This window comes from Daphnia pulicaria, chromosome 7 (assembly GCF_021234035.1).
Source record: "Daphnia pulicaria isolate SC F1-1A chromosome 7, SC_F0-13Bv2, whole genome shotgun sequence".
NCBI lineage: Eukaryota > Metazoa > Arthropoda > Branchiopoda > Diplostraca > Daphniidae > Daphnia > Daphnia pulicaria.
The window spans coordinates 6,685,986-6,807,881 of record NC_060919.1 but is presented as its reverse complement, the minus strand read 5'-3'; the positions used below and the strand labels follow the sequence as shown (position 1 = coordinate 6,807,881).

Sequence of the window (121,896 nt, the reverse complement as noted above, 5' to 3'; positions counted from 1 at the left end):
TTTAAAACTTATCGTACTTAATCTGTAACATTTCATAAGCTAAGCAAAGGTAAATTTATTTATTATAATGTAATAATATATATTTTAACAGTTTTTTTTTAATTATAGGATATTTAAGATGGTACTCAACGGTGGAAATAATGGAGCACCGGATTTGATCGTAGGTGATTCTTAGTTTCCAACCAATTTTAGTTAGTAATCTAATTTTATTATTATAGATACCTCCTATACCGATAAATCTGGCCGTTAATGCCATCGCGGTTGGGTACGCTATGAAAGCATTAAAGCCTGCTCCCCGCCTCTTTTTCGATTTTGGTGCCAGCACTTTAACTAACAATGGCTATGCACTGGCAGCCATGATTTTTCTTTTCATGTTGACACAAATTGTACTGGCTTCTTACATGATCCGACTTAATTTGGAGAACGTCAATGATATTGGACGGTTCAGAATTCTTTCGTTTTTGATGACCATCGTCGCCAGTGTTTCTCTCATCTTAATTTCCACTAAAACTTTGATGCAAGAAGGTCACAAATATTATTTGGCTCGACGTGTTCAACTTCCACTCATTTGTAAACCTTTTCTTTTGTCCCTCTCTACGTGCAATTTGTCCACAATTTGTCCTCAATTTGTCTTCGTAGAATTAATTCTTGAAACATAGCAGCAAAGCCTGGGCCCCACCCAGTATCAAAAATTATTTATATTGTTTTGGTTTGGCAACTTCAAAATTATTCATCATTTCCCCCAGTCCCAAAGCGCGGTGAGAAGCAATCTGTACTTTCATTGACGACTGCTTGAAAAGTCTTGAAAACTTATCGTAATATATCTAAATCATCTTATAAACTCAACACAGGTATTAACTTATTTATTTATTATAATATAATATTACATATTTTAACAGCTTTTTTTATTATAGAATATTTATGATGGAGCAAAATGTTGGAAATAATGGAATTGATTGGCCAATTGATGAAGTAGGTGTTTCTTAGTTTAAGTTATAGATGTTTTAATAAAATTTTATTTATTTTTAGGTTCGCCCCATCCCGATTAATCTGGCCGTAAATGCCATTGCGGTTGGGTACGCTTTAAAAGCATTAGAGCCCGTCACGCGCCTATTCTATGATTTTGGTGCCAAGCCATGATCTTTACATTCATGATCATACATATTGTATTGGCTGCAATCCTGGTGCGTCTTAATCTGGAGAATTTCGTTAACAATGGACGGTTCAAATTTCTTTCTTTCGTGATGACCCTTGTAGCCAGTATTTCACTCATCTTATTGTCTACCAAAACTTTGATGCAAGAGGGTGAGCGTTATTATTTGGAATGAATTTTCAACATTTGAACTCAATTATTCATTTGTAAACCTTTAACCACTTTTGTCACTCTACGTACAATTTGTCCTAAACTTGTCTTCAACTTGTCTACGTAATAAAAATTTTTTAAACATAGCAGTACAAACTGGACTCAACCCAGTAACAAAAATTATTTATATTTAATATATACTCAATATTTTTAATTATCAATAAATATCCATAAACATAAAATTAGAATTCATTCAGAACCAAGATTTCAGCTTGAAGGCACGCAGCCGCTTCTAAAGCTTCTTGGACTTCGCTTCGCTCGTACAAACTACCGCCAGATTGTAGAGCCCTTCCGGAAGAGAGAAAGAAAAATCACCTCAGATTTTAATGGTTATCGTGAAGAAGGAGAAGAGACGCTCTCTATCTAGTGCTACGTTGCCTTCTAGCACGAGATAAAGCAGCAGGTTGCCGGTTTGCTTTCTTTATCACAAGATTTTTAAAAATTATTAATATTATTTATAGAACAATTTTATAGCTAATACATTGTGCAATAAAATTGTGAAATTAATTTTTAAAAAATCAGTGGCAATCCGTTTTACGAACAAAAAAAAATTGTTTCACCCTCTTTTTGCCACTCCTCGCCATCTAGCGCTCGATCTGCAAGTTCAGCTAAAAACAAAAACAGTCTGACAGATTAGAAGTAAACCGCAAATAGCGCGGCCCTCCAAGCAATCGACGCTACCACCAAACTAACTCAAACCCCGATCCTCCTTGACATCTGGAACCTCCTCTTGGCTCTAAAAGCATCCGGCACTCAGACATACCTCACTTGGATCCCAAGCCACATCGGGATCACTGGAAACGAGTTAAAAAAGTTCATTTCTTCTTTTTTTTCGGGTAATGGGTATGACCGTGATTGTCTCTTGCTTTTAACAGATCAAACGACCTTACATTCATGTCAAGCCTCTTGAGCGCGGCCAGTTGAAGAATTGGAAGGCGTACCTCGAATTCGAAATTGAGCACGGCCAGCAGCTAAGGATCGATACTCTTTTCGAGCGCTGCCTCATCGCTTGTGCTCTTTACGATGAGTACTGGTTGTTGTACGCTCAGCACCTAGAATCGCGATGGAACGATGAATTGGACAATCGTCCTCTGATTGAGAAACAGCTACGCAGCGTGTACCGACGAGCTTGCACCGTTCATGCTGTCTACGACAAGACGACGCTTTACCTTATGTGGTCCAATTTTGAAGTAAGGCCAGTTAGTTTTAGTTTAATTAATTCCAGTGTTGAAGAAATTTACCGAGCAGCAGATCGTTTAAAGCAGGAAGTTGGAAAAGTACGTGAATGACTGAAAATATGTTTGTTGCTCATATTAATAATTAACCCAAATTTAATCAAATAGGTATCAATCTTGGTCAATAACGCCGGTGTGGTTACGGGTAAAGCGCTACTTGAATGCTCCGATGAACTTATCCAGCGCACTTTTGACGTCAACATTTTGGCGCACTTCTGGGTAATTCAAATGTTAAACAATTGGAGAAAAGCAATCAAATAAGAAACACTATTTTCCTTCAGACTGTTAAAAGCTTTTTGTCCGGTATGATTATATGCAAGACCAAGGTCATATCGTCACCATCGCCAGTTTAGCCGGCCTTTCAGGATGCAATCGACTAGTAGATTATTGCGCCGTTCCTTACAAAAATTCTCGTGCGTAAGCCTCCATGCACAGGGCTGGATCACCGCGGTGAACTTGCTACCGCGGTACTACCGTGCGGTAGCGGTAGAACCGCGCGGTAGTACCGCACGACTTTACTCTACCGCACTACCGCGTTAGTTTTCAAATTTCCGTGCAGTAGCGGTAGTTTTCCACGCCATCTAGCGCTGATTTTGTAAAACACAATAGAAAAACAATAGATGGCGCTCTAATTTTTCTGGAGCAATTCATCAGGCCTCTGTTGGATCACCAATCTCTCACGTTTCTAATCCAAAACAATCATAGTTATCCATTCTTAAACTTTCTAATTTAAATTTGCGAATGAAATTTCATAACATTTTAGGTCAACTTGAATTAAATATGAGTGGCGTATAAGCGCCTAGCGCCTTGAGTGAGAAGAACGCTTGTTTTCCAGAATCACGCGCACGCGTTCACGGCTTCTGAAATAAAACGTTGCACTTCCGTACTCCGCATGGTTGGAACGTTTGTTCTGCCTTGCTGGAAAGATCTATTGTACCAGTGAGCAGTTTCCTGAATTATTTTTTATTGTAAACCGTTTCGTTAAATTAAATCAAAAATTAACTCTAATTTCTTTAATTACAAGAATTAAATCATGCAAGGATGTTTAATTTAATTCGTGATTTAAACGGTTTAAAACACAGTAAATCACGGATAAATAATAAAATTGTAACAAGACGAGAAAATCGCACAAATGAGAATCTTTTTGCCAAGTTAAATTTAAAAAAAATTAATTTTCAAAATCAAAAAATATTTGATTGAATTTTTTGATTGATACAATACTTTAAAAAAATTATTTCTGATTTTGATTCATAAATCAAAATAAATCTTGATTGCAACTGACGAATGGGTTTTTAGATCCAAATTAAAAAGAAAATTTTTAATGAAAGTATATCAACTCTTCTATATTCCGCTTGAAATGGATTTGAAACATTTCAAAATTTTCATTTGCAAAAGAATTAAATACTACCGCAGAACGACTACCGCTACCGCGGTAGTCCCTTAAACTACCGCGGTAGTACCGTACCACGATAATTTTTTTTTTTAAGTTACCGCTACCGCGGTAGCGGTAGTTTTTTTAGACTACCGGGCCCAGCCCTGTCCATGCAGACCGGAAGCCGCAAGAACGTACCGACAATCTGGAAGGTTTTAAATAGAATAAAGCCAGCCGAAGTCTGTTCAAGAAATGAAGGCTCAATTACTTTTGCATTCGTTCGCTTATTATAATGCTTAGAAAATTTTCTGGATCTGTTTAGCATCGAAGGATCGATATTCATTTCGCCAATGTTCTTTTTCTTGTTTGTTGAACATTACTGATCTTTGTGATTGCAAACTCATGCGTGTCTGTTATTCACAAGTAATGAAGATAGGCTACAAGAAGACGACGAACGTGGCAAATTAAATATGTTCATACCGATGGAATTCAAGCATAATCTTCAAAATTATCACAATCGACTTTCGTTCGGCAGAAGATAATGGATTGGTCCATTTTATGTTCAGTTATGGCCCTGGCGCAATATCTTCCTTTAAAAGCTATACGGATTCGGAAAGCATTTCTAGTAAATAATTTTGAATTAGTTCTGTTTCATAAATGAAGATTACATCGACGACGCGAGTTAATTACCAGGGGTAGCAGCGAAGTGAGAGTTGAGCGGTCTTCGCGGCAGCACCCCATCGTCGGTAGGCGCTTTTTTTAACAAGCGATCCGCCACTCAAAGAGACCGTTTGGGGGGTTTTGATTTAGCGGAAATCGTCGCTGGGGGTTCTAAAAATAAACAAATAGATGGGTTTTGTGCAAAATTTTTCGCTAAGTCGATTGCTAAAAACCGCAATCGCCTAGCTTTTGTAGTTTGGGAGATATTTTAAAAAAACTGAGAGGGGGTAGCCGAAATTTGGACTTTTTTTCGTTTTTTGTGCAGCAGTTTTCTCGTCAACTGCTGCACCTAAAAATAATCCAATTGGTTTAAAATGATGAGATAGCCCGTCTCTTCAAACCATTTTAATGTTTTTAAAATATTCGGCTTAGAAGCCGAGATATTAATGATTGAAATTTTGAAAAAAATTTCCAAAAATTTCTTCGTTTTTTGGCCATGCCGGCCTTTATCCCGTAAGCCACCTAGCGCTCGCGAAAGCAAAATTTCCCCCTCTTTGCCTTTAGGGTCTGTTGGGGTGGTCTCCCTCATAACGTCAGCCTACACCTATCGAGAGGGGGTGGTCACCCCAACAGACCCTAAAGGCAAAGAGGGGGAAATTTTGCTTTCGCGAGCGCTAGGTGGCTTACGGGATAAAGGCCGGCATGGCCAAAAAACGAAGAAATTTTTGGAAATTGTTTTCAAAATTTCAATCATTAATATCTCGGCTTCTAAGCCGAATATTTTAAAAACATTAAAATGGTTTGAAGAGACGGGCTATCTCATCATTTTAAACCAATTGGATTATTTTTAGGTGCAGCAGTTGACGAGAAAACTGCTGCACAAAAAACGAAAAAAAGTCCAAATTTCGGCTACCCCCTCTCAGTTTTTTCTAAATATATCCCAAACTACAAAAGCTAGGCGATTGCGGTTTTTAGCAATCGACTTAGCGAAAAATTTTGCACAAAACCCATCTATTTGTTTAATTTTAGAACCCCCAGCGACGATTTCCGCTAAATCAAAAACCCCCAAAACGGTCTCTTTGAGTGGCGGATCGCTTGTTAAAAAGGCAAATTATGCCATGATTTGGTAGGGTTATTACCGCTGATATGAACAAAGTTCATGGAAAAAAATTCTACTTGCAACTTATTTGAGGTTATAAATTATCCTGACTCTGCTAATAGGTGAAAATGTTTATTCTTTTTAAACCATTCCCCATCTCTACAATCTATTACATTTTGAGCCATATCCGCAATTACGCAATTTACACTCGGATACCGCAGCACTTTCCACTTTCCAGACTTTAGTTACATGCAGTTGGCTAGGCTTAGTTGACGTCTGACGTGTACCTTTTTTCCCAGTTTGTTTACATCTTCGGAAAGGTCGAAGAATTCTCCTGCATGTGAATTTAGTGAATGTCATGTAGATGACACGACCAAAATGCGTTCAAAATTCATGAAATTATTATTTTTACTATTGGGATTCGTCCTTTCTTCTATTAATCCAGTGGCTGATGCTATACCACTTAGCAATTCTGTACTTTATAAAGATTCAGGTGTTTTCGATAATATTTTTTATATTTTTAACTCTTGATTAAACTTCGTCCTTCTTTTGTTAAGATCCTATCGTCCAAATGAATATTGCTGACTTTAAATCAACTATTGTAGCTACCAGTAATGCCTGGCTAGTTGAATTTTATAGTAGCTGGTGTGGGCATTGCATTGATTTTGCTCCTGCCTATATTCAGCTTGCCAATGATGTAAAAGGTATTTCAATTTTGTATCATGTACACTAACAGCCTTAATTGAATATATTGTATTCTTTTTAGGTTGGGAAAAGGTAATTAAAGTGGGAGCAGTGGATTGTGCTAAGGAGGAAAATATTCCTTTGTGTAGAGATTTTGAAATAATGGGCTATCCAACCCTAAAGTTTTTCCCTGCATTTACTGATGCCAGTCATTTAGGCATAGCAAGGACAGGTGGTAAAAAGGTAGATGCCATTCGAAATAGCATGATTGACTTCATTGAGCAACAGTTTGCAGAGAAAAAAGCTCCTCCACATTGGCCAGTATTAGGTTCACTTCAGTAAGTGTCACTGATTTTTATTCAAACTTAAATATTGACTTTCATTATTTGTGTTCTCCACTTTCTCCCCACTTTTGAATGGGCAGAATAGAATATGCATACTGAGACTGTGCATTGTGATAAAGGGCCAGAGTAAAAATTGTAAAGAAAAAATTTTTTCAGATCTCTTTTTCTCTCATACTTAATTTTCTTTTCCCACTATTATAAAATAATGCTCTAATTGATAGTGTCTACATACTAAATATTCTCAATTTTGTACATTTATCTGTAGAAACGAAACATTGGAGGATTTGTGGAATCACTACAACAACAACGAAATTATTCTACTTTTTGAAACGATAGACAACAGCAAATATTGGTCAAGAGAAGCTATAATGGATGCTCATCAATATGCTCCACACTACCCGCCAATACGACGAGTGAATGCAACCCACAAAGATTTGGTCACGAAGTACAACGTCCAAACCTTGCCTGCCTTTGTTTTTCTTGAACGAACGGGCAAGTCAGAACTGTATCAGATTCAACCCGATCGAGATTACATGAAAAAAATTATGCGAAAATTCTTCGACTCGGAGAACGAAGAAGGTTCGTTAGCTATTGCTAATATTCCGAAGCCCGTTCACACTCAAGAACCCCATGCCATACACACAAATGTCAAAGCTGCCAAAGACCAAGTTTACATGGCTGATTTAGAAGGAGCTCTGTTGTACGCATTCGGTCACGAAGTCAGTGTTCATAAGCTTATTGTTGGCAAAGAGTTAGCCGCCCTAAAACAACTGATCAATGTACTTGACCAATATTTTCCTGGTCGCCCTGAAATGAAAGAGACTATTCATTCCATTAGACGTAATCTGGAAGGGTACAAGAAACAAATTCGAGGAGAAGAGTTTTCCAAATTATGGCGTGACGCTCTTAATGGTAGAGAAACAAATCAAGAATGGGTTGGATGTCGTGGAAGCCGACCTAATCTGCGGGGGTACCCGTGCTCCTTGTGGACAACTTTTCATACTCTGACAGTGAATTACGCTTTAAAGCAATCTGATGATACTTCAAATGAACCTAATCTTATACTGCAAGCGATGAAGGGTTTTATCAAATACTTTTTTGGATGTGCCCATTGTTCTAATCATTTCGTTGACATGGCCGAAGATGAAGTAGATCCCATCGAATCAGTAAAATCACCAAGACAAGCCGTTCTTTGGTTATGGGCGGCCCATAACAAGGTATTATACGTACATGTTATACTTATCGCTATCAATATTAACTAATTTTGTTTCGTGTCTATCCGTGACTTAAAGGTAAATCGAAGAATCGCCAGTGATGCCAGCGAGGATTCAAAAGCACCCAAAATTCAGTTTCCTGCACCGAATAACTGCCCTGATTGTCGACCAAACGGTGTTGAGAGGGAAGAAGCTGTGTATGACTACCTGATAAAGCTGTACCACCCTGACCATATTAGCTCGGTTGGGCTTCTTATAGAAAGAAATGCAGCGCACTCGGGTAGTTCTAGGGTTCAGTCTCTTCCGCTTGGTACCCTATCATTTACTGGATATGACATAAGCCTTTGTGCCGCTATTTACCTGGTCTCTTCGCTTATTTTAATGCTTGTTCTCTGCCGTATACTGGTCAAAAGACGTCGCTACGTTCGTAAGCAGGTTTACGATGTATGCGGTAAACTCATGTGAGTGTCTTTTTGTTAAGATTTTTCTTCTATTTTATACAGTACTTTGACCCACAAAAATTTGCCAATTTTTATTGATAGGGGGAATCAATACAATGAGTGCTATTTGAAGGAACATATTTTAATCTAATTAAACCATTTCCATATTTGCTGTAAACAGTTCTGCGAGTTCCATATGTGAAAAGATTTGTTCTAGCCCATTTTCGAGCTTGCTGTAAAAGAAATAATTTTTTTACAATCTAAAATAAATTGCTCATTTTTAAAAGGTCTAGGCCGTTTTCACTTAGTTAAATTGAAATAAAACCTACTTGAAACAGATCCAGAGATTTATCACAATAACGCCGTTTTATTGGATGTAAAATCTCAAATGAGACTGATTTTTTTATCCAAAAAAAACGCATGATTATGTTAGTTTTTTGTTGTATTTTGCTTCGTTGTCTTGGCAACCTTTATTTCGTGAACATTGTGTTGATTCAAAATTTTTCGTCAGCTAGAAATGGCGGCTGTCAATAAACCGAACCAACCACGAACTTCTAAGGAAACTTTATTGGAAAAGTATTAACAAGTCTTCGTTGTGGTTTAATTAATTTCGTGAGTGTAAAGCCTACTTGTGTTTATAATTCAGGCGAGCTGCTGTAGAAGCTGCCTTTCGAAAAAAAAAGGAATCGGAACGTAGAGCCCTAGGTCTGGTTGAGCATATGGTGGAGAATTCGGCTGTTGACACACAGTGGCTTGCAGATAATGTAAGTCAGTAGTAAGTTTTACATCTAAAACAATGCTTTTAAATGTTCTCTGTGAAGGCCAAATTCATCAATCCTCAATATTATCAAGATACAATTGAAGAAAGAGCTATTGCCAAACAGTGTGGCTTCCCGGTATGTCATAATCTCATAGAAAAAGAATTGAAGCAAAAGTATCGCATTGATTCGAAAACAAAGAAAGTCTTTGATGTTACTCAACGAAAGGTAGTTACTTTTCAAAAAATCTACTGATGAATTAATTTACCCTGGCAAATCTTTGTTTTCTAGAACTTCTGCAGTGATGTTTGTTTTTCTGCTTCAAACCATTTCAAAGACCAGTTACTAACCAGCCCACTATGGATGAGGCATAAAGAAAAAATCCCTAGATTTGAAATCAATCATACACCAAAGAAGTAATGTGCCCTTGTGTGACTTCATACCTTATTCTTAATTTATATTACCTAAAATGTCTATCTGGTGTTGATGTAGGAGTCTAAAGGGGGATGAATTTGTTTTAATTGCTGTTGCTGTTCCTGATGAGGAAAACAATACTGAAGAAGATGTGGAAGTTATTAAAGAAAAAACAGCATTGAAGCCGAAAACCCAAAGGAAAATTGTCTCAGAGCCAGTGGTTAATCCCTGTAAATTGGTTTCGAAAATCGTACAGCAATGGTTTACGATGAGAACGTTCAAGTGGATTCGTAACGTTAAAGAGGAATTCATAGACAATGGCGTTGATTCCATCCAAGAAAAGTTGCTTCAAATGAATATCAATAACCCAAATGTTAAAGAAGAAGGAATAAATCTTCCAAGGAGGCAACCGCAAACTGAAGATCAGCATTCTCTCAAACAGTTTCGTGCCTTCTTAGCAGGGAAGACGAAATACGCAGTCGAAAAAGATGACTGTTCAATCATCAAAGATAATACAGGGGACGTTATTGAAAATAAAGAAGAAACTGTTTCAATTATCATTCCTTTGGCTAATGTCTCAGCTCAAAAAAACCTCCGCAAAAAGATTGTCATGGATTACGTCGAGAAAGGGTATTAGTCTGTCTTCTCACATTCATATTAGTTGCTGACGATATTTCTTTTTTTCCAATATAGTTTCCCGCAATTGACGACCATAACGGGTCTCGAGTTTCGTCGATATCAGCGTGATCTGATACAACTTGTATCAACTTTCAGTTTGACAGCCGACACTATTACGTTCCGATCACATGAAATACCTTTCTTGTGCTTCATCCTAATCACATGGTATGCCTGATTTTTTTTTATTTTTTTAATTTAAATTCTAAACTTATTTTTTATAATTTTTCTAGCTTAGCGACGAGAGATTCTGAAGTTAAAGATAGGCTAACGCGTGAGCCAGTAAAAACTGAAGTGTCTTCTTTTCTGGCTGATTACGAAAGAACTATGGAACAGTTGGAAGAATATGTGATTGATCTATGTAAACCTTTTGAAAATTCGCCGAATTAAGCTCATATTTGCAAAATTCGGTATATGTGTGAATATGAAATTGCGTGAAACGAATCAAAGCTCTTTTTCTGTTTTATATTTACTTGTGACTTTGTGGAGGATCTACAAAGACTTGCTGATGTAATGGCAAAATAGTGTCTACAGAAGTTCTTTGTTTTTAGGTGAAGAAAAAAGCTTGCACTAACTTTAAAAAAGAAACAAAATGGTGGGACTGATATTAGCTGCGCAACAAGGAAATCGAGTAAAGAGACAAGAGATTTAACACATTTCGTTAGAGTAACACATACGTTCAGTTCAAGGAGCAAAAAATCTAGTTTAAATTGTAAGAGTCTATCTAGATTGTTGTTAGAAGGATCGAAAAAGAAAGAAGAAACAATAAAGAAAAATAATAGAGTTCTGGCAGTCAATACGCAATATTAGGGTGGAACATAAGGAGGTGGTTTTCGATAAGCTGGGGTGGCTTTGGGTCGCGAGTATCGTGACGAGGAATCGCGACCAGCCGACAGGGGAGGTGGCGGTTGATAAAGACTGTTTGGCTCCTCTTCCGCATCGTCCGACGGTGTACGGAGCAAGTCGTGCTGCTCGGCTGCTTTGTGCGATGCATAGGGGCTAGCTGAGGAGCGCACCTTATGGTAATCGGGTGGCTGGGACGGTTTCTCCTCTTTGAGAATAACAGGTGCTTTGGCCGGATGACGACCACTTGGTCGCTCTTCTAATTCCTCGGCGAATATGATTGGAATACCTTTCGAGACAAAACTGCGCCGCTCTTCCAGGCCCAGCTTTCCTGTTCGTCTGCGACGGTAAAGAATGCACGCAATTACGGCAGCAAGCAACAGCATCACCGTGATAATGATGCCCGGAACGATGAATGTTAGCAGGTAATCGTCAGACCACGCATCGTCAGTAGACTGCCCGTCTACGCCTTCGGTTTTCCCATCGTCGGCACCCGGCGCGAAGGTTGGCGTATGCTGTCCGACACAGTTGCCCAGCGGAGACACTTGTGCAGACGAAGGTTGAAAATCGGCAGCTACGAGAATTTCTGTGCTTCTCTGGGTCAGTTTTCCTTCGTCATCCATCAGCATACGGCGAAGATTTTCTATCACCGAATTGGGCGGGCATTCCGTGCCAATCAAAGTGGCGTTGCTCCAAGTCACTACTGTAGAGCCGGAGGTAAATGATCGAATGATAATATTACTGTGATTGGGGTCATTGAATATCTGAGCCAATGCTTCGATTAACCGGACTTTACGACTAGCCTTGCCCATTAGAGTATCATAGTTATCGTCAATTGTGAGTGAAAATTCAACCAACGGTTGATCTTCAGGTTTTTTAGATCTTTCTTTGACAACCACGACTAGTCCGTCAGATTCGACAGCTCCAGAGCTATCCGTGCACAACAGTTGGTATTCTTCACTGCCGACATCGTTGTCCAGCGGCAGGCCGTAGAATTCTTGATTGGGCGAGTCGAATTGAAGCCAGTTGCGTGAATCTAATGGTTGGCGATTCATATTTTGTAAGGACAATTTGAGCATCCGTGTATCGCCGTCTTCTTCGTCGTGAAACGTGTCAGCTGGGACTGGATAACGGAAGAGTACACCTACTTCAGCGCTCAAGTGGTCCACTTGGTTGCGTGTTGTAGGCGCTTGATTCATTTTGCTCGATGGTTTAGTCTCTTTTTGTGGAATGCTCGGCGGTGGATTTACTGGTAACGGTTGACAAATACCGTCAAGTTCAACGCTACCTAATGTGACACTCAGCTGCGGGGCTAATTCGGTATCTAACTGATCAGTCACCTGATCAGCTACACGATTATAAATCAGATCAAAAGATTCATGAATTTCGTCTTCAGGACAGTGCGTGCGAGGTAGAGACTCGTTAGACCACGTGAACGTAAAGGCGTTGCCATTCTTAACGGTGCCATTGATGCGGCGCACTACTATAAAATCTTCTTTGTCACCAACTGTTCTAGATAAGCCAGCTACTGTTTTGAGCATCCAGTAGACCTGGGGTAAGGTCTCTTCATCTTCCGAGAATTCGGGTTCTAGCTGCAAGGTAAATTGGTGATGGAACGCTCTTTCAGAAGGATGTTGACGCACTTGGATCTCAGCCCCCTCTGTAACTGTCAAATTGGCTGAATTTCGTGCCTGCACCAAAAACGAGTACTTGCCGATATCATCGGCTAAAGGCAACCCGTAAATCTCCTGTTATACGAGAAAATAATTAATTAATCAGTAAAATGACGTTTCGAGGGGAAAAAAACTAGGGAAATTACCCGCTTGGTTGCATTAAATCCAATCCAATTTATTCCGTTGAGCGGCTTTCCATCTTCAGAAAGCAACTCCAAGTGCAAATTGGCCGAGCTGCCATCCACGGGATCAGAAAAAGTTGTGACTGGAATTACAAACCGGAACACTTTGCCAGCTGTAGCCGGAATTTTTGGTATGCGCATGGTCACTGTAGGAGGAATCGGTGAATTCTATAAACACAAGAAAGGAATCCATTAAACGACGGTCATGCAAGAACAAAAAATGTTTTTGGCACATTTAACCGTAAAGCAATTTTTAACGGATAAGCAGCATCGACTGGGCAGCACCTTAGCCTTAGGGAATCATTGTTTAGTAATTTTTTTTCTCTCTTTTACAACACATGTTGCTTCTTTAAAGGAGGGTAGTCCCTAGAGCGTAACAGGCACAATACCATAACGAAAGAAGGGGCATTGGACACAATGTAACAGCTCAACCGGAACAGAAACCCTATATCTTCTCAACTTGACTGCGATATCCGATCCGACTCTATTGCGCCCGCTAGGGAAACGAAAATATTAAAGTTGACAAACCTTTGCTGTCTCTTCGTCATAATCAGAAATTGAATTAGGCCCCAAAAATTCGAGATCATCCGTCAGCGGCGGAGTTTCTTCGGAGGACTGTGTTTCTTCAATCCGATCAAACAATGAACTATTGCTATAATCATCGAGCACGCGAACGGTAGTCCCTTCCATAACCTGGACGGGAGTCGGTTCGATTTGTCGATTAAGGGTCGGTTCAATGGCGGTCATCCTATTAGCAGGATTGGTCGGATTCTTATTTTTGGGTTTCGTGCTAGGAATGGGTTCCATCACAGGGGTAGCTAAAACGGAAGGACCCTAAGAAATAAAAGGGGTTTAAACAAAAGCAATCGACCGTATAAAAAGTGATAAGGAAATACGTTAAAAAGTGGTGTGGTTGGAGAGATAACGACAGGCTTATTAGGTGATAAGTTTTCTTCATTTACATCCGATTCCACATCGTCTGATTCCGAATAATCATCAATGAGTGAACCTGATCCTTCATTTGCATCATCGTCGTCCATAATCTGCCGACGCACTCTAATAGTGAAGACTTCCCTAGCTGGGCCATCGACTCGAACAGCCCAGTCACCGGCATCCGAGGAAGCTGGCTGGCCACGGACGGTCTGACTAGTGGCGTCATAAACAATCCAAGGTGGAAGAGGTTTACCATCGCGTCCGGTGACCTGTGGGAAAAAAAACAACAAAAAAAACATCAAAACAAAGAACAAAAATAAATAACGAACTTTGAAAAATAAAAACATTCTAGGAACGACTCCGACGATTCCACTAAAGATAAACGGACATGTCGCAATCATTAGCATATCAAATGTCTTGCAATTACACAGATATCCTCTTGGGTGGGTGGGGGAGTTGAGAAGGGGTAGGGGAAGGGGTCATGACATGGGATAGTCATCCAATAGCAACATGATAACATCCTTCCATTGAAATGGTGCCAATGCTTTTCATGCAACTCTAAACCACCTCCCTACTTCCGTCAAGAAAATTCTGAACATTTGTTTAGTGTTGCAATCACCTCAGCCATAGACGTCTGCGATGGTAGATTTATGATGAATGGTTTGCCGGCTTCAACAGTGACATCAGGAATATTCTTATGATCTTGCAGTTGTAAATCCTGCTGATGATGGTTCAGCTGAGCAGGAATATCAAGCCTATTTAGAACTGGATTTCGAACAGGTTCCATATTAAAGCTGCCTTGGACTGAGCAAAAGGCACTCAGCAGAAAGAAAATCCACGGATTGGGCATTTTTGTTGACAGCATGAGAAAGCGTGAGTTGGTTCAAGGAAACTTCAACAATCTATGCCAGCAGCTGCAGCATCTACAAAAACAAAGGTAATATAAATAATTTAATATTTATATATTTGTCTAGTTATGCAGTACAAAAGTTCTCCCATGAGACAGACTCTCCCCCCAAGTTGAGATGCGAGAATAAGCAGCTAGGGAAACGAAAAGGCGAAAAATACCCACAAAGAGGGGAAGTTGGTGTAATGTAAACGATGACGCGATTAACATAAAAATGCCTTGCGGGTGTGGTACATGAGCACATTTAGAGCCTCTTTCCACTTAATCGGTGTTCACAATCAAGATAAAAACGAACTCAAAAGGGATAAGAATTTGACACGACCCAGTCTTATTAAATACCAATGATTTTAACTAACTTTATGGACTTACCAATACAAGTATTATGGCCTTCAGCTGCACTTCTATAACAACCGAATCCGATACATTTCAGGGGAGGACTGAGACTAGACTGGGCAAAAGGGGAGGGGAAGAATACTAAACACGAAGCCTCTTCTGTCTAAAGCAAGTTCCAAGCCGTCGAACATCGACTAGTTTTTTTCTTTCTTTTTTAAATCTCAAGTGTCTCGACGACACACAACACAAAACCCATGGTAGAATCAAGTTTCAGCAATATAGCTCAGTGACGACTGGAAACGGGAAGTCGGAGGACATTACTGGTTCAGTAGTAGTTTACTCACGACCGGACATTGATGTTCAAAAGATTGATTTACAATATTAGATCGCGCAGCATTTCGAGTCGAACAAAAATAACGACACGAAGTCATTCATCTCCTTTCCCTCTTGTACTTTAAGTCGAAAACCGGATGCTTCAGACTAATAGTCTTATGCATATTCCAGGGAAGAAGCAACCAAAAAAGGGGGCCTTATAAGGGTAACGGCCTGTATATGGGGTTCTATGCGGTTTTCACGGTCGTGTTGTAACTTAACACGAACGCGCCAACAGATAGCCCACGAATACAGCTTACAGTTAACTAGGCACAGGCTGGTATTCGTGACAAGAACAAGGCCACCATTCGCATAGTGATAGATTATTTCTTAAGAATAAATTGTTGCAATCAGGTTAGAGTGCCAACAGGTTTTAAAAGCTTCTCACTACTACTAAAACTAAACACACTTAAAGAGGAAATTAAATACAAGCCTTTAAATACATACAGAAGCAACTGGGATGAGCTGAATCAAATGAATCCTAGTAAATAATCCCAGCAATAATGACCGCTCAGACATATTCACGCGACTTTCAGTGATTTCTGGCTTGACGTCTGATGATAAAAAAATCAGTAGAGTAAAAAATTGACAGCTAGTGACCAAGGTCCTAGTTACAGTTATAACATGGTATGAGGGTGGTTATAGATATAATAGAAAGTCCGCCCGACTCCGCTTTGTGAATTAATAATAATAAATACGAGGCCCCAGCATATTCAAACCAATACTATATTTTCTGAAGAAAGAATGAAGAATGATTACTTCATGAAAAGACACAGCATTCCTACACGAGAACTTTCCCCCCGAATTCAATTTAAAAAAAAATAGTTGTCGACAAGAAAAGTCGAAAAGCTTATTTCATATATGGTATTGGTATTGGATGCGCTTAGAATTACCAAACCAAAATAGATAAACCGTATTACACGGCTGAGAGCAACGTAAAGCTGAAACTGTTTCCCACCTCCCAAGAGCTCGACGCTTCAACGAGATTACAAAAAAATCCCGATTCCATTTGTTTAGTTTTTCTGGATTTCCGAAAAGGAGTCACACCATTGAAGGGTTTTGAGATATTTTCTTCTAATAGCCTATTATGGAACATTCAACGATAGTTTCGTTCAAATCTGAGCTCTTTCGACGTTTCGTCATGAGATTATAGGGGTCACTTATGATTTTGATAGATTGAAAAAAAAAAAAAAGCAGGAAGGATCAAGGATTTGTTTTATTTTGACAAAGACAAGTTTTTGATAAATACCGCTAGGTGTCTTTAGCCGATAGTACAGCCGTTACCCGTTAGAGAGAGCTCAGTAAAAATAAGTTTCGTCTGCCCACTTAAAGCTTCTTTTGACTTTTCTGAGTTCTAATAGATACACGTGGTAATCTATCTCAAATAGCAATGGAAGTCAGTAACCAAACAAAGTCTAGCAGTGATTTTGTAAAAGTGCCTAAACGCAAAGCTGCGAAACGCAAAGCTATTCAGCCTGAAAATGCGGAGAAAAATGAAAGTACATCAATGGAGGTGTCGGAAGAGACTGCTGTGGATAGACCCGCCTTCCCCCCTATCAAGAGAGAAAAGTTGGAGAACGGAGTCGAAATACGTAAAATATCTGTGCCTGCTCACAGATATTCTCCATTGAAAGAAAATTGGATGAAACTTTTTACTCCTATTGTTGAACATCTTCATCTTCAAATCAGGTTCAATTTGAAGAATCGCCAAGTTGAGCTTCGAACATGCAAGGACACTAAAGATATAGGTACAAAATTACATTTGTGTTTAATAATTCTGTTTGTTTTTAATTGGCAAAGAGTTGTTTTTTTACTTGAATTTATTTTATTTATATATTTGTATCACATTTACAGCAAATGTTCAAAAGGCTGCTGATTTCGTGAAGGCTTTCATCTGTGGGTTTGAAGTAGAAGATGCATTGGCTCTGATTCGTCTTGATGATCTCTTTGTTGATTCTTTTGAGATCAAAGATGTCAAATCATCTCTTAAAGGTATTAAAGTATTACTTTTAAGTTGCAAACAGTGGCTAATGTGTTTTCTTTATAGGCGATCATTTGAACAGAGCAATTGGAAGATTGGCAGGAAAGGGTGGTCGGACAAAATTCACCATTGAAAACGTAACGAAGACAAGAATTGTTTTGGCTGATCAGAAAATTCATATTCTTGGTTCATACCAAAACATTCAGATTGCTAAAAGAGCTATTTGTAATCTTATTTTGGGCTCCCCTCCTTCTAAAGTTTATGGTAATTTGAGAGCCGTTGCTAGTAGGTCATCTGATCGTTTCTAAAAGACGTGTTACACCACTGTACAAAACAGACTATTGGCATTTTCCAATACACTTCAATGAACTCATGGTATAAAATTGTATTATCATAAAAGAAAAGTCGCGAGGTTTACTACAGGTAACATGTGGAGAAGCTAATAGTTAGCAGAAAGTTACTGCTAATAGTTAGAAGCGAGTTACTTGGGAAGAGTCGAGGAAAATGATTTAGGAATGCCGAGATTAACTACCCCACAGAGACTAGGGAACCCCGTCGTCGTCCCAGACTTTCGAAGAGCTGCAGCTGACATAATAGGTATGGCTAAGTTATTGTGACCATTGCAAGACGTCAAATTGGATGCGGGAATAAACTGATTTATCCCCATTGATTCAAGTTTAGAAATAACATCCAGTCGCTTCAAGTCGACGATAGGAATATAAAATTCGCTGCCAGATGAAGTTGCTTTTTCCATCGATATTGCAGTAGGTTCCTTACAACAGGAAGACTGAGTTGATGAGGTCGTACTAGGAGGCACCAAACTAATCTCGGTAGTGGATCGATTTTGTCCAGAAGTTGCTCCGTTTTTGGTTTGCTGGTTAGTGTTCACTGAACCAGTGCTCATATCTAGAAAATGAGAGTAATATTAATACTAGAAATAAATTCCAATAGACAGCTCGAAAGTTACCTATTGGTCGTATTCCAGCAGGTGTCGCTTGTTGGGTGGTTGTAGATGTTTGAGTTGTAACAGAACCAGATGTGCTTGGTGCTGTTGTGTTCGTGGTCTGTCCATTCACGTTGCTAGCCCGCGAGATAGGGGGATTAACTGCTGCCTGCTTCGAGCCCTGGTTTCTGTTAACGTAAGTATTACCGGTTGGCCGCGCTACAGTGGTGTGCACTTTTCTTAGGTGAAGCACCAAATGATTTTTAAGGAGCGATTGAGAGTTAAACCTAAAACGAACGAAACCATGGAAATTCAGAAAATTGCAAATTTTAGAAATTAATATTTACGTTTCGTTGCAAACTTGGCATTGCAAAGGATTGCGTTGTTGCGGTACAGAATCCGAAGAAGTTGTCAAGTCAACGGTGATGGGACGAGAGGTTCTAGTAACGTTTAAAACAGAATTGGTGGAGGCATTGACAGATTTTGAAGCAGCGGAATCAGATCCTGTTTGGTTTTCTTTATTCTTGGCAGGTGTAATTGTTATGTTGGGATTACTTAAAAGTGAAGCAACAGACGGTGTCTGAAGGGACTGCACACTGGATTTCGTTGACGAGCCACCGCCACCCTCCACGCTTTGAATAACAGGTAAGCCTGTTTGTTTCTTCTGTACGATCAGCACTTCACAGTCTCCACTTTGCTGGGCTGCAGAGACCGCTGTGGAGACATTTGCAGAGACAGCAGTGGTTTCTTCAGTACGCGCTACCTTGTGAGCAGGTTGACCAGCCCCCGGTGATATTCCTCCCTCAACTACTAAATGACGTTTCTGACTGACAGGTCGATTAAGTGCGTTCGCAGCTGTTTGTCCTTGGTGTGATGGAGCTGGCAAACGAACGGTCGATGAAGTAGTAGCTGAAGTGGTAGACGTCGTCAGTATGCACACACTATTGAGAGACTGAGGATGTGGTAGGATAGCCACAAACGCCTGTCGTTGTGGAGTAGGTGGTGGAAGACGGACAGAGTTTGGCAATGCAAGACTTGAGGCAACGCGAATTCCTTGGCTTGGAAGCGTTATGGCTTGCGGACGGAGTTGCGTAGTCGCAACTGGCGGTCGAGTTGTTGCGACCTGCAACTGGACATGTTGAGCCATAGACGTCTGCGGTCGGTTAGAGTAGTGTGGAAAGGAGTTGTTGGTATGTACGACTACCTGGTTATAGTTGCCTTGTCCAGCCAACTGATGTTGGATAGGGTTGGAAGAGGCCATCGGCGTAATAGAGTTAGTGGTGATTTGTTGGAAGTAGGCGGAAACGGGGGGAACGTAAATTGTGCCATTACTGTTAGAGAGCGTTATTACGGAATTCATTGTAGCCCTAGTAGATTGATTGGGTTGGACAGCTCGGCATGACGCATTGTAAGATTGTACCGGGTACTGTATTCGTGGTGGAGTTGAAAACCGCTGAATGTACTGAGGAGCTTGAGTTTGAGTATATGTGTTCGGTTGCTGACCAGTTCCAATCTGTTGATACGCCTGTTGTTGCTGTTGATACTGCATTGAGCTCAAATTTGGATGCTGTTGCTGTTGGGGATACTGTTGTTGGTGGAAATGCGTTTGTTGTTTTTGTTGCTGCTGTTGTTGCTGCTGTTGTTGCTGCTGCTGTTGCTGCTGTTGCTGCTGCTGCTGCTGCTGCTGTTGTTGCTGCTGTAGATGTTGTTGTTGCATCTGCTTTTGAAGGTGTTGTATTTGCGGGGTTTGTTGTTGCAGATGTTGTTGTTGCTTCTGCTGTTGAACAAGTTGTATTGGTGGGGTTTGCTGTTGCAGATGTTGTTGTAGTTGTGACTGTTGTTGCAGAAGTTGTTGCAGTTGCGGCTGTTGTTGCAGTTGTGGCTGTTGTTGCGGCTGTTGTTGCAGATGTTGCTGCAGAAGTGGATTATTTTGCTGATGATGCTGCTGTGGTTGTTGTGGTGTCTGTTGTGTTGGAAGTTGTTGATTTACTTGTGGCTGACGATTACCTATAGTATGCGAATTTATTAGCAACCCATAATTTAATTAAATTATTATTATTGCTTGCAATAATAAATAATTGAAAATCACCTTGTCCGTGAAATGGGTATACTTGCGTCATCAGTTGCTGCTGCGTTGGCGCTGAAGAAGTTTGCGTTGTTTGGGGCACACCTATGACCAATTAAACCAATCCTTATTAGAGTAACAATATAATCAGTGAATTACATTTGATTCGTACTTGGTACAGTTATTTCAGGCGGTGGAGTTGGTTGAGATTTTTTCAAAACTTGCTGCGGTGTTGAAACTAAAAAAGCAAAACAACAAGTTAAAAATTTAAAAAATGTTAAAATATAAAACATACTACCAAGAATTGAATTACCTGCTTCGATTAATGCTTTCACTGGAACAGAATTAGCAGTCGATCGGTGGTCTGTGATGTTAAGATCCTCTAAATTTTGTTCCGGTATGGCTACCATAGCTTGTGGTTTGTTTGAAGTCTTTGATGGTGAAATTGGAGACTGAATTGATACAGATTCATCATCGTCTTCAGAACTGGCACGCAAAAAAGAAGGTGACAAAAGTGACTCATATGGAACTAGTCGCAATTGTCCCTTCGATTTCGGTAGTTCTGCTTCCTTCGGCGTAGAAATCGATTCATTTTTCTCATTATCTGACACTTCCTTTTCATTGACCACCTTTTCAAGTTGATCTTCAGGCTTATTCAATTCAACTGATGTAGTGGCATTTTCTGTTGGAGGAGTTTCCGGAGTGATCGGTTCCGGAAATGAAATATCAATAAGAGATGGAACTGGAAATTCTGTTAATTGATAAAAATACATACAGATATTTATCAAGGTAAAACAATACATAATTAAAAAGGAAATTTCTTTTGCGAAAATTACCAGAAATGCTTATTGAAGCGGATGAAGACCCAGATGTATTCTCGTCAGGTAAATGAACTTCAGATAAAGGTTCTTTTGGGGCACTAGCAACAGTGTCAGGAACAGAGTCAACTGAAGTTTGATTCAGAAAATTGATCTCCTCTCCCAACTTTTCAATGAAAGCAGGATCTAGGATATTAGAGTCTCCTTGGGGTTCCACTGTTGCTGGGTTTGCTGATGCGATTGTTTCACTTGAGGTGCTAGCTGGAATTTCACTAATTGGTGAATTTAAAGGGCTAGATGATTCACAACTGCCTGGCCAAGTTAGCATCTCTTCCTCTTCCAACGCCTGGCTTTCAGGAGCTTCCTTATTTTCACAAGGAGTTGAAGCTTCTGGTACCACACCAGAAGTACTTGCTGCTGTGTCATTACTATCAATAATAGAAATAGACGATTGGATCTCGGAATCTGGATGTTTAAGTTTCAGATTCTGTGAATTTAAAGGAGGAATTTTGATTTTTTGAAGCTTTACAAAAGGAAGTTGAGAAAATGTAAAGTCAACAGCATGCTATAATGAAATAAAAATGTATGTATTTTATGCTTTTTTAAGAACTTTTATATTTATCCTACTACCTTAGCATGATGGTTTTCAAAATCATTCCAGGAAGTAAATTTCTTATTTTTACATCTTACACAGGCAAACTGTTCTTTTGTTGGATACAATGATTCACCTCTAGATTCTTGTCTAAATAAGATCATTTATAGGTAATGGAGCCTGTAATATTTTTGAGAAAATAATAATTTATTTAGTTACCTTGACATAATTGAATCCTTCTTGGGGAATAAATACTCTTTTGTGATTAAAAACAGATTTAGATTAGAAGGCTGCCACACACAAAATTTCCATCAATAACAAAGCTGGAACTACTAACTTTTCAAATTTGGTAGTGGGAAATTGCGTCTATGCGCAACACCACCTAGTGTTTAAATTCTTCTAAATGTGACCGAAAACGTTTTTTGTTGTGAATATCTCTCAACTTTTTTCAGTACACAGAATGACACCAAGCTTGACTGACTCTGGAAGTTAATCCTCGGAAATACTAGTGAAAAATTGTCTTCAGATTAATATTCCCAGACTGCACAAAAAGATTAAACTCGGAAACTAGCTTAGCGTCCCAGCTTCTAGTCTCAGCTTCTAGACTCGGTTAACAACTCCACTCAACTCAAACCAACAAAAACCGGAATCGGCTAGGAATCGCGAATGCGATGGAGGGACAGAGGGGATGGGTCGAAATCCAACAGAAGGACCAATGAGAGAGTCGGAAATATGAGAAGAGAGAAACTTGATGAAAGAGACGAGACAAGAGATCAAACCGAATCCGCAGCAGCAGCGCCACTCCGCATCAACGGCAAATCCGCTGGGAATCCACACCGGTTCTATTGCCTGGAGCTAAGACTAGCTAGAGCTAAACGGGACGCTCATAATAAAGACCTACTTAAAGCCCCAGGGACTTTACTGTGAATGGTTCCAAATTTAGAAGAACGGGAAGTAACGTCTTAACGAAAGCAGAAGGGAAAGATTCATCAAACCTTTAAAGGTTATCTGTTGTTGATTATTCCGTTTGAAAATGAAATAAATTAAACTTTACAGTATATAACGAAACGAATAGGAATAGCCATTTTGTTATTTATTTTTGGAACCATTAGTGGCATCGCGCAAACGTCAACGAACCCGCAAACGGTTCGAGTCCAAAATTCTGAATCGATCGTTACATTTTAGACACTCAAGGACATGATCCGAACCGAATATGAAGTACTCCCAGGAGAAGTGACTTCATGATCCGCGGCGAACTCGAACCGAATCCAAATGAGAGAGACCTCTAGCGGTGTTTACAATATTACCCATACCCCATACCCATATGTTTTCACAGATTCAAAGAGCACACCATGTCACAGCAGTCAGAAGATGGAAAGGTATTGGCTGACATAATTAAAAATGTACACAGACGATTGCGACAAGAATTAAAAGAAAGTGGTGATTCCGAATCGTCCTGGATAAATCATTGTAGAAATGAAGCCCGATTAAAGGTATTTATTATAACTTTTGTAATGGTGTTGCTTTGTTGAAGTTACAATGAAGTAGGCTGCAGGTTAATGCATTGCTGTTTTTATAGTAGTTACTCTTTTTATGTAAGGAATATGCAAAAAGTATGCACCAACTTGCTACTGAACACTGGGAACGACTTAGGGAATCTAACCCAGACACATCAAGAATTAATTGGACTTGGTCTTTTCTTTCAAATTACTTTTTGGGAAATGGATGTGAAATCCAAAGACAGAAATCAAAATTAAATACTGATTGGTAACTTATCATAGGAAAAATAAAATTTCTGTCAATTAATTTCATTTTGTTTTCACTAGGCCAAAATTAATGTTTAAAGATTCAAAAATATCAGTGCTGGATGTGGGAAGCTGTTACAATCCATTTAAAGAATTTAAAGAACTAGATGTCCTACCAGTAGATTTATGTCCAGCTCTGGAATCTGTCTACCAGTGTGACTTTCTTACAGTTCCAGTGGGAGCAAAAACTTTTTTAGAAGACCAAAGTGTGTTAAGTTTGGCTTCCCGTAGCTTCCACTGTGTAGGTAATAGTATTGCACTTTGCAGTATATAATGTTATTTCATTTTCTTAACACCATTCTGTCTGATTGCAGTATTCTCCTTTCTGCTGGAATACTTTCCATCTTGTAGTCAACGATGGACTTGCTGTGAGAAGGCTCAACAGCTCTTAATGGAAGAAGGAGTACTTGTCATCATCACTCCTGATTCCAAGGCAGCTCATTCCAATTCAAAAGTTATGAGGAGTTGGCGAGAAGCTCTAGAAGCTATTGGGCTGAAGCGTATCAAGTACGAAAAACTTTTGCACGCTCACTGTATGGCATTTCGCAAGACTTCCATCGATCCACCCACATCCGATGATCGTCAACTTTTGGCATCGAAAATGTACATCCCGCAGGATTTCCACAGTCAGAGTGATTCGGAGCAAGAGGAGAACGACCACATCAAATTTACGGAAGAAGAGTTAGCCGAAGGATTCACTTACTTGCCAATGTTAAATGATTGAGAAATACAGCCAGTGATACAACCAAATGTATGTATTTAACGAGAGCTAAAACGTGCACACACAAAAGAGGAGATTGAATCGGAGTGTCAAAATTCAGATCAATGCTGTTTCCATTATACTTTCCTAATTAAAATAGCACACGCGGCAGGTGTTGAGTCGCGCAGAGAAGATCACATCACGAGTCAATATAAAAGATTATTAAGCCTTCAGGCTAATAAATGTTGGCGGAGGCGAGAGGGATTTATTTTTAAGGAAAAAAGAAACAACCACGTCACAATCTTGTGCGGTTCACGAACTGATACCATAAAATGCTAGAAAACAAGCGATCCCGTTAAAATTTGGATTCAAATTCCGTTTGAAAAGGAATCAACACTGACCAAACAAAACAACCTTACAATGCAAGTGATGTGAGTAGTTACCGGAGGTATGGGAGTATTGGGAAATAGAATGGTAGAAAGAGTAAAAAATAAAATTATAAAAAAAAAGCTACCCTTTAATCTAAGAAATGCTGAAGGGGATCCGAATCGATTGAAAGTTGCCTGTTTCACCATCTACCAAAACGGTCCCGAAGACTTTCCACCTGGCGGGTTCTTTACGTGGATCGAATTCTTCTTACCCTTTGCCTCTTCTTCGACATCAGCCATGCCTAGAATTAAATTAAAAATAAAATAAATTAGGAAATTTTCTAGAATCAAGTGGGAAAACACAGACACGGACAACATTGAACCGTACGACACACGAACAGACAAAGTGCTTTGTGATATCAAGCAAAAGAAAAAGGTTTGTTAAGTTTGGACCAGATTGACATGTGCTCACATATAAATAAACGAATCAAACAAAAGCCAAACAGACAAGACAGGCTATTTCATCTATAATGATGAACCTGAATGGCTGCGAAGTTTTCATGTCTTAGCGCGACTACCACAGGCCGGTTGAATGGCCTCCGGGTGGCGCTTTGACTCGAATCGTCGAGCGTTTGTTGTCCGATTCATCCGCCGGATCTGAATTGGTTATCATCGTCAACATTTGTTTCGCTCAAATTTTAATAACTGCTTATTTTTTTTTTTTTTTTTAGAAGAGGTGAAGCGGGCAAAAGAATACAATAAAAATAATTAAAGTTGGTAGTTTTACTTGGATATTCGGCGCTGAGAGAGAAAGTCGTGTCCTGCATATTTCTGCCACCAGAACTGGTGGGCGGACGAGTGAAATGCTGGTGAGCAACGAAGCTGTGATCAGCAGTAGGAATGGCTTCTTCGACGCCATTGGCCGACGCCAAGCTGGACTCGGAGGCTTCGCCGTTGGTGGCCGATGGCTGGGCAGCTGCCACTGCAGTATTGCGCACAGCAATGACACGGCCTTCGCGCTCCACTTTAATCAATTGATGAACCTGTCCGAGAAAACCAACCCGTCAATCAAGCAGATTTCTTTTTAAAATTAAAGTCAGACAGAAAGAAAATTACCTTTTCGCGCTCGGCGACAGCGTCATAAACGAATGGGGCGAATGCTGGAGTAGGAATGAAAGATCCGTAGCCCTGGACGGCCTTCACTTGGCCTTCATCGACTGTAACGCGACCGTTGGCAATGACATACTCGGGGCCTCCTCGGCAGGTCATTCCCTGTAAAAGACAAATGGAAATTGAATGAATTATCTTTTCAACAGAGAAAAATATAAAAAAAATAAAATTGTGTACCTCGAAAATGTTGAAATCAACAGCCGAGTGGTGGGTAGCTACCGAGATGGTATGCTCCAGTTTAGGATCCCAAATGACGATGTCGGCATCTGATCCGACATCGATGCACCCCTTTTTCGGATACATGTTGAAAATTTTAGCTGCGTTGGTAGAGGTGACGGCGACGAAGCGAGACGGATCCATTTTGCCTGAGACGACTCCTTTCTCCCAGACGAGTGACATCCGCTCTTCGACGCCATTTACGCCGTTGGGAATCTTGGTAAAATCACCTTTGCCCATTTCTTTTTGGGCCGTTGAGAAAGTGCAGTGGTCCGTGCCAGTCAAACTCAAATCATCACTGGAATTTTTGAAAAGAAAATTAATTCATGATTTAGTTTTGAAATTTAAATTTTGATTGACAATTTAAACGTCCCCCCCCCCCTAAACCCTCCCGACCCGTTTTCCAGATTATGATTCAATTTCCACCTTGAAAGCATATCCATCAACATTTCTGGTGTTTCAGGGTTGGGACGGAGCGGTGGGCTGGTTATAAAGGCAGCCCCGTGACTCCACGAGCCTTTGTCGCATTGAGACGCCATTGCTAAGGCAGCAGCCGTCACTTCGCCGTATACAACTGCCCCTTGGTGACGTTTATCGGCCAGCACGCGGGCACTGGCCGGACCAGTCATTTTCACCAGGTAGAGAGGACAGTTCACCTAGGCAAACAATTCAGTTTCGACCAGTTAGGAGGTGGGATCCGCTTAAGGATTCCATCCGAGCCGTCCGTCCAGTAACCCTTTCCAACCACAGCACGTGACCGATCCTCCATGTTTAAAGCCCAGCAGATGAAGAAATGAAATGGGAGGTTATTTACTTGGCCAAAAGATCCATCAAATAATCGGGGGTCGAGGCGTCTGGCCTGAGCGGAGGACCCATGACATGGGCAGCCGCATGGCGCCAGCAGGTATGCCAATAATTCCTTCCGTCTGTGGCCAGAGATGCAGCGATCGGCTCTCCGTACACTACGATTCCCTCGCGCCGCTTTTCGGCTATGACCTGGCCAGCGCTCTTCGACATGACGTGCACAACGTACAACGGGCAATTTACCTAGCACAAGCAAAATAATAATAACAAAAAATAATAACAAAGAAATAAAAAATAAATACAATCATGCAAAACAATAAGCAAGAAACACAAAATTTAAAAAATTAAATTGCCATAATTTTTAGCAACATCTAATCATGATTTTAATAAAACTAAAAAAAATAAACTACAACCAAAATAACCGAATATGAAATCAACTAGTTTAAGTAGGCGAGCGCAGTTTAGGAAAAGGGTGTGGTTTTTAATACGAGCAAACCCAATAGAAATGAAATGAACTGTGAACTAATAAAAATAAAAACAGTTGAGTGAATTAAAAATGTGTCTACACACTGTCGGGCAGTAAAAGACAAATTATGGGCCGGTACATTAAAAAGTGGGGGTGGGGTGGGATTCTGACTTTGAATCGATAACAACCGAGTCGATTCGGTCGATTGAAAACAGTAGACGGTTCGACGTGTTTGCGTTGAATGGGCGTTCAGGATGGAAGACCCGGATGGGAGTTGCGTTAAACCGATGATAATTTTTATTATGCGTATAAATGTATAATATATATCTAGTGCACTTGATAGACCGACTAAATTTATTTAAAAACTATATAAATTTTATAGACTAAATTAATAAATAAATAAATTTAAAAAAAGAATAGGCTGAAAAAGAGTTAAGAACCTGATTGGCCAAAACACAAGCGCGATTGACGGCTTCCGCCTCCACCTCTTCCGGTCGGGACAATTCGTGCCCCTCAGGCCCAGTGACACCAGCGGCCAGTAGTTTTTTGCAGTTCTATTGTTTTTTTCAAAATCACACACAAATTTTAATTTCAGAGTTACGGCATTTTGAGCACAGCTGTGTGATGCATACCTCCTTGATTATGTCGCCGTTTTCAGCATGGACTTGAGCAACGGCTCCCAATTGTTTACACCTTTCAAACGCCTCAAACAACTCCGTGTCGTCCAGCTGCCAAAGGTCCTTGTAAGCCATGAACATTTTGAAGGAGTTGATGCCATGATCCCGGCAGAGCTCTTCCATCTCTTGCTGGACTTCCGGTGACCACCAAGTGACCGCAACATGCAGAGCATAATCACAGGCTACTTTGTCATCGGCCCGCTCGCGCCATTGTTTGTAAGCCTCAATGAGCGATTGTCCCTTGCTCGGAATGACAAAATCAACTAATAGAAAGAAAGTTAAGTTTAAGCGGAATACATATTTTAAAAAGATTTTAATTTGGCAATTTACTGATGGTGGTTGTTCCTCCAGCCAAGGCTGCTCGCGTGCCTAGAAAACAGAAAATAAAATTCAAAAATATGAATTTATTTGGTATGGTGATTTAAAGTCCATCAATCTTTGAATGTACCAGTGTAAAAATCATCGGCCGTGGTCGTTCCCATAAAAGGCAACTGGAGGTGAGTGTGGGTGTCGATACCTCCTGAAAATGAGAAATGCACACACAACATTATTCAGACAAAGAAACTCATGATTTTAAATGATGTGAGAAGAAAAACTGATGCATAGCAAATCAGACAGACCTGGAATGACAAACTTTCCTCTTGCATCAATCACTCGACTTCCACCAGGAACAATCAAATTGTTTCCAACTTGCCTGAAAGAGATGAGAGAAAGAATTATAGTCTACAGGATACATCAAAATCAATTACAATCTGTTGTATGCATGGGCTGTTAACTCACTTGATGACACCCTCTTCAACGTAAACATCGGCATCCTGAATTCCATCAGCATTGACAACTTTGCCATTCTTGATCAACAGTCTATTCTGAGCACTCTGCAAAAACACAACCGTTTTATTTAATGAAAAACAACCTTGAAAAAATGTTGACATATCTCATTTCACGGAATAACTTTTCACCGAAAACTTCAAAATAGACCACCCTTGGAGAGTATTGGATTTCCTATTATTGACGAGGGGGAGAGAGGATGTTTAGGTTTCTACGAGGGAGGTGAAACTAATCAAGCGAATCGACAGCGTAAGCCAAGAAAACCGGAATTCCTCCTCATCCTATAGTTTCAACTCCGACCCAGGACCAACCGAAAAAATACAAAATAAGGACAATGGGGAAAAAATGCAGAGTCACGAGTTTTCCACCCATTAGTACCACTCGCTTTTACTATTGTAAAAGGAAAAACATTTTCTCTTTTTTCGAATATGTGTCTAACGCACTATGCAGCACAAGCAGGCAGGCACGTACAGACGAAATTGAATTTCAAAATAGCTCGGGGCGGAAGAGAAACCGGGGTTCGTGAGCGACACCGTAGACGGTTTTGGCAACCTTTTTGAATGAACCCGGTCTGAACTGGAAGCTCGAAATTGAGTTGTGGAACCCCACACCCGCGCGACCAAGAGCATGCGCACCACCACCACCACCCAAGTGTTGTTTCTTTTTCTTTCTCCCGAGGAGAAAAGAGGTTTCGTGTGATGCGACCATCTGGTTGTTATTTGACGATAAAACTTTGAGTTACGACGGAATTACCTGCAAGTGGATAGGAACTTTGCGCACAGGCGTTGTGGATTGAGCCCTGGCCGCCATTGCGTCGTCTTCTGGTTTGTCGTCTCGGGTCTGTAAGGCAATAAAAACCGCCAATCGTTAGTCAGATGCATCACGCTGCTCAGAGGGCTTCGGGACTGCCAAGGTCTGTCCCGTTCGTGACGTCACGGATCAATACGGGCAGACGGAAACTTCCAAGTTGTTTTGTCCACCCTCGTATAACGTGAGTGTGTGCTTTTACAATGAACAAAATTGACTTTCTACCAAAAGACCGCAACATTCGACACCCCCATCTGCAACGCTAGAGTAACCAGCTCATACGTAATAATGCCGTAACCAGCTGTGTATTATATCGTGTGCAAGTTAAAAAAGAACCGCCTTTTCTCAATGTTGTTTCTACAGCTCAAAGCCAACCGGCTGGAAAATCTGAAACAATTAACTCTTACGACTGGAAATCGATCCTGTAGCCTATGTAACCCCCCATGAACAACAATGAAATCGTCAGATGAACGAACTCGATGAACGGACGGAGAGAATTTCAATTTCTGTGTGTGAGAAAGGCGAACTTACCACACAAGAACACACACACACAACAAATTCACGCGCACGAGATGAGATGAGGAGAAGTCGAAGACTAAAACACAGAGTCAGTCGGGACTCGCCTGAAGCTGAGTGTGGCCGCAGAGGGAAGGGAACCTGAGCTGCTGCTAAGCCTTTTCGACTACGGAGAAAAAGGATCGCATCTAGCGGCAGAATTTGAAACTACTACTGTTATATTGTGCACCGGCGATAAACATGGGCGGGGTTTGCGTATGGCCTCGGGAGTTATGCTATTAATAAACAATGCATAAAACACCTTCTTTCTTTTTTCATCAATTCTAATGGTCGAGAAAAACAAAAATGTATATAATTACGTCTGTAATACGTGGATCTCCTTAATTATTTAACTATTATTCGCACGAACCCGTTGATTAGGCCATCTAGCATTACGTCCGTTCTCTAAAAACACGACGAATGAAAATTCTCCCGAAAATTCGAACGATCAATCACCGAAGCGTCGTATACGTCGTTTCAGCTTGCGCAGTGTGATATGCTTTAAATTAAATGCATTAATAAATAGAAAACCGTTTCATTGAGACGGAAAACATTCCCGGAAACGGATGTTGATTTTTTTTCTTTCTTTTTGGACGACTATGGCGAAATGAAATGTAAGCATATGGCCGGAGAACTATGCGCTGAAGAAACTCGTTTCCTCCCTCTATTTCGACTCGTCCCTCCGTCTGAAAAACTACCGGCGTTCTTCTTTCGGTTGGTGTGGCGCTGCTCTTTGTCTTCTGCTTGTCTTAGTCTGTCTAATTCCGACATCTGCTCACAAGACTTTCCCTTTTGACTTTTCCGATACTCCATCATTGGCTTCTTCCCAGCAAACGTGCTGAGAAAAATACAAAAAAAAAAAAAATCTCGTCGACCGAAATGTGGCGTTGGAATAACATTTAAGTATTTCTACGTTTCCGTTTCCAATCCTTCTTATTACAGTCTTCGGACACACAAGGATAAATTCGATGGGAAATATTTGTTTGTTTTTTTTTACGTTAAGACGGTTAACATTTCCAGAAATGGACGCGTGAAACTGCCTTAAGCAAAAGCTATAGACCTCTAACTTTTTTGAACAAAGAAAAGAAATGTTTCGCCCTGTAGCCGGTAGTCTCGTCCAAAACAAATACATATGACCGAAATTCCGTCATACCTCTTCAAAAAAAATAAAATCATACAAAGACTCACCATGAGTTTACACAAGTTGGGACGAAGGAATCGTAAAAAATAAGCAAACAACAAATTTAACTTTCGGGGTATGAGATCACCAAGTAGGCTATACAGTAACTGGCTTTAAGGAAGGAGCTTGTTTAGTAGAGCGGAAACTACGAATTACTATGTGGAAACATTTCTTTCTTTTCCTCTCTACATCATTTTCTAAAGAATTTTAAAAAAGGAATATTTTAAAAGACATAACCTGGTTGTCTTGAGGCGCGGAGATGGCAACCGTTTTATTTGTTTCCTGTTTTTCTTCGGGCTTGCGGTCATTTTCCTTTCGATTTACCTTGTAAGGTAGAATAAACAAATTACATTAAAATTACATAGGGGCTGTATCTGATATAGATACTATGTACTATAATTAACTATATAACTAAGGGACTAAATAAAATAGCTGAAAAAAATGAAAATCAATATTTCTAGAATCGACTAAAAGAACCCGCGCAAGTGTTAAATGACATACAACGTCATTTCTCTCATCTCGTCTTTTCATTTCTTGCTGATAAAACAAATATAGTGTTTACTATTTACATATAAAGCCGCTATCGCCTTACTTGGTCATTTTTCGGAGTCTTGTTTTTATCAGCTACTGATGGCGGCGATGGTTGCGAGGATCGCTCAGACGGCAAGTTTGGTGTCTTCATGCTGAATGCGTCTGGGACGTAGCCGAAAAAAGATGTGCCGAGGACCCGAGGTTTTGGCTGATTCGACTGGCTTCCCAGGCCTGGAATACTCATTGCCAAATCTGCGCACTCCTCTTCCTCGGATGGCTTCCTTTTGGACGACGACATTTTTTTGGGCTCAATTACAACTACGAAAAAAATAATCACTTTAAGAAAAAAAGAAATAATATGTTTAGGAAGATGAAGGGGAAACAAAAATTATTATTTGTTATGGGCTAACTATTTATTACGTAACGCTGTTAGGGAGTAGGGAGTGGCGTCCGCAAATGTTTAAATATCAAATAATTTGTTTATAATTGAAAAAAATAAGTGTTAATGGGAGGCGATCAAGAGTTGTGTAATTTAAAAGAAGAGGGTGGGCGTTTTTGTTACGCGAAAGTTCGCGTTGCCGTAATGAAGTAATACCTTCATTATTTATTCACGAATTATTTGAACTAAGAGTATAAAGAACAGCTTAAAATTTAACCTTTTAGAAAATTAACGCCAAAAAGGTATCCAAATGAAATGAGAATTGAATAAATCGCTGCACCAGCAAAACACCAAATGAGAGAGTGAATGAAATGAGAATGAAATTTTGAATATTGTGAACTAAGAAACGTTTTTCAGAGACTATATACGCAAACGGCTTATTTGTACACGACTGAAAGTTCGGACAACATGCAAAAGAAAAAAAAAGGTATCCTACTTGATGAGGGGTTCTTTAAAAGTGCGGTTGGATGACGCGGATAAAATCAACAGTGACGTGATGGAACGCATCAAGTAGAGGTGTGAACAACAACTGAAGTAAAAATATAAAAGGAGAAGTGAGAAATAGTACAACATTGAAGGACGGAACAGAAAAACTAACATGATGACGAGCACCAGCACCCTCAGCCCTCAGGGAATCAACTTATTTTGAAAATTAAACTTCGCTGGCGTTGTGGTTTGTCAACCGAAACGGAAGCTTTGCTCGCTTAATCCGATTGGGTTTAACGTGTAGACTACCTTGCGAATACTTTTCTATAAAGACGTCACAAATGAACTATTGGAATTGTTGAGTGGGGAATGGTGTTAATGTTAATTTTTAATTAAAATAAATCCTGAAATGTGGAAACCTATTTTCTATTAACTCTGCAATATACGTCACTTGCCGTAAAATTCACCTTTTGATAATAATGCGTTTAGTTTAACCTCAATTTAGCTTATGTTACACATACCAGATTTATGGATCCTAGGAGACAGCAGGCTCACACTGAGCTCTGCGAGTCAATTTTGACTCGTCAACAATAAACCACTCCAATTATCGTCAATTTATATTCCTATTACTTCTAGTCTTTAAAGGGTGAACTTCCCGAATCCAAATGAACCTAAATCACGGTAGAACTGAGATTATCATGGATTGCAACTTCGACTAGGACGCCGGTGGGCATTGAGAAGCAGACCGACGCTCGCTGGACAACGTTTTTAACCTGTAGTGAAAGATTTGTTTGACAAACTACTTCAGCCGACACAACTCGTTCATTACACAATTCATTCTTTTCATTATCGCATCAGTTTCACAATGATTAGAATTAACTGTACATGCCATGTGCCAATTCTAACGCTTTCTTTTTGGTTTATTTGCGGATAAAATATTCTTGGCCATAACTTTACATTTTCTTCTAGTGAACGATAGCTCAAGTTTGCCTTTGGGAAGTTTACAATACGGTATATAAAGTCTGACTAGACTTGGCCAGCATACGAATACAAAACTACAGTATTTGCGGAATTATTCTAAGTAACAAACACGAAGATTGTGCTCGTGTCCTTCCTGTAAGTGAATAAATTCATCTCAATCGATGAAAAAAAAACGACATAAACCACAAAACTTCATCTACGTTCATTAAGAGTAATCACAAATGGCAGACATACATCAGAGGCAATAAATGTTTGAGAAATACCGAACCGGCTTGCATTTTCCACTTTCACTACGTCAGGCGACTTTCGAACACGGTTACAACCGTTCAGTAATGTCATAATTAGTGTCAATTTAGATCCTGGACCAAAAGAACAACAAATAAAAATTATAAGAACAAGAAGTTAAATGTTTCATTCTAATTTCAATGTAATACCAAACACTACTCACCTTTAGAACATTTCGTAATCGAATTCGAGATCTACTCAATATCTACAGCCCAGGGGTGTTGCAATCGTCCGTAATGGATATCGCTCATTGTTTTGAAGAACCGCTCGCTTAAGGAAGACTCAGATCGAGGAATATTTAACTCTCGGCCCTGATAAGAAATACTTGATATCGGACACACAACACATGCAGTTCCAGCTCCAAAAATTTCCAGAATCTACAATTCATAAAAAATCTAAATTATTTAGACTTTTCAGTTAATAATGAATGAACTTACCCTATTTTCTGCGTGCGCTTCAACTACTTCAGCCATTGTAATGGTACGCTCAACCACACGGAACTCTTTCCATTCACGGGCAAGTTCAAGCAAACTAAGTCGCGTTACTCCAGGCAAAATTAGCCCTTCAAGAGGTGGAGTCACTAGCTCACGTTCTTTAAAATATTTTAGAAATTTAGGTTTGAGTTACATTTTTTAAACAATTGAGTTTTGAAAATACCGCCAGCTTTATTCATCATGAATACAAATATGTTCATGGTTCCAACTTCCGTCAACTGATGATCTTCTCCATACAGCCAGAGAACTTGCTGGTGTCCTAACAGTTCAGATTGTTTCTGGAGAAAGAAGAAAAAATAAAAGTTATATTATTTCAAACTATCCTAACAATATCTTAAATTAATGAAACATGGAAGGTCTATTTTTGTTATGGTGCAGTTAAATATTTCTTATGGTTTGATCAATTACTAAAACAATGAATTTACTTGAATGTAAATTGTAGGAGCATAGTTTGCACCCATCTTCATGGCTCCACATCCTCCAGGCCAAGCTCGCACGTACTGAGGATCTGCTAATAGCGAAATTGGCTTGAAGCCTGAAGTGAAATAAGGGCCCACAGGACACAGAAGCACATAAAGTAATGCCTGGTTTGGACTAGCGACTCCCAGAGATGGCTATTTTTGTATTTAAATCGTTCATCAGAGAAAAGATTAGTATTAACTTCATTTTGTTTTATTGTATGAAAATTTTACTCACATCAGTTCCAATCAAGGTAGGTCTTATATAAAGACTAGATGTAGTGGAATGAGGAATCCAATCCCTGTCTATTTGAATTAATCTTTTAATACATTGAATCATCTCATTGGCGTCAAACGTTGGCAGGGACGATCTTTTCGCTGTATTCAGCATGCGAGCCATGTTTCGATCCGGACGGAATAAACGTAAGCGACCATCCTCTCCACGATATGCTTTCATTCCTTCAAACAACTACAAATTATACAAACATGGAGGTTAACAAGGTGACAGAATAATAATAACATATCTACTTATCTGGCAAAAACTGATATATATACAAGCACAAAATTAATTTCCAGATTGATTACCTCAATGGCGTAGTGCAGAACTTTTGCCCCAGGATGAAGTTGAAGATTGTGCATGGGAGAAATAACTGGCTTCGCCCAACCTTTTTCTGAATCCCATGATACTTCAAGCATATGGTCGGTAAAGTACTTTCCGAAGACTAAAGCTGATGTCTCAGGCTTGGGATGGAGCTGGTCAGGTGTGCAAATCTTTTCCTCCAAGTCTGAATACTAATAAATATACATAATTGGTTATGTGTTATCAGTAGACACATGGAAAAACACAAGTCTGTTTATTTTACAATGGAAAAGAAAAGTTGTAACCTTAAACATTGCATTACCTATTGTTATTAGTCCATTTAAAATCAATAAAGTGAATTTAGAAAAAATTATTTCATACCTGGAAAGAATGGTGAGTGGCTGCGCCTCGAACATTGCGTAAATTTTGGAGAAACTATAAAAGAAAAACATTTTTCATTTCAAAAATAAACAGTGCTTGGCAATTCAAACAAAAATACAGAAACGAACGCCGTTGGAGTCGACTACTTTGGTCTATGTTGTCGATTCTCACGACTACAGCCACCAATCAGAAGCGATTGGTCCAGTTCGTTTTTGCTAGGACTTAAATAGTCGGTGGAAGTCGTAGTACTCTTGGTGGTACAAATAGCTACCAGACATTTAACCTACTCAAGTTCCCAAAAAAATCACAGGAAGTCGAAACTAATCAAATTACAATGTCGCTATCGCATACACAATGCAGCTGAAACAGCAAATGCCTTTGAGACTAAAGTCGCCATGATTTTCGTCGCCAACATAAACCAATAATGAGGTGGATGAGTGCCAAAATATCTTTTAACTTAAATGTGTGGCGAAGTAGCAGAACATGAGCGTGCAAAAACACAATAAACGAATGATTTATTACCACCTTTTGAGGGTGGAGACGAACAGACAGAATTAATCCACGGACCGCCATAGCACAATGAACAGGAGAGACTGTCGTGATCGTCAATTGGGAAACGGGGAAGCGGAAACTGCTCTATGCGCATGCTCAGAGTCGGAGAAAAGAACCGGTCTCATCTTGATGTATATTATATAGACATCCAAGGCCTTTGTGTTAAATAACCCATGGGTGACCCTATGGGGTGCCTTTGACGTGTCGCCAACTCTTTCTCTTGTGAACCCCGGGTACCACGTAATAGGGTAGTTGAAAAGTTGATGAGTTCAACGGCCTGCATATGATAGTTTGCTAGCGGCGCCAACGGCAAATGCAATGTAGGCTACGTACTCTACAGCGATAATGGTATTTAAATCGTGATGTGCTTCCAGCTACCTTAAATTATATCTTAGAATTCCAACTCCTTTTTCCATTACGTATGTAGAAATCCTACTGAATTTTTTCTAACGTTATGCGGTCTACACGCGTTATACTATTAGTGCTAGTCATGGTCTGAATTTGTTTTTCAATGCCTTCAGTAAAACCTTTCTTCAACAATGAATTTGCCAAGCTATCTAATTTGCGTAGCTAAACAGAGTTAAATTATAGTCTCAAGAGAAAAATAAGGAATCCCAGAGGCCAGACTTACCTTATTTCGCCCGTGGTACTTTTGCTGTTAACTGCGGTTGCTGCAACCCCCTTACGTCAGGTGTTGGAGAAACTTTACACATAAAGAAATAAAAAGTAATTCATGCTATCATAAGAAATGTTCCTCTCAAATAGCAGTTAACCCTTTTCAACGAACAAATTATGTTAAGTAGTGTATTTTAGTTACAATTTCAAAGCAAAGTGCTTCGTCAATAAAATAAACACTTTCGATCATAAAACATGTATCACGTCCGCATTTAATCTTTCATTAAATGCCGCACACAGTTGGAGGAAAAGATATTTTCTAAGAAAGAATAACATTCTAGAAAGTAGATCAGATTGACACAAAATTTATTCATTTTTTATTTTGGAATACTTTTTACTTTAGAGTGTTAAACATGCACATTTCTCGACTCAAGAATTGAAAATTTTGCAAGGGTTTGATCGCAACCATCGATTGTGAAACTGGGGAATGAACTCTAACATTTCGAAGATGAGTATCACGGCCACTTTGATGGTTACTCAATACAGCTAATTGCAGCATGAAAGTACGAATATATCTGTAATGAATGACGAGGAAAGTGTAATTTAGTTCAAAATTGTAAAGGTAATATATTCTGTTATACTACATACTTATCCTGAGCATCCTTCAGTGGGATTGCTATCCAACCATTTGGCTCATTTAATTCAATTACTTCAACTTCTTGCAAATCACTGAAACCTGTGCCAGCCCTTACGGATATTCTGTAAAAGTGTAAACCAAATAAAAAAGAGAACAAATTTTGTAAATATTATAATTTTTCATACCGACTAGGTGTATAACTTTCATCAGCCTTGTAATCTGCAAATATCCATATGTTTTGAATGGTTGTTTTCTTTCGAAACTGGATGTTTACCAAGTGTGGTAACTGACCGTCACTTTGCCAATATGTGTCTGTACTGTCATCACGGAGCTGGTCAATTCCGAAACCTTGTAAAACATAAGATTGACTAGCTGGTTTAAACAATATAAGATGTCTATAATCAATTTCATACCTGCTTTACAAGAGGAAAGTGACCAAACTGCTTGATCTCCAACTTCAAGAATGCTTCCCTCTTTTTCTTCTTTCTTTGGATTGAATTCTTCCACAACTTCATCTGACACTGACGAATACGCCATTTTGCCTATTTTATTCAAACGAAACCAACATTTTCAGTTAGTTACCCAATCATTGCAATTCTTTCTGTGGGTGGGCGATTATATTGAAATAGAATTCAGTAGAAATTGTTTAACCACAGTCAATTACTTACTTGATTTCACTAATGATATACCTTAAGAATTAAGATGATATCAAAACTTGTTTCATCACAAAGCTTTTGTTTTCTTTTTTAGTGCTCTTGAATCTTGATATTATCTCAACTGTCTCCATTCATTCACTTTTTCTGATTTTATTTTTAAAATCATCCGGCATTGCCACGTCTTCAATCTAACAGTCCCTCCCCTTCTTGCTTCCGTTCGTATGCTTTGCCTAGTCGCTTCACTCCATACAGAAAATTCCTAACTGGAAAAGCTTTTTTTTTTGCGTGAAAGAGGCGGAGTTACAGATTGTTCCCTCCGTTTTGCTCTTCATTAATTGGTCATTGGAATTGTGGCCTTTTTTGTGATTGGTTGCGACCAGTCGCTAGAGGAGCTGTCATCGAAAGGACCGACTGAAATTTTGTAGCCAAGTCTGTACGAGAATTTATCTATTCCGTGAAGCGACGAGGTTTTTTTTACACAGGTAATATACATACTATCACCTGGTTCTTGAACTTGAAGATTTCAGTCAACAGGCAGCTGTCGTTGGAAACTGTTTGGTCCAAAAGTATTCTTGTGCGTTGCGTGTCACGCTCGACGTTGATCATGCATATATTTAAGACGTTGTTTTCCCAGTTGGACCGCCATCGTGTCTTTTACCTTTTGTGGCTACTCTTCTTACTCAACGTCTTCACCTTCAAACAACTGACATTAACCGAGGATGACGTTGATAGTAAAGAGTTGGTAGTTATCAAGCGCATTGACCGATCCGCTTTTCGGCAACTTGATATGAAAAAAATTCTTATGTGGAATCCGTGGTATGGCGACTTTGGGTTCGCATTGGATGATGATTTTGCCTTCAGGTATGCTAGAATTGAAAGGTTTTAAATATGGTTTTAAAGTTGAACATATAGCCAACTGCTTTGTATAAAAGGTCAAAACTGTGTCAATGTTTTAAGACGTAGACAACACTACATTTACAACTTTTATTTGTGTGGCTAGTACAAAGGAACTGAAACAAAAAATTAAAAATAATTACAATTCATTAATAGTTTAATGATATCAGATCACGAGAGATGTATTTCTATTCTGTTTCACGCCAATGAATTAACTTTGCATCTAATATTGCCCCTCTCTTTCTATTTCGTTTATTAGTCGTGTCGGATGTAAATTTACAAATTGTATCCTGTCTAAAAATAAGAAAATAGTTACCCCAGAACGTGCAGATGCCATCGTCTTCCTTTATACCAACTTGTGTGAATTACCAAAAGTCCACGGGCGCCAAGAATACCAGCGATTTGTGTTGTTAACTGATGACCCCCCGATGTGCTATCCGCGTAATTACTTCGAACGAAATAATCTTTTTGGAAGTTTCTTCAACTGGACAATCTCGTATCGAGAAAATGCCGACGTAACATGGAAAAGAGGCTGGATCGAGAAGCTGGACAAACCTACCAAGAAAAATTCCTTCTCACAGTAATCATTCTAAGTCAATTCATTTTAAAATATTTATTTTCATGTGTGAAATATGATTTGAAACATATCCGGAATAGTTGTTTTGGTATCAACACTATCTTTCCGCAGATGTTCATGCATATTATCGTCTGGTGAATTTAATAAATTCTTTTCTAAACAGGATGCGATTGCGAACAAACAAAAAGAAAAAGAAACTAGTCGGTTGGTATGTCGCTCGCTGTGGGTCCATGAGCAAGCGAGAAGGATACATCAACGAGTTGAAAGTATATACGTGGAGCATATGCATAAAAAGGATGAGGATATGAATCAAATGTTGTTTTGTTTGTTTTGTGTATGGCAGGAATATATACAGGTGGATAGTTTCGGTCCGTGTGGAAATTTGAGCTGCCCAGAAACAAACGGATCGCCCGGGGAAGCTCTACAACCTTGCCTTGATATGCTAGCAGATAACTACAAATTCGTACTGGCATTCGAACGTTTCATCTGTGATGATTTCGTTACCAAAAGATTTTTTGATCTCCTCAGTCGCGACACAGTTCCTATTGTCTTTGGGTAAGTAAAAGAAACGATTCATTTTTTACTTGTAAATTAAATTCACGGGCAATATTTATTTCTGGGTGTAATACCTATTGATTCACATTATTATACAGGGGTGCAGACTATACTCGAATAGCACCACCACATTCCTTCGTTGATGCTCTTTCATTCAACCCAAGACAGTTAGCTGATCGTTTACTAGAACTTGATAAAAGTGACCGCCAATACTATCGACACTTTTGGTGGAAAGATTTTTACCAGGTAACTCCTCCGTTAATAAAAATGTTAACATATAATTCAATATAAATGTTTTAAAAAATAAACAGGTACATTCTGGATATCAAGAACTATCTACCCGTCCGTTTTGCGACTTGTGCGAAAAGCTAAATAGCAATCTACCACGAAAAGTTTATCGGTACGAAATTCGGTAATAATAATTAGTCATATTGCGTCATTAATATTTTTTCGTCGTTTAAATAGTGATATCGATGCATGGTGGTACAACAGCACCAAATGTTCCGGTCCAGAAGATCGTGGTATCGTGATACGTAATAAAGGTAACGAGGATCTGCACAGCATTCAAATCCCTTGGTCTTTGGATGATTAGTTAAATCAAAGTATTGAAATCGCTCAAGTCAACAACTAAAAATCATTAACAGCGAGCTTACGCTTTCTGTATTCTGCAAATGTAAATGTCGTGATGCGTGAATTTTCCGTCCAATAAGAATACAACAAATATTGTTTCGTGTGTCTTCCCTTTTTGTCATCATTCATCGTCATTACTCAGCACCCCTTGTGTCTGCTTTTGTAATTAGATTTCGTATTTATTTGTTACACTACTGTATGCAACTGAAGAGTAAAAATCACTTAAATACACTGGTAACGCTAATTGATGCTGCGTGTGTAAACCAGGATGGCACATAGTGACGTGGACACCACACGATTTAAAAAAAATTTCTATCGTGAATCAATTGTAAATTAATCTGTAATTATCTCTTGTTCTCTCTTCTTTAATGTATTTTGTAATGATAATAATTTGAAACCATTTTTTTTTAAATAATTAGATTACGCTGCATTAATTTTATTAATAATTTAAATTGACAGCCAAAAAGCCCATTTGTGTTACTGGTTTTTCCAGTTCTCAGTTTAAGAGAATTTAAGGTGTTTAGAATATGCAGTAAGTCTGACGTCGGGCGACTTATCTTAATTTCGTTTGTTAGCAAACTTAGAGACATATGTGGACTATGAAATTATTACATTTCTTAATGTTCAGCAGCTGTCAAATATTTGATAAACGCCCTGGGCTTTGGTGAAACAAAGAACCACAGGTGTGTAGCGTAAAAGCGTCTATGCATTTTTAGGTTTATTTTTCAGTCTTCTGCGTCTTGGCGCGCCATCAGCTTTTAGAAGAATCCCGGTAGGTCGACGACTCTCGCTTTTGATGGCCGCTTTCTCTCCACGGCGAGTTCAGCGCAAGTTCGTTTTCAAGGTCAGCAGACATTTGGGAATGTGTCGGACTCTCCCAGGTGTACAAATACGGTACGTCGTCGGTCGGTCTACGCATATCTTTTGTCAAATTTTTTTACGAAATATTACTGCCGGGTCCGGCAACTTGCTCCTTGCTGGCTGCTTCTAGTTCTTCTCAACGACCCCCAACCAAAAGCAAGGAGTAAAAACGTGGTGGTGGATGGAGGCGTTGGGGATGTCTTGTGCTGCTTGTCCTTCCTTATGTTACGAAATGCTGGTTCGCCCCGAAGCGAAGACGAGCTTTAAACATGCAAGCATTTGACGACGCCCATCGTACTTTTATTTTCTTTTTGTCTTTTTCTTTTTTACCTTGATTCCCTTGATGGCCGTTGTCGTTGTAGTATGAATACTTCTCTTCTTCAGGTGAGAGCACTTGTTAGGATTCGGTGAAGAATGACCGCTAGGAGAGAGATTAGACATGTAAGTACAAATTGTTTACTATCTTTTGCTATGTACAGTATTTGCCGAGTATTTGCTGAATGATTTTGGACTTTTCGTGTAATCGAGTAGTTGATTACCTTTTTTTATACCTGTTTATACTTCTCAATCGATTACGTAATGCAAAAACGCTAAGTTTTTCTATTTAATTTACTTAATAATTGGCAGTTGCTTTAGTGCTTCTATTTAGCAGATAAACTTTGCATTTTTTAAAATTTGTGATTATCGTCGTGATTGCATTTTGAAGTTCCACATTTTCGCCATCTAGTGAGTAGTCGGTAAAAAATTTAAAAATCCTGGCGGGAGATAATGCACGAATAGCGTTCAAAGTTATATCGCACACGTTAGCACGTATGTTGAAGGAGGTCCGGATTATAATGTAGAAATTAGGTGAGAAAATTTGGGACAGACCAATTCAGAAAATTAGATACCGCGGTAATGACAATATTGGTTAAACCGTGGGATAGGAAGAGAAAAGGCTATTTGTTAAGTCACGGTTCGCTGTCTAAATTATTTCCCAAGTTTATGAAAGATATCAGATTTTCATGTATGAAATGTAGGATGTTTGGTTGAACCACATTAACGGTTCCCCCTCTTATTACCTCACCAATCGCAGTCAAAAATACAACAGGTAAACAACTGCATTAGGTTTCCGGTAATGTTCAAGAACCCATTTACTGACGCCAGCTTTTATGCATCATTTCCTCAATTATCCCGACTTCCGTGGTAGTAGTAATTCAAATAACATAATTTGCTGTAACTTAAGAATGTATTTCAATGTTAGAAATTATTATTTTTATTTCACATCCATTTTTTGGTTTCTTAATTTCACGTTTCTTATTTTTTTGTCATTTCATCAGATACTACCGTTGAAAGGTTATCTCCAGAGCAGAGCGTCATCTGCCTTTGGCCGATGGAGTCGCCAATCGTCAACCACAGTGATACTCTACGCCCTGCCGCTAGTCTTGTTGATAGTCTTAACGCGTGATAATGGAGGGCAGAGATCTACCGACCTGGTAGCCCAGAAGGTGGCAGAAATCTACGAAAACGACCACGTCATCATCGCGTTCGTTAGTTGTTGATATTATCCGTTCAATCAGCCATGTCAACGTGTTTCTTTATTTGTCGATACATGTATAAAACAGTGGAGTTGGCAATCGATCTCAATACGAGTACTGGGATCGGCCGGATCGTCACGTCGATCTAGCCTTGATCCGCGGCGACGAAGAGAAGGGCATTCCGGCTCTCAAGACGATCCTCTTCTGGAACGGCCTGTTTTACTATCCAGACTACGCCTTTGGCAGAGGACGGCAACCTTTCATCGATGCCAAATGCCCCGTCACCACATGCCTGGCCACCGACGATCCTTACTTACTGGACTCGGTGGACCAGTACGACGCCGGTTAGTCAAAATGGTTTTTTGGTTTGGTTTTTATTATGTGCTTCTTTCTTGACTGAGCTATTGTTGGTTTTGGCATTCTAGTCATGTTTCACTGGCCGTCACTTTGTGACTATCCATATGTTGCATCCCGTTCCGAACATCAGCTTTTCGTCATGGTCTCGGACGAGTCACCTCAGGTATAATTTTCCGTTTTATTTATGTGGTTTTTTTGTATGAGAAAATTGGGAATGGTCATGTTTGTTTTTTTAAAAGAATTTCTGGGGAATTTTATAATGCGAAACAAAAAGAAAGAATTTGTTTCATCAATCATTTCGTCAAATAAGGACTGATATTTGAATCGATGTTTTATCATTTTTATTTGGTTCTTTCTAGTGGCGTTTTTCGGGGTACAAGCTGCCATTCTACAAAGATTTTTTCAATCTGACCATGACGTATCGGAGAGACTCGGACATTGAATGGCCGTACGGACAGGTGGAGGTTTTGCCTTCAGCTCCCGTCAGCGAAGAGGAACTGTTGATTGCCCGTCGCAACGTTACCCGTAACTACGCGGCCGGAAAGAGCAAATTGGCCGTTTGGTTTGTCTCCCACTGCAAAACTGACTCTCGGTAATGAAACTTCACTTTTTTGAGAGATTGGAGCTTAAACATAATTTAGTTTCAGTATAGAAACGATTTAATTAATTCGAGAAAATAACTTTTGTTGGAAATATTAGGCGAGAATTCTACGTTCACGTTCTAAAGCAGCACAGTCGCATCGACATTTTCGGCAAGTGCGGGAAACCGTTTTGTTCATTCGATCAACTGAACGATTGCTACCAGCGGATCGAGATCGATTACAAGTTCTACCTCTCTTTCGAAAATTCTCTCTGCCGCGATTACATAACCGAAAAATTCTTCAATCTGCTCGATCGAAATATCGTCCCCATCGTCTACGGAGCGGGCAACTATGAAGCCATTGCGCCGCCACACTCTTATATCGACGCCCTTAAATACACGCCAGTTCAATTGGCGAAATACCTCGACATTCTCGACAAAAACGACACCCTCTACAACGAGTACTTTTGGTGGAAACCTTTCTACAAGTTAGTAGGACTAAATTATAATATTTTAAAATTATTCCTTAGAATCTTTTCATTCTTGTGATAGATCGCATTACGACTACAAAGAGATGGCCAACATTGCGTTTTGTCAGCTTTGCCAGCAGCTCAATCAACCCCGGACACATGTTCAATGGTATCACGACATTGACGCGTGGTATGACGGCGGAAATCATTGCCACAAACCTAATCGCTTCAAAGTACCGTATACATTTTCTTACCTTATTACAGGCCTAATTGGTAGAATGTAGCTCATTAATTAATTTCGATGATTTATTAAATGTTTTTAGGTCCCCATCAAACAATTCGACTTTGATAATTACACCATACCCGCTGATGCAGTTGTTAAAATTCCGTTGTAGGAATTAATAATTTCACGATGGATTTCTTTTTATCTCCCATCTGGCCGCTCATTTCGTGAGTCAGTTGTACTCAAAGGTTTTCTTCGAAGAACAAAAGACAATATGTTCCAGATCAGAAGAGAATCCGCAATGAAAACCACATGTTCCGTGCGCGACTTATTATTTTTTTTTCTCCTGGCCTTTTCTTGTTTTTTATGATTTTGTCTGTGTGAAAAATGTCGTTGTAAAATATTTACAATTATAAAATGATTTTTCTATACACGTGCGATCGCTGTTGTGCATTTCGACCAAGAGCCGATTCACAAAATTATCAGGTCGTGGCGCATGTGAAATAACGGTGTAAGAGTTTCAATTCCATTTTCGAATTTGTTCAGAACGGCAGCTGTCTCAATAATACTTTTAGATTTTCCTATTACCCTTAAAGATTAGACAGTAAATATTGGAAATAACAATTCGATATTATTATGGAGAACAACAACATTTTTATTGATTTAGAAGTTCAGATAATCTTAATACACAATTATTTTTTCCAAATTTTTGGGTGTTGCTCAAATCATAATGCCACGCCGTTTAATAAGAAATCAGTGTATGATGAATAATTTATATCATGTGAAATGATGAATGATGATAAATATTTCAAGTCGTTAAAAAGCCGACCGTGCATGAGTTATGATTAATATCTGATGGTTTAATTGATTCAGATGCGTGAAATCGGTAACATAATAAACTACTCTCTTGGAGAAGAGTTCGTTACGGAATTCGTTGTCGTGGAAATGACGTCGACCGAGGACTTGCTGGTTTCATTTGACGTCGCTGGCGAATCTGTGGAGCCATCTTCACTGTCAACAGTATTTTCCGTTTGTGTCTCGACCGCATCAGACACTGTCTCGACTGGTAATTCAGGTTCAGGTGATTGCGTTTCGTCGACTGTTTCGTTTGAACTGGTTTTCGACGGATCCACAACTTCATCTTCGACTTCTTTGGAAGCGCTTGGACTGTTCATTGGCATTTCTTCAGTGTCGACAAGATCGGCAGCTTCTTTGGGACGTAATACCAGGTCATTTGAATTTTCGTCTGGATTGTAAACAATCTGTTCGTCATCTTCGACATTTGCAGGTAGATCGTCTTCTAGTCTATTTTCCATAGATTCGATTAAGCGTCGCTCGTTTCCATTTCGAGCAACCTAATTTTAAAATTGTAATGAAAGTGGCCGAATTATTAAAATGAATAAGTTTAACTTGCAAAATGAAATGCTATTTCAAGTTGACCAAAGCTGTTGATTTTTACCTGACGCAAGTTGCCTGCTGCACTGCTCGGGAATGTGTTTGTCAAATTTAATTTTCTAGTCCACAAAAAGACGCACGTTCCGAACAGTATTCCTATAGAAATATACTGCAGGTTACTAAAACGGCGAGACATTCCACAAGAGTCCAACTGCGGATGCACCTTCTCCGTTCAAACAACGGATTGAAACTAACCGACTAATTCTCATTTTATTTTGGTCGGGAATCTGGCTTGCGCTTGCTGCAAGAGACTTGGCGTGTTCTCTGCCAAGGGGACACTGACCGTGAATGCCGTAAAAATGCCTTCGGGCAGTTGATTGTCCTTTGTTTAAAAAAGCAACAGAGCCACATTCTCACGACGTATTATATACATACCGTGTCAGTTTTGCGTTTGCCTTTTACTTCTACCAACAAAGAATTTCGAGTTCCGTTGCGCGTTGTTTTGCAGACCTGAAATATGCCATATGGGGAACAGATTTTAGCCAAGTCCTTTGGTGGTTTTCCAGAACATCACCATCCGTTGAAATAAAATGGACCTGAAATCATTCGTTCTTTTAAGCATTTTAAAAATGTCAAATTTCTTCTTGAAAAGTATAATACGTAATAACTTTGCGTCACTCCATCTCACACTTTAGGTGAAAATACAAAATAGGAAAACGTCTTGCATTTTTAAAAAGTAAAAAACTTTTTTTTTCCGCAGTTTGTTTTGTGACTTTTGTCGCTACATACCGTCCATAATGTTAAGCCTTAAATTCCTTAGCCCTGTGGTGTTTTGGTTATTCGTGATTCTTCGGGGTTTCGTGGGCGGAGTAGTTTAGCGTCACGTGGCGGGCAGCTATTACCAGTAAACGGTTGCAGGGTCTCCAAAAAACGAGTTATTTTTTATCTCCTTTACCAAAATCTAAATGTCTAAAATCCAATGTTTTCTTCAAGTATGTACTTTTAACACGCAGTCGGGAACGAATGAATCCTAAACCTCCTTTTCCGGAAGCGCAATTTGGGTTTCAATAAGGAAGGGCTGAATGCTGAAAAGAAATTAATGGAATTCAAGATAGTTCTAACTAAAAATTAACAGATAAGTTTTTTAAAAATCTAACGTAATTTTTTCTGGATTTTTAAATCATCCGGAGATATTTCAGTTTCAACAGAGATAGACGGACAAGCTTTGAGTGCTTTGAGGTCTTTTTATCAACCATTTCACGGTAATTAGACTACGTATATATTAAATAAAGGTTGCCCTTCCCGCTTCATGAATCCGAAGAGATCTTATTTATTCTTTATCAGATTAAAAACAAGTTTCGTTGATGGATGACGGCACATTCATGAAGTTGTATTCAAGACGTTTTCAACACTCGGTTGATGACCTTGTCCGCTAGGACACACCGTGATTGCCCGCCGGATAGGAAGAATGATAAGAGCAATAGGGCATAGGGAAATTGTCGCCAGCATGGTTTTTAAACTCATAAAACAAGAAAAATTGCGCAATTATTTAGAGAGAGAGAAAAAGAATTTACTACTAGATGATGAAAAAAGAATTGTATTTATTTATATCCTAACTAGCATGATTCACAGATTTTAAATCAAAATCCAGCTTCTTGGAAATAGTTTTATTTAAACTATGAAATTACTAAGAAGTGAACTAGAAGCAAATTTTGACTGAAATTGGTTTCATCTTATTCAAGGCTTTCACCACATTCGAAACGCAAAAAACCTTTGATATCCCATCCCACATGAGACATAACTTCCCGTACTGTGAATTCAGGATAAGCAAGAAATTCTTGGTGATATAGAGCTGATTCTTCGTCACTTGATGATTTTTCTTTTTTTTCTTCGCTTGGTGATTTTCCCGCTTTTTCTTCGCTTGACGACTGTTCCGCTTTTTCATCACTTGGTGGTTTTTCTGCTGGTTCTTCTTCTGGCAATTTATTTACCTTTTCAATGGTTCGGGGATTCATTCCTTTGATCAGGGGAAGACAACGTTAAAGTTATTGAATTATGAATTCAAATTAACATATTATACCAATGATATGCTGACACAGTTGCTTAGGAAGCTTTTCTAAATCAATAATTTCAGTCAATTCTGGTGTTTCAACCGAAGGAGGGCATTCTTCATAGGCAAAGACGGCTGCATATTTGCCTAGGAATGATTCACCCAACACCTGCTGTGGATGGGTACAAGATGAAAACCTATATTAAAGTAAAATGAACAATGAGGAGAGCTTCCACAGGAAAGGTAACACCGCCGATTACTTGATATTTGAACTGGTTGCGCAAAGAGCTGCAGCTCGACGCACAGCCATATTCTCACCAATGAGTCCAATATTAAGTGCCAACAAGTCAGAAAGTTTAGAATTTTTACTGTCATTCAATTGCAATGATCCCAACTGCTCAGAATCAAATCCTAATTTAACTAAACTTGATTCCTATAGGAAAATAGTTTTATTTTAACTGAATGTTTAAAGTTTTTTCTAAGAACAAATCTTACTTGAGTAGTGTCTAGTGCAGAAACTGTGGCTAATGACTTTTTGAAACAAGTTTCTGTAATTTGTGCTACAAGGGTTTGAAATTTCTCATTTTTTGAAACAAAATCTGTTTCACAGTTTACTTCCACCTAGAAAGAAAATCATGTTAATTGAATGGTGAGTAAGAAATTTGTTATTTCTTACCATAACAGCACACTTTGTATCTAGTCTTATTCCTACAAGTCCGTTTGGAGTAGATCTACTCTGTAGTTTTGCTGCTTTCGCCCATCCTTGAGCTTGAGCTTGCGAATTAAGCCATGTTTCTGCCTTCATTAAATCATTTTAATAATTTGTCGCTCTAATGAAAATTTCACTCACTTACCTTTTCAATATCATTGTTATTCATTTCTAATGCTTTTTTACAATTTGTTATAGCATAACCAGTTTTTTTTCGCAATGTTGAGAGTAAAGATTGATTAGCTGTCATTACTTTGCTGGAGTGGAAAGAAACAATAGAAGTGTGGTGAAATAATCGGCGGAATAACATTTTATTAATATATGAGTTTAAAGTTCAAACGTAAGTTTGGTTTACACCGATTACACAATTAAACGGATGTCAGGACTGATTCTATTTGATTTTTCAAGCAAATTGGCAAAAAATTCGTCTGCTTACCTGCTGCCTCATGGACTACTATCGACTGTATCCTATATCGATATCGATATAGCCAATCGGGAACCGACCCGCCCAACTTGTTTTAAACTGCGCTTTTTTTTACCGCAGTACCACTGTTTAACCCTCACCTGTTGTTTTCTGCTTGAAATTTTTAACAACATAAACTTTTGTGTGAAATTTCTCAAATTGAATTTAGCGGCGTTTATAACAATCTGCTCAATTCTCGATGGGCATATCTCATCAGAAAAATTAGTAATCGTAAATGCGGTGTGTAAAGGCTTAACAAGCAATCCATTTTAACTGGTTCAGACAGAAAGCAATTGAAATTCACTGATGTCGACATGATAAATTGTGGAGTCATAATGAATTCTTTTTGTAAGCAAAGAAGGAATCTTCCCTTTTGGATGCCTGTTACTGGAATTCGAGCAATTTTTACTAAAAGCTTGGATTTGGCATGTGCTCAGGAAAAACGGTAAAACACATTTCAGTTACACACTAATTTTTGCTTTTCAACACAAAAGTTTATCAGCAATATATAACTGTGTACTATATTTTATAGGAAAAACTGGGAAAGCGTTGTTGGTTTAGAAGTTCATGCACAAATCAAGACCAGTTCCAAGCTGTTTTCTGGTTCAGCTAATAAATTTGCATCACCTGCAAATTCTCTTGTGTCATTATTTGACTGTGCAATTCCAGGAACCCTCCCAGTTCTTAACAAAAAGGCTGTTGAAGCAGCTCTACTTACTGCATTAGCCCTTAACTGCAATGTTAATTTGGTTTCAGAATTTGACAGAAAACATTATTTTTATGCAGATATGCCAGTATACATTTTAATAATAATGTAATCATGATGATTTCTACAAAGCACATCAATTCAAACATTTTTCAGGCTGGGTATCAGATTACACAGCAAAGATTACCACTGGCCAGTGATGGATACTTGGATTTTGCTGTGTTTAGTTCAGCAGTGCACAAAGCAGCTTATAAGAAACAATCGAAAATTAAACAACTGCAATTAGAACAAGACAGTGGCAAAAGTTTGCACGAAGAATCTTGCTCCGGGTAAATATTTCTATAGTATTTAATACGGATTTATAATGCAGATTATTTACATCTGTAGTGTAAACTTAACCTAACACATTTATTGTTTAATTTTAATGTAAAATGAATTAGTTCAGGGTACAATAAAATACTAGTAAACTTAAGTGTGAACTTTCAAGCAAAAGTCAGAAATAACAAAAATCACGCGTAATGTTGCAATTGCGCTACTTTTTCTTTACTAGATTAAACAGTAAAGAACCTTACTAGGTAACAATACTTAACAATTTAACTTTTTACAGGAGCCTTATAGATTTAAACCGAGCAGGTGTTGGTTTAATGGAACTTGTTTTTGAACCTGATCTCAAGGATGGTGAAGAAGCAGTTGCTTGCGTTTCTGAACTTATCAGGATATTAGAAGCCCTTGAGACATGCGACTGCAAGATGGAAGGTACTCTTGTGATTTTATTTACTTCTTTTAATGGCAGTTTTAGAGTAACTTCATTTTTAGAGGGTTCTTTACGGGTCGATGCAAATATTTCGGTCAATAAGCCAGGAGAAACCTTCGGAACACGGACAGAAGTAAAAAATCTCAATAGTTTACGAGCATTAGCTAGATCGATTGACTACGAAATCGTGCGACAAATCGAAGTTTTAGAAAAAGGAGGCAAAATTACAAATGAGACTCGTGGATATGACCCCCAACAGAAAATAACCTTATCTATGAGGTTTGTCTTTTGATTTCTAAGTATGCAAAACTAAAAAAAAATACCGACCTTTTTTTTTTCATATTATATTTTGTATTTAAACATATCTCCCCATCCATATTTAGAGATAAAGAAGAAAAACAGGATTACCGATACATGCCTGAACCAAATTTGCTACCACTAAGTCTTTTACAATTAAAGTTAGACCCATCTGACTTTCGAGAGCGCATCCCAGTTTTGCCTGAGCAAGAACGTACAATGCTTATGGAGAAATACCAATTAAGCTTGGAAACAGCTATACAATTAGTGGTAATTTATTTAGTAGTTATCTACTATGATTTTGTATGTAATGTAAAAAGTTAAATCTAGAATGGGAGGAACATTGACTATTTCCTAAACGTTATGGATGCATTGCCAAATCTTCCGGTAAAAAAAGTGTGTAGCTTGCTTCTAACGGATTTGCTTGGTCTTCTACATAAAGATGAAAAGACAATTCAAGAATGGTAATGAACAACAAAATTAAATGGTAAAGATTTTAATATTTTCCTGTTTTCTTTTAGCCAGATAAATCCTCGACAATTTGCGAAAATAGTTGAACTTGTGAAAAACAAAAAGGTCTCCCATTCAGCTAGCCAAAATTTGCTATTACTTCTCTACCGTGGTGATTTACGTCACCCTGAACAGGTTTGTTTCCATTTTTCATTGTACTGAAACAAGGGTGTAATTATTCTCGTTGTTTTGTTTTTTTTGTTTGTTTCAGGTGGTTGAAGAAGAAGGGTGGACTATGATTAATGATCCTAAACAACTTGAAGTCATTTGCAAACAAATAATATCCGAAAATCCTAAATCCGTATAGTTTCTTCATTTTCAAATGATTGACCTCAGCCTTTAATGAGAATTTTGTACATATTTCTATAGGTCGCCGCTTTTCGAGCTGGTAAAGCAAAAATATTCAAAAGCTTGGCAGCCCAGCTTAAAAAGGAGTGTAATGACAGATATGATATGGGAGACGCAACGCAAACTTTAAAAAGACTATTGGAAGAAAAAAATTTGTAAATCAATTTTTTAAAAGTAAAAATTATTTCCGTGTACTTGGTTGGCGTTCAAAGTTTACACCCTTGCAGTGCTGAAAAGTAAATGAGAAACAGACAAAAAACCTCAGTAAGTCAGTACTTTTATTTTTAAGAACACGTATCCATCTCAGCCTAACGGATCTGATGTCATTATTTCCGATAATGATCCGCTATCCTAAATGGCATAACGGAAGGGTTATAAATTACCATCCCTGATGATGAGGAATGCGTTAGCACAATGTAATTACCTTTTTATAGTAATTTGCTGTAAGTGCCTCTATAGATACAGTTTCCATGGAGGAACTCATCACTGCAGCATGGTTTTGGTTTGAGGTGTCTACTTGGTGTACTTTGGCCCTTCTGCAATCACAATTGATACATTTGATATTAGAAAACAATTACATTAGGTAAACTGTAATGTACTTAACGCACCTTGAACGATTGCGAACAGATCCTGCATTGAATCTTCCGCCTTCGCCACGAACCCGGTTCATTGCATGGCGGTGCCGTGATTCGTGAAGATATTTCTAGAATACGGTATCATTAGGTTTTTATCGGCGTGTTTGGGGTTTGTATCACACAAAACTTACCCGACGCTCTTTCGGGATTCGTCCTTCAGCTTCCAATTTTGCACGAGCCTGTCGCCGTTTAAGTATGCGGTGATATTGTTTTGCGTTTACATATAAAGGTTCTTCTTCCAAGAGTTCTGCGTTAGGTAATGGAATTCGTTGAATTTGAGGTATTCCCCCAGCTCCAGGTACCATCTGCATTCATAGATTAAAGATTCATCATTGTCTACACTACTTATTTAAAATTGTTATATATTTCCTACCATAACAATGTTAGATCCACTAACTCCAACTGTTTGTGGAACATTTATTGGTTGTATTTGAGCTGAATTTCCTGAACCAGAAGCTGCTGCAGCTGTTGTAACAGCAGTATTCACAGCACCAGTAGCCTGAGTTACAGCTGCTGCAGAGTTTGATGACAGTGTTGTTGCTCCACTAAACTGCACAAGGTTACCTCCAATATTGAAAACTGATTCACAAAATAAAATAGGGAAAACTTTAGAATCTCAAATACTATGACACTTTATTTACAACTAACATGTTGGCTGTGATTGCTGGTTCAGATTTCCCTGCTGATCTAATTGTACTGGTTGGTATATGAGAGTCTGTCCGTCACTTGTTTGCAAGATTTGAGCTTGTTGAGGTTGTTGTATGACAATTTGCTGTCCTCCTGCACCCTGTATTTAAGAAAAAAAATTCAGTATTAGATGATTGAATATCATTATCTTGTATAATGACCTACCTGAAGTGCAGATAAAGGTAACACCTGTAATCCCTGAATGTTTTGGATATTTTGCCCAGCTAATTGAATGGTTTGTGTACCACCTGGCATCTGAACCTACAAACGGTTGTTATTAAGTCATCGTATTCAAAACCATTACCATAGAAGTGATCAAACGAACCATGATTTGTTGGCCTCCAGATGTCAGTAACTGCTGCGCTTGAGACACAGTCATCACCTAATCAGAATAGAAATGTATTTACACATACATGTTAAAATTGATGGTTAGATTTTAATTTATTTTATGTGTTTTATTTTTGTTTTGTTTTTAAATACCTGAGTCTGGCCAGTTTGAACTGCTTGCATTTCTGTTTGCCCTCTTCTACTTCAGATATTTCAAAACCAATCCCTCAATAACAGAAACTAAAATCAAAATGTAAAATATGAGAATTTAAAAAAAATGAATGGACCTGACAATATTAATTTTCTTAACAACAACATAAACACAGGAAACTGTATTGAGAATATCTGATGACATAAATCCCTTTGTTAAGGCAACCTACGCCATCTTCTCTCTAAATTTAACCATCGACAATGTAAACAATCACTCAGATTAACCGAATATATTTCCAAAGTTTCACTGAGAAGTGCAAAACGAAAGAATCTAGTCGAACTGAGCGGGCAAATCAAATCTGGAGTTTAATTTGTCCACGCTTACATTGATCGGTCCTTCGCGTCTTCGGTTGGTTCTGCTCAACTAAGATACGTAGTACTATTGGTCGACCGATGCCAGAGCGAATGGAATAGCAGCGTTCCCTTCCTCTTGCGTTTACGTCCGTCCCCCACCCTCCAACATATACATCGGCTGTAGGCTGTACCCAGAGAAATAGGGACCCATAGTCAGCCATGGGGCCCACGGCTATCACTCTCTCTCTCACTCTCTCAAAATAAAAAAATACAGACTTATTTCCGTTGATATTTCTCACATAGTAATTTTGTTAATGTTCTTGTAATAAAATACTTCGATTTTCATGATTTAATAAATAAATTAAAATAAACTAGTTTGTAATTTTAAGAAATATACGCCATCACAGAGAGACTGGACTCGGATAGGGGGCGCCAGCGGAATTCATGGATGACAGTTAAAGGCTGCGGGCATACTTATGGCACGATGTAGCAAAAGAGATAGCCAAACCCGAGAGGGGAGAAGCATGGGAAGATGGAACCATTTTCAACTAACTTTGCAAGCTCCCCGCCAAGTTCGCTAGTGGTTAGTGGCCCTAGATTTGGCGCTTAATTAAAAAATATGTCCTATCCTCGGTTGACGAAAAATGAAAAGCGATGATTGAACCAAATCAAATTCAACAAATAAAAGCGTAAAGAAGGAATGTTTTGGTTGAGCGGCCGTAAAGCAATACTGCATATACTGTGCAATTTGTATGTCTCCTCCTTTTAAGGGAGAGAAAACACGAGTAAATTGCTGCCAAATGAATAGTCCAGTGTGTTTTACACAAAAGTTGTTTCCAGGTTGTTTCTTATCCTTTTTTTAAATCGTGGTTATGGAATCCCACCACATAGCCGCTGGTTTGTGGAGCCCTTCTATTGGTTTTTCCAGGTCTGAAAGTATTCCCTAACCGATAAAACTGGGGTTCATAAGTGAATTATAACAACCCCATAAGTCATTAACTTTTTTAAAAATCCAAAAAGTGTTATTTATTCGGTGTTATTGTTTTTCATCGAAAATTTCCTACTCTAATGTGTCTAATCTAATTTGATGGGCGACTACGAGATGGCGTTTGAATGCATTGGAACCCAAAATGGGTTTTTTCATTAAATAATAACAAACAAATATACTGTAAGCGTAAATAAATTTTTAATTATTCATTTTGATGCAGTGTTTTTAATTTTATTATAAGAATTTATATTATAAAAACCCTTAAATTATGTGTATTTCCTATAATGACTTCATAGCAAATTCTACTATAAAAAAAAATAACTTGTATTTTACATTTTATTTTATCACATCACTCATACACAAATAATTGTACAGTACAGTCCAAGCTTTATTAATATCGGTAGATAAATATGTTACAAATGAAGTATATCACAAAAAGAAGTATGTTACAACAAGTCTTGAAATCAAGGAGCGCTTAACAAACGCTAGTTTAGATTGTTGATAAAGCAGAGGATAAAAGTACAATTTCGGATTTTTCAAGGTGGTATTGATCAAAAGAGCCGATATTTTAATAACCTAATGCCTTTAACCTAATGACTAGTATCGCTAGTTGTCCTTCCACAAGTAATCGCAACAAAGTCGCAATGGAATCAGCATATTTGCTGAAGGAATCGAAGGAATAGGAGTCGAATTCTTGGAACATTTATTTCAAGCACAGGTTATTCAAGGACCTTAGGGCATTAAAGCGGCACTCAACCGTCAATGGTTGAATATCATCTTGAAAAAGGAGGATCCAGACAGACAAACATAAACAATTTTTGGGGCCATATTTATTAGCTAAGGATTTCAAGTGTTGATGAAGTGTTGAATATAATCGCCGATCGGAATCCGCAACTTTTTACCCGGATGAGGTTTGAAGCACAGAACGCCACCAGTTATCATCCGACTGCGCTCCTTCCGTCGTCGCGCACGATTTAATTTGCCAATCCGAGGAGATGAAAGAAAATTGCTTTTTAGCGAGGGCGGAGGGACAGAAAATGGACAGTTCAATCCCATTTCGTAGAGAATGGCCCAAGGGAGACATCATAAATGCCATTTACTTTTTAAGCTGAAATAGAGCCTGCGCCAACCCTATTAAATTTTTTGGCTTCCCAATCGTAAACGGTAGTCGCTTGATCCTTGGTAGGTATCGTTCCATCTCGTTCTCCAATCCTTCTTTTTGTAGATGGGGTCCTTATTTCTTCCGTTGACCTTTTATTTTGTTGTTTAGATCCCATATAGTCCCAATCAATTGCCTGTTTGCAGTGATGATTTATGACTCTTTTTTAACTGAAACGGATTTCCCGTTTTCACAATCAACAGGTCAAACTTCTTATTTTTTCTGGCCGATCCACGTGTTGGCTGGCAGATCTTTCAAAATCCAGTGAAAGAGGAGGTGGTAATTAGAAACGGAATTCTAAAGCAATGAAACGGGATTGTTTCCTGTACGAATGGCTCTGCTATAGTTGGTTTCATGTTTTCAGTTTCAGCTCAGGCATGCGAATAGCTTATCCATCACCGTTTCATGTTGGACGTCGTCCTTTTTTGGCTGTAGAATACGCGGTATTGACGTTTGATATGAGTTGTTATCACGTACACCAAGGGCAGAGTTTTAGGAGCCATAAAGAGATTGGCACTTGGCCACTTGGTCCAGCACTTGCTCAATTCGGTAGTTGAGGGTCTTGATGCTCTTCTCCGGAAGGAAAGGTAAAAAGTCCACAACTGATTGATCGCGAGTTTTTAACATATCGCGCAGTAAATGACCGACATTTTTCTGCGATTGCAACTGCCGCAGCGACTCGACTGTCGTTCGTCTGAAAACGCAGAGCGACTCGAGGAGGTTCTTGTGGTAGATGTCGTACTTGTCCAGCAGGCGGTAGCCGTGCAACAGGCCACTTTCGTTGTCTAAAAAGACGAGCAAACCCGTTCGGGAATCGCGTGCCAGATTGTGAGCGGGCGAATCCATCATGGCCGGATTCCACTGCATGTTGTACAGATTGTTGACCATCCTATCCAGATTGGCTGTCAGGTAGTCAAAGATCAAAAGATCAGACCACTGGGCCAGCGTTATCAACTCGCTGCGGTCGACCTTCTCTTGTAGCCTGTGGTGCTGCACGTCCAACGGATTCAGATGCCGATCGCGCCCTCGAAACTGAACAGGAATGTAGGCCGGCTCCAAATCATTCAAAAACTGCGTGTGGACAACTGGCCGGTTTTCCGTCCACTGCGCTTGGCTGAGGGACGATTGGACGTTCATCCATTGGCGCTCTCGTGGTCGGACCAGACCCACAGACGACGGTGGCAAATTGCGTAAGCCGAGCAAGCGGCTCAGGTAGAAGCTGAAGATTTCGCCCTGGATCTGGTCGTAGTTTTGGCGGTAGCGACAACACGACTGCCGGCCGTTTTCGAAAGTCACGAGTCGATTTTGCATTCGGCCGCATCCCTCCTCGACACGCTGAACTGAACTCTGGTGGCTAAAGTCGCGCCACTCTTTTGCGTTTAGTTCGTCGAAACCTGTTGGGAGACTGTCCTCCACTTCTTGTGACCAGAAGATACCTTTGACAGCTTCCCCCAAAACAGTCGTCATCAGACTGCGTCCGTCTTCATTGGCGGCAGGTAGAGAAGTCCAGGCCGTTTGCGGTTGAACGAAACTGACGACATCGACCGTTGCTGCTGCTGCTGCATCTTCTTCTTCAGTTGTTGAGTTCACATCCGTCAGATTGGACTTGAAGTCAAGCGTTTTACGACGAGTCGACTGCCTTTCTTTTTCCTTCTTAGTCAAATGAGCTTTCATCTTCAAGGGTGACATGTGGACGGGAATACTTGACGTGTTTCCCTTGCTGGTCAAGTTGAGGGGCCCATCAGCGATGGTAGGAGATGAGTCGGGAACGATGGACCACGGAGTCATCACAGCTGTGCTGTTGTTGTTGATTTCGTTGACGAAAGGAGATGAGCCGTAGAGGACAGGCAGCAGAGCGACACCAACTCCAACACCCAGTGCAAATGCCAGACATGTGGTAAGGAAACAAAGCCACTTGGAGGCCCGACGATTGCCGGCTACGTGTCGGTACGATTGGCCGCCAAATGCGTCACCATTTTCCGCCGTGCCCGCAGTCATGGGGCCGTGCGACACGCAATGAACGGACAGTGAAGGACGAGGGCATTCCATTTCATAAAATGAGCACGTCCCACGCATTCGCCAGTTGGTAGTCAAACAATGATGTGAGAGCATCGCTTCAAATAACACATCAATTGTCGAATCTTTGGTAGGTGGGGCACATAATCACAAACACAAACCTATTGTAGAGTATTTTCAGTTGAATTTAAATCCAAGTTCTTTCAAAAGAACCTGAATCGATTGTCATTGTTAAAACTATAATTGCTAATGTTGCTTGTCACTCAGGGAAGTGCACTTTTGAACTGACTTTTTTCTTCTGTCACTTTTGCGGCAGGAAACAGCCAAACGTCAACTAATAGAAACAAATCAACAAGTACACCACGAGAATCAGTACAATCAATTGTTGAGTATTAGCGAGATATGCCCATCAGTGTAGGACATCCACTCCGACTGACTTTGAGACTCGTTCTGACTTGAACAACAGACAGGCCCAAAGTATATACAGCAGGTAAGCCATCACCTGGTCAGGTTTCCTGCTCCGTTGTTGGAGCCAATAAACGACCATCTAGCACCTCCCACTCTGACTCTGTGCTTCTCAAAGTGAAATACCTCTGGCAACGAACGATGTGTCGGTGCTCTGCCTCGTCGTCCCTATAAGCCCCTCCTAAGGCACCTGGAATAGCGAGTATCAACATGTAAATGAAAGAGGCAAATCCGGGGGGCATCTCCTCTTCTCTCGCATGTCTCCTCCCATGCACATGCGCTATTTCTTTTTCATTCTTTCCTTTCGTTATTTGCCGATTACGAATTCAAGAAATATAGAAAACATCGCGCACAACATTCTTAGCATTTGCCTTTCCACACTTTTTTCTATTTCTGAACAATTTTTACTTTGCCCCAAAAAGGTTTTAGATTATTATAGGGGTTGACGACTCGGATTGATGTAGAAAATTCTATCAAGCGGTGATGGCGGTGGAGAATAATTGGAACTGAAAATATGTTGAAGAAATCCAAATCAAAGGAAAAGAAAACTTTAAGATTGGAAAATGCCGCTATCAGCTGCCTTCCTAGTCTTCTCCCCCCTACATGTCTTTCATCCATTCAAAGTAGAAAAAATTTATTTCTATAACTGCAGGGGTAGTCGCGGTCATTTAGGAATGCGAAACCTATAGGCTATGGGGAAAAGGAATAATAAAACAGCATCGACCGATAATCACCATCATATATACCGCACATTGCGTGTAATTCATCGTTTGCCGATTCCATGAGCATTACTGAGAATTACACTCGAGACATGGAACAGAAAAAAAAATTTTAACGGGGTAAATTCGAGTTGGAAATAAACTTGATATTCAAATCATTACGTACTAAAAATAATTTCAATCTGCCGCATTTTCTGAAATCAGAGCGTGACGGTCTGGAACACAATACACAGAGCATGACTTGACTACAGCATGTGGAAATAACTTTGACTTCTCATACGGTCTGTACAAGACAAACTATTTGCTTGCGATGGGACCGGAAATCTTTCTTCTTTTGTTAGGGAGATGGGGGGGGGGGATGAGGATAGGATCTCGGATGGAACGGGCACGTCGAATGCTGAAAAGAGAAGAATGAAAGGTCAGATTTGACCTTTCGTGCCGTGGAGTCAAAGAAAATGTCTGGTGGTCACACAAACCAGTAAACCCAGGTCCATATGAAGATAAAGAAAAAAGAAAAAGAAAAAAAGAGAGTTGCTTTTCCCAAACATTTTCCCAAGCATTCGTGGGATTCCATTCTCCCCTGGATATCTTGTCATCCAACTACTTATCAATTCCGCTCGAGAAATGTTTGTTCCCTCTAGTTGCTTCTCGTATTGAAACTCTTGCATATCACCGGCACCGGCAAAATCACATTACAACTCTCCATTATTCTTCTCTGTATAAAAGATACTAACTAATGACCATAATGACCATTATAAAGCCAACATGTAATTTTTTATTTTGGAATCTATATTTACCATTTTATTTTACTTTTATAAAATTTTACCTTCATACAATTTGATCTTCGTTTAAACGAGACGTAAATCGTGATGTAAAATATTGTTCAACAGGTTACGTCTTGGGTTACGTTGATCAATAAATTTATTTATTAGGGATCACAGAATATTACGAAACTACTACTAATGATTATAATGTCTAAAAAGTTTTCCTCTTTTTACTATAACGTGATGAGATCACCCCGTTCTGAGTTTCATCTGATTCTTTATTTAAAACCCAGCAGGAAATTGAATCTTGATGTCCTGCTCGGTCCCGGTTCGCTTTGTCGGAGGGGGTTTAACGCTTATAGCACTTGACCCCACCCCTTATTAACAAATTTACATTGGCAATGGTAGATCAACTTGCTTGAATTGAAGCTTATAAAATCTACCTATTTGTATTCTATATCGCAAAGTAAAGTAACCTTGGTAACATTTTTTTTTTAAAGACGAAAATCCTAGACAGATGAAACACCAACAAAGAAACAAACTCATCATTTGCTGTCGTTCGGTTCCAAAGCTAGCTCGGACGCTATTCTCAAAATGGTCTTCGCTCTCCCTCGCTTCCCCCTCTCCCTCTCTCTTCACCAAAAAATGGGGAAAAAAAGGGAAGAAGAAGAAGAATGAAGATGGAGAAGAAGGAATCAAGAAGCAGGTCGAAACGAAAGCCAGAATATGCTGGATATCCTGCGGTTTTTACGTCCTTTCTCGGATGGAGGAACCTTGACTAGCAGTCACAGTATGGGGCAGAGATGGTTGAGCAGAGCCGAGTGTGCAGTTGACCTGCAGGAGGCTCATCCCCAGCGGCAAGGGAAAAGAGGCCCAGCAGTGCAAAGCATATACACCTATTTTTCTTTAGACGTATCGTCGAGAAGAATTTATCCCCTCTCTCATTTCCTTTACCTTCTCTCCCTCAGCAGACCCCCTTACACTCTTTGACTACCGAAAACCCAAGTTTAAATTTTACGTGAAATAGAAACATTCAGTGCGTTTCAAATTTTTAAATGGTTGCCGAGAAATTGTAGGAAGTATATTTTTGTGAAGGTGATTTTAAGTTAAAAGAAAGTATGACTAAATGCCTATGTGGAACTAAGCGATATAGCAGCAAATGAGCCAATCGGCCCATTGCACAAAAAAACGAAGCTTTTTGCTGGCATCGGTGGGCGACGGCCGCCGTACGACGAACGAAACCAACTCGAGTTTGCTTGTCATACACTGCCTCCTTCGTGGATGGTGGCATGATCTGAATGAAAACGAGAGAATGAATAAAATTGATGAAACATCATGAAACATCTAAAATCGCCCGAATCAAATAGCACAAAATCATAACAATTCCGGTTCCGTATATCCTCTCGGAACCGTTATACCATTTGATGAATTGATTTTTGGGAGATAACAGATCAAAATGAACCAAAATCGAGGAATGAACAGAATCCAGGGAGAACCCACAAAGAACTTGTCCTTTGCTGGTAAACGTATACTGCTACTTAATAATAATACCTAATAACGTGCGCGGGGGAGGTGGTGCCGTGGTGAACTATGGCGGCGATACGGCTGCGAGCGAAAATGCAAAATGTTATACAGATCAAACACCGCTTTCGTTTCAACACGTTCTCGTTATTCCTTTTTTTGAATATTTTCTTCTTCTGATTGTTTTGGAGGCACGTTCGCGAGTCAAGTGAACTGATTTAACAAAGATCCGGTCGCTCTTTTTTTTGGCACGTTCCAAATAACGACGTGCTACCTACTCGACACTTTTCACAGCTCTAAGGTTTCAGATATTTCGTAATCTGAGCGCCATCCGAGATCAACGATCGAGCGAATCCATCCGCTGCCGGAGCACTGCGTCTTCACCGACGATATCGGATACTGTACCCTCGTCTTTTCTCCTCGACCGTCTCCTTCTTCTACGGCTCGCTGTCCGTCATGATCTTCACCTGCTGTACCGAATCTATGCCGGTCCCTTCGACTGGGCATCAAAAAAGGTCGTCATGGTATCGACAGGTGAAATCGGAAAGGGAACAGGAGGAGGGTCGGGGCCATCAGGATCCGGCGGGTCAGGATCGGCTAAAACGGTCGAACCTCACAGTACGTTTCAAATTTAAATGGTTGCCAAGAAAATGTAGAAAGTATTTTTTTAAAAAAGAAAACGCATCATGATTTACGTTTAAGTACCTAGTTATTTTTTTTACGATTTTAATTCGCATCCTACTTTTGAGTTTAGATTAAAATTATTATAAGTTAAAAGAAAGTTTGTCTGTATGTTTATTATGTACTAAGCAGCAATACAAATTTAGTGAAAAATCAATCAATCAATAATTATTCAAACGAATAAATGCTGATATTGAATTGATTTCGAATGCTGGATGTGAATCGCAGTAGAACAGGTGAAATGAAACATTGCAGCTGTATAGGACTCAAAACCCGTTGTACTACCTTTTACCGAAACCGTAAAAACGAAAAAGAAGAAAGGCAATAAAAAGAAGAATGAGATGGCACTATAAGGTGAAATAGTCAGCTAGCAATGACCTGGATCGACTGGATGTAATAAAAATCATCACGAGGTTACTATACACGGAAAAGTGTTTTACGGTGTTTTACGGCGTTTTATTAATATTTGCGTAGTGATTTATTGATCATTTGAAAAAAAAAAAATCCCTTAAACAAAGACGTAAATTGGGCCTGTAAGGTGGTCGCACAGGCTGCAAACGAAACCTGTATAGGTTATTGAGTAAGTCTATCGGTAACCGCGAGCGCGCGAGTCAGAAGTGGATTCCGCAGTTCGTGTCCGACGGTGTCCGTGTAGACGTAACGGAATACGTGGTGATGATGGAGGAACGCTTGAGGTTCCCCTTATAATAATCCCACTAATAACAGCTTCTTGTTGGAACCAGCCCTACAATTTAACAGTAGCCCACAAGTTAAGCTGGCACGTGAATACATGATTTGAAGCCGACAAAATGATTCCAAGTGTAGCCTATAACTAAAAAGCCCTTCCGTACGAGTTGCCACAATTTGAATATAGTTATAATAACATAATAGTTCACAATTGTTTCAACTGTTCTTTTTGTTTGAGAATACGACTGGTTTCATAACAATTACAATAATGATAGTTGTTGGCAATCCATTTTTAACTCATTTCCCGATCTCCTCTTTCTATTCTTCTCGATACTACATAGGGTACACAGAAGCACCAGGTATTGGCAGATTTCAATCTCCGTGGCTTAATGGCGGTGGCGAGCGCTGGCGTATTGGGTGATGAATGAACATTGGCAGTCTTTTATAAGTTTCCTTCATATTTTCTCCCAGTATTATTGTAAACTGTATACCAAAAAGCGAATTATGTTGCGACGTTGGCATACCAATGTCTGGTCACTTGGAAAAGGTGATGACTTGAAGGCGTGGCAAATACAGCGATTCTACCCAAAGTTAAAAAAACAAGTCGTTATACAAGTTAAGCTGAATAGGCTACCGTTTCTACGCTATGGTGGGGCTAATGTTCAAACATATTTCTAAGCTCTGATGGTGACCCTGTTCGTCAAGAAGCCGGCCAAGAACATTTATACACAAATACGGACAAGAATACGGATGAATAATTTGACCTTCTGAATGTCCCATTGAAATCGTTGGAAATACTATGCCGGAATAAAACGATGATAAAAGGTGAAAAAGAGAAAAGGAAAAAAGGAAACGAAGCTATAGAAATTAGAAAAAGTAAGGCAGAATAGGAAAAAGAATGAAAACAGGTAAAAAATGAAAAGAGGTACATGGGTGAAATAAGTAACAAGAATAGAAAGAGGGGAAGAGGAGAACTCTGCGAGATGGGAGAGCGCCACGTTTCAAACGAGCAAGACACGACCATCTCTTCAAAAGCACTCCTCAAAAGCTTCTATAAATGTATACTCGATATGGCAACGGATTTGTCAATGTCAGAGCAATCAACCCCAAAGTCAGCTGTACGAGTCATGCGAAAATTCAACTCTATATACGTTACGAGGAAACAATCCAGATCCTTCTTCTCATCGACAATTTATGCGACTTCGTTTCTATATTATGCTTTTGAGTATTCGATGTCGATTGTGGTTCTCCATCAACGTTTCCTATTCTTTGCGAATCCCTTGCTTTCTCAAAGCTAATACATAATACGCTTGGAGTTGGAAATCCAGATTTCTGTTGATACCTACATGCTGGATGCTTAAGGTATTCTATTTCTATGTTCCAACGGTCGTTTACATCTCGGCCAGACGTCAGCCAACCATACATAGATGATAGTATGGGGGACAGGATGGAAATGGTGAACGTGAATGACAGATATTCACAATCGTTGAGTATCATAAGTCAATGACAGCCGAAGGATTTGAGATAAGGTTGGATTGCCAAGGTTGAACGATTCTCCTTGATCAGCTGTCTCGAATAATCTCGCTTTGTCTTAAGGGTCGCCTACGGGTAAAATCTTGCTCCCAAAATGCCAGAGACGTCAATTGAACTTAGGCTATGCATGTCATTTGCATTTTTCTCGCCCAATAATACTGTTATAACTGCGTACTAGTTTGCTTCATCAGCTGAGCCTATCCCAATCTCATTTTATATGCAACATATTATTGCGCCAGGCCACTATGCAGTGTGTCTAGTTACTAGATAGGAGACCACGGAAGATGTATAGTACCCCTACTTTTCTACTTCTTTCTTTTGAGGGAGAAAAAAGGAGAGTTCAGGTACGGTCACATCGGTTTCACAACATTGTTCAAGCCAGCTAGCTAGCAGCTGCTCAATTCGAAATAGTTACATTCAACTGAATCCCATTTCAGAAAGATGTTTCAGTAGTCAAGAGAGACCTTGCTGCTCCGAGGGTGTACAATAGATGTAGCGTAATGATCTTCTCAGCGGGATATTTGGCCTCGGCCACGGCCAGGACTCTGAAGCACAGCGCACAATCATTCCACAATCAAATGCCAGAACGAACATATGGAAGAGCCAGCGGAAGGAAAGAAGAAAAGATAGAATAAGGGAAATAACGACAAAAAATAAAATAAAACTTGTATATCTGTGATTGTTAATATTATTAAAAGAATAAGTGCTTGGAAATTCTACCATTCAACATCTAATTTATTTTAATAGTTTCGTTTTTTTTTTTTTTTTTTTTTTTATTTCTTCAGAGAAATAAGACAAAGGCAACCAAAAGTTCAAAGTCGGCTTATATTGTATCTCTGTCACCTGCGTTTGTGTTTAATGGGGCGACAAACTTTTCTATAAAAAGTCCGTGCGGGATTGTAATTGATTCACAACTTTGTCTCATATTTCGCAACAGCCGTACCGTACAATTATAGTATCCGCGTTCGTGTTATCGGCTTGTTCGAATGTGTAACGATTACCATAAACACGTCACTGCCCACCTTCTAGTTGGCCGGCCTTCCTTCCTCAACTAGAAGCCTACGGGCGCTATTTCATCTCGCATACATCTTCTCTGTCAAGGAACAACCCGGCCATCTTGATTATATTCTTCTTATCCTCTCCCTCTTTTCCTTTTCTTTCTTGTTCTCTTCTGTGTCTTCTACTTTATCCCTTCCCTTACTGTGTACATGTTATCCACAACAACAAAACACGTAGGCTATATACGACGATAGACGCAGCAGACTTGCTCATTTAGTATAGCTTATTGAATAATTTGAAAAATACACGCATAGTGGATCAATAGATTCAACGATTTATCAGACTTACTTGCCAACTCCTCCTCTCTGACTGCAATTTTGTTCCGTTCAGAAAATGGAGGAGCGCTCTTAAGTATCCTATATCGCACCCTACCAAGTTTGAACAATTTAGAATATAGCTTCCGACGTACCTTCAGCTTCTTTCCCTTCGCCCCATTAAAGTATTGTTTAAAGGATGAAAATGATCAAGGTTTAGCAGCTGCTATAAAGAATACGGGTACGTCAGAAAATTTAAATCCTAACAGTTCAAATGAAAGAAAAATTTAGGACTGTACAGGAAAGAAAGAAATATAGATCGTTGAAAGTATATTCAAAAATTCCAATCCGCACTTTTTTATTGGTGACAGTTGTACGAGTGCAAAGGGAGCTTTAGAAAATGGCAAATAAAAAAAAATAATGAGTCAATTGTAGGAGGGTAATACAGCACAACGCGACTGTGTGTTGATTTGTCGTTTATAATTGTTCCTTCTACCCTTTGCTTCTATTCTACGTTCTTAACAAATAAAACAACGAAACCGTACAAAACACGTAGGCTATCATGTAGGCTATCTATACCTTGACAATAGACGCAGACTAACACGTGTATTTAGTGTGACTCAAAAAGAGAGCTCTATAAATAGAGCTCATTTTTCATAAATGTGAAAACTGTCCGTTTTGCCAACCGAACACTTTTCTAGCATAATTTGCACTGATCTAACGTCAAAAATAACCTGATTTTCGAGATCCCCGTAAACTTGCCGTTCGATTTCATGTGTCGTTTGAAAATGTCTTAAAATTGTCCGATTCAGGCACACCGCGAAACACGACGAAAATATGGAACACCAAAGTGGCAAAATTAAGTGCTCCCAATTAAGTTCTGTAAGTGTGATTGCTCAAAATAAGTGCTCTGTCGTCTCCGCCTTCTTGTGGGAGGAGTTAAAAGTTATCGATGAAACCAATAGTTAGCTAAACAATTGATTTACAATCGATAGTGTTGTTAAAATTTCATTGTTTGTTTTGGGTTTGACATTCAATTTAACTCATCGTGTACATCCCTAGAAATCATCACCACCAATTTATAAAGCAGAGTTATTAAACTGATGGTTACACCACTCCACCAGATAATAGAGTTTACAGTTTAGTACCTACTAACTAGAGTAAGTGGGCGGTTCAATTCGGCAAACTCTAATTCCACAAGCAGTTTTGGTAAGGAAAAGTACAATGCAATTTTTCTTGATTCTGTTTCATGCATAAACTATTTGTGAGTTATACTACGTCAGACTACTACTATGACATAGTTATACTTGTGAGACTATATCATTTTCACATTGCATTTTGGAGAGTGAAAGTTAAACATTATCATTGTCAGTCTCGACATAGGAATTCCGGACTGATGAATCACTGCCAGATCAAGTTCAGGTTTCATTTTAGAAATATTGTAACTTACAGGTTTGAACCCTACATTGATTGGAGATTGTGTGACTACGTAGCAAATTTTTACCTAAGAGTAGGCCTATGTTTATGACTGGTTTTTCAAAATGTCAAACATTTTTTAAATCCATCTAAGCAGCAGAGGATGTGGGTGAAGACGAGTTGACTGTTACCGGAAAACGAAAATAAAGCTCTTCACTTTGTTCAGGGGGCGTTTCTTGCGATTGGAATAGAGCATTCAAGGGAAATGGTGGACTCGACTGTGGATTACGTTCAGATCAAGGCATCGAATTCCGAGGTACCGAATAAAAAATCCGTTTTGTCCTTTTCAAATTATGTTTAATTTTTTTAAAAATTCATTTAGTTAGATAAAAGAATTACTGCATTTATGGAACGGAAACGAGCAGAGTCGGACGTATTTAACGTTCAAGAGTTCTGCCACCGATTGCCGTTGAACGAATCGGAAAATTCGTGTGCTCGCACAGAAGCTGTGCTTATAAGCAGAAAGGGTAGCAAAAGTCATCTTAAAGGTGAAATTATTTCATTTCAAGAAATTAAAGTTGAATCCTAACATGTTTACGTTTTAGTGTCAAGATGCGTCAATATGTGGGGACCGCAAACACACTCTGAAGTTCCTGCTCCTTCTTCAGCAAATACCCAATTGATCCCGAGTCCTGCTATCCAAGAACGCTTACAAAATATGGAAAAACACTTGGGTCTGAACACAAAAGTACAACCTATTCCAATGGATGTGTACGGACGCTTAAAAACACTCGAAGATAAAATCCTTTATTTGGAAAGCGTTAGTCCTGAATATCTCGACGGACCGTTTAAACTTCAGGACAATAAAGATGATGAAAATATGATGTCTAAAATTGAACAAAAGATGGAAGAATTACGTAGAAAGCTGGTGTAGTATTGCAAGTCCTTTCTGATTGTTGAACTACTGATCCATCGAAACTTGAAATACAATGTATTCCTCATTTATTTGATGAAATATGTGTCCCCATTTAATTTTTGGCTCTGGTCGAAGGGGACTTAGAAGGCTATCATGATCCGAGGAAAACTATCACTAACCGCTACCTAGCAAAACTGGCCTCGCACTCTTCTCTATATGTACCTTGTCCAGGTCGCAGTCAATCAAAGCGGTGTCACCCCCTGTTTTGATTGACTGGATTTTTTCCGATCATTATTGAACCGGACGGTTGTTTTAAGAAATTAAATTGGTACAAAATAAAATAAAATGATTTGATTTGTGTAATAATTGTGTATTAATTATTCTCAACATAAAAAAAAACTTATCTATTACTCTACTATGTTTTAAATCATTCGGATCATTCGAAACTTTTACAATCACTTAAACAAGATTAAAAATTTGAATAAAAGATTTTTGATTTTTTTCATGGTAGTTCAATACACTACTATTGTAAAACTATAATGTGAACAAAGTATCTTTAAGATTTGTTTGGAGTAAATTGGAGTAAACTCCCTTTTTTGCGCTTGTTTGCCTATTTTGGCTATTCCTACTATACTACACTTTAGGCTACCAAACAACAAAGTAATAACCTAAAAGTAACAACATACAATTTTTCGAATCTTTATTCAACATAAGACGGGTAACTGCAGTTGCCAAAGTTATACGTGTATTTATAATAAGACTGTAGTTTACAGCAAAATATCTGCGAATGTAGCCAACATACAGACACACCCTAACCTTAAAGCGCACATACCTAGGTAGTATAAAGAATATAGCTAAATTCTTCACTTGTCGAGACGGCCCTTGCATTAAGTACCATCCAGTCACACGAGGAATATTCAAATTCCGAGAACTTCTGGAGAGATAAATCAACGTCATGGACGTCATAGTGGAATTGACCAGATTTCCTATACCTTTTGCTGCTGCAAGATGCGCTTCGTAGAAAAGGATATACCCACAAGTGAAGTTCAGTATCGCGGGTTAACGAATCATGGCTGTCGGAAAGATAGTCATACATCATGTGCGCCACGAGAAGATGGATCACTGCATTTCAACGCGTCACAATCGAACGCGCGCGTATCTCCTCACCACCACAATGAAATTCTCTTGCTTTTTGAACGTACTTTTTCTTTTGTGATTCTCAGTTTCAGCCACATTCTTGAGAAATCTATCTTTACTCGGTTTTTTGCTATTCTTAAGTTTCCATGTTCCAAGTTATATGGAGAACTTAATAGGCCAATTCAGTTTGCAAATGATAGTTATAGTAAATTAATTTGTTCCTAAAAAATGTAAGCTCACAATTGAATTACGTTTTGTATATTAATTTATATTTTTAAAGAATTTCAAAGTTTTCACATTATCAAAGGTTTGCTCGGGTTTTCAAATTTCGAATTTGATTTATTTGGTTTTTTTAAGCGCACGGTACAATTATAAACGACAAATCGACTTATGGCCGCGTTGTGCTGTATTACCCTCCTACAATTGACTCATACATTTTTTTTATTTGCCATTTTCTTAAGCTCCTTTTACACTCGTAAAATTGTCACTGAGTCATAAAAAAATTGCGGATTGGAATTTTGGAATTTACTTTCACCGATGTGACCGATCTATATTTCTTTCTTTCCTGTACAGCCCTAAATTTTTCTTTCATTTGTACTGTTAAGGATTTAAATTTTCTGACGTACCCGTATTCTTTATAGCAGCTGCTAAAAACCTCGATCATTTTCATCCTTCAAACAATACTTTAAATAATGGGGCGAAGGGAAAGAAGCTGAAGGTACGTCGGAAGCTATATTCTAAATTGTTCAAACTTGGTAGGGTGCGATATAGGATACTTAAGAGCGCTCCTCCATTTTCTGAACGGAACAAAATTGCAGTCAGAGAGGAGGAGTTGGCAAGTAAGTCTGATAAATCGTTGAATCTATTGATCCACTATGCGTGTATTTTTCAAATTATTCAATAAGCTATACTAAATGAGCAAGTCTGCTGCGTCTATCGTCGTATATAGCCTACGTGTTTTGTTGTTGTGGATAACATGTACACAGTAAGGGAAGGGATAAAGTAGAAGACACAGAAGAGAACAAGAAAGAAAAGGAAAAGAGGGAGAGGATAAGAAGAATATAATCAAGATGGCCGGGTTGTTCCTTGACAGAGAAGATGTATGCGAGATGAAATAGCGCCCGTAGGCTTCTAGTTGAGGAAGGAAGGCCGGCCAACTAGAAGGTGGGCAGTGACGTGTTTATGGTAATCGTTACACATTCGAACAAGCCGATAACACGAACGCGGATACTATAATTGTACGGTACGGCTGTTGCGAAATATGAGACAAAGTTGTGAATCAATTACAATCCCGCACGGACTTTTTATAGAAAAGTTTGTCGCCCCATTAAACACAAACGCAGGTGACAGAGATACAATATAAGCCGACTTTGAACTTTTGGTTGCCTTTGTCTTATTTCTCTGAAGAAATAAAAAAAAAAAAAAAAAAAAAAACGAAACTATTAAAATAAATTAGATGTTGAATGGTAGAATTTCCAAGCACTTATTCTTTTAATAATATTAACAATCACAGATATACAAGTTTTATTTTATTTTTTGTCGTTATTTCCCTTATTCTATCTTTTCTTCTTTCCTTCCGCTGGCTCTTCCATATGTTCGTTCTGGCATTTGATTGTGGAATGATTGTGCGCTGTGCTTCAGAGTCCTGGCCGTGGCCGAGGCCAAATATCCCGCTGAGAAGATCATTACGCTACATCTATTGTACACCCTCGGAGCAGCAAGGTCTCTCTTGACTACTGAAACATCTTTCTGAAATGGGATTCAGTTGAATGTAACTATTTCGAATTGAGCAGCTGCTAGCTAGCTGGCTTGAACAATGTTGTGAAACCGATGTGACCGTACCTGAACTCTCCTTTTTTCTCCCTCAAAAGAAAGAAGTAGAAAAGTAGGGGTACTATACATCTTCCGTGGTCTCCTATCTAGTAACTAGACACACTGCATAGTGGCCTGGCGCAATAATATGTTGCATATAAAATGAGATTGGGATAGGCTCAGCTGATGAAGCAAACTAGTACGCAGTTATAACAGTATTATTGGGCGAGAAAAATGCAAATGACATGCATAGCCTAAGTTCAATTGACGTCTCTGGCATTTTGGGAGCAAGATTTTACCCGTAGGCGACCCTTAAGACAAAGCGAGATTATTCGAGACAGCTGATCAAGGAGAATCGTTCAACCTTGGCAATCCAACCTTATCTCAAATCCTTCGGCTGTCATTGACTTATGATACTCAACGATTGTGAATATCTGTCATTCACGTTCACCATTTCCATCCTGTCCCCCATACTATCATCTATGTATGGTTGGCTGACGTCTGGCCGAGATGTAAACGACCGTTGGAACATAGAAATAGAATACCTTAAGCATCCAGCATGTAGGTATCAACAGAAATCTGGATTTCCAACTCCAAGCGTATTATGTATTAGCTTTGAGAAAGCAAGGGATTCGCAAAGAATAGGAAACGTTGATGGAGAACCACAATCGACATCGAATACTCAAAAGCATAATATAGAAACGAAGTCGCATAAATTGTCGATGAGAAGAAGGATCTGGATTGTTTCCTCGTAACGTATATAGAGTTGAATTTTCGCATGACTCGTACAGCTGACTTTGGGGTTGATTGCTCTGACATTGACAAATCCGTTGCCATATCGAGTATACATTTATAGAAGCTTTTGAGGAGTGCTTTTGAAGAGATGGTCGTGTCTTGCTCGTTTGAAACGTGGCGCTCTTCCATCTCGCAGAGTTCTCCTCTTCCCTTTTTGTAACTTCTTTTTCCTATGCGTACCTCTTTTCTTTTCTTTTTTTTTTACCTGCATTTCATTCTTTCTATCCCTATTCTGCGTTACTTTTTCCTTTTCTTTCTTTACTCAAATTCTAGCTTCGATTCCTTTTCTCCTTTTCACCTTTATCGTCGCTTTATGCCGGTAGTATTTTAAACGATTCCAATGAGACTTTCAGAAGGTCAAATTATTCATCCGTATTCTTGTCCGTATTTGTGTATAAATGTTCTTGGCCGGCTTCTTGACGAAAAGGGTCACCACCATAGCGTAGAAACGGTAGCCTATTATTCAGCCTAAACTTGTATAACGACTTGTCCTTTTAACTTTGGGTAGAATCGCTGTATAGTATATGCTCTTTGGAAAGCCGCTATCCAAATCTTCACCTTTCCAAGTGACCAGACATTGGTGTATACAGTTTACACTACTGGGAGAAAATGTGAAGGAAAGTTACTGTATTTTTCCCCTCTATTTCGCCATCGCCACTCAGCCACTGGGATTGAAATCTGCCTAAACCGATGCTCTACAGAATTGAGAAGTATTTAGGATGTATCAATGGAAGTAACGGCGATCATTTTTTTAAAAATTTGCAGTAGGTACAGTCGGGTACATTATGTCAAGTCAAGTAAATATTTTAATAAAAAAAGCAGATCAAAAGAACGGTATGGTACCAAGCAGTCGTCTCTTTGTTTTAATCTTTTTTCAATTTTTATTAAGGTAAATGGGCTAAAAGATTTTTTTAAATTTTAATAAAGAGGAAATTTGACTCGCCCCGACGATATTGGATAACATAAAACAAACGCACTATTGTACAGGCGCGTTAAAAAAAGATTTTCTATCCATCATGTAGACTGGATGTTGTCAATCATAAGAGAAAAGCAGTAAATAAAAAGGCTTGCCGACTCATTGTGGCTGTAATAAAACCAGTCGTATTCTCAAACAAAAAGAACAGTTGAAGCAATTTTGTTTGTACTACATAGTCAGACTTGTGGCAACTCGTATGGAAGGGCTTTTTAGTTATAGGCTACACTTGAAATCATTTTGTTGGCTTCAAATCATGTATTCACGTGCCAGCTTAACTTGTGGGCTACTGTTAAATTGTAGGGCTGACTCCAACAAGAAGCTGTTATTAGTGGGATTATTATAAGGGGAACCTCTAGCGTTCCTCCATCATCATCACGTATTCCGTTACGTCTACACGGACACCGTCGGACACGAACTGCGGAATCCTTTTTTGACCCGTGCTCCGTTACCGATAATTCATAGGTTTCGGTTGCAGCCTTCGGCTACATTGTAATTTGTGTCTTTGGTGAAATAATAAGCCTGTAGAACATACAAACAGTTCTAGTTCTGTTGGGTTTCTGTGGCCGATCAGAAAGAGTGTTTACCAGTGCTGGCTCGAGCCTGGTAACCGCTCACATCACGCCAGAGTTTTCTTCCCGCGACAATTTAAAAATTGAAAATTGTTTGGAATTTTAAGCTATACATTCGAAGCAAATAGACAGTTACAATTAGTTATGCTCAATATAATGTACCTGCAAATCTCCTGATGGCGTAAAAAGGGAAGTTTTACTTTATAAGGGAAGCTAGTCGCAAATATATACAGCAGAAAATCGTGAGATTATTCTACTTTCTAACTTTGAAATTGAACAAGATTTGGAAAAATTTTGAATTCATAATCAAACGATTCGTAGAATGAAGAGGGTGCGTTCAGTCAAAGAGGGAAAAGGAAATGGGACAGAAGTCAATTCTTTCGAAAGAAAATAGTTGGTTGCTTTGCACTGCGCTGGGTCTAAGAGATTTTTGCCGCTGGGGATGAGCCTCCTGCAGGTCAGCTGCACACTCGGCTCCGCTCAACCATCTCTGCCCCATACTGTGACTGCTAGTCAAGGTTCCTCCATCCGAGAAAGGACGTAAAAACCGCAGGATATCCAGCATATTCTGGCTTTCGTTTCGACCTGCTTCTTGATTCCTTCTTCTCCATCTTCATTCTTCTTCTTCTTCCCTTTTTTTCCCATTTTTTGGTGAAGAGAGAAAGAGATAGAGGGGGGGAAGCGAGGGAGAGCGAAGACCGTTTTGAGAATAGTGTCCGAGCTAGCTTTGGAACCGAACGACGGGGATTCTACCGGCTTCTTTTCTTTGCATTCTGATTTTATACCTTTTACTGAAACGCTGTGAAAAAAATCCACTTTTGTCGTGTTATCTATTTTAAACATCGAATGAATCACCAAAGCTTTCCAGCCTAAAAATACGATCGGCCCTTGTAATTGCAAAATGGAATATTTGAAAAAAAAATACGTGTGTGTGGTATACGCAGCGCAATACTAACTACTACTATGTACTACTATACTAAACTATGCAATTAAAATTATTGAATACAAGCAATTAATAATAACACTAGCGTAAATGCAATACAGTGGTGGTGATTAAGAAAGAATGTCAAGTCAGGACTACTGAATTACCCAGTAAATCTGGAAGACTAATGCTGATAAGTATCAAGTGACTAGCGAGTGTTGATAAGCCTAAGATGGAAGCAGCAGAGAGGCACCGTGAATCACGGTGATATCTATCATGCAGGTCATCGAGTTCGAATTCCAGCCGGCAAGTCAATTAATAACGCTAATATTAATAACACTACGTATGTATACTAAAGGATTTAACTTGCAATTATGTTACGTTTAGTGGATTTTTTAAACGTTAGCTTTATCTGTTTTTAAAAATTCGTACCCTTCAAAAATGTCCTTTAATGTGGCCTACGTTTTACGTTTTCCGTTAAAGTTAACGTATAAACGGCGCTACTTGGTTGTAGCCCCATAAAGTATAAATGATAGTGATACCTTGGCACCTTACGACCGCAATAAATACATAAATGTCCTTTTCCCCTTTCCACTTAAAACTGAACGTGTTAAAGGCTCCAGGCCAGCACCACTGAAGGCAGCGCAGATACTATAGGGTACACGCCGGACCTCGCAGCAGCCAGTAGCAAACCTTCTTTTATCCTGTTTTATCACTTATTTATGGAAGCTGTATAACAAAGCTGACTAATTGCATCAGTCATATAGGCAGTAACTGTATAGTATAATTAGTAAGTAGTTATCTCATAAAAAAATATTCATGTTATTCAAGATGTTATTTTGTTATATGGTCGTAGACTGAAGAACCTGAAGTAGCTATCTAACTTGAGTAAAGAGTTAAAGTACTGTCGGTCTTTGGTTGGTATTTTATAAATACTACAGCTCACAGTCTACCGGTGATACGAGAGTTTCATTACGAGAAGCAAAGGGAAACATTTCTCGAGCGGAATTGATAAGTAGTCGGATGACAAGATATCCAGGGGAGAATGGAATCCCACGAATGCTTGGGAAAATGTTTGGGAAAAGCAACTCTCTTTTTTTCTTTTTCTTTTTTCTTTATCTTCATATGGACCTGGGTTTACTGGTTTGTGTGACCACCAGACATTTTCTTTGACTCCACGGCACGAAAGGTCAAATCTGACCTTTCATTCTTCTTTTTTCAGCATTCGACGTGCCCGTTCCATCCGAGATCCTATCCTCATCCCCCCCCCCATCTCCCTAACAAAAGAAGAAAGATTTCCGGTCCCATCGCAAGCAAATAGTTTGTCTTGTACAGACCGTATGAGAAGTCAAAGTTATTTCCACATGCTGTAGTCAAGTCATGCTCTGTGTATTGTGTTCCAGACCGTCACGCTCTGATTTCAGAAAATGCGGCAGATTGAAATTATTTTTAGTACGTAATGATTTGAATATCAAGTTTATTTCCAACTCGAATTTCCCCCGTTTAAATTTTTTTTTCTGTTCCATGTCTTGAGTGTAATTCTCAGTAATGCTCATGGAATCGGCAAACGATGAATTACACGCAATGTGCGGTATATATGATGGTGATTATCGGTCGATGCTGTTTTATTATTCCTTTTTCCCTTAGCCTATAGGTTTCGCATTCCTAAATGACCGCGACTACCCCTGCAGTTATAGAAATAAATTTTTTCTACTTTGAATGGATGAAAGACATGTAGGGGGGAGAAGACTAGGAAGGCAGCTGATAGCGGCATTTTCCAATCTTAAAGTTTTCTTTTCCTTTGATTTGGATTTCTTCAACATATTTTCAGTTTCAATTATTCTCCACCGTCCGTCCCCGCTTGATAGAATTTTCTACATCAATCCGAGTCGTCAACCCCTATAATAATCTAGAAAACCTTTTTGGGGCAAAGTAAAAATTGTTCAGAAATAGAAAAAAGTGTGGAAAGGCAAATGCTAAGAATGTTGTGCGCGATGTTTTCTTTATTTCTTGAATTCGTAATCGGCAAATAACGAAAGGAAAGAATGAAAAAGAAATAGCGCATGTGCATGGGAGGAGACATGCGAGAGAAGAGGAGATGCCCCCCGGATTTGCCTCTTTCATTTACATGTTGATACTCGCTATTCCAGGTGCCTTAGGAGGGGCTTATAGGGACGACGAGGCAGAGCACCGACACATCGTTCGTTGCCAGAGGTATTTCACTTTGAGAAGCACAGAGTCAGAGTGGGAGGTGCTAGATGGTCGTTTATTGGCTCCAACAACGGAGCAGGAAACCTGACCAGGTGATGGCTTACCTGCTGTATATACTTTGGGCCTGTCTGTTGTTCAAGTCAGAACGAGTCTCAAAGTCAGTCGGAGTGGATGTCCTACACTGATGGGCATATCTCGCTAATACTCAACAATTGATTGTACTGATTCTCGTGGTGTACTTGTTGATTTGTTTCTATTAGTTGACGTTTGGCTGTTTCCTGCCGCAAAAGTGACAGAAGAAAAAAGTCAGTTCAAAAGTGCACTTCCCTGAGTGACAAGCAACATTAGCAATTAAAGTATCAATGAGAAGCAATTCGGGTTCGTTTGAAAGAACTTGGATTTAAATTCAACTGAAAATACTCTACAATAGGTTTGTGTTTGTGATTATGTGCACCACCTACCAAAGATTCGACAATTGATGTGTTATTTGAAGCGATGCTCTCACATCATTGTTTGACTACCAACTGGCGAATGCGTGGGACGTGCTCATTTTATGAAATGGAATGCCCTCGTCCTTCACTGTCCGTTCATTGCGTGTCGCACGGCCCCATGACTGCGGGCACGGCGGAAAATGGTGACGTATTTGGCGGCCAATCGTACCGACACGTAGCCGGCAATCGTCGGGCCTCCAAGTGGCTTTGTTTCCTTACCACATGTCTGGCATTTGCACTGGGTGTTGGAGTTGGTGTGGCTCTGCTGCCTGTCCTCTACGGCTCATCTCCTTTCGTCGACGAAATCAACAACAACAGCACAGCTGTGATGACTCCGTGGTCCATCGTTCCCGACTCATCTCCTACCATCGCTGATGGGCCCCTCAACTTGACCAGCAAGGGAAACACGTCAAGTATTCCCGTCCGCATGTCACCCTTGAAGATGAAAGCTCATTTGACTAAGAAGGAAAAAGAAAGGCAGTCGACTCGTCGTAAAACGCTTGACTTAAAGTCCAATCTGACGGATGTGAACTCAACAACTGAAGAAGAAGATGCAGCAGCAGCAGCAACGGTCGATGTCGTCAGTTTCGTTCAACCGCAAACGGCCTGGACTTCTCTACCTGCCGCCAATGAAGACGGACGCAGTCTGACGACGACTGTTTTGGGGGAAGCTGTCAAAGGTATCTTCTGGTCACAAGAAGTGGAGGACAGTCTCCCAACAGGTTTCGACGAACTAAACGCAAAAGAGTGGCGCGACTTTAGCCACCAGAGTTCAGTTCAGCGTGTCGAGGAGGGATGCGGCCGAATGCAAAATCGACTCGTGACTTTCGAAAACGGCCGGCAGTCGTGTTGTCGCTACCGCCAAAACTACGACCAGATCCAGGGCGAAATCTTCAGCTTCTACCTGAGCCGCTTGCTTGGCTTACGCAATTTGCCACCGTCGTCTGTGGGTCTGGTCCGACCACGAGAGCGCCAATGGATGAACGTCCAATCGTCCCTCAGCCAAGCGCAGTGGACGGAAAACCGACCAGTTGTCCACACGCAGTTTTTGAATGATTTGGAGCCGGCCTACATTCCTGTTCAGTTTCGAGGGCGCGATCGGCATCTGAATCCGTTGGACGTGCAGCACCACAGGCTACAAGAGAAGGTCGACCGCAGCGAGTTGATAACGCTGGCCCAGTGGTCTGATCTTTTGATCTTTGACTACCTGACAGCCAATCTGGATAGGATGGTCAACAATCTGTACAACATGCAGTGGAATCCGGCCATGATGGATTCGCCCGCTCACAATCTGGCACGCGATTCCCGAACGGGTTTGCTCGTCTTTTTAGACAACGAAAGTGGCCTGTTGCACGGCTACCGCCTGCTGGACAAGTACGACATCTACCACAAGAACCTCCTCGAGTCGCTCTGCGTTTTCAGACGAACGACAGTCGAGTCGCTGCGGCAGTTGCAATCGCAGAAAAATGTCGGTCATTTACTGCGCGATATGTTAAAAACTCGCGATCAATCAGTTGTGGACTTTTTACCTTTCCTTCCGGAGAAGAGCATCAAGACCCTCAACTACCGAATTGAGCAAGTGCTGGACCAAGTGGCCAAGTGCCAATCTCTTTATGGCTCATAAAACTCTGCCCTTGGTGTACGTGATAACAACTCATATCAAATGTCAATACCGCGTATTCTACAGCCAAAAAAGGACGACGTCCAACATGAAACGGTGATGGATAAGCTATTCGCATGCCTGAGCTGAAACTGAAAACATGAAACCAACTATAGCAGAGCCATTCGTACAGGAAACAATCCCGTTTCATTGCTTTAGAATTCCGTTTCTAATTACCACCTCCTCTTTCACTGGATTTTGAAAGATCTGCCAGCCAACACGTGGATCGGCCAGAAGAAATAAGAAGTTTGACCTGTTGATTGTGAAAACGGGAAATCCGTTTCAGTTAAAAAAGAGTCATAAATCATCACTGCAAACAGGCAATTGATTGGGACTATATGGGATCTAAACAACAAAATAAAAGGTCAACGGAAGAAATAAGGACCCCATCTACAAAAAGAAGGATTGGAGAACGAGATGGAACGATACCTACCAAGGATCAAGCGACTACCGTTTACGATTGGGAAGCCAAAAAATTTAATAGGGTTGGCGCAGGCTCTATTTCAGCTTAAAAAGTAAATGGCATTTATGATGTCTCCCTTGGGCCATTCTCTACGAAATGGGATTGAACTGTCCATTTTCTGTCCCTCCGCCCTCGCTAAAAAGCAATTTTCTTTCATCTCCTCGGATTGGCAAATTAAATCGTGCGCGACGATGGAAGGAGCGCAGTCGGATGATAACTGGTGGCGTTCTGTGCTTCAAACCTCATCCGGGTAAAAAGTTGCGGATTCCGATCGGCGATTAAATTCAACACTTCATCGACACTTGAAATCCTTAGCTAATAAATATGGCCCCAAAAATTGTTTATGTTTGTCTGTCTGGATCCTCCTTTTTCAAGATGATATTCAATCATTGACGGTTGAGTGCCGCTTTAATGCCCTAAGGTCCTTGAATAACCTGTGCTTGAAAGAAATGTTCAAAGAATTCGATTTCGAAGCTTTGTATGCTGATTACGTTGCGACTAATAGTGGAAGGACAACTTTGTGATACTAGTCAGGCATTAAAAGATCTAATTGGCTCTTTTGTCCAATACTACCTTGAAAAATCTGAAAATGTACTTTTATCCTCTGCTATTTCAACAATATCAACTAGCGTTTATCAAGCGCTTCCTGATCTAAATTTCAGTTGTTTTCTTTCTGCTTTCAAAAATTCATTTTGCCGATTTCTGCTGTATTATGCCAATTGTAAAATGTGTAAATCAACCAATATTCCTAAAGTTTGTTTTATAATGTACAGTATTTATGTACGTGAGTGTGTGATACGTTAAATCTAAAATAAAAATTATTCTGCAAGGTTTTTCTTGTTATATCCTTCTACACAGTTTAAACTTGTAACTGGTTACTGCTTGTTACGAAATTGGGTTCTTATAACAAAGCCGTTTATTAGCAATCAATTAAAATAATAATTGAGATTTATTTCTTATGAAATCATTAAAATAGGATTGGATGCGACGTATGATAGGCCTATATGATAAGACATACATCAAATCCGATTTATTTGTGTCCATAAACTTTAAGATTTTAGAGCAGTCTCAGTCTGGATGAGACAAATTCCTGTAGCAGCACGAATAAATAATGCGGTTCGCTGAGGCTGACAACATTATAAAGTGGGCTAGACGACCAGTAAACAACATTGGTATCAGTTGACTGCGTTGGCATAGAGATGACACCCAAATCGAAGCTGTTGAGAAAATTATATGCTTCAATTTTTGTTTTCGTTGAAGAACCGAAATCGAGCTGCTTTTGTAATTTTGAATATTATCGATCGGCTTTATCAAAACAAAATTTAGTAATAAAAAACAACATAGGCAATAAAAATAACATGGTTTTGTACTAAAATAACTTGCTAAGCAAACATCAGCTTTTTGTCAGTAACCTTTCCAGATTTGATGAATTTCATGTTTCCCATAGCAGGGGGCGAGAACAGCATCAAAAGCCACTCGGTTTTCCCACGATTTTTCTCCCTACTTCAAAATTCCTTTGCTGCTGTTCCAATGCTCTTCTCAGCAGGGTGTAATTCATAGTTCTTTTCGTTTGTTAAACCCAGTTCTAAATAACCTACCTTCGGATGACTTGCGTCCATCTCCGACATCGTATTTTTCAGTGCTGGCACACGTCGATTAAAAGCCTCCACGCGATTATACGAGAACTACAACTAGACAGATCATAATAATAATCATAGAAAAAAAAAGCATACGATGATCATGCTTTCATATTTGATCATTGATTTGATATTATCGGAATTTTTCGATTTCCCATTATTCTAATGGGTAGGTCTGCTCGGGTAAACTTTAGAGCGGGAGTGCTTTAACAACCCATACTTGTAAACAAGAAAAAAAAATAAAAACTTGTACCTTATTTCAAATCCAAAAAGGTATAAGTGATTAAACACATTTTTTAAAGCTATCGTTATCCTTCCTTCGAAGTACGTTGCTCCATCTGAATCAATTGTTTATAAACCAACACCTACAAGTCAAGAGAATTATTTCGTCTCCTTAATTTCTTCGATTGACAATATTTTGTGTGAAACCCGACTAGCAGTGCCCCCTAGCGGATGAAATATCACATATTTTTAATTTTAGGGGTATCTAGTATTATTGATGTTCTAAAATAACGACTCTGATCGTGTGATCGTTCGTAACTTGTTTTAATAGAAAAGACACTTGTTCTTCTTTTTCAAGTTCAAAGGAGAGAACAAAAAGGCAGCGCAATCGATTTTTGTGTAAACTCTGGGATCAACTTCTGTCGCACATGTGACTCGGACGAGGAGCGATTACATGAAACATCAAAATTCATCAACTCGAAATCAGACCACTCATTCACAAGACATTGAAAAAAAGAAATAAGCGCTGAAGGAAAAGGATGAAGTGCAAACCACTTTAAAGCTAACATAACGAAGACAAAGGTAAATATTAAAAAATCGGGACGAGATTAGACTGTCGGTGACGTCAGCTGGGAATGATATGTCAGACCCCTTGTATCAGTAATTTCATTCGCATTCTGAATCAAAAATCAGTAAAAAATAATAATAATAAAAAATAATTCAGTAAAAACCGCATTGATTCCAGATACGAGTTTCAAGCCAGAAATCCCTAGCTGCATTGGTGGGTTAGTTCATACAAAATTTGCGCTACAGTTCGGGATGACTCCACATTGCTCAAGGCAACACTCGCTAAATGATTCTCGTAACGTTGGAGATTCCTTCAAAAGAAATATAAATACATCAGAAAAATTGCAAACAGGCAAATGTAATTAAAGAAAAAAACACGAATTACCTCCTTCCCAATGCGGAGTGTGTGGCGATATTACGGAGAATAAGGGCTGATGTCAATCGAATACTTTTGGTTACTGGCCCTTCTTTTTCTTCCTATAATCGAAATAAAGAAAACACTGTTACCGTTTCCTACTTTTATTATTTAAAAAACTTGTCAAAATCTACCTGTTCTTTTTGGTTCATCAGTTCAACTGCGTGTCGTTTAATAGCATGCAGTGCTGCGTGAGGTGCATATCCAGGATGAGGAGTAGGAGCTTGTGGCGCGGGAATGTCTGTCTTGCCCTGCGTATTCATTTGATGTCGTCGTGCTGCTAACAATCTCTGCATCTAAAGGGAATAAAGAAACAATACGAGATGAATTAACTGTACGTGGGAAAAAATGAATGGAAAATAACCTCATCGTTACAATGACGATCCATGAGATGCGTCATCATTGAAAATCTCCGTCTTTTGAGACCGTCACAGCGTTCCCATAAGCACCCTAATTCCTCCACGTGAACTGGACAGTGAACTTGGCAAGCGTGAACGTAAACTTCGTGGGGCGTTTTAAATGACCTTGAAATGGATCAATTGTAAAGATGAGCAAAATATTTCAGATTTAAAAAAATAGTTGCTACTATCTCTCACCTCATGCATTCTTTCCATTCGCAAAGATATTGTAAAGACGGATCGATAGGTTGGGGACTGGGAGATGAAACTGGTTGACAGTCGGTTGATTTGCTTTTCATGGGTCTCCCACGGGGTTTTGCTGCTTCAATGCTATTAGTTCGTTTTTTGAAACCTGGAGTTGCGCCGGCATTGGTGGGTACAACAGTGGCCGGCGACGCTGTGGGTGATGTCGTTACGATTGGCGTTGAAGTAACAGAATTCACGATCGAAGAGGCCGGAACCGGTGTGATGGTAACATGACTTTCTGCTACACTGGAACTGCGTGATGCATTCTCTGTTGGTCGGGCTGGAAAGGCGACGGCTCCACCGGAGAAAGTGACTACGCCTTCCATTGAAGAGGTTGTAACCACACTAGGGACAGTACTAGTCACGGTGATGGGTTGAGCTGACGACGAAAGGATAGCCGTGGACACTGGAAGACAGCTACCATTGGCAATGAGACTAACACCACTCGAAGGCGGCGCTTGTCCGCTGTTAGCCGAATGTTGATGTACAGTGGTCACACTGTTGGTTCCTCCTGAGCTCGACAGGCTAACAACAGCTCCGTTGGCTTGCAACTGACTGGAAGTTATGGCCACGACGTTGGCAGGCATAGCAACGTGTTGAATTACTCCACCTGGGCGTTGAATAGCCAATAGCAGGCGCTGGCCCTGTTGGGGAAAACCAAGCCTGGCTTGCTGTGGAGTTTGCTGTTGAAGAATTAGAAAAGTCCTAGGTGTGTTGGGCCCCAAAACCATAGCTGGTTGGATTTGAGGTGCTACTGCTGAACTATTAATTGTTATCGTGTTGGTCGTCTCGACAATGCCGTTAACGTTTCCATTAATTGTGATTTTTTCTTTATTCTTGTCAGCCGAATCTTTATTCTGTTCGGCTAAAGTTATTTCAGAAGGTTTTTCGGAAATTCCTCCAGAGTTTTCGTTGAGCTTTGAAGTCACATGATTCATCGTAGGTTTTTTCGGAGCAGAACTGTCATTTGTTTCCGTAGGACTGGCCGGTCGCTTGATCGCTTTCGACGTTTGACTTGCCACAATTTCGTCGGAGGACGATGAAACCTCGCAAGCTTCCAACTGGTCCAATAATGACTGGCCATTACAAACAGCAGTACCCGCTTCTTCCTCTAGATGAATTTGAACGTGTCCAGAGTCGTCAACCTGTGCAATGAGATGAGCAGCTTTCGGGGCAGCAACACCATCTCCCAAGTCGACACCAAAGTCGTTCATCCCCACAACTCCCATGTCGACAGCAACACGATTCCGAGGATCATTCTGGATCAACTCTAGTCCATTGTCACTGATACGAAGTTCTTTGCCGGCCAAAGTAGTAGCACCGTTGACTGATTCTTTTTTCACTTCTCGTTCCAACAGATCAGCTAACATTCCTTTGCCTTTACCATCGGGGGATTCAGTCAGAACCGAATTTTGTTCCATCTAAAGAAGTTGAAATGGTTGAAATTTATCTTCATTTTATTGCTACATTTTTTTACTACTCGAAATACCTCCGGGCATACTCCGTTCATTTTTGGGGTGTTAATGGTAACTTGTGCACCTTTGACATTCATCTGACTTTCTTTGGATGGACCATTCACTGCAGCTGGTTGTTGTTGTTGTTGCTGTTGTAGAAGTTTCTGTTGCTGCTGTCTCTGAGCAACCTGTAGCGTATAATTGTTTAGCCAAAGAATATTTTACGTTTAAAATTAGTGGAAACTAAGAAATCATAATGCAAGGCAAACGTGCTCAATGTTAGTCATCTACTACATTCATGGCGAGGTTATAAGGATTATTAAATAAATACAAACCTGAAGAACGATAGCGCCTGAAAGGGGATGATTTACTATCTGATTAGAAGAAACGGGACTACCGTGCGAATTCATGCAAGGTATTCTAGTCATGCCGGGCAAAGCCGTCGCAGTGGGCGAAAGGCCCAAAGTAGCCACGTGATTGGCGGACTGGCTGTTATTGTCCGGTACCTTATTGGCCAAGAGGGATTTGATCAAGGAAGACGACGGTGGTACTGAGCTACCAGTTGTCGCAACCTGACTCGTTTCAGGTAGCGACATACCACCTTGACCTAACGCTTGAGATAAATGAGGATGTGCCAACGACTAGAAACAAAACAAAAACAACAAAACCACAAAATAAAATAAAACTCAAATAGTAACCAGATAATAAGAATGACTGTAACAAAATACAAAAGGGGCAGACTGGGCTGTAACTAAGCCCACAACTATAAAGGATAAACTTGCCTGCTTCGGAGCTTCTTTCCTATTATTGACTTTTGGTGGAGCACAGAGTTGGGCTTTCAGTATAGGAGAACCAGGTACTTCGATAGGAATCGGCGTGGGTGTAGGCGAACGCACCACTGCATTTGTCGGGGCACTCGTAACAGCAGTTGAAGCGGTCTTTGACGCCATTCCTTCGAAATAGAATTCGACGGCACTGCCAACTTGTTTCCGAAATGGCCCGACGTTTTGACCAAATGTTGCTCTGATCCAACAAATATGACGTCAATTAGTCTCGCCACTCAACCGAATACTAAAGTTGTTAACGTTGAGAACATACCTAACACAGGAGAAAAACTGAACGATCCCCAAAACCTGCTTTGGTCCATTTCTAGAGCATCCAGCCGTATATTGCCTATACAGCACGTTTTGTTCTATACTTGGTGCTCCAACGACTGGCTCAAACGTAGTCCTTAACCATTGCATAGCAATTTGTTCTTTCTCTGTGTGACTGATACTGGCAACAATGGGTTTCGATTGGGTTGGCGTGCTGGGCCTAGAACTGGCATTTGCTTCTAAAAATATGAAACAACCCTTTAGCTTTGTTGAACTGTTAAACATCTTCTGGGCATATGGAATTCTACTTGGCAGGATTTTGGTGAGAGAGTTTGGTGATTGCGGAACAGAAGCGGCAACAGGCTGTAGTAGCATCGGCGGCGGAGTCGATGGGGCACTCGGTGCTGGGCTGTGTGAGTGGGTAGGGCGAACCACACAGTGAATTGGATTCAACTGCGCATGCGTGGCAACCGTGTCACCTTCGGCAACTGTCTCAACTACGTTCATAAGAATCCTTGCTTTAGATCCATAGCTCTGAGCCTATCAAAAGAAATCAATGCATAAATAACAAGTAAAAAGATTGAAGTTGGGACGAAACCAAACAATATCTACCTCGACAGTCAGGAGGGAAATCAAAACATCCAACGCTCCTTGACAATGCAGGAAGGCATTGCAAGTGGCTTGGCCGAGAGAAGACAACGCATAAACACACTCCAATGTGTAGATTAATAATGCAACATCAGGTATAGTTAAATAGGAGCACAGTTTTTCATAAACCTTCATTAAAAAAATTATTATTATTAATGAGTGTATAAGCGTGGTGCGGATGAATGACCGAAGTCAACCTACGTGAGAATCAAGAGACGACATCAAAAGCAGCTCATTTTCACTGCGTTGGGCCAAACGACCTAAAGTTTCCATACAACGGAGTACAATAAAACGGTCGTTTGACTCCAATCCTCGTGTGACCGTCCCCAAAAGAATGGCCGACAGCGAACAATCTGCGGGATCCTTTAAATTGACCTGCAAAGAAATGGCCGTCAGCTATCTAACCGCAAATTCCACTTTGAGCACAAAACTCCTTTACCTCTAATGCGACATTTGATATGGCATCGAAGGCCAACTGTGGTAGACAAGACCACCTGGCATGGGCAGCCAAAAGAAGAAGTCGCATACAAGCTTCGCTTTGAGCTAATACAGCCGAATTGACATCATCAAAACTCAAATTGCGAATGACATTAAGAACCTTGAATGAAAGACACGAGAATAACAGGTTTAATTTGTAACTTTCCAAAGGTAAATAGAAAATTCTAACCTGTAAAACTCTTTGACCGAGAGCATCGTGAACACCTTGATCCCGACCAACATGAAATAGATCCAACTCCTCTGGTTCTAATTGTAGCACAGGATCGTCCTGTTTAACTGGAGGCTGTTCGACGGGACATCGAGCAGCTCTGCGTTGATCCAGCCAATAGCGGATGGCACGTGGATTATCTGGTTTTTGAATGGCAACTGGCAATTTGTTTTTGGGAGCAACGACTTTCCTCTCCACATTGGTCTCCGCTTGTGAAGGTGTTTCCAACTCGAAAGCGGTGTTGGACTCGGTAATTGGTGGAGCGATGCCGTCATGTGATAAATCTGGTTTGGTGTGCGATTCAGCATCTTGAGAAGATTCCTGCGCAGCAGCAGCAGAAATATCCTCACAAGCGAAACCTTCGTCGGTCGGCTGAATACTCCGAGATGGTTCGACAGCAAAATCGTCTTGGGCAAAGGAGGCAACAAGATTCTCATCATTTTGTAAATATCCAGGAACTGCAACGTCGCTGGCAGGTTCTATGGGGCTATTGGCTGATTTTGCCAAACAATTTTTGAAGTTTGGCTCACAACTGGGCACTCTTTCCACGTTTGGCGGACTAGTAGCCGAAACCACATCAGATCCTGAGGCTGACAATGGACCCGTTCCATTTTCGTATAACATGACACTACACTGAGACTCTTCCTCAATTAATGTTGATCCTTCTTCAATCAATGTTGATTCAAGTTCGTCCCCTCTGGAATTTAAGGTCACTGATCTGATGGGTCTCTCACTACCTAATGGGCGTACGACCAGATGCACTTTGTTTGTTGCAGATGTACTGCCATTTTCTTCTGGAAGAAGATCTGACGGTAGAGTCCTTGATGAATCAGCCTCTCCAATAGCACTCGACGCTGTATGAACAGATCGGTGATCCCAATACGGGCCCACTACAGCTGTAACATCGTCTGGTGTGACCACCAAATCTTCTTCAGATAATTGTACAATGTCAGCATCCGGGACAACATCACGCCAAAATCGGCCGAGGTTCTGCCCACGAAATTTTCGGTAACTATCCGTGAATAGATCTCGGATGTCGACTGTAAGACAAAGCCCAGAAAGGTGGGATAGAATTAGGAAAGTATACTTAAAACAGCACTTAAAACAGCAACTTCTTCAAGGTATACCTTGTGAAAAGATTCCAGCGTGTGCTAGTAGAGCATCGACGATGCGGGGACACTGATGGAGGGGAAACGGTCTTCGGCTTTCCATTGCAAGAAGACTGCAAACATTGATGGCGAAGTCTTGCTCGTTGGGTAGAGGACATAGAAGGGAGAGGAACACTCGCTCAGTCGGTGTAACTTGTATCCCATCAGTCGACAACCCAGCTGTGTTTCGCATGTGATCTACAAAATAAAAGTTAGTGAATGCACTGCAATCGATTGTGTAAAGCAGTTGTCAAACCTGGGATAACGTGCTGCGCAGCATTATAAGACGTCGGAGTGGCATGAAGAAGTCGAAGGGCTTTACGTCGGTTGCGGGCGTCATCCTCTTCGTGATGTTCAGACTCGCGTCGATCAACTTCTTCGCCCAAAAAGTGTATCCTCTCGTAAACATCCAGGTATCTGTTCGTAAACAACGGTTATTATTTATCTGTTGATATTTGCCATGCTTAGACTGTTATCATGAAATATACCTTATATAAATTTGCTTCAAAGCAATTGGTCCATTGGCGCATAACCGGTGAATGCCGAAGTAGGGAAGCAGAGATTCCCATTCGCCGTGTACGTTCACCTAATCATTTGACATTTAAACAAACAAAATTATATTAGAATAAAAACCTATATCAAATTGAAACTGAAAAATTTAAATTTAGCAACCATAAGTTGTTTATACTGGAAGGAGGTCATGCATTTAGCCTTTCAAAAGTTGACAATATAATGAAACCAATACCTTTTCCCATCCGCCGTGCGAAGTGACGAGTGAGTAGAGAAGATATAAATCAACTTCATGACCGTGGAGACGTGGAAGTTTGTTGAAACTCGTCCTTAAATAAAAACATAGAATACAAAAATGTTAAAATAATCCTCAAAATAGGCATTATAATTAAATTTTTCTTTGTGTCACACTAAGCAAGTAGAGTACACCCATCATCAAGTCCTTGTAATTGCATAGCATGTTATTTACCCTCTGATGTCATGAAAGGATTTTAGTTCCCGGCAAAAAGACGAGTATTCATCGGCATACGTTTTGGCGTCTTTGCCGAGATGTTCAGCCATTATTGTTACCGGCCCACCACACCTAAACGGTTAGGGTTCAGTTGACAATCCTCTAAGCATTCGTCAAAGCATTCTTAAACGGTACCGAGAGGACAATGACCAACAAATCGATGGGCGCCAAAACAAAACAAAACAGAAAGCAAGGAGGAAAAGGCGCGAGGATCACTGAGTTGTCATCGGCACGTGTGTGAGAGGGGCCGTGAGTGGGGAGATGCCAAGGGCGCGATTTTCTTAGCATCGGTTTGTGTTCGAAACACTAGGGCAGCTATGGATCACGGCGTAATCTTCCATTATGAGCAAGGACGAATTCACAAGGGAATAGATCAATCACTTGGCAAGTGGACACAACACAGTGGCTTTTCCAATTCCACTTGGATGGAACAAGAGTCACAGAGTATTGGGGCTTGGTTGTTGTATGTGCAGCAGAATACTATGTTCACTGGGGATGCCAGGGCAAAATGGCGGCGAAAAGTTCTCAGACTACACTTTAACTGCAAATATTTTGTCACTTGTTTCTTGACCACACAGCAGGTAAGAAGATCCCGATCAATGGGAAGCAAACTTTCTGTCACGAGCGGGCTAGTCCAGCAAGAGTGTTCCAGTTGTTGTGGGCGCACCGTACCGCGCGTCACAAGTCCCGTGCCGATTTTCTTTCCTTTCCTTTGTAAGCAGGCAGGCAAAGCATTAAATTTGTCTAAAGCTATCTTCAGACCCAACGCCACCTATCGGAACCAAGCGCACGGTTTTTTCGAAGCTTTGGCAAACCGTGGCAAACAGAGAGAGTTGACACATCTTCTTCATCAGATCGTGCTCGATTATTTGACGTCTCTGTGGTTGGGTTAACCGTTCGCGGATTTATTTTTGATTAAAAAATACATGCTTACGTGATTAATTTTACCAAAAAGAAATGCAAGCCTACTACAACACGCCATCTAGTTGTCGTAATGTTGACCGTCAATATAACGCCATCTCTTGCCTGACAGTCCAGTCCTCTAAATACGATTTGCAGCCATTTTGCTACACACGTGTAGAGCAAGTGAGCAAGAGAATCTGCCTGTACTACACAGTAGAAAGACGTAAAGCTTCCTGCAATGACTTACAAGTAAAAAATACATTTATCGATTACGCATTGTAATGTTTTAATGAATGTTTAATAAAAGTTAAAGGAAAATTTGAACAATTTTAGGCGTAAAAAGTATCATCGTGGAGAAACACACATCCGCAAAAAATACAAAGGAAAAAGACGTACTAAAGATCTGGATGAGGTATAGAATAGTTAATATTTAATGTATTATATTTTAACTTTTAAGTTTCATTGTGATAATGTTTATTTTCAGATTGATAATGATTTGAAACACAATTCTGAAAGCCTTCTTGCTCAGAAAATTGATGTTGAGAAAGCTGGTAACGCACAGTACTACTGCATACACTGCGCGTAAGTCATATCATCCAAACACTAAATTATTGTAATCTAATTCTATTCAATCTACAGAAGATATTTCATCGACGAGCATTCCCTCAGTCACCACTATCGGACTAAAGTTCACAAGCGTAGACTGAAAGCATTAGAGTTAGAGCCTTACACTATTGAAGAATCGGAAAGGGCTGCAGGTCTTGGTGGAAATTACAAGGCGCCTGTGAAGAGGAAAATTGAAACTATTCTCCCTAAAGTGATGAGTGATAAAATTGATGTTGACCAAGAACCAGATTTAAAGAAACAGTGCACAGTCACACTAGGGGAATAAAACTTGATCATGGCTCTAAGAATCTTGTCTACTTCTCACATCAACATCAAAAATAAAAACATTTATCTTTTCCTAGTTCGAGGAGTTGTATCTGCCTTGCACATACCCGGTCATTTATCAAAAGCAGCAGTGTCAATATTAACTCCTGATTTGAGCAATATTGACAGATTGATTACTGACGACTTAGTGAAATTGCAAACAAATCTTTCATCGAGAAAATCATCATTTCATCTGGATTCTTTTATTCAACAATGGAATCACATGGTTGAACTCCGTCTTCAGCGCGAAGATCTGGAAACCAGAAGAATTGAAGTCACCCAATTGATGAAGCAAGTCGCGTCCCATACTGCAGATACCACTCGCCCCAATAAGATTGAAGAAGTTAAACAAGAAGGTATAAGATTGAGAACCCAATTGAAAGAACTAACGAAAGTATGGTGGGATGTCGAAGAAACAGCCGTGACTCGAGCTTTGAGCCTTCCTAACAGCTTACATTCTGAAACACCCATTGAAGATAGCAGAGAGTTGTATTCCTTCATTCCTCCGAAATCCGCACATAGCCCCAATGATTCCACCAAGCTGGACGTAAAGTTTGTCAGTCACAGTCCTACAGCTTTCTATATGAGAGGTCTTTCTGCTCGGCTTGAACTGAATTGGATGCGAAATTTCAGCAACGATTGGATCAGCAAGGGCTACAACTTAATTTCACCACCCGATTTCGTTAGATCATTAATAGTTGATGGTTGCGGTCTTGATTTCAACAATCCCCAAAAAGTTTTGAGTCTAGCTACAGTTCCAGATCACGGCAGTCTTGAAAAAGGGAACGGTTTTCATCTAGTTGGCGGTTCCTCATTACCCGCCATGGTGGCGTTCCTGACTAAAAATGCTATCGAAGAGCCGATTCCATTGCGACTGGCATCTGCTGGACGTACTTACCATCCTCCGACGGAATCAAACCACGAAGACCTTACCAATACCACACAAGCTTCATCCATACACTTGTTAACCGTAATGAAGAATTGTCCAGATGCCATGTTTAAAGAAGTTGTACGCGTTCAAGAAACTATTTCAATGCAGTTGCAAAAACTTGACGTGAATTTCCGGATCATTGCTGTACCTGCCCGTCAGTTGGAGTCATGGGAACAGTACCGTTCGTCTGTTGAACTCTTCTCGTCATCGTCTAAGAAGTTCATTCAAGTAGCCAACATTTCGATCATCGGTGACTATATTTCTAGACGGCTCTCCATTTATGGTCCAAACAAAGAGTGGCCCGGTTTTGTAACATCACAAGCCCTGTCTGTTCCAAAACTGCTTTATTGTTATTTAAAAAACTAGAGCCACCAGTATCGAATGTCGTAAAAGTCGTGTAAGTCATTAGCGTTGAAAATCATGATCGTAGTCCAGCATTGTATGAATAGAAAACCAGATGATTTTTGCCTTGAAAATACACCGAAACTTACCGTTATCAAAGAGTCGCTTGTACGGCCATAGCAAGAGCACACCCTCAGCGCACTGCATGTTCTATTTTTAGGTTATGTAAGCGGGCAGAATAGGAGAGGAACGCGACTCTATTCATAGTAATTAGGTTGGTTCCTGTTCGACCGACATCCGCGTTCAGCTTTACTAATATAGGTAAGGAAATAAGCAACTCTTTTCTTATTTTCTTCGCCATTTCCTGTTCCCGAATAAGTTTTCATCATTTAAAAAACTACTTTTTGTTTATTTTCCTAGTGAACACCGAGGGTAACGTTAAAAATGAAAGTGCGTTCGTATTTACTTTCCGTCTGAGCTTCGATTTGATCCCATTTCGACGACTCCTTTGTTCGACTGTTTCGTAAGTCTATTTTGCAAATTTCCAGCCAATTGTTATTCAAACTTGAAAGTGATGCATTTGAGAGTCGGAAATTCGTTTCCCAGACTGAGGCATTCTGCAAGAATGCAGTAATTTTATTTCATACGAACGTTAGGAAGTCCGGCTAAATGTGGTTCCTTTGGATGTGTGACCCAACAAGAGTCAGCTCTGTTATTGAAAATCTTCCCTCCGTCATAGGTTGCTATTTTGGACTTCACCCGAGCATTTAGGGATCTTTTCTTAGCTGGAGTTTTCTGTACCCCTGGTACTGGGCCGAATACGAACCTAGTTCTCGGGCTGCAGCACCAGATCCGGACGCAGTGCTCGCGTATCCGTCACTCGAGCTCAGTGTGTGTGTGCCAGCACTCGCTTCTTTGACCACCCGGTAGGCCCAAACAATTCAAGATTAAGTTTTTTTTAAATTCACTATAGTTTGAATAGACTCTCGGTGGTTGTACAAAATAGTCTGATCGATTCGCCTACCAGGATTTTATTTTTTCTCGTGAAATCAAAATTGTATTTTACACCCTACACCAAGAAATCCACGCCAATAATTACCGTTTTCATTCAGTTGTGCTACCAGTTAGAAAGAATCATTTTTTCTTTTTTAGAAATTACTTTACTGCGGTCCAGTCAAGTCTCTTCCAGCAGTTTTATCAGTATAACTTTAGGATAGGGTTTTTTTGTGTTGCTTGGTTACATTTGTGCCTATATTTGGTTCTGTACGGTAGAACGCCGAGCATTCTCCTCCCGATCTATTTTTGAATCTGGCGCAAGGATTGAGCATCGGTTATCCTGTGCGCTTTTTTTAACATTTGTCCAATATATATAAGTTAAAGGGGAAAAAACTGCTTGAAATAGCTGATGACGCGCATCTCAACTCCGTTAAATCTTATGTTTCGTTTGACCCTAATTCCGTATTCGAGTTAAAAATCCAGTCGAAGGCCCACCACCAATTTCGCAATTTTCAACAACCAAAAGTTGTCCAGCAGCAAAGTTTAATTAATCGATTTAACTAAATTGCAGGTTCACTCAAATCTGATAACCTCCAATCATGTCGGACAGTGAAGAATACAGGTAAATTCCATCTCGCTCTATATCTATTACTTCATATCAAGTGCTTAGAAATGCGATTAAATTACGTTTATTGAATTTTTCTCACGCAGTGAGTTTGTTCATTTTTTTTAATGCGACTAGTTCTTGAGGCGTTACGATCTATAGTTGATCTTGTCTTTTCTTATTATCAATTACAGCTTGCAGGCTGCTCAGGTAGGCATTTCTGCACATGAGATTGACTGATAGTTATGTCAGTCAACAACGAAAATCGAATGCTTATCTCCTATACCTTATTTTGTTGATTCCGTTAAGTTGATTTTTTTTTTAAATAACACGCGTTCATTCAACGAATGAAATTCTCCAAGGATTGTACATATTATCCGAATTTTTGCTAGATTTTATTTTATTTTTTTACTTTCATATATTTTATTTGGTTACCTTTCAGTTATTATTTGACTACTTAAAATAATCATTTAAACTTTAAACGAACGATCTAATCAATTATGTTGAGCGACTAATAAGAAGGGCTCATGAAAGTCTTATTCATTTTACCCCTATTTTATTTTCATGATTTTTTCGTTCCCTGCTAATTTGCACGTCCAGCTCCGAAGAAGAGGAGGAGGAGCCTCCCAAGCCAGTCGCCAAAGCCGCTGAGGTTAAAAAGGATGATGGTGTAAGAAGGCTAATCATTTAAAACACTCATTAACTTACCAACTTTTACGTTCATTCCTAAAACTAAAACCTTTTGTTTTATTACGTTATAAAAAAAAATTACCTTAACAGAATAATTATTCACGACATTTTTCACTGTGTTTCCTTTTGTATGTTTTTTTTAATTGCAGAAAAAATCAGCCGCCGATGTAAGTATGCGTTGGTGTGACGTCCACATCAGCGTTACATTCAATAGAAACTAAGATTTCATTATATAAGTTGAAATTCTATAACAAATTTAAATAGGCTGCTAAGGTCAAGCAACAAGAGCAAGACCGTAAAAAGGCTGAGGTGCGCAAGCGTCTCGAAGAGGCTGCGGCCGCCAAGAAAGCCAAGAAAGGTTTCATGACCCCCGAGAGAAAGAAGAAACTTCGAGTGAGTTGCAAAACAAAAGCCAATTCAATTGCAGGAAATGAAATTAATCGATTATTTTTCTGCGAAACTATAGCTTTTGCTGCGTAAGAAAGCCGCTGAGGAATTGAAGAAAGAACAAGAGCGTAAAGCTGCCGAACGACGACGCATCATTGAAGAGCGCTGCGGCCAGCCCAAAAATCTAGACGACGCCAATGAGGGTAAGCCATCAACATCCACTCCGCTCAATTATTAGTTTTTTTTTTTTTTTTTTTTTCATTTTCATTTGATTTTAATCGGAAGCTTTATTTAAAAATTAAGATGAAACTAGTCGCCATTGACAACCTCAAACACTTAAAACAGTTTGGGGTTTCCAATGATGTCACGGTTAAATACTCTGTGTGTCTCACGAAAAACAAACGAATATCATTTTTGCGCGCTTCCGTCATGGGTTATAAAACATGTGTTAGAAATTAAGACCTAGGAGACCATGACGACTAAAGGGTCAGTGAATTTGCCGATGATGTGGCGAAAAAAACATAACACATATAATTTGGTTGCGCTCACAATGATGGAATTTATTTTTAAAAATAACGAAATCTAAATGTGTGGCGGTTGCGGGGTTTTCTCTCTTGTATATTGGCTGTTATTTCCGCGAGTAGCCCAATTGATAACACTGCTCAACGAGTTCCACGCGCGTATCTGTCGCCTCGAATTCGCCAAGTACGATATGGAGTTCGAAGTCAAAAAGAAAGATTTCGAGGTACACGGTCCATCATCGTCCGTCTCTCTCTCTCACTCTCTCATTCTCTCACTCTGATCCTCTTATTCCGCTCTCTCGGCACTCTCTTCCTCATTCCTGACCTTCCTCCTCCTCCACTCTCTTTGCAATTTTCCAGTGGATCTTGAACTACATTCTTTTGCCACTCATTTCGATTGAATTAATTCACACACAAAGCTCGAAAGCCGTTTTTTTTTTTACAATGTAAATTTTCTTTTCTTCAATTAATTTTTGTTCGAATGGCGCACCGATTGACTGACATTCACAATCTCACGACTCTGCTCTGGCGATCTATTTTCAGCTGTTCGCTTTGAGCCTTTGACTCACGCCAGTAGCTTAACAAAAGCGTTCGTATATAAAATCACAAATAAGGCTTCGCCAAAAACAGCTGGAATTAGACGTCACGGTAGAGATCTGTTTTTCTTTTCACACATCAAGAGATTTTACCACCACGTTCATAGCCGTAACTCTACTGATGAAAACCATCAGCTTTATTTTTGTTGTTTAAATTTTTTGACAAAACAGAAAACACCAGCACATATTATAGATGTACGTTAACGAAAGCCCTAAAAAGTGCGCCCACCCCCTACAATCACACACAAAGCTGTTCACAGCCTTAGCCTAAAAATTGATACTACACAAATGTAATGCTAAATATATTACCTTCTGCGTGCCTTTTCTCAATCGCCAAAAAAAAAAAGCTAACGACGACTGCACTCGCTAAAAAAAATTTCACTCTGAGTAAATTTACGTCTCAAAACGAACTTCTTCTCTTAACTGTCGGACAGCTGACCGGAACCCTCTTTTTGATTCCATCGTCGACGATCTTTTCATTCCCTCAACTCCTTTGCAACAACCCCGTGCGTTTTTTTTTTAATATTTTCCACAGTTCAGCAGTAGAACGATGGTGAGACGGAGGTGGCAGATTTCATTCACATACAAGTGATTCCTTCCCTTATAGTAGAACAAATGCGAATTCTGTAACCTATAACGGAAACAATTGAACGCTCCTTTTTTTTATTTTTGTGGAATGTCAAATGGACGATGAATTTTGTTCGCTTCAATCCACACACTTTTTTATCAACGGAATGTCCGTCTTGGTGATTCCCACCCCAATTTTTAATCTCTTCCATCAGTCGTTTGTCTTGGTCGATGGTTTTTAAAAGATGCTTTCGATATATAGCCGGTTAAAAAAAAGACGAGCAAGCGCAAACGGCCGATGGTGAAAGATTTTTGTTCCAATCTAATCACGAAATTAGCTTGATAACAAAAAAGTACAAACTCCGAATGACCTTTTCTTGTGTGTGTCTCTCTCTGTCTCTGTCTGTCTCTCTTCCAGCCGAACTGCAGACGGTCTGCAAGATATTTCACAAGAGAATATCGGGACTCGAAGCCGATAAATACGATTTAGAATGGAAAAATAAGATGAAATATTTGGAGGTAAACACCGCCCGATTACGAATAGAAATTCTATTTTTTTTTTTACTCCCGTCTCACGCACACGCCTTCCGCCACATCTACGATCCTAATTTATCCTTTTCTTCCCTCCCATTTACCACGTTATAACTTGCAGACTAGCGACTGTATATACTTCAACTGTCTCTCTCTCTCTTTGTTTCTTCTCTCTTTCTTTCTTCGATTGATTTTAATAACTGAGAAAGTTTCTATTATTATTTTTTTTTTGCTAGTAGGAACGACTTTGTGACCTTGTTACTATTTTCCCATGACTTTTTCACCTTCCTTTCCTTACTTTCATTTCGACCTTAAACCAACGGTGTACTTGTGCCATTGATTACAGCAGGCCAAAACTGACTTGGATACAAAACAAACCCAAAAATAAAAAATCCGTCCTTTCCGAGCTTTATCGGTGAAATTAACGAAGGAAATGACGGATTTCAACAGATTTTTTTTAGTATGCCAATAAGAACGGAGGGGGAAACTGATTCAGCGATGTGTCATTAAAAAAAGAAGCGCAAAACTGACGAGACGGTCGGGTCCGTTGCGATGATGGTTCTGGGTGGTGATGTGATGGGCCTGTGATCCCATTATCAATGTGGTTCTTCTATTACCTTAATTCTATCTAGACAAAAAGTGATATAATCGGAAAAGTGTGTTGTTTTCTAATTGTTGCTAAAGTGCACTGTTGCCATGTTTAATCAGCCGCCCTGAAGCAGATCTGTGTCGACTACAATGATCGCGTTATCATATGCGAGTCGCAGAAATGGGACTTGGACTTTGAAGTCAGAAAAAAAGATTACGAGGTTAGCCCCACCAAAACGTGATGCAAACGCATTTTTTTTCTATATTGACAGTATGCAGCCCATAGACTCGCCACAATCCAGTTGTTTTCACACCTTTGCTCAATTTTTTTTTTATTGGCTTTCAACAGTTGACTGGTTGTTGCGAGGCGCCATTTTTTCATGTGGCTATTATTACCTTTATCATCCCTCTCTCTCTGAGCTGATCAATCACGCATATCCCGAGTGGTAGAGAATGGCATCTTGAGTTCGATTTAAAGCGCTCTTTACTTTCACGCTTTCGACATCATCCTTGTAAAACGGAATGATCATCCACGCATCGCATATAAGTATGCTATACAGCAGTCGAATTGAATGGATGGATGTCAAAGGCCGGAGTAAAAGAACGCAGCTTTTCGAAACCGAAACTACATACTGTACTTATTGTAGTACACCTGAAATTGTGCCAAAGACACCGTATTTCTCTTGTTCACCTCTGCTGCCGAGCAACAACAACAACAAAACAAACAAAATTAAGGACGAAGAATAATTTCTTAGCAATATAATAATTTATAGAACTGTACAATATTATCAACATCTTTTGAAACGATGTGCCCACTGTCGGCCGGCCCTAGTCACGCGCGATTTTTAAATATCTCTACTTTTATTCTATGATTACGTGAGGTTATATTGTTGACGTTCAAATTTTTATTACTTGAGGGATTGCTGCGATACTTTTAAATACTTTTACCTCCAAGTTTCTTAGCGAAAAAAAATGATATAATCACAAAGGGTTGACCTTCGTGTATGGCTTTTTTCTTTCCACTAACCATCTTTTTGTTCTTACTTTTCATTAAATATTTTCTAATTCTATCTTTTCATAACTAAAAACAAATCCTATCTATTTTTTTGTTGTTGGCCCGTCTCAATCTAGACAGGGCGTAAATTTCTTACTTCCTCTTCAATTCACCCATAAGGACCGGATTGCATTCACGTAGATAATTTCCCATGACTTCCATAGTTTTATTATCTATTTTCACCTTTTTTCCGTTTGTTTATTGCTTGACAAATTACCATGAGAAAAATCCATTGTTTGCTACACACAAAAGCCCTGCTCTTGATCGCATTCAGAGTTTATTCAGGCATCGTTATATTCATAAATTACCCATCGCCAATTCCGAGTCTAGATAATATTGCGTCATTTTCATTTCGTGTTCGGCATATCAAACGTAAAATAATAAAAAAAAAAATACGTCGTAATATCGGAATCCTCAAACATCGAATATTGTGATTTAAATTTTAACAAATCAAAAAAATATATATGGGAATACTAGGGCTGGCCCGCAGCAGCACAGAGCCTCAAATACGGGGGAAGATGAAATTGTTTCAAATGATACGTAGCATCTATTAACAAATAATTTAAAGAAAAATTGCCGAGTTAAAAAAAAAGCGTCCTGATTTTGTTTAGTTTTGATTGAAATTTGAAGCTTGAATCATCCCTGTAGAAAATGCTAGTTTCCTATTAGCATCTCGTTTTTTTTTTAGTCTATTGCTTCAGAGTGTCCCGTACTGGATTGGCGCTTTCGTAGTCACTTCTTCCCAGTTGTTTCGGCATCTTTATAGTTGTTTGAGCTATTCCGATATCAAACTATCTACAGCATGCAATTATCCAATCCAGTCCAGTTTCTTAATTTTTTTTTATTCGTTTCTGAACTCATCGTTCGCTTTCCCTCGATTACTATATACTTCACGATTTGCCGTACTCGGAGGATAACGCGAAATTTTCCAAAAAAAATTTCCCATTTTCCACTTCAATTCCCCCTTTTTTATCTGAATATCTACACATATTTTTCATTTTATTGCCAACAGAAACGTCAAACTTTTTTTTACGATTTTACATGCTTCTTCCTTTTCTTAATCACTACACTTCGTTACGTCACAACACATTGCAATTCATCGTTTGCTTGGCAGTGTGTCATTATACTCTTTTTCTATACCGACTGTGCTTTTCACTCCTATACTTTTTTAACGATTTTTCTTCACTTCTTTCATTTCTTTCACCCACCAAGCATTCTGTTTATACCTTCCTATTTTTCTTTGTTTTCTTTTGTACACGAAATTCAGTTTTGGTTCCGTTATTGGTGAATCGACTAAATCGGTCGCCTGATTTTGTCGCCAGAACGAAACCAAACAAATCTTTTCACCCATAATTCAAAAATAAATCATAAAATTCAATTAAAATTAAAAAAAAAGAACATTTATGTTCGCCACATACACACAAATTTATGTTTAATGCGCAGGCGGAGGTCAGCCCTTTCTGATAATTTCATTTGATCCAAAACTTTTGAACTTTGGACTTTTTGCACTTTGAAAAAAACTGTTTTAATATACTTTATAATTCCTTCCTCTATACTCTGTAAACATAAGATCAAAAAAATCTATGGCTTCAGTTGAAGAAATCTGAAGTTTTGGGTGGATTGCAAAAATGATGAAGTAATCGCAACGCCACTATTTAAAAAATGGCCAAGACTCTGTATGGACCAGATGTGGACCTACCTAGTCCATTTCGAAATTTTTATTATTTATTTTTTTTTCTTTCTAAAATACGGATAAGGGACCTTTGAACTCTTTGGCAAATCGAGCGGACCCGCCTAGATATAATCATTGACCACTATATTTATACCTTGAGGGGATTAATGAATCATGCCAAGCAATCTAAGATGAAAAAGTGGGCCATATTTCAACCAGCAATTTTTTTGTAATTCTCATTTTTGTTTTTTTAAGTGGGCCGTTTTTATCTTTTTCTCTTGTGATGAAATAAGTGCACTCGGTTCCGAGCTCAAAGAATTCAGTTTTCGAGTGTGTTTTTCTCATAGATGCAATCATGATATGGTCTGGTCTATACACTGTGTCTGTTCCCCAGAAGGGAAGAGCAGTCCCCCCTCTGTTTCTTCAGGAAGTGCTGGCCTCTGTATATCAGTGACATAGTGAAATCGAGATTTCCTCTTTCTATATCTTTTCTATTCTTTCGCTGTCTTATTACCTTTTGTCTTTTCTTTCATTTCTCTCTCTCTCTCTCTCTCTATCTCTCTCTTCATTTGTTCACCACAGTTGTACATTCAATTTTTATTCGTTTCGCTGATTGACGGCAAACTGTCTTTTTTTTTTTTAAATCTTAACTCCTCCTCCGCTATCCTCTCTGAGTGTTTCTTGTGCCACTGTGTCTGTGTGTGGAAAAACAAAATAGTCAACTAATTTTGATACGAGGAGCGAGCCATGAAAACCTGCTGCCGGTTGTGATTGGTTCACTCACGACGCTCGTTTTACCCGACACGCGAGAGAAAAGAAACAAACTTGCGGCATGTTGTCTGCACGGCATGTTTTTTTTTTTCCTACCAAATCTGCAGCATATTTCGTTTATATCTTTGAAAAACACAAAAAACACACCCACACCTTTCCTTGTAATTTCATTTAGTAAAAAAATTCCCTCTTCAGACCCCCTTTTTCAACTTGCGCTTTTAATTATTTCTTTTTTTAAACCTCGGTGATTCAATATGTTTTTGTTCTTTGCCACTTGTTGCCCCGTGACAGATCAACGAGATCAACATCCTCGTTAATGACCTCCGAGGCAAATTGTAAGCGAATTTCTTTCAATTCAAACAAAATTGGGATTATTATTTGTGGTGATTTCTGACTGACTCAACTCTAACGGCTGTTTTTTTTTGAATTTTTGTATTTTCCCGCGCATTCAGTATCAAACCATCTCTGCGCAAAGTCTCCAAATACGAGAACAAATTCGCCAAACTGCAAAAGAAGGCCGCCGAATTCAACTTCCGTAACCAGCTTAAGCAAGTGAAAAAGAAGGAATTCACAATGGAGGACGAAGATAAGGAGGTATAACATTCACGAAACAATTTTTTTTCTCTGATTATATTCATTATTTAATTTGTTTTTTGTTTATTTTCATCAGAAAAAACCGGATTGGTCAAAGAAAGGAGGAGAAGGCGAGAAGAAGGTAAAGGATGGTGATGAGGGAGATTCGGGGGCCGAGGACGTCAAAGCTTAGAGCAAACAGACGACCATTGAAACAAGATCCCCCACAACATCAGCTGTCCACCTTTACCTCTACTCTCACCCGCCAAAACAAAAAAATTCAAAAAAAAAAACAAAAAAAACATACACACACACACATAAGCACACACACACACTGATAAAAAAAAAAAGAAAAAACCCTCGAGAGCGGTCGCATTTTGGGTCATCCATGAAAGCCATTTAAAAAGACACCAGAAGCATCCCTCTCATTCTTTCTATCCCTTTTTTTCCCCATTTTCGTTTGTCTAATATTTTTTGCCCAATTTTCAAATTTGGAAATTCTTTTTTTTTCCTCCGCCGTATTGTGTCACTTCTTTTTACCCTCACCCCTTTTGTTTTGTGATTGATTGACTATGGAGTGAATCCATCATCATGGAAACATGACTGTCTGTTGGTAGCTGGTAGATGACTTAGTGCGCGGTAATCCTTTTGCCACTTTCCAGCAATCTTCTTTTGTCTCGTCCGTTCTTCCGGTCTCGATCAGTTTTTTTTTTCCTTCATGCGGATGTCAAGACTTTCCGCTTACCTTCCTCTTTCTTCACACCTTCTTACGAAATGATCTGTTCGATTGATTCCCACAATCCCAAACGTCTGATTTCATGTAGACCAACAACCCAATTTAGTGCTGGCAAACCAATTTGGATTTGGCATTTGACAATGGGGCGGGGGAGTATACGTAGTTCGTCTGCTGGAGACCTGATTGACGAATGAATGTCTTGATTGTGTACCGTCCGATTTTGACGACCTTCCCTGCTGTTTGTGAAGACAACAAAGTCGACACCGACATTTCCCCCCCCCCCTGTCCTCTTGTTGCTTGGCGTCATCACCAGTCCAGTGCTGTTCCGTTCGAGTTTCTCTTGTCAAGTTGCTGCTCAGTCCTTGTGTTAATTTCCACCAACGACCTACCCAAACAAACAACAACCTACCTTCAGTCGTTACTTAGTGCAGCGGAGTCTTTGTCTACATACATAGCCTGCTAGAAATTGAATGGAGAGGCACAGGTATGTATTTTCCGACTCATATACCTTCTTCTTTCCTAATGGCTTTCTCTGATATGCTCTGATCTGGCTGCGATCGAAGCACTTCCAAAGCAACTGCACACAACCCCCATTTAACTCATTCCTTTATACGCTACGTTTCGTATTGTATTTACTTTCCAATTTTTTCTTCTTTTATTCCTCCTCTAAATTGCGCTTTAAAAAAACAAGACGACGTAACGGCCGTTTCATATACTCCATCTCGACATCAAACACTTCAATTAACACGTCACTTTAATTTAGTTGATTCAGCATACCTCTTTTTTATCACGCCAAAGAAATCATTGCTCTATTTTTAGGTAGCAAAATGATTTGGCGTCTATCATCAAACTATCACACATAACACAAAAAAAACAACATCATCTTCAGACTTTGCCGAATAACACGCTTACCCATCAACCTAACCTCACCGAAAAATAACCGCTATCTTTTTTTATTGGCTCTATGACGTCTGGAAATCAAAGCTCACCTTTGGCCCCCGAATTTTTGGACCGTTAAAACAAAAAAACAAAAAATGAAAACAAAACGCGTGATATTCCTAATTCATACTCTCTCTGTTCTAATATGCCAAAAGTTAAGTTTCGACTCTTTTTGATTGGTCAATCAATGGCAAGCTTTGCTGTTTTAAATTTCTTTTTTCCAAAATAATTTCAATCTTCTTGTTTTTGGCATTTCGGAGAGTTGGTGAATGACGACACGAACTGCAGATAGAACTTAGCCGAACGTGTTTCATTACTTTTGTGTTGTCCTTAATCGATGAAGGAAGGGGAAGAGGGAGAAGGCGAAGCTCCGGCCGAAGGAGAAGCTCCAGCCACTGCCGAAGGTGCCCCCGCTCCCACCGAAGGAGCTCCACCGGCTGAAGGCGCTCCCGCTGAAGGAACCCCAGCCGACGCCGCCCCTGCTGAAGGTGCAACAGGCGAACCCGCTCCTCCCGCTGAAGGCGCACCACCTGCCGATGGGGCACCACCTGCTGAAGGCGCTCCACCTGCCGAAGGCGCTCCTCCCGCCGAAGGCGCTCCTCCCGCTGAAGGCGCACCACCTGCTGAAGGCGCTCCTCCCGCTGACGGCGCTCCTCCTGCTGACGGCGCACCACCTGCCGAAGGCGCTCCTCCCGCTGAAGGTGCTCCTCCCGCTGAAGGCGCTCCTCCCGCCGAAGGTGCTCCTCCCGCTGAAGGTGCTCCACCAGCTGAAGGTGCTCCACCTGCCGATGGTACGTACAAGCCTCGAAGCTCTCACGTTGCCTCAATCTCTTACTGATAATAACGAAATTAATTAACCAAAATTAACCAAATAAAAATTAACAACCGAATTTTTCTTTTCCAATAACCTTTACACCTTTTTGTCTTCAAAATAACTGATCATGGATCACATTTTCGACTTATAACTCACAAAAAAAACCAACCAACCTATCTAAACCAAAAACAAAGCTCCCGCCCCGACCGAGGGAAGTCCAGCGGCCGCACCTGCTGACGGTTCTGCCGCTCCAGCAGAGGGTCAAGCCGCTCCGTCTACAGAAGGCGCACCGGCAGCTGCACCCGCAGGTAAAATTTCGTGATTCACGAACAACAACAAGGAAAGATAAAAAGCCGTAATCTTGTCCATCTCGCGCCCGAGTTCAGACCAACTGTCTGAAATCACACGGTCTAAATTTATAAAAAAGAAAAAAATTTATGAAATAACTTAACACAAATTATTTTGTGTGCTTTGCATGTTGTGGACATTTCAATTTTACCAGACTAAATTTGTTTTTCTTTTACTTGGCCTTTACCAACTTAACCGTTCAATCTTGACGCCAATTTCTTAGTTTTGTTAATATCTTGTAAATAACTGGTCATACTAAAAAAGATTACAGGCAAATGTAAATACAGCAGAACATTATTTTCATAAAGCTTGTACAAAATTATGAGAGAAAAAATCGAGTATCATATTCAGGATAATAATTTCTATAAATTTCATCAAAACGCCACAAAAATTGTATTTGGAGATCTACACTCGTAATTTGGATCATCTTACAAATGATCTCATCTCATTTCATTACTCATCAACTAAAAAACATTTCTAATTCATACGACTTTCTGTTTCTATTTTAGCCGAAGCCGCTCCCGCACCCGCTGAAGCTGCTGCGCCACCCGCAGAGGAAGCGCCTGCTAGTTAAACAACTGCAAAAACATCAAAACCTTCTTTTTTTTGTGTCCTCGATTTGGGGTCTTTCACTCCTTAATACCAACGAACTAGTCAGCTGAAAATATGTATTGGGAAAAAAAAATAATAATAATTTTGGGGTGGCAGCGAGTGACTTGGAGGTCGACGATTGGGTAGGGTTTTTGTTTTTTTCCACCCTTTGTCAACATATTATTTTTAACACTGTTTGGTTACATAAGATACGGAAGGGATGAGGGAATTAATAAATTGGGATTTTCAATTGTTCAGACCTATCTTTTACGCGATATCTCTCTTCTGTGTAATCTTTTGGCTTCAATCTCTGGACTGAAGATTTGTTAAAAGAACTGATGAAACGTGCTTCTAAAAGACAACCAACAAAGCTTACCCGCTATCACAATACACACAGTTCATGAAGGATTTCGTTTGGTACTGCAACAAAAATTTTAATTTTACTTCTGGTAAGAAATTGTGCTATTTGAAGACATGCAGGTGCTTAGACCATTTTGAAATCACATAAATTGTGAAAAAAACAGAACATTTTGGCCTATGGAGCAACAAGTTTTGACCACAACTAATTTTGTCATATGAAAAGTATTAAAACAACTTTTTCCTAATTACGTAAACCTTATCGGGAGAACTGTATCTAGAAAGCCTCCTCTGCATAAAGGAAATAAAATAAACATATACAAGGTATATACTGGTTGCAGAACCCGTGGTGACTGAAGAAGTATAAATCCTGCGTACTAGCACAATCTTGAAAAGCGATCTAAAAATAATAATAACCAATATTTTTAAATCGGGGAAACCCATTCGGAATAGATCATATTACGTTGAATGAACGATTGATTTAGTAATATAATTGACAAAATTAAAGCGTGCCTATTTTTTCAGCTATGTAAAAGACGTTTGGCCTTTGGGACTCTCTCAAATCTCTGTTATGCTGTTACGGAATAATAGATACTTGAAAACATAATTAGGTCTCCGTGTTGACTAATTAAAAAATGAAGTATAAATAAGCAAATTCCAAAATAAAAAATATATGCTAGGATTTTTGATTAAGAATTGTTAATTTCCATAAGGGCAATGTACAGAATATATAAGCAAGGAAATAAATCCAAATAGGAAAATATAAATATTTTTCGACGGGTGCGTCCCAGCTAAATTTATACACACGTTTTTTTCAAAGTTTAAAGATTTGTTTAAAACACTTGGTAGCTTTATCTAAAAAAAAAAAAAAACGCTGCTGAGTTTACCCATTTCACATAAAATAATTCAGGATTAAAATTGATTGAGGCAAAATATGATGCATACACAATCTATTATTAGATGTATGGCAATCTGTTTATTTTGTCTTCCTTAAATGCTTTCCCTTCTTTCTAGACTTGTCTCTGACCATTTGTGTTTGCCGTTTAAATGCCTTAGTTTTCAATAGTTTCTTGTTCATCTGTCGATTCAAATCCTTGGTTTTCTTTTTTTTATCAACCAAAGGCTCTCTGTTGTTTTCTTCATCTGATGCTGCATTAGATGCCTGAATATTTAATAAGAGTTTATATAAGTGGGCCAAAAAAAGAAAAAAAGTTTTTACTTCATTTTTTCCAAGAAACAGATTTTCACTTCTGATTTGAGAATCCAGAATAGGCTCAATTTTGACAGTATGTTCTGGGAGCTCATATACATGAGCTACATCATCAACAAGGTGTTGTAGCTCAGGAATACGCCTGCTGGAAGCTGACTTTTTAATATCCTCACGGAGTTCAGTTTGAAGCCTCTTCCTTTCAGACTTGATTTCTTTTTTAAGGTTCTCATTAAATTTCTTCCTTCTCTCAGCTTTTCTTTTCCTAAATCCTGTTAGGTACTCCCTTTAGGATATGTAAATTTTAAAAAATAAATGCAGTTAGTGAATCACCATATTACACAGTAGTATTTGTGAAACATACTTTCTGGCTTTTTCATCAAAAATCAAATTAACTTTAGTTTGTCGATTCTTCGGTTTAGTATTTTGTCTTTGGTTGACGGCATTTCGGCTGTGGGGTTTCGTATTGACACCACGCTTAGGCTGAACCTTGGAAGCCATTACAATTTACAAAATAAAGTAGTGTACAAGCGAACAAATACGCACGCATACATGTGTCATGTGGGAGAAAACTGTGAATAAAACCTTTATCGTCTGCTTTTTCTAGTCAAGTAAGTATGAAACTGAAAGATAGGTGGCGTGGAACCAAAAATACGAATTAAAGGCGGGAATAACGAATAAGCATAGAAAACAAAAAGATATAATGAGATGTATTTTAAAATGAGAATAGGATAACTTCTAATGAAATATTATTGAAAAAATAAAGAAGAAAAAGAAAAAAATCGAATTTAAAAAATGATAACATATGCCTTAGGTAATGTGCAACGTGGAGTGGCGCGATTTCAAAATTTTTTCAGATTTGTTTTTCTTCAACGCCAATCCAGAAATAAATCGTAATCTTGTACTATTATTGTATTCCAGATTATTTCAAACTTATTCAAGCCGATTTTGATCTTTGTCACAGAGAAAAGGTCTCTGATAGCAGAATTTATAATTTTTTGCTGACAAAAATATTAAAAATCATTAAATTTTCGAAAATCAGACCACCCTCTTCTACACATTGACATGCCGGTCCGACAGGGCAATAGCCATAGAGGGCTATTGCCCTGTCAGTGCTAAACAGTGTTTCCTATCTTTTTAAAAAAAAGATAGATAAGATACCGATAAGATAAGATACTTTCGGTATTTTTTGTGTATCTGTATCTTCCTCCAAAAATTTCATGAAATATCTTATCTTATCGGTATCTTTGATAAATTTTGCTCAAAGATACAGATAAGATACAGATACTTGCATTTTATCTTATCTTTTGAATTTATCAGATAAGATAAGATAAGTTACTAAAGAAAAGTGGCGGATTTTGTTTTTTTGGCGCCACTTGTGGCTTTGCGTCACAAAATATGTTGTTTAGTATAACCTCAACGGCTCTTTCACATTTCCGCACCCATCCCTTTGTTTTTTTCTTTGGCGCGAGAGAAAACAAAGAGATAGGTGCGGAAAAAAAGGGAATTCTACTTTTTCGTTTTTCAACTTAAAATTCAACTTAGATAATATTAATGAAAAAATTAAAAATCAGACCTGATATAAAGCTAACGCAGGTCTATTTTTTTTAAAAGTCGGGTTTCCCTAGCCCTAGCCGTTTAACTGCAATAAAAAGGCCAAAGCAGGGGTATGGAGAGGTGGTTCCCAATGACAGTGTTAAATTTTCCATTAGGGGATTCGACGGGAAGCTACTTTTTTACTAACGACTTTTGCATGGAGGCATAGGGAGGTCTCTCCGACGGTGACGCCATCTAGGCTCTCGCGACATATGGACATACCGAGAGACCTTTTAGTAGATAAAGCGGACAACCCCTTATAGGAAATTTAACAGGGAGACTGGAAACCATCTCTCCATGCCCAAGGCCAAAGTGGCCTAATTTGCATAAGGTCCTCTCGGCTTTCCAAAGACCTTTAGAACGGGTCAAAAGTACTTCGGAAAATGAAAACAAAAATCTGAAAAAAATCAGAGGTGTTCTCACTACCTCTAACAATGTACATACCAAATTTGAAAGAATTTAGTTAAAAACTGTAGTACTGAGAAGACTGAAAAAAAAGTGTTTTTGTATAAGGTCCTCTCGGGCTTCCAAAAACTTTCGGTAGGTACTGTATAACTTAACGTTGTTTGTTTATTATATGCGGTGATTTAAGTGTTTAGAAAATAATCGACCCGTGGAAGCTAAAAGCATTCAAAAAGTGAAACGATTTACAGATTCAGTGCAATGCAACAATTTTTTTAAAGAAGCAGGATGGCCATAGTTCTTGTGTTCATAATTTGTTGTTCTGTAAGATTAATGAATTTCCGTTAATTCTCTCAGACGTAAGAGGGTGAACAGTGAATCATGCGCAGCCAGTTCTGCATAAAACGGGAGTCCCGTTGGTCCCATCTTTCTTATTCGATTCACGCGTAACGTGGGAATCAATCAGCACAAAAGGGGGAAATGGTGAGTCAAGTTGCTAGTCGATGTTTATGGTCGTAAACAACCCCTCGAACCCCATTCTGACTTCTGAGAATTCCGGCTCAACCTTCAGCCAAACAAGGTCAAGGGGGGGGGGAGACTGAGGGTGACTCACTGTGTTGTTGTAAATGAAACCATGTAATTTACATGCTTTGAATTATAACGCATTTGTTTTGTTTACAAAAAACAAAACACAATAAATGTTGCGTTTTTCACGAATATGTATTACTATAAACAAGTTTTTAAAACTATTCACCCATAATGATGCAAAATTTTATAAAATATCCCCCAGAAGTAATAATATTCCCTAGCTTACTTTAATGAAACACTAGTTTTGTTGGATCATAACATGGTAAATAAAAAAAACGAGAAATTATTTTCGTGTCTAACAATTTGTAACAAATTTCAAATTGAGGTTTATATTATAACGAAAACAAATTTTTAAATAAATTCTGTGATAGCTTTACAATAACATCCCATATTATAACTTACAAGGTCGTTAACTTAATTCTACATAGCATTCATATGGATTCAGAAAGGCTACAATTTTTTTTACTTTTGTTATCATGTCATAAGCTATTTTTATTTTATTTTATGAACAAAAATCGCAAACATCCCTTGCTAACGCAGGTGAGCTGTCAATTCTAGTTAGCATTCATTTGGATTCAAACAGGCTACCAAAAGCCGTCACCAGATGGGGGTTTTAGCACTGACAGGGCAACAGCCCTCTATGGCTATTCCCCTGTCGGACCGGGGTTCGTTAAGTGTGCACACAGTGAACCCTCCAATAGACGTTGCAAAAAGTCACGTGACGCAATTTTACCCAATAAGATGATGCCTTGAGTACTCTCGACCATGCCTATTCTTGACATGGCACGGAAAGTGTGTTTAACAAAGCATATGGAGAAACAGAACAAAGGTATGGAGAAACCACCATACCTTTCTCTCCATACCCCTGAGAAAGCTGCCATGTCCCAGAAAATTGCGCAGACGCGCCAAATTGTAACAGACTATGTCTAAGTTGTAAATGGCATCGAATACCTTCGAAATGGGCAAACTCTACACAGTAAGAATTAAAAAAAAGTATTTATATTTTATATTATATAGTATATACTTATATATATAGTATTATATTTTCAATCAATCTATTTATTTGTTTTATGGGTCTTTAAGGAGTTCTAGATAGGGCAAAACGTTCTGTTTGGCAACATTGCATACCACTCACAGTGAGCACTCTAGAGCTAGCACTTAACGAACCCCGGCATGGCAATAGATTTCACGCTTCTACACCGGTAACGATGGAGACGAAGTTGTCATCCGACAAAATCATGTCAGCGGCCTGTTCTGAGACCTCGGACCCAGTGGCAGCACCTACTGGTTTAACGATACGAACTGCATTTTAAAAAATCGTACAGAGAATTAACATTCTGCTTGCATACCAATATTGACTTTCTTCAATGCGGGCGAAACGTCGATCACTGATGACGGCCTCAATGGCTCATCCACTAGACAACCCTCGAGAATTATGAGTTTTTGTTGAGGGGAACGTACATTTCTCTATAAGAATTTTAAAAAAATTAAACAATATCAACCTACCGTTAATTTTAAAATTGGAAACCTGAATCTTACTTTGACAACAGTTGCATAAATTAGACCAATGAAAAAGAAATAAACCCATGGGCAATCATACCTCCACTGGCTATGGAGCGTGATGGGCATAATTGCCTCACTTCTTCAAAAACGACACCGGAATAAGTAATATCATGGTGTGGATCTTCTACACTCTGATCTTTTCAACATTATCCGCACCACCATTCTTTCCTACGGTTGCATGATAAAAATGAGACTATTATTCAATTTGCGAAACAAAATACAGTCATGGAGCAATTAAAGTGAATACAGTTATGCAAAAGGTAAAGCTTATGCATGATTAAGAAATAATGGTCAACAATTTTTAAGGATTATTTTTTGTAAAATACGTTTTACCCAAGGGAATTAATATATTCGGTAGGCCTATAAACTATCTAAAATGGAAAAGTTATTTCAAAATGTTGCACTGGAAAATGTTTACGAAGTATGAGGGAATCAAAATCAACATAAGCCTCTGCAGGAAGCATAATCGGACGAGTGATAAAGATTTACCTTAGGCTGTAACTTTCCAATGTTTTCCTCCATCAATTTCTCAGCAGCTTGGTGAATTTTAGTACGTATTGTACTTAGTCACTCTTTTAGTTTCTAAAAAGAATACATTAAAACATTTTGAGTAAAACAATCCGAAGCTCACGAAGTTATTTATATACAAGAACGTAGTTGGCTTTTATGGTTAAGTCGACTTATTATTTGTTAGGATGTTTTAGCTTTCTTGAAAATGGATTCTTCTCTCTTCAGTTTTTTACGGTCAGATCTTACTTTCACTTGGCACAATCTTTTTTTTTTAAACCCATGCACTTCACAGTGGTGGTTTGCTACTGAAAAAAGGGATACTGGCTTGTGCAAATCTACTAAAAGAGCTATTTGGGTACTTAAGTCATTGTACCCTGGGTTGTCAAGCCAGTACCCTTTTTTCAGTAGTAAACCGCAACTGTGTATGTAGAAGATCTCGATCAAGAAGCATTTTGTTGTTTGATCAACGTCGATGGTGAGTGTTCCGATCACATTCGTCTGCAACACATTCTGAAGCGCAAAAATGCTTCGAAGGGGATGGATCGTACTGGCAAAGAGAGAGACCTAGAAATGTTAAGGAATTTTATCTTCAGTATGAAGCCACATGTGATCGCCGTGAGTGCCGAGTCTCGAGAAGCCACGATGCTGGTTAAAGATTTACGAGCAATAACTGCTCAGCTTGTCGAGGATAATCAGTGGCCATTGATCAATATTGAACTTGTGGATACTAGTTTGGCCAAAGTATTTGCATTTTCGACTCGGGCCGAAACCGAATTCCGTGAGTATCCGCAGTTGTTGCGCGAAGCCATTAGCTTTGCCAGAAGGTTGCAGGTAAATTTTCAGCTGCATTAATTTTTAACTTGTATTCATTTCCGTTCACGTTCGTCATTTTTTTCCATTCTCATTGAATTCTCGCAACTGTTTAATATAGACAAATAAATCCTCTGTCTCGACTACCAATCTATGCAAAAACAACTATGCCAAGAAGAACTTTTGAAAGGTCTCTATCTTGAATTTTTGAACGGAACAAACGAATTTGGTGTTGACATCAAATCGCGCCATTAACTACCCACACACGGCTTATTTTTAGTTCAGTTCATATGCGGTCTCGGACCAAGAAAAGTCAAGATTTGATAAAAATCCTGAAGCAAACCAACCAGAGACTAGAAAATCGAAATCATTTGAAAACTGCTTGTCAAATGGGCCCAAAGGTAACAAGGGCCTTCAATTTTTGTAAAGACAATCTTCTGAATCAATATGGTCATAGATTCTCATCAACTGCGCTGGTTTAATTAAAATTGACACCAATTCGCTGGGTGACAGTGCCAAGTCGTCCGTTGAAGTGCTAGATGGTTCTCGTGTCCATCCGGAAAGCTACGATTGGGCTTGTCAAATGGCTGTTGCTGCTCTTAAGTACGATGATGAAGATGCCAACCCTGATGGTGCTGTTGAACAGATCCTTGAAGCCCCCGAAAGGCTTAAAGTATTTTCAAAGTGGTTCCCTATTTATGTAAGACTTATTCTACGTTGAATTGTGTTTGGTAGGATTTCAATTTGGACGAGTCAGTTGTTGAGTTTGAGCGACGAGGTTTAGGCAAGAAACGATTTTTTTTTGTTATCTGTTCTGAACTAAAACATCGCTACAAGGATGCATGCAGTCATGGTCGGACGTCATATGAACCACCATCACTTCAAGATATCATCTTCTACATGGTTATTAAAGAATTTCCTCAGACCTTTTTCATTGATAAACTGGTCTTGGCAACCGTCACAGACATCAAACGTCGTAAACCCAATCGACAAGAACTGAACAGAGCCAAATCCAAACAGAAACGAAACAACTGGCTTGTGGCAATGCCCGTTTTGTCTGCAGGTAAAATTGGCGTGACTAATATTTCATATATGTCTTCAATTCCAGTAATTTATTGATTTATTTTTACAGAATGATTTCACTGATTTGTCAAAAGTGTGGATTCATTTGGACGCCGGATCTTGCAGTGGGCAGGTGATCGGTGTGCACATCCGCTTCGAGAATGGACTGTCTGGATTCCTTCCAATAAAGTGTCTCTCTGATTCAGAAGTAAAAACTCCGGAAGAACGTTTCCGTCCAGGACAGACGATCCATTGTCGCATAAGTTATGCGACAATGGATCGTCTCGAAGTTGAATCCTCCCCCGATTTGCCCTGTTTACTTCTTTCTCGTCCCGATCAGACCAATACAATACCCAGCATTGTGTGGCCATTGAGATAAAGAAAGAAAAGGGGGCTCAGTACCACAGCCAACTTGTTTTTCGGATGTCATTGGATACCTTTTGGCTGGGATTAGATTTGAAAGTTGCCTTGCTTGTGAGATGAAAAGAAGTCGGAGCAGGGCAGGCTCCATTGGGACTTTACTTTTCGATGTTGACGCAGATCAGTCACTCGCACATCATCGTATATTCTTGTGTTGCACATCTCATGCATGCATGCATGCAACATGTCACAAATCAAAAAGAGGACACAAAAGCGCCCCAGAAAATGAAAACAAGATGAAATCCAACGGGGAGGAAAACTAACACAATCGAGTTCAAACTTCTCACACATTTATTCACGCTCTCGTTACAAAAGCTGCACATAACAATTGCGATTTTGGTTGGTTTTTGTCATCTTCGTTCAAAATTGGCCAGCTCCTGGTTGAGCTCCTCGGTGCTGTAATAAGCTTCGAATGATCTTCTCCGGCGATTTGCTCAGGTTGTTGGCGCAAAGGCCCAAAGACATCCTGAAAACATCATAAATAAAACAGTGTAAATTTTACGAATGATGCAGTGACAACGAATGATGCCAAAAACAAAAATGATTTCGGCTAATTTTGGGGGGTTTTTATTACTTTCCTACGTATTTTATTTCGTTAAATTTTTTTACCTTTTTAAATAACATCAATGGATTTTCAAATAAGAATCAATATTTATTTCAATTCGGCATAGTTTTTAACGTGAACGTTCTTCTCGTCCGCCATTATTATCACTTGTTGTTCTGCCACTGCTCTGCCGGTATTCTTTGTTCGGATTCCGACTAATTTTATTGTTTCAATTGTATTGCCTCAATATTTCACAATTAAGTCAGTAACATGGTGTCTGATGCTGTCAAGGATTGTGTTGAAACCTGGTAAAAATTTAACCTATCAATTTTGTTCATCAACGAATTTAATCTAATTTCCAACTTTGTTGCAATGTAAAAATTCAATAATTCATTTCTCTTTGAACATGTGGAACCCAGCTTAAGTTCGCTCGGCCATTCAGCCTATTCGGATGACCCAGACCTCGACCACCTCAAATGCGGCAGCTGCTGCCACAACAAAATGTCCAGAAAGACATTTTGTCAACTTTCCAAGTCCAGTCCATCAAGCGTATCCTGGCAAAGTACACATGGGTTTCATGTACTGGATGTACCCGTACTGGGAACTTTCAATTATTTTTTGTGAAAAGATGAAACCTACATTTCGCATCTTTGAATTTAGCTCCTTACACTTTTCGATTAGGTTTGGCTTCCTGTTTGTGCAGCTAGGAAATCCACATAATGGATCGTGAATTCTACACTGGAATAGCCATTGGCATTGCATTTTCCGCGACAGCAGCAGTGGCATCAAAGGTCGCTGCCATGTCTACTGCCGCTAAGAGACCCGTCGCAGCTGCAAAGAAGACTTCGTCAACCAAAACCGGCTGCCAGTACACTAGTTGCTAAACCTGCTGCCAAGGATTCAGTTGAGAAACTGGAACCAGCTACCCAGTATGCTAATATATGATCACTTTACTAGATCTTTGGATTAATTTAATTTTCAATTTCTATAGCCGTACTTCTACCACTGACGCTAAAAAATCAGCTGATTCGCCGAAACCAGCGCGTACCCTACCAAATTATCTCCACTGAGAAAAGCTACTCCAGCTGCCCCTGCTTCTCCTGCTCCTAAACCTGCTGCCTCTAGAGCTACCTAGAGCAGTTCCTGTGACCACTAGACTTGCTGCCAAACCCGCAATGTCTACTACATCGACGGTGAAAAATACTACAACTTCCACCACCACTAGTCGTCCAGCCGCCACCGCAGCCACCAAATCTGCTGGTACTTATTGCCGTCTTGCTTTCCTTTTACTTGTATACATTCTTCCGCTGGATTTTCACATGTCATCAAATTCTTTTGAAATGTGCAGCAGCTACTACTTTCTTGTTTTGCTTCATCAGTTGTTATATCTAGGCATTATCTTATGGTCAAGGTGGGGAAGTAGCAGATTCTGACTACTATACTATATATATGCATTTACTAGTTCAAGTGGAAGTAGAGAAGCTCTGCTATTGACAAGCGAAACCAATAAAGCAAGGTATTAACTTATTCAAAAAAGAACAGGAAGCCACTGTGATCTTGGAAAAGTGGAGGAGGAGATGAAAATTATCCCCACACGTTACCTCCCCCTCACAATTATCGTCGATTTTTCGTATTGAAAAAGTTTCCAAAAAATTTTAAAGATTTTGCTATTTGGAATAGACCTGGAAGAAATACAGAGAACTGCACCACGGTCAAGGCAAGTTAGCCTCACTGAGTTAGAAAACCAAGCTGCATGGGATGACATCAATTAAGTTCTGCCTAAGAACAAAGTTAAACCATATAGTCGGTTAGAATTTTTATTTCCCTTTCACTGCTTTGAATCTATTATCAAGATTATGAATATTTCCCTTTAATTTTTTTCCTTATACATAATTTATTGGAACTGTTTTAACAATTTATATATTCTAGAATTCTTTGAAGAACAGACGTATATGAGAATATGACAATATCCTTTTTTTTGAGTGAGGGGTAGTAAGCCTCATATACCTCTCTTCCCATTAGCGAGCTGAGGATGAGAAGTGAGAACTAAAACAAAGTCTATTGGCTGTCAGTGAGTGGGTACAGGCGGTATTCGATCAAATTAGTTTCCGATCAGCTGATTTTCTTAGTTCTTGTCATGCACTACTCTAACTTAAGGACGGGACTCTTTACATATTTCACCGTGTTAAAGTTGGGCGGGTATTTTTATGAGAAAATTAATGGAAAACATCTATAAATGCAGTTTTTCCGCTGATTCCAACTATAAATATAAATCTTAGTGAAATAAACTTATCAATTAGATATTGTAATTTTGCTTTTAAGGAGTAGGAACAAAAGGACAAAACACTTGTGCCATTTAGAAAATAAAGCAGCCTAAGTTGAGCCTTAATAAACGTATACGTCACCAGGGAAAAGAGAGTTAGGCAGCTATATCAAACGACGACGACGACAAAATTGGAAATAATTTAAAATTGGTTCTTATCCTTTAATCTTCTCATGTAGTGTGCATAATTTTTTTCATTCATTTCAGCTTTAAGGAAGTATACCATGTTGTTTAAATATTTCATATTTATGTGCCCATCACTAACAAATACCTTATATGCAGTACAATTACAACTCATTATACTTAAAGAAAGGACCTTACTAGAGGAAAACAACGCAAGAGTATTATCAGCTGTTTGCGACGAATTTCCACTAAACAAAAAACTTTGGAACCTATTTATTGGTATATCAGGGTGAAAAAAAAATGATGTAGTGCTCAGCAACTCCATGAAGCATCCGACAGCAGATTCTGATATTTACTTACATTATGAATTTGTTTAAATGCATCCACAATCATATTTTCTATCATAAGGAGGTTAATTATTTAAGATAGTTTAACTTAAAAAAGATCTTAACTGATGTTAACATTTGAAATTGTGGTCACCAACTTCATTATTACTAATAAGTCAGTAAATATTTGACATAAAATTTTGTTGTAATATTTTGACTTGAAAAGTTAACATCCCCATATAATGTAATGAACATTTTGTATGGCGTAAGGCACGGATTTTTCGTCGTTAGTGATTGATTTCCATTGATTTTGAGTATCAATTTCCAATTTTCCATCGAGTAATAGTAAAAGTTCATCATAAGAAATCTGTTTGGAAACTGTGATTTGAAGACTAAGGATTTTGTAGCTAACAAAAAAACGCCTAGGTACTTATGGTCTAAGGACTTCACTTGGCCATGTTTCTCACCAGAGCCAAAGTTGTGAACTCGTATACGTTATTTGTGACTTCTCTGGCAGGATCAGAAAGTATCGAAGGATATTTTTAATGGGCGGTTGAATCGAACGCAATACATTTGTCCTTTTCTAGTAGGTGTTGGAAACACCACGATGAAGTCAAACCTATTTTCTTGTGAATTTTAAGTGCACTTCAAGAGACAGGCCACCGTAATTAGTTCAAGTTCTTCTTATCCCTTGTGCGAGGTACGTCCGTATTGCAGAGAAAAAATTTCAAATTACAAGCGTTTTACAGTCGTATTCAATCAAAAAATCCACGGAAAAATCGGGTCATAGAGTGGAAGAGCGGTTTGTCGTATATCACGCTTTTTTACGAGAATCGCCCGTACTGAAAAAGGGAAACGCTGACCTCTTCCACGAGAATATGAATGATTGAATAATTTCGGGTTTGCAGTGCTAGAAGTAAGACTCTCTGATTTTCATTAGTGTAATAAGTTTCGGCATTGTTTTTAAGATTTTTTCTCCCCCATTCACTGAAAAAGTTTTGCAGTTCTTCGAATGCACCACCGGCCACAATATGTAAGAAAGTCATGTTCAAGGAACTCTGTCAAACTGCACGTATTTTTCTGTTTCGGACTTTTGAAATCCGGGCACCCGATCGAGACGAGACACGAAATTCACTGGCGTGAACTGAGAAAAAAATTGGCAACGTTTAACCATGACCATTCACGATGTTTCAAGAGCTCGATCAAGATTGTGATACCTTGCCGGAGCTACAGTTGCATGTTACTATTTCTCTGGTAATTGCTTATTCACAGAGTTGAATGGACGTATTTTCAGGCCAAGTGTAAGTAACAGAAAAATTAACTTGACCAAAGAACATTGACGGCTGGATCTTAAACAACATGTGCATCAAGCTTCATACAGTTCAAAGATCGGATGTTCGTTTCATCAACGCCTCAGTGTCAGGGAACTTGGGAGTTATTTTTTGTTGATGCTTACCCTATTGAAATATTTTCTTGATCAAGAAACTGGTTTCTGCTTGATGGTGGCTCAGCGTCTTTTAAACTGACTGAAGTTGTCAGGTGTTGTTGGGAGGAAAAAGGCCAACTTCTTATCTGCTCTTATTATATTGCATGGCTTGGGCCGTGACTTAGTGATTCCTGTACATCAATTTTACTTTAAATAGAACAGCCATAGAACTTAAGATATAGAGGAAATTACTGGTTATATTCAGGGTCAATACGCTGACTATGGGAGGAAGAAGAAAATTCCTTTTCAAAACTCTATCAAACAAGGTTTGTACCTGGTTTAAACTTTGAATGAGAATAAGTAAATTAATGCAGAATTTAAATTTAATTTATTGCTTATGTTTTTCAGCATATAAAGACATCAGAATAACCCTGGATGCCAAGGATGTCGATGACATAGTTTATTACATCCGTACGAAACTGCTATAGAATAGCTGACACCACTAAGAGTACTAATACTGCAAATGAAGCCCTACAAAGTATGTACTACAGGAACCGTACAGTAAAAGCATCATAAATAGATGATATAACAGTGATTGGCTGGATTATAAAGATAATTTGGCATCACTACAAAGTTTTGTCCTTAAAATTAATCGAATACTTGTAATTTTACTTTTTTGTTGCTGAAAGTTGTTGTATAAGGAAAGAAGATTGACTCAGTAGTCCAAGGAGGTGAGCCCTTAGTAAAATTCAAAACTGTTGTGTTCCAAACTGTCATTTATACTACAAAGTTTCCAGAAATGAATAAAAGTCCCTTAAAGTATAGCAGTTTTCTTAATAAATTGAGTGAGTGTTTATCATTAACCATGTAAATTTATCTCTAGAAAGTACGTCAGCTTATCATTCAAATGAAGCATCCAGAAGATTGTTGTTGGCTCATGCTATCACCGGTATAAGCATGTATTTTATTTATTGCGCCATTCTCACGTTTATAAATTTTTACATTTTAGTTACTAAAAATCCTTTTTCAAATTCTCTTGTTTCAAAGTTGTCGCTCCAGTTGGTTTATGGTCTATATATCTGGTTAGTCTGAAGAGCAAATCTCTTTCCTGTTTGAATAAGCGACGTCTTACACTCCGAGTATAATATTTTTTGACGAAATTGTCAACATTACGCTCATAAGAAAAATACCTCAACGAAAGAGGTGACGAATGAATTTTGCCCAGCTTCTCATCTACATGAATGAAAATAACTTTTTTTATGTTTCACCTACTTTTCTTTAATACTGTACACATTTTATGAATGACCCTTCTTTATCACCGTAGTCTACCATTTTTCTACTTGAGTCAACACATAAGGTGGCGAATTAAGTTGAATTATGATGTGAGTTATATTGCAAATATAGGTTTCTGGAATTGCTATTATTTCTTTCGTCTTTTGCAATTGTTTTTTTACGACGAAGTAGGAGGTAGCTCTGGGTTGTATGTTGTACCAAAATCTAAACTAGCAGATTTTTACCCCAATACGTTACAAAGATTGAGCGTTAAGCTGGCGGTTCAGGAGAGAGCTTAACTGCAAAATTACAACATTTTATGGGCTTAGCAATCGTACTCATTTCCATTTATATATTGAGGAATTATCGAAATCTGTAGCTGATGGTTTATAGTGGTACCGGTTCCGGTACCTCACAAAGATACACCAAGTTGATACACCAAGTTGTACTAAGGAAGATTCGCCACTCTTCTACGACTTGAAAGCTTTTCTTCAATCCAGTCCCGTATCGATGTGCCCTCCGGAATTGGCCAATCATCCAGACGCTTACCACAAACCAGAAATTTTTTCGTCTAGAATGGGCCCTACTGTTCACGCTGCTGCAAGTACACGGCCGCTCCGCCACCCGCATTTGACGGAGTCCAACCCAAAGTTATGTGTGCTGCTGCTGCTGCTGTTGTTCTTGCTGTTCCTGCTCCTGTTCCTGCTGCTGCTCCTGCTGCTCCCGCACCTCCCGCATTTGACAGAGCAGGTGAAGAAGGTTTGTGTTTGCTGAAACAGGAGGAAATGGAGGAGAAAGGGAGTCTATCGTGTATGTATATGTTTTGTTTTGTTGTCGCTTTCTTCACTTATCCACACGAGAGAAGCAGAGAAAAGAGTCGAACCCACTTTCCTTCTTGATTCCGTTTGTGGTAGAGATAAGTTGTCTATTTGGTTTGACAGTTGATTTGTATGTGGGTCTTATTCAAGTCCCGGGCAGAGGCGAATAGAGAAAACGACACAAACAGACACACTGGCTGGAGAACTTTTTTTTTATTCATTTACTTCTCTTCTTCTCATGAAAAAATGTTGAAAATTGAAAACTGGATCAAAATTTGAGAGGTAAAACCTCAAAAGGAAGGAATGAAAAGGGAGACACACATACAAAAAAAAATGTCCGAGGAATCCGTTCGAAATACCACCGACTCTTTAAACCTTATCGATATGCAAATTGTACCGGGGTTGATGGGAGTTTTTTCATGGCAAGGATGGAGGGATTGCTCCAAACTACCACGAGAGTCAACTTTTTTCCCCGCTGTCAGTTTGCCAGAAAAATTGTGCTCGTTGCCGTTTCGTCTGCATAGATATACTACACCTTGATCTCCCCACTCGAACGAATGTTTCCTTCTTCTTATTTATTTTTTATTCTTCTTTGGGGTTCATTTTCGTTTTCCTCTCTCTCTCTCTCGTCAACTCATTCCATCCATCTCGTAAAAATAATTTTTACTCGCGCGTGTGTGTGTGTGTGTGTGTACCGGGCTTGTTTTGTTTTTTTCTCTGGTCGTTTCGCTGATTTCCAAGGTTATCTTGTCTGCTCTAAACTCACTACGTTGGGTTTGGGTTTCGTGTTTGTAGGAAGGAATGCGTCTGTGTTTGATTGGATTGGATTGGGAGCCTGGTTTTGTTTATTTTAGTTCTCGTTTGTTTTTTAAGTTATTCAACAAAAAAAAACCGAATTTTGTTTTTGAATTCACAATTCTCTTCTTTCTATTGGAAATGCAAAGAAACTTTTAGACTCTTAGTGTGTGTGTGTGTGCTATGTGTGTTGTTGCGTCTGTGCGTGTATAGTCTACAAGTAGTCTTTTTCCCTCTTTACTGTCATTGTATATTTTTAACATTTTTTTTTAATTGTTCAGATTCAGTCACACCGATAGTAACTTACACCAAGTTGTCTTGGAATTGAGCCGCTTGAAGA

General features: G+C 39.3%; 21 protein-coding genes across 41 annotated transcripts; 11 read left to right on the top strand and 10 right to left on the bottom strand.

Annotated features, from left to right (window-relative positions):
- Nucleotides 1-5,975: 5,975 nt before the first annotated feature.
- Nucleotides 5,976-8,543, top strand: LOC124348351 (sulfhydryl oxidase 1-like). The gene is made up of 5 exons (XM_046798539.1): nucleotides 5,976-6,222; nucleotides 6,287-6,433; nucleotides 6,496-6,751; nucleotides 7,023-7,974; nucleotides 8,050-8,543. The coding sequence occupies exons 1-5, from the start codon at nucleotides 6,108-6,110 to the stop codon at nucleotides 8,434-8,436; spliced, it is 1,857 nt and encodes a 618-aa protein (XP_046654495.1). The 5' UTR covers nucleotides 5,976-6,107; the 3' UTR covers nucleotides 8,437-8,543.
- Nucleotides 8,544-8,849: 306 nt separating this feature from the next.
- Nucleotides 8,850-10,941, top strand: LOC124348353 (RNA polymerase II subunit B1 CTD phosphatase Rpap2-like). Its single transcript, XM_046798540.1, has 7 exons — nucleotides 8,850-8,987; nucleotides 9,058-9,175; nucleotides 9,233-9,397; nucleotides 9,461-9,585; nucleotides 9,662-10,213; nucleotides 10,277-10,426; nucleotides 10,492-10,941. Exons 1-7 carry the CDS (start codon nucleotides 8,929-8,931, stop codon nucleotides 10,646-10,648), a joined length of 1,326 nt encoding a protein of 441 aa, XP_046654496.1. The 5' UTR covers nucleotides 8,850-8,928; the 3' UTR covers nucleotides 10,649-10,941.
- Nucleotides 10,709-15,274, bottom strand: LOC124348349 (dystroglycan 1-like). The gene is made up of 6 exons (XM_046798532.1): nucleotides 15,166-15,274; nucleotides 14,509-14,812; nucleotides 13,853-14,158; nucleotides 13,485-13,790; nucleotides 12,921-13,124; nucleotides 10,709-12,849 (listed from the first exon to the last, which is right to left on the bottom strand). Exons 2-6 carry the CDS (start codon nucleotides 14,752-14,754, stop codon nucleotides 11,065-11,067), a joined length of 2,847 nt encoding a protein of 948 aa, XP_046654488.1. The 5' UTR covers nucleotides 14,755-14,812; nucleotides 15,166-15,274; the 3' UTR covers nucleotides 10,709-11,064.
- Nucleotides 15,275-16,810: 1,536 nt separating this feature from the next.
- Nucleotides 16,811-17,860, top strand: LOC124348355 (RNA-binding protein PNO1-like). Its single transcript, XM_046798545.1, has 3 exons — nucleotides 16,811-17,249; nucleotides 17,356-17,493; nucleotides 17,549-17,860. Exons 1-3 carry the CDS (start codon nucleotides 16,892-16,894, stop codon nucleotides 17,788-17,790), a joined length of 738 nt encoding a protein of 245 aa, XP_046654501.1. The 5' UTR covers nucleotides 16,811-16,891; the 3' UTR covers nucleotides 17,791-17,860.
- On the bottom strand, nucleotides 17,853-22,678 carry LOC124348348 (putative mediator of RNA polymerase II transcription subunit 26). 3 transcript variants are annotated; one of them, XM_046798529.1, is made up of 10 exons: nucleotides 22,238-22,678; nucleotides 22,120-22,156; nucleotides 21,939-22,050; nucleotides 21,327-21,873; nucleotides 20,804-21,241; nucleotides 20,663-20,728; nucleotides 20,515-20,595; nucleotides 18,773-20,432; nucleotides 18,450-18,712; nucleotides 17,853-18,388 (listed from the first exon to the last, which is right to left on the bottom strand). In XM_046798529.1, exons 2-10 carry the CDS (start codon nucleotides 22,125-22,127, stop codon nucleotides 17,964-17,966), a joined length of 3,600 nt encoding a protein of 1,199 aa, XP_046654485.1. In that variant the 5' UTR covers nucleotides 22,128-22,156; nucleotides 22,238-22,678; the 3' UTR covers nucleotides 17,853-17,963. The 3 variants fall into 3 exon arrangements, with proteins under 3 accessions (XP_046654485.1, XP_046654484.1, XP_046654486.1); XM_046798528.1 differs by having other exon boundaries at nucleotides 22,120-22,677; XM_046798530.1 differs by having other exon boundaries at nucleotides 20,515-20,592; nucleotides 22,120-22,677.
- A 529-nt stretch (nucleotides 22,679-23,207) lies between these two features.
- On the top strand, nucleotides 23,208-24,455 carry LOC124348354 (S-adenosylmethionine sensor upstream of mTORC1-like). 3 transcript variants are annotated; one of them, XM_046798541.1, is made up of 4 exons: nucleotides 23,208-23,393; nucleotides 23,483-23,667; nucleotides 23,727-23,950; nucleotides 24,020-24,455. In XM_046798541.1, exons 1-4 carry the CDS (start codon nucleotides 23,253-23,255, stop codon nucleotides 24,427-24,429), a joined length of 960 nt encoding a protein of 319 aa, XP_046654497.1. In that variant the 5' UTR covers nucleotides 23,208-23,252; the 3' UTR covers nucleotides 24,430-24,455. The 3 variants fall into 3 exon arrangements, with proteins under 3 accessions (XP_046654497.1, XP_046654498.1, XP_046654499.1); XM_046798542.1 differs by having other exon boundaries at nucleotides 23,213-23,393; nucleotides 23,501-23,667; XM_046798543.1 differs by having other exon boundaries at nucleotides 23,272-23,393; nucleotides 23,480-23,667.
- Nucleotides 24,446-32,968, bottom strand: LOC124348350 (dihydropyrimidinase-like). Of its 6 annotated transcripts, XM_046798535.1 has the most exons (17): nucleotides 32,883-32,968; nucleotides 32,664-32,785; nucleotides 32,069-32,343; nucleotides 31,714-31,800; nucleotides 29,688-29,774; nucleotides 28,887-28,981; nucleotides 28,727-28,800; nucleotides 28,555-28,626; nucleotides 28,437-28,475; nucleotides 28,062-28,369; nucleotides 27,870-27,983; nucleotides 26,974-27,206; nucleotides 26,121-26,457; nucleotides 25,890-26,045; nucleotides 25,561-25,816; nucleotides 25,313-25,430; nucleotides 24,446-25,075 (listed from the first exon to the last, which is right to left on the bottom strand). In XM_046798535.1, the coding sequence occupies exons 1-16, from the start codon at nucleotides 32,951-32,953 to the stop codon at nucleotides 25,348-25,350; spliced, it is 2,409 nt and encodes an 802-aa protein (XP_046654491.1). In that variant the 5' UTR covers nucleotides 32,954-32,968; the 3' UTR covers nucleotides 24,446-25,075; nucleotides 25,313-25,347. The 6 variants fall into 6 exon arrangements, with proteins under 6 accessions (XP_046654491.1, XP_046654489.1, XP_046654490.1 ...); XM_046798533.1 differs by lacking the exon at nucleotides 25,313-25,430; XM_046798534.1 differs by lacking the exons at nucleotides 25,313-25,430; nucleotides 26,974-27,206 and adding an exon at nucleotides 26,586-26,815.
- A 1,071-nt stretch (nucleotides 32,969-34,039) lies between these two features.
- On the bottom strand, nucleotides 34,040-38,676 carry LOC124351089 (branched-chain-amino-acid aminotransferase, cytosolic-like). The gene is made up of 12 exons (XM_046801855.1): nucleotides 38,524-38,676; nucleotides 38,269-38,397; nucleotides 38,041-38,203; nucleotides 37,867-37,977; nucleotides 37,718-37,793; nucleotides 35,676-35,882; nucleotides 35,329-35,559; nucleotides 35,058-35,246; nucleotides 34,796-34,910; nucleotides 34,576-34,730; nucleotides 34,302-34,515; nucleotides 34,040-34,212 (listed from the first exon to the last, which is right to left on the bottom strand). Exons 2-11 carry the CDS (start codon nucleotides 38,390-38,392, stop codon nucleotides 34,333-34,335), a joined length of 1,554 nt encoding a protein of 517 aa, XP_046657811.1. The 5' UTR covers nucleotides 38,393-38,397; nucleotides 38,524-38,676; the 3' UTR covers nucleotides 34,040-34,212; nucleotides 34,302-34,332.
- A 354-nt stretch (nucleotides 38,677-39,030) lies between these two features.
- On the top strand, nucleotides 39,031-41,411 carry LOC124351088 (alpha-(1,3)-fucosyltransferase C-like). Of its 2 annotated transcripts, none has more exons than XM_046801853.1 (7): nucleotides 39,031-39,372; nucleotides 39,665-39,985; nucleotides 40,146-40,248; nucleotides 40,326-40,537; nucleotides 40,636-40,783; nucleotides 40,849-40,937; nucleotides 41,003-41,411. In XM_046801853.1, the coding sequence occupies exons 1-7, from the start codon at nucleotides 39,116-39,118 to the stop codon at nucleotides 41,127-41,129; spliced, it is 1,257 nt and encodes a 418-aa protein (XP_046657809.1). In that variant the 5' UTR covers nucleotides 39,031-39,115; the 3' UTR covers nucleotides 41,130-41,411. The 2 variants fall into 2 exon arrangements, with proteins under 2 accessions (XP_046657809.1, XP_046657810.1); XM_046801854.1 differs by having other exon boundaries at nucleotides 39,270-39,372; nucleotides 39,711-39,985.
- A 789-nt stretch (nucleotides 41,412-42,200) lies between these two features.
- Nucleotides 42,201-45,626, top strand: LOC124350520 (alpha-(1,3)-fucosyltransferase C-like). Its single transcript, XM_046801244.1, has 8 exons — nucleotides 42,201-42,469; nucleotides 43,348-43,553; nucleotides 43,633-43,889; nucleotides 43,971-44,065; nucleotides 44,262-44,494; nucleotides 44,602-44,970; nucleotides 45,035-45,185; nucleotides 45,276-45,626. Exons 1-8 carry the CDS (start codon nucleotides 42,443-42,445, stop codon nucleotides 45,345-45,347), a joined length of 1,410 nt encoding a protein of 469 aa, XP_046657200.1. The 5' UTR covers nucleotides 42,201-42,442; the 3' UTR covers nucleotides 45,348-45,626.
- Nucleotides 45,594-46,838, bottom strand: LOC124350523. The gene is made up of 2 exons (XM_046801248.1): nucleotides 46,635-46,838; nucleotides 45,594-46,530 (listed from the first exon to the last, which is right to left on the bottom strand). Exons 1-2 carry the CDS (start codon nucleotides 46,764-46,766, stop codon nucleotides 46,075-46,077), a joined length of 588 nt encoding a protein of 195 aa, XP_046657204.1. The 5' UTR covers nucleotides 46,767-46,838; the 3' UTR covers nucleotides 45,594-46,074.
- A 1,313-nt stretch (nucleotides 46,839-48,151) lies between these two features.
- On the bottom strand, nucleotides 48,152-49,760 carry LOC124350521 (elongation factor Ts, mitochondrial-like). Its single transcript, XM_046801245.1, has 6 exons — nucleotides 49,475-49,760; nucleotides 49,297-49,419; nucleotides 49,116-49,241; nucleotides 48,881-49,053; nucleotides 48,651-48,817; nucleotides 48,152-48,587 (listed from the first exon to the last, which is right to left on the bottom strand). The coding sequence occupies exons 1-6, from the start codon at nucleotides 49,637-49,639 to the stop codon at nucleotides 48,304-48,306; spliced, it is 1,038 nt and encodes a 345-aa protein (XP_046657201.1). The 5' UTR covers nucleotides 49,640-49,760; the 3' UTR covers nucleotides 48,152-48,303.
- Nucleotides 49,761-49,882: 122 nt separating this feature from the next.
- On the top strand, nucleotides 49,883-52,661 carry LOC124350518 (glutamyl-tRNA(Gln) amidotransferase subunit B, mitochondrial-like). Its single transcript, XM_046801243.1, has 10 exons — nucleotides 49,883-50,237; nucleotides 50,325-50,586; nucleotides 50,655-50,827; nucleotides 51,106-51,254; nucleotides 51,315-51,531; nucleotides 51,636-51,819; nucleotides 51,880-52,013; nucleotides 52,071-52,194; nucleotides 52,271-52,360; nucleotides 52,429-52,661. Exons 1-10 carry the CDS (start codon nucleotides 50,107-50,109, stop codon nucleotides 52,564-52,566), a joined length of 1,602 nt encoding a protein of 533 aa, XP_046657199.1. The 5' UTR covers nucleotides 49,883-50,106; the 3' UTR covers nucleotides 52,567-52,661.
- Nucleotides 52,662-52,667: 6 nt separating this feature from the next.
- LOC124350522 (nuclear transcription factor Y subunit alpha-like) lies at nucleotides 52,668-54,732 on the bottom strand. Of its 2 annotated transcripts, none has more exons than XM_046801246.1 (10): nucleotides 54,592-54,732; nucleotides 54,210-54,296; nucleotides 54,055-54,111; nucleotides 53,895-53,990; nucleotides 53,691-53,829; nucleotides 53,416-53,621; nucleotides 53,174-53,347; nucleotides 53,016-53,110; nucleotides 52,832-52,943; nucleotides 52,668-52,758 (listed from the first exon to the last, which is right to left on the bottom strand). In XM_046801246.1, exons 2-10 carry the CDS (start codon nucleotides 54,237-54,239, stop codon nucleotides 52,711-52,713), a joined length of 957 nt encoding a protein of 318 aa, XP_046657202.1. In that variant the 5' UTR covers nucleotides 54,240-54,296; nucleotides 54,592-54,732; the 3' UTR covers nucleotides 52,668-52,710. The 2 variants fall into 2 exon arrangements, with proteins under 2 accessions (XP_046657202.1, XP_046657203.1); XM_046801247.1 differs by lacking the exon at nucleotides 54,592-54,732 and adding an exon at nucleotides 54,437-54,585.
- A 1,146-nt stretch (nucleotides 54,733-55,878) lies between these two features.
- On the bottom strand, nucleotides 55,879-59,971 carry LOC124348571 (extracellular serine/threonine protein kinase four-jointed-like). Its single transcript, XM_046798796.1, has one exon. It carries the CDS (start codon nucleotides 58,817-58,819, stop codon nucleotides 57,200-57,202), a length of 1,620 nt encoding a protein of 539 aa, XP_046654752.1. The 5' UTR covers nucleotides 58,820-59,971; the 3' UTR covers nucleotides 55,879-57,199.
- A 7,440-nt stretch (nucleotides 59,972-67,411) lies between these two features.
- On the top strand, nucleotides 67,412-68,827 carry LOC124351037 (MAP3K12-binding inhibitory protein 1-like). Of its 2 annotated transcripts, none has more exons than XM_046801793.1 (4): nucleotides 67,412-67,615; nucleotides 68,050-68,138; nucleotides 68,205-68,370; nucleotides 68,428-68,827. In XM_046801793.1, the coding sequence occupies exons 2-4, from the start codon at nucleotides 68,088-68,090 to the stop codon at nucleotides 68,754-68,756; spliced, it is 546 nt and encodes a 181-aa protein (XP_046657749.1). In that variant the 5' UTR covers nucleotides 67,412-67,615; nucleotides 68,050-68,087; the 3' UTR covers nucleotides 68,757-68,827. The 2 variants fall into 2 exon arrangements, with proteins under 2 accessions (XP_046657749.1, XP_046657750.1); XM_046801794.1 differs by lacking the exon at nucleotides 67,412-67,615 and adding an exon at nucleotides 67,840-67,858 and having other exon boundaries at nucleotides 68,049-68,138.
- A 13,111-nt stretch (nucleotides 68,828-81,938) lies between these two features.
- On the bottom strand, nucleotides 81,939-90,190 carry LOC124351058 (AT-rich interactive domain-containing protein 2-like). Of its 3 annotated transcripts, XM_046801821.1 has the most exons (20): nucleotides 89,466-90,190; nucleotides 89,289-89,402; nucleotides 89,055-89,148; nucleotides 88,798-88,895; nucleotides 88,566-88,726; nucleotides 88,289-88,507; nucleotides 87,123-88,201; nucleotides 86,895-87,053; nucleotides 86,657-86,830; nucleotides 86,420-86,584; nucleotides 86,116-86,347; nucleotides 85,812-86,046; nucleotides 85,496-85,736; nucleotides 85,049-85,354; nucleotides 84,749-84,901; nucleotides 83,212-84,680; nucleotides 82,980-83,139; nucleotides 82,750-82,911; nucleotides 82,586-82,677; nucleotides 81,939-82,511 (listed from the first exon to the last, which is right to left on the bottom strand). In XM_046801821.1, the coding sequence occupies exons 2-20, from the start codon at nucleotides 89,378-89,380 to the stop codon at nucleotides 82,403-82,405; spliced, it is 5,400 nt and encodes a 1,799-aa protein (XP_046657777.1). In that variant the 5' UTR covers nucleotides 89,381-89,402; nucleotides 89,466-90,190; the 3' UTR covers nucleotides 81,939-82,402. The 3 variants fall into 3 exon arrangements, with proteins under 3 accessions (XP_046657777.1, XP_046657776.1, XP_046657778.1); XM_046801820.1 differs by having other exon boundaries at nucleotides 89,289-90,189; XM_046801822.1 differs by having other exon boundaries at nucleotides 85,220-85,354; nucleotides 89,289-90,189.
- Nucleotides 90,191-90,272: 82 nt separating this feature from the next.
- LOC124351060 (zinc finger protein 593 homolog) lies at nucleotides 90,273-91,147 on the top strand. Of its 3 annotated transcripts, none has more exons than XM_046801825.1 (4): nucleotides 90,273-90,482; nucleotides 90,547-90,645; nucleotides 90,718-90,815; nucleotides 90,873-91,147. In XM_046801825.1, exons 1-4 carry the CDS (start codon nucleotides 90,288-90,290, stop codon nucleotides 91,123-91,125), a joined length of 645 nt encoding a protein of 214 aa, XP_046657781.1. In that variant the 5' UTR covers nucleotides 90,273-90,287; the 3' UTR covers nucleotides 91,126-91,147. The 3 variants fall into 3 exon arrangements, with proteins under 3 accessions (XP_046657781.1, XP_046657780.1, XP_046657782.1); XM_046801824.1 differs by having other exon boundaries at nucleotides 90,541-90,645; XM_046801826.1 differs by having other exon boundaries at nucleotides 90,383-90,482; nucleotides 90,567-90,645.
- LOC124351059 (serine--tRNA ligase, mitochondrial-like) lies at nucleotides 91,135-92,590 on the top strand. Its single transcript, XM_046801823.1, has one exon. It carries the CDS (start codon nucleotides 91,135-91,137, stop codon nucleotides 92,458-92,460), a length of 1,326 nt encoding a protein of 441 aa, XP_046657779.1. The 3' UTR covers nucleotides 92,461-92,590.
- Nucleotides 92,591-93,222: 632 nt separating this feature from the next.
- LOC124351055 (troponin I-like) lies at nucleotides 93,223-105,822 on the top strand. 5 transcript variants are annotated; one of them, XM_046801815.1, is made up of 13 exons: nucleotides 93,223-93,362; nucleotides 94,004-94,054; nucleotides 94,637-94,706; nucleotides 94,876-94,893; nucleotides 94,991-95,119; nucleotides 95,193-95,316; nucleotides 97,216-97,316; nucleotides 101,705-101,748; nucleotides 101,866-102,007; nucleotides 102,084-102,128; nucleotides 104,005-104,452; nucleotides 104,670-104,783; nucleotides 105,333-105,822. In XM_046801815.1, the coding sequence occupies exons 2-13, from the start codon at nucleotides 94,032-94,034 to the stop codon at nucleotides 105,395-105,397; spliced, it is 1,323 nt and encodes a 440-aa protein (XP_046657771.1). In that variant the 5' UTR covers nucleotides 93,223-93,362; nucleotides 94,004-94,031; the 3' UTR covers nucleotides 105,398-105,822. The 5 variants fall into 5 exon arrangements, with proteins under 5 accessions (XP_046657771.1, XP_046657772.1, XP_046657770.1 ...); XM_046801816.1 differs by lacking the exon at nucleotides 97,216-97,316 and adding an exon at nucleotides 95,758-95,858; XM_046801814.1 differs by lacking the exon at nucleotides 97,216-97,316 and adding an exon at nucleotides 98,037-98,137 and having other exon boundaries at nucleotides 93,224-93,362.
- An 854-nt stretch (nucleotides 105,823-106,676) lies between these two features.
- Nucleotides 106,677-107,571, bottom strand: LOC124351056 (nucleolar protein 12-like). The gene is made up of 3 exons (XM_046801819.1): nucleotides 107,343-107,571; nucleotides 106,991-107,264; nucleotides 106,677-106,933 (listed from the first exon to the last, which is right to left on the bottom strand). The coding sequence occupies exons 1-3, from the start codon at nucleotides 107,477-107,479 to the stop codon at nucleotides 106,748-106,750; spliced, it is 597 nt and encodes a 198-aa protein (XP_046657775.1). The 5' UTR covers nucleotides 107,480-107,571; the 3' UTR covers nucleotides 106,677-106,747.
- Nucleotides 107,572-121,896: the final 14,325 nt, after the last annotated feature.

Coding starts and splice junctions, on each gene's coding strand:
- LOC124350522 (XM_046801246.1), bottom strand. CDS start 54,239: ATGCAAGCAGTTCAAACTGGCCAGACTCAG. Junction 53,991..54,054: donor CTGGAGGCCAACAAATCATG/GTTCGTTTGATC, acceptor AACCGTTTGTAG/GTTCAGATGCCAGGTGGTAC. Junction 53,111..53,173: donor GAATCCCGAAAGAGCGTCGG/GTAAGTTTTGTG, acceptor ACCGTATTCTAG/AAATATCTTCACGAATCACG.
- LOC124348348 (XM_046798529.1), bottom strand. Junction 21,874..21,938: donor TTGAAAACCATCATGCTAAG/GTAGTAGGATAA, acceptor ATTTCATTATAG/CATGCTGTTGACTTTACATT. Junction 18,713..18,772: donor TGCCAAGTTTGCAACGAAAC/GTAAATATTAAT, acceptor CGTTCGTTTTAG/GTTTAACTCTCAATCGCTCC.
- LOC124351058 (XM_046801821.1), bottom strand. CDS start 89,380: ATGGCTGAACATCTCGGCAAAGACGCCAAAACGTATGCCGATGAATAC. Junction 86,348..86,419: donor TTTCCCTCCTGACTGTCGAG/GTAGATATTGTT, acceptor TTCTTTTGATAG/GCTCAGAGCTATGGATCTAA. Junction 82,512..82,585: donor CACTCCGCATTGGGAAGGAG/GTAATTCGTGTT, acceptor TTTCTTTTGAAG/GAATCTCCAACGTTACGAGA.
- LOC124351055 (XM_046801815.1), top strand. CDS start 94,032: ATGTCGGACAGTGAAGAATACAG. Junction 94,055..94,636: donor TCGGACAGTGAAGAATACAG/GTAAATTCCATC, acceptor TTGCACGTCCAG/CTCCGAAGAAGAGGAGGAGG. Junction 97,317..101,704: donor ATAAGATGAAATATTTGGAG/GTAAACACCGCC, acceptor GCCCCGTGACAG/ATCAACGAGATCAACATCCT.
- LOC124348350 (XM_046798533.1), bottom strand. CDS start 32,953: ATGCGTTCCATCACGTCACTGTTGATTTTATCCGCGTCATCCAACCGC. Junction 28,627..28,726: donor AGGAAAGTTTGTCATTCCAG/GTCTGTCTGATT, acceptor TCTCATTTTCAG/GAGGTATCGACACCCACACT. Junction 27,207..27,869: donor CTTGTGTTTTGGCCAATCAG/GTTCTTAACTCT, acceptor TGCTTGTGCTAG/GTAAATTGCCCGTTGTACGT.
- LOC124351056 (XM_046801819.1), bottom strand. CDS start 107,479: ATGGCTTCCAAGGTTCAGCCTAAGCGTGGTGTCAATACGAAACCCCAC. Junction 107,265..107,342: donor TTTGATGAAAAAGCCAGAAA/GTATGTTTCACA, acceptor CATATCCTAAAG/GGAGTACCTAACAGGATTTA. Junction 106,934..106,990: donor TGTTTCTTGGAAAAAATGAA/GTAAAAACTTTT, acceptor TTAAATATTCAG/GCATCTAATGCAGCATCAGA.
- LOC124350523 (XM_046801248.1), bottom strand. CDS start 46,766: ATGTCTCGCCGTTTTAGTAACCTGCAGTATATTTCTATAGGAATACTG. Junction 46,531..46,634: donor CAGCAGGCAACTTGCGTCAG/GTAAAAATCAAC, acceptor TTTTAAAATTAG/GTTGCTCGAAATGGAAACGA.
- LOC124351089 (XM_046801855.1), bottom strand. CDS start 38,392: ATGGCGTATTCGTCAGTGTCAGATGAAGTTGTGGAAGAATTCAATCCA. Junction 35,883..37,717: donor GTGATACTCATCTTCGAAAT/GTTAGAGTTCAT, acceptor TATATTTATTAG/TATTCAGACTTGGAGGAAAA. Junction 34,731..34,795: donor CATGATGAATAAAGCTGGCG/GTATTTTCAAAA, acceptor AATATTTTAAAG/AACGTGAGCTAGTGACTCCA.
- LOC124348571 (XM_046798796.1), bottom strand. CDS start 58,819: ATGCTCTCACATCATTGTTTGACTACCAACTGGCGAATGCGTGGGACG.
- LOC124350518 (XM_046801243.1), top strand. CDS start 50,107: ATGATAAATTGTGGAGTCATAATGAATTCTTTTTGTAAGCAAAGAAGG. Junction 51,532..51,635: donor AAAATAACCTTATCTATGAG/GTTTGTCTTTTG, acceptor ATCCATATTTAG/AGATAAAGAAGAAAAACAGG. Junction 51,820..51,879: donor AAACAGCTATACAATTAGTG/GTAATTTATTTA, acceptor AGTTAAATCTAG/AATGGGAGGAACATTGACTA.
- LOC124348351 (XM_046798539.1), top strand. CDS start 6,108: ATGCGTTCAAAATTCATGAAATTATTATTTTTACTATTGGGATTCGTC. Junction 6,752..7,022: donor CCAGTATTAGGTTCACTTCA/GTAAGTGTCACT, acceptor ATTTATCTGTAG/AAACGAAACATTGGAGGATT. Junction 7,975..8,049: donor TATGGGCGGCCCATAACAAG/GTATTATACGTA, acceptor CGTGACTTAAAG/GTAAATCGAAGAATCGCCAG.
- LOC124351059 (XM_046801823.1), top strand. CDS start 91,135: ATGGCTCTAAGAATCTTGTCTACTTCTCACATCAACATCAAAAATAAA.
- LOC124348349 (XM_046798532.1), bottom strand. CDS start 14,754: ATGCTGTCAACAAAAATGCCCAATCCGTGGATTTTCTTTCTGCTGAGT. Junction 14,159..14,508: donor CGCAGACGTCTATGGCTGAG/GTGATTGCAACA, acceptor TTTTTCCCACAG/GTCACCGGACGCGATGGTAA. Junction 12,850..12,920: donor GATTTAATGCAACCAAGCGG/GTAATTTCCCTA, acceptor CTCGTATAACAG/GAGATTTACGGGTTGCCTTT.
- LOC124351037 (XM_046801793.1), top strand. CDS start 68,088: ATGGTGGACTCGACTGTGGATTACGTTCAGATCAAGGCATCGAATTCC. Junction 68,139..68,204: donor TCAAGGCATCGAATTCCGAG/GTACCGAATAAA, acceptor AAATTCATTTAG/TTAGATAAAAGAATTACTGC. Junction 68,371..68,427: donor TAGCAAAAGTCATCTTAAAG/GTGAAATTATTT, acceptor TTTACGTTTTAG/TGTCAAGATGCGTCAATATG.
- LOC124350521 (XM_046801245.1), bottom strand. CDS start 49,639: ATGTTATTCCGCCGATTATTTCACCACACTTCTATTGTTTCTTTCCAC. Junction 49,420..49,474: donor ATAACAATGATATTGAAAAG/GTAAGTGAGTGA, acceptor GATTTAATGAAG/GCAGAAACATGGCTTAATTC. Junction 49,242..49,296: donor ATACAAAGTGTGCTGTTATG/GTAAGAAATAAC, acceptor TTTTCTTTCTAG/GTGGAAGTAAACTGTGAAAC.
- LOC124351060 (XM_046801824.1), top strand. CDS start 90,288: ATGCAAGCCTACTACAACACGCCATCTAGTTGTCGTAATGTTGACCGT. Junction 90,483..90,540: donor CTTCCTGCAATGACTTACAA/GTAAAAAATACA, acceptor GTTTAATAAAAG/TTAAAGGAAAATTTGAACAA. Junction 90,816..90,872: donor TACTACTGCATACACTGCGC/GTAAGTCATATC, acceptor TTCAATCTACAG/AAGATATTTCATCGACGAGC.
- LOC124350520 (XM_046801244.1), top strand. CDS start 42,443: ATGACCGCTAGGAGAGAGATTAGACAT. Junction 42,470..43,347: donor CTAGGAGAGAGATTAGACAT/GTAAGTACAAAT, acceptor TCATTTCATCAG/ATACTACCGTTGAAAGGTTA. Junction 44,495..44,601: donor CACTGCAAAACTGACTCTCG/GTAATGAAACTT, acceptor TGGAAATATTAG/GCGAGAATTCTACGTTCACG.
- LOC124351088 (XM_046801853.1), top strand. CDS start 39,116: ATGCATATATTTAAGACGTTGTTTTCCCAGTTGGACCGCCATCGTGTC. Junction 39,373..39,664: donor GATGATGATTTTGCCTTCAG/GTATGCTAGAAT, acceptor TTCGTTTATTAG/TCGTGTCGGATGTAAATTTA. Junction 39,986..40,145: donor AAGAAAAATTCCTTCTCACA/GTAATCATTCTA, acceptor TTTTCTAAACAG/GATGCGATTGCGAACAAACA.
- LOC124348353 (XM_046798540.1), top strand. CDS start 8,929: ATGGCGGCTGTCAATAAACCGAACCAACCACGAACTTCTAAGGAAACT. Junction 9,176..9,232: donor CACAGTGGCTTGCAGATAAT/GTAAGTCAGTAG, acceptor TTCTCTGTGAAG/GCCAAATTCATCAATCCTCA. Junction 9,398..9,460: donor TTGATGTTACTCAACGAAAG/GTAGTTACTTTT, acceptor TTTGTTTTCTAG/AACTTCTGCAGTGATGTTTG.
- LOC124348354 (XM_046798541.1), top strand. CDS start 23,253: ATGTCACAGCAGTCAGAAGATGGAAAGGTATTGGCTGACATAATTAAA. Junction 23,394..23,482: donor GAAATGAAGCCCGATTAAAG/GTATTTATTATA, acceptor TTTTTATAGTAG/TTACTCTTTTTATGTAAGGA. Junction 23,951..24,019: donor CCGTAGCTTCCACTGTGTAG/GTAATAGTATTG, acceptor GTCTGATTGCAG/TATTCTCCTTTCTGCTGGAA.
- LOC124348355 (XM_046798545.1), top strand. CDS start 16,892: ATGGAAGTCAGTAACCAAACAAAGTCTAGCAGTGATTTTGTAAAAGTG. Junction 17,250..17,355: donor CAAGGACACTAAAGATATAG/GTACAAAATTAC, acceptor TCACATTTACAG/CAAATGTTCAAAAGGCTGCT. Junction 17,494..17,548: donor TGTCAAATCATCTCTTAAAG/GTATTAAAGTAT, acceptor TTTTCTTTATAG/GCGATCATTTGAACAGAGCA.